Here is a 141,634-nt window from a genome sequence, read left to right on the forward strand (position 1 = left end):
CCTGGGGCGGGAAGGGCCAGCGGGTGCAGCCTGGTGGTAGGGAGACCTTCCCTCCATGAGACGGGGACGGCTGAGCCCCAGAACTGTGCGGAGAGGAAGGAAGGAGAAAGAACAGACTTCAAAGCAGGTGGTCAGACTGGAGGCCCAGGATAAAGGCAGGAATAACCAATATTGAAAGTCATAAGCAAAACATTAGAAACGTAGGATCAGTTCAAATAAACCTAGGATCATGTTTCTTTGAAATGAAAAATAAAATTGATAGACTCTTTGTAAGTCAGATTAAGGGAAATACGAGATAGAAACAGAGAAAATTAGGAATGAAACAATACATAAAATGTAAACACAGGCACATAGATCACAAAAGAATACTACATCCTCTGTAGACAACTACAGTTATTAAATAACACCCTGGATAAATACATGATTCCTCCCAGGAAAAATGGAAATGCTGAATAGATAATTTACCATGGAAAGGATTAGAAAAAATAACCACCTACCTTTGTTTCCCCAGCACAGGGCATCAAACCAGGGCCTTGCCCATGGTAGGCAAGTGCTGGCCTGCGCGTCCAAGCCAGGGTTAGAAGGATCTGCCGTCGAAGTTCATTTAGACATTAGATCATCCTCAATGTTGAGCTTAAAAAGGTGATATGACTTTAATAGCAAAACTTGCTGTTAAAATAGCATTACAGAGAAGAAATCTATAAACCAATATCACTTATTAACATAGGTCTACGGTTTAAATAAAAAATAATAAATAAAATCAATATACTAAAAAGTGAAAATTCTTCTGTTCAAAAAAACAAGTAGATCTTGTTCCTTGAAAACAAGAGGGTTTAATGGTAAAATCTGTCAACACAACAAATTTCAACAAGGAAAAATAGAAATTACCTAACTACATGCATATGTGTTAAAAGGGTATTCAGAGTAATTCAGTGTGTACTCCTAAAAACAACAAAACCCTAGGAAAAAATAGGTAGAGCAGGAATATCATAGTTTCCTTCAGCAGAAATAAAGACTATACATAAGAAAAGGAGTTAAGGACGAGAGCATATAATAAGGAGCTCGAACAATTCAATAGCAAAAAAGGAAGCTCTAAGGAGACTTTCCAAAAACATTTTAAATTTATTTTAATTTTTATTTTTTATTGTGGTAAAAGAAAAATAACATGATTTTCAAGTGTGCAGTTGGCTATGTTAAATAAACTCACCTTGTTGTGCTAGAAAATGGACAAAATCAGAAGTAATGTTAAGCAAAATTCGCCAGATACAGAAATGTCGGTATCCTGTTTTCTCTCATATGTAGAAACAGAAAGGGGAAAAACAACAACCCTGAAAATAGAAGACTACTGTGGGCAAGGGGAGCGGGCAGGAGAAGCAGAGAGAGGCCCTGGGGAGGGCCATGGGATCTGAGCCAGGTGCATCTTCAAGGGAGACTAGCAGGTGTCCAGCAGGTGCATCGACACACCCAGCCTCGCTCACCACTAGGAAAGCACACATGAAACCCGTGAGACGTCACCACCCTCCAGTCAGATGGTCCATTATCAGCAGGACTGAGAGAGCAGATGCCGACCAGGATGTGGCTGCAGGGAATCCTGGCACAGTGCTGGAGGGGAGGCAACTTGAGCGGCCACTGTAGCATGGTGGGCCCTCCAAAGAGGAGAAGCCAGCTCGCGTCATCCAGTAGTACAGGCATCCAAGGACCTGAGGCCAGGCTGTTGAGGGGGCAGCCACACGCCCGGGTATTGCTGCGCTATTCACACAGCCTGGAAATGGAAAAACCCCAGGGTCCCCATCAGGAGAGTGTGGTCCATACACATCACAGAACACCCTTCAGCCATCCCAGGATGGGATCATGCCATTTGCCACATCACTGATGGAACTGGAGCTCACTGTGGACATGATGGACCAGCCAGGCACAGAGGACCAGGTCTGTGAGGTACAGCATTAAAATGCTGATCTCACAGGTGTTGAGAACAGAAGGGTGGTCACCAGGGGCTGGGAGGGTGGGGGGAGTTGGGGGGGCCAGGCTGATGGGCACATGTGGCAGTTAGACAGGGCGGGACCCGAAGTCCAGGTGTCCTGTTGCACAGTAGGGTCACTGTGGACAAGAATAACTTGCTGCATTTTTTTTTAATCTAAAAGAAAGGATTTTGACGGCTTCCACCATAAAGAAATGAAGAATGTTTCATGTGTTTACCCTGATTGGACATTACATAATGAATATGTGTATTGAAACATCACACAGGGAGCCTTCAATATGTATAATTTTCATGTATGAGTTAAAAATTTAAAGAGAAATGTAAGAAAAAATATATGATATATATAAATAAAATAAGAGAGTTTATCATTTTTTTATATTGAGACAAATTTAAGAGACAAAAAAGTAAGGACAATAATGAATCAATAAAAATGCTATAGCCATATAATGTGCTGGCACCTGATCTTAGACTTTGCTGCCTCCAAACTGAGAGCAGTAAATTTCTATTACTTACAAAAGTCTGGGAATATTTTTTACAGCAGCCCAGGTGAACTAAACAAGAGAAGATGCTATAAAACTCTTAGAAGATGACAGTCTTGACTTTGAGTTAAGAAAATCTGTCTTGACCTTGAGTTAAGAAAATCTTTCTTAACCATGACTCCAGAAACACAAGTAACCAAAGAATAAAATAAACAATTTACATAAAAATTCATGAAAGTTAAAACTAGTGTTTCGAAGGATACTATCAAAAACCAAGAAGACGACCCAGAGAATGGAAGAAAATATTTACAAATCATTTTTGATGCAGCTCATGAAACTAAAACTTATAAAGAATTCCTACAACTCAATAATAAAAAGACAAGTGGCTGAATTTAAAAATAGGAAATAATTTGAATAGATATTTCACCAAAGAAGGTATAAAAATGGCCAACGAGTTCAAGAAAAGGCATTCGGGAAATGCAAATCAAAACCACAGTGAGACACAATCTCACGGCCAGGTCGGCATGATCAAACGAAGGCTATGCGCGTGCTGGGACTACGTGGGAAGTCACTGTCCCCTGGGGGTGGACAGGGGTCCACTGCCTTGGGGAAAGGCCAGTGTGAGCTGGGTGTGACGGACACACCTGTGACCCAGTGACTTGGGAGCTGAGGCAGGGGGATGCCAAGTTCCAGGCCAGCCTGGGCAGCTGAGTGCTGGGATGTGGCTCAGAGGTAGCGTGGCCCTGGGTTTCATCTCCAGTACCACAAACACAGGTAGAACAGTGTGGTGTTTCTAAAACAACTAAATGCAACGTCACCCTATGGCCCAGCAATTCCAAAGAGTTGAAAACAGAAACTTCAACACACAGGCAGACCACGTTCACAGAGTGACTTGACAATAGCCCAAAGGGGAGAGAGCCAGATGTCCATCAGTGGACAAATGGATGAACAAAGTATGGAATAGCCACACGATCACTTTGTCCTAAAATGCAGTAAAGCACCGATAATGCTGCGACGTAGAGGAGCCCTGGAGACGCAGAGTGGAGAGGCCAGCCCCAGGAGACCGCGTCCCATGACCCACACACACCAATGGCCAGTACCTCGTCTGGACAGACAGGAGTCAGCCGGTGGTTGCCCAGAGCCGGACGACGGGGGAGATGGGAAGTGACTCTTGTTAGGCCTGAGGTATTTGTGGGGTGGTACAAATGTTCTTAAATTGGGATTTCGGTGAGCAATTGTGAATATCCTAAAAACCACTGAACTGAGTTCCTCAGAAACCCCATTTCCAGGTACATGAAGATATTCGTTCAGGATGCTTGTGGCATCGTTGTTCAGAGCATCATAATAATGGTTAGAATTGTAACATAGGCTGTAGAAGCCACATGACCGTCCATCTCTAGGGGGACGTCAGGATTGATAAGTTCATTCGACAGCCATTGGAAGGAGGGAGTTCATGCCCCAGCCACTGCCTTGAAGGAATTCCTAGGGCTTATTATGAGAGCAAGATAAATGACTTAGCCGTGTTTACAATGTGACCCCTGACTTTACAAAATGAACAAGGATACACACTTGCCTCCTCTGCACGTGAGCACGGGTCAATGTGGACGTCATCACCTGAGCTCGCAGAGGGGTGGAAGGGCGCTCCAGGCTCGGCTGGGTTCTGGAGCCCAGCTCAAACGTCCACTGAACTTGAGAGGGGACAGTTGATATGCACGCTCCAGAGGACCCCGCCCCTGCCACTCACTAGCTGTGCCCCCCGGGCACACTAACCACTGTAGCTTTAGTTCTCATGGGGGGGGCTCACACTGACACCCACCTCACAGAGTGGTGTACAGTTCGGGGACTCGCACACAGGACCCAGAACTGTGCCTTTGCCGTGGGTTTGGCTGGTTCTTTGCTGCAAAGTGGGTGAATGCAGAGCTGGACCCACTTGGTAAGTAAAGAGAGGGTCACTCTCCTCTTCCCTCCAAGTTCTTCCCCTAATGGAAGAGGTGCTCCTGGCCTGCTCTTGGCCACCCAGAAGCCATGGCAACCAGGCCATGAGACGCAGGCGGCGTCAGCAGGAACCAAGTGGACCTTGCAGATGAGAACAGTGGACAGCACGTAATTCAGTGAGATTCGTCCCAGGAGGGACGTGCAAACTCACTTACCTAGGAAGGAGAAGTTCAAAGGATACTCGGCCTGGAAGACAGAGCACTCAGAGAGGTGGGAAAGGAGCGTAAAGGGCACTGCGGTCAGAGCGGCCCCTCCACTCAGCAGTGGCTCCTCCCGAGGCCCCGCGGGCAGACACCTCCTCGTCCTGTCCCTTTTTGTTTCAGTTAGGTTTTCAGCTCTTCAGAGGCCAGTGGTCAAGTGGTTAGGGTAGTCGTGCACCAAGACCCTTCTCAGTGTGCTGATCATTACTGGGGCAGTTCAACAACCAAACGGAACAAGCAGAGCTGAACCCTGGGCAGGGGCCCCGACAGCTCAAATGCGGAGCCCACCAGGAAGGCGGGTCTCAGCTGTGCTGCAGCCCTCAGCCTCGACCGACCGCTGAGACACGGGGCTCCCCTCACCCCAGCTGGAGCCTGCCTTTCCTCCCCTGGCCGGTCAGGGTCCCCCAGGAGGCTGACGTCCATGGACAGGACAACAGACTTCTCCTTGTAATTAAGAACTCAGGCTTTAGTGCAAAGCTGATCGATACAGAGGTGATCCGCTTGAAATGCCTCCCATCTTAATTGGCTCAGCACTGATATCCATGGAGACAACGAAGAGAGCCCAAGCATGAGCAGCCGTGCCACGGGGCTTGGGGCAGGAAAGCGCAGCTCCAGCACAGGCCTGGGGACTGAGCAGCCCCCAACAGCGCACCTTCACCTCACGCTCGCCCTCGAGGGCACATAGCCCGGGGAGAGGAAGATGTTTACCTGGGAACGGGAGGGGCCTGGGGGGCCAGGGAGAAACCCACAGAAACCAGAGGGTGCCTGCTGACCTGCTTCCTGGTCATGACAGTAAAGGTGCTCAGGAGCTGGACTCACTCTGCACCAGGTGGCCGGCTCCCCTGCCGTCCCCGAGACGCCGCTCTCTCATGGGTCCCCATCTTCAACAGCACTGAGTGTCCCTGAGGCTCGGCACACACTGTATGGAGCCCCAAGCCAGCCCCCTGACTGTCCACCCCAGAGCCCTGGCCCTTTGGCGCCTCCCCAGTTCCGCTCTGGGTGGTCCTGACTTCTGCCCTTTGAGCAATGAAATGCACGTGCCCCGCTGATCCAGCCGATGACGCTGGCTCCCAGCCTTCACGCTGTTGTGCCCCAGACACTGTGGGCACGGAGAACAGGACCCTGCAGAAAGCAGACCGTCGGCCCTCGGGAGGCTGGGGACCCGCTGGGGAGGAAAGACGTCCACTTACACAGAAAGCCCGGCTCCGAGCTGGGAGAAGGACTGAGGCCCTCGCTCAGAAGCTGGGGCTAGCTGCTGCGGCAGACGAGTCTGTGTGCAGACACCCAGGGTGGGGGCCCTGAGGGCCAGTGTGGCTGGCGACCATCCCTGGGCCGAGTGTTCTAACAGACATCTTCAGTGGTGAAGCAGCCGACTGTACAGAGGGAGACGCAGGGGTGAACAGGGACAGACCGACAGGTGTCGCAGGGTGCAGGTTAGTGCTGCCTCGGGCGGGCCTGGTGGAGCGTGGTGACCGCCCCGGGGTGTCAACAGCCACAGGGGAGCCCGGCAGCACACCACCCAGACCCAGAGCAGCCGCCCCTGCCGACGCTCAGGGGAGGGGACGTGGTGTCCAGGCCTGTGTCTAAGCTGAGAGAGGCTCGTCCATGAGTCAAACACCCGCTTGGTTCTCAATCATGGCAGCAGGTGGCACAGATGGCACAAAGAGCCAGTCTTGGTGTCGCTGTGGTGAACTCACACACCAGCAGTGGAAACAGACACGTATGTGAACAATCTCAGATATATTTTTTTAAAAATTGCAGAACTGAGTCGAGTACATCCAGGATATAAGGTGTCACTAAATGGCCTCCATCAGGGGCCATCTCAGAGAGCTTCCAGGAAGAGAGGCTTTGTCCTCTGCCTGCAGGGAGGGGCAGGAACTGAAGGAGGAAACCTGGACAGGAGGTGGCTATGGGCAGCGGGGTCTCCAGACGGGGCGGAGGAGTGAAAGCAGGGCTCAGGCCGGGTGCTGGGGTGGCAGACTGCCCTGGGACAGAGGATCTAGCAGAGGAGAGAGTCAGGGGAGCTGCGACCCAGGGAGCCATGGGCCAGGGCACACACCTGGCTGAGGAGCAGGACGTGGCCTTGCAGGCAGAGGATGGGCAGCACAGATGTCTGGACAGGCCAGTGACACCCTCACACCGTAGGGGATGGGCGGGTGACACGCTCACACCGTAGGGGACAGGTGGGTAGGGGACAGGCGGGTGACACGCTCACACCGTAGGGTGGGTTGGTGGAAGTGGAGGAAAGGAGGAGAAGGAGGAGAAGGAGGAGATTACAAGACCGTGGAGTGACAGCCGCTCGGCTCATGCAGCACAGGGGCAGCGGGGGCGGGAGAGGGGCACGGGGCACATCAGTGGGGGAGGGGACGAAGCTTCTCAAGGAGGATCAGGTGGCCAGGACCCGCCTCAGCACCCGTGATGCTGCGCACCGCCCTCTGGCCTCGGCTGCCTTGGTTTCTGCGTCCACCACTTGGGGATGTGACTCTGGCTTCTGACCCGAGGAGCAGAGAGTGGGGGAAGGAGGAGCCTCTCACCAGAAGGCGTGGAGAGCTCATGGGTGAAGGGTCCCTGAGCCCAGCAATGAGCAGCCCCCAGGAAGCCTGTTATTCCAGAACAAGAGGCCAGTGGGGGGCATTTGCAGCCCTTTCACCTTATGGCTGAGCTGCCTCCTTTCCTTGTTGAGAGAAATCTTCCTTCTCAAGGTTGAAAGCTCCGAGAGCCGAGGGCCATCTCGCCAAGGCGAGCCCAGGGCTGAGTGCTCTGAGACCAGGCCTGGCGCCACCTGCACGGAGCAGTGGTCTGTGGCCTTGTGGAAGCACACGTCAGCAAAGGTGCTCACTGCAGACAGTGGCCTCCCTCTCTGCGGGTCCGGGACTCTGGATCCACTGAAATCAACTAGACCATAATGTCCACCCCCCAGTGAGGACACGGCACACCGCCTATCAGTGAAACCTCACAGAAGCACACGCCTGAGACCTCTCTAACAGCACGGCGGGAAAGCTCCAATTGACCCAAGCAGATTTTTTCTAGGGTGAGAAATTATGCATCCATCTATGTGTGCAGTTCTAAAACTCTGAACTTTGTATTCGGCACACTGACTTCTTTCTGGAACATTCTGATTTTTCTTAAGGCTCTGTACCTACACCGCATACTTAGGCAGAAAGGTGTTGGATGGTGGCATCACCATGTGGACAAAATCCTGGTCAAACTGTCTCATATACCAGGAGAGCATCGGCCTGGGCAGGGCTCAGGCTCCATGGACCCGCCCACACCAGCGAGGCACCGAGTGCCTGGCTCCGTCCTGGGCTCTGTCCTCTGCTGCTGTCCCCGTCCTCAGCCGGGCTCTCCTGGAGTGGCAGGGAAACAAGCAGGAAGCCCCAGGCTCAAAGTCTGACCACTCTAAACCCCGAGAGGACACAGAGGGCTTCTCTCCCCTGATGGTGTCCCCCTGGGTGGCCTCACTGGCCAGGCCTGGGTCACAACCCCATCCCAGAAGCAGCCCCTGGGCTCCAACTGTCCAAACCCACTCCTGGGGCAAGGGAAAAGGGTCAGCCCTGCTTGACCCCAGAGAGCAGCAGCAGAGGGGTGGGGGGCTGCAGCCCCCGGGAAATCGGGTGCTTCTGACCAAAAGGAAAGGGGGTGCTGGGACGCCCCGGCCAAGTGCCACCACCCCCGCTGCTGAAGCGAGGAGGAACAGCCCCAGGACAGGCCGTCAGAGAGGGATGACGCCCGAGCCACTCCTGATGCTGGGGCTTGTGAATGGCAGCTGAGATCCAGTGCCAGGGAGCAGCTGCGGGGCAGAGCCGGCAGGGCTGGGCGGGAGCCGGGCAGCCCTGAGTCCTCCAGCCAGAGAGCCCCCAACCCCGACGGCTTTACCTCAGGGGTGCCCACGCCGATTCCGGAACTTTCCAAGTTGCAAAACTTGTTCTCAGACTCAGCAGATAATATTTGAAACTGTTTTATGACCAACAGTTAAACAGGAGGAAATTAAGGGAGAAGAATCCAGGATACAGCTTCCTGCATAAAACTGAGCCATTCCATGAGCAGAGCCAACGCTCATCCCGCATCAGTTAGGCCTCAGTGGTTTGACAGTCACTCGCTGGCAGCAATAAACCAATCCTGGTCGGCAAAGGGGGTCAAAGCCGGTAACTGAGAGACGCAGACGCAGGCTGCGATCATCTGTCAATCCGCAGCGCCGTCGTGGGTGCCGCCGTGGGTGCCGCAGGGATAGCTGGTAACTGGGTTTTAGTGTCTCTCCCCGTCAGCTCCTGCTGCCACACGGGCACTCCTTCATCGAGATGTTCTGTGGAAGATGAGATGTGTTTTTAATAATAAAACCCTTGTATTGCAGATCACTTTGTACTTTATACAACGGCTCACGAGAGTCTTCCAGCAGCCTTCCGAGTCAGCAGGACAAACATTCTTCTCCCAAGTAACCACCCCAGTGTCTGGCAGGGAGGCGGCCTTGAGGGATTGCCAGCCCAGCCTGTTTCCGCGAGGGGAGTAAAGCACCCTCTCCCTGAGCGTCGAGCGCGCCAAGCTCCGGCTCCAGGGTGCCGTGCCGACAGATGGAGCCCCCGCATCAGGACAGAGCCACCTTGGCACTTTCGTCCCTGGGGTCATAAGTCAGTCCTCCCTAACTGCAATGGAATTAAATAGACCTGAGCTTAAAAGAAAATCCCCCTGGTCCTGGAACAGTGATCCTCTGGAGAGGCAATAGCCAAGAAGACACAGACACACACATTTCACAGGATGATAAAAAGCATTTTAACCAGGACTCGAATCTGTGAGTGGCTTAGAATCCCCGCGTGGCACCTCTGTCCTGAGCCTCTGCAGGCTGGACGTCCAGCATCTCTGATTTCAGGAGGGGCGGGCGAGGTCTTGCTTTGCTAGGAGACCTCCCATCTTGCCCATATTTCTAGCTCTTTCTCAGAGTTGAAAAATACAGTAAATGTGTTCAGGAAGTGGACCTCTGTTTTAATTAGGAAAATATTGGCTCACTGAATTATGCCGTAGCTCTTTGCATGACTCTGAGGTCCCCTGGTGGAGCTACAATCCCCGAAGGTGGTAGCTGTGGAAACAAAGACTGCTGGGTTCATCCCACATCCCCCGCCCGGGCATTCACGCAGTCCACAAACATTCCACCATGGCAAGCTCTAGAGTGAGACGCACGGTGTAAGGTGGAAGGCACAGTCCCCCACCTCGCGGGCTGGACGTGCAAACCAGCCACATGGCAGCCCCAGGCCACAGCAGAATCACAGGTGATGGTGGGCACTTGCCCAGGCCCCACCCTGCCCATGGCTCTTCAGGACCACCGAGGCAGGCAGCGTCATCAACATCCTACAGGGGACCCACCGAGGGTCCAAATGCAGAAGTGCCTGGGTCAGTTAGAGGCAGGTCTGGGACCCCGCCCAGGCTCGTGGGTGCCAGCCCCGCCCCCTGTGGGTGCACCAGTCATGGAGCCACCAAGTTCAGGGTGGCCCAGGAGAGAAGTGACAAAGTGCCCAGTGGGGAGCTGAGCACCTCGGAGCACCGGGCTGCGGCCTGGAGGGCTGGGGAGCTCTTCCCACCCCACCTGGAAAGGGGGCAGTTGGCTGGGGCCTGCGGAGAGTGCCCAGGGATGGAGGCCAGGCTGGCCCGGAAGGCAGCTGCAGGCCGTGTCTGGTTATGTAACGAGGCCTCTGCCTTCCATCTTCAGACAGGAACCGGGCCGTGATTTAATTCTGCTGGTAATTAACAGCTCCCACTACCCGAGAAGGTCAGCAGGACTCCGCGGCCGGGCTGACGGCTGCCCCTGCTGGGCGCCAGAGGCCTGGGCCCTGGAGACCTCACCGTCATGATTGTTTGGTCTTGTTTTCAATCTTGAGGGAGACTTAAGACCTTGTGAGCTATTTTCAGAACCTAAGCTAATTAGTGTAGATACATGAACAGGAATTCATCAAAATGTGTCCTTGTTCCACGTAATCACAACGTGTACGAATATGATCAATTTTAAAGGCCAGAGGAGAAGGTGCCAGTGTTCTGGTTGCCTTTACTCGTTCCTGGCGTTTGGACTTGGCTTTGGCTGGTGCTGAGGAAGGAACCCGAGTCTGTGTGCTCGGCCAGCGCTCTGCCCCGAGCTCCCACCCCAGCCCAGAGTGCTTCACAGACTGGAAGTCACTCTCATCTTTTCAAAATTTTCATAATGAGCCTGTGTCGATTTTAAGAATTCAGAAAAAAAAAAAAAAGATCTGATTGAAGACCTTTTTTAAGTCAAAGTCATGAATACACAGAGTCCCAAGGTCACGAGCTACCAGGGACTGATCTCAAAGATCAGAGTGTGCCTCTCCCTCCCCGCACCTTACCCCAAGCCAGCCACCCCCAGGGCTGTGTGCAGGAACACAGGAGGGCTGCTCCTGAGGTCAGGGCTCCCTGCCTCCTCAACCCTGCGTCCTGGACCCTGCTGTAGCCTCTCCGCTGTCGCCTGCCCCTGGGCTGGAAGCAGTAGGTGTGGCCACCTCTTCCGGTCCCAGGGGTGCAGAGCCCTGCAGCTCCTAGCCTTGCCTGAGGCTCACGACTGCCATCCTCCGCACCCCAGCCTCCGGCATCCGCCTGGAGCTGGTGCCTGTGCAGCTGGTTCTGCCGTCGCGAGGCAGCTTCCCGGCTTCCCCACCGTGGTTCATTCTGAATCTGAAAACTAAGGGGGGCATTTGCGTGTGCTAGGTCACATCACGGTGGCCGTGGGCATACCCAGGCAGGAACTGTCCTGTCGTCTCTGTCTGCATCACCTCAATTTCTGTCTCTCCGTCTGTCGGGTTTCCAGGAAGCCCCTCTCGCCAGGCCTCTCTCCCAGGGACCTGTCTTCTGCTGGACTGTTTGCTCTACAGCTGGACACTGCCAGACCCACTCCTGGCCCCAGGCTGGGGGAAGTCACACTCTGGGGGGACTTCCCAGACACTTCCCTGAGTCTCCAGCCCCAGCCTTGCCTGTGCCTCAGCTCTCTCTAGAACAGACCCCCGGTGCCCAGGGACGTCCACACACTGGGCAGACACCAAGGGGCCAATCAGGGCTGCCACAGCTCTGATTCCCAGCTGGAGACTCTTCCTCCATGGACGGGCCCAGACATAGGGGGGCGGGAGAAGCCAGCCGCCTCCCCATAGGACAACGCACCCAGACTGGCGCCTGCTTCTCCTCCGACCTGGGGAGAAGCAGCCTCAGGGGGAAGCCGATGCGGGGAGGACGGAAGCCTGGGATTGCCTGTGGGTTTTGTGGCGCTGCCCTTCTCTTTGTTTCTTTGAGACAGGGTCTTGTTGTGTGGCTGAGGCTGGACTTAAGTAGCTGGGATTACAGGTGCCCAGCCACGGTGGCCACCAAGAGCCTGGACTTTGCAGATCTTCAGATCCTTGAGTGACCCGGGAGCCCTCCCTACCTTTTGCTCTGCTTGGTTTTGCATCCTGGGTGTTGAACCCAGGGGTGCTCTGCCCCTGAGCCATGTCCCCAGCCCTGTTTATTTTTCTTTGGGAGCAGGATCACACTAAGTGGCCTAGGCTGGCCTTGAACTTGTGGACCTCCTCCTCAGCCTCCTGAGTCCCTGGGATTACCGGTGTGCCACCGGGCCTGGCTCCCTGCCTTTAGGCCAATTTGAGTTGAATCCTGCTCCCTGGATGACAGCCCTTGGCTGCTGCGTGGCTCCTCTGAGACCGTCCCCTCAGGTGCCCCTTTGCTGCGCTCTGGAGCCTGACTTGCCCTTCCCGGACCCGAGTCTTCCTCTGTGTTTCTCTTCCTGCCTTTACCAGAACATCCTGGATAACTAAGGAATCTATGATGGAAAGGTTCTTTCCCGAGTCCCTGAAAGTGTTAGAATGTTTTAGCTTCTGTGGTCACTCAGGTGGGCATCAGGTTCTAGGTGGAGAAATGGCACCACTCCAATGGCCTTCTACTGTCCCCTGTAGTGACAAGATGTTCAGGTGACCCAGCGTCATTCTGGGGAGCAGTGCAGCCACGTCTAGCCAGCAAGAGCATGGGACACTGGTCGAGTTGCACTTCAGATAAACAGTGCGATGTTTGGAAGATTCTCAGACCACTGCCTCTTGTCTTTCTGGTGTCAGCCTTGACTGCGTCCTGTACTTTAACTGTCCACCTTACGGGAAAGCTTCGGTAGACTCTGTATGCTGGGTGCTCTGGAATCTCACAGTACTCCTGGTCCTGGGATTTTTTTCTTTTTTTTAAAGTCATGATACCCGTGATAACTGAGCTCCAAGAAATAGGGCAGGATTCTTGTTGACATGTTAGACGGTGGATTACCAGTGCCCGAGAGAGGCCCAGCCCTCTGCCACCCCGGAACGCAGGATTACAGCAGGGGAGAGGACCTTACATCAACCCTGAGTCTGGGACAGACACAGAAAGACATCTCCTCCACACCAGGCCCGGTGGGCTGCTGAAACTGTCAAGTTTCCAACCCGCCCCTCGACTGGCACCGCACACAAACCTCAGTGAACCACCTCAGGAAAGGGCCAGGGGTCCCACGGAAGAGCCCTGCTTCCTAAGAGTGAAGAGTCCGGACGTGGAATTGCTGCACTGGGAGATGCAGAGAGACGGGCTCTCTACAGAGGAGAAGGTGGCTTGCCTGCCAGGTACAGATTTCTTGAGGTCATCTCTGGTTGATCCGGCCAGAAAGTCAGTAAGAGGCAGGGAGATAAGAAGTGACCACTCTGGAAAGTAGCAGTGAAATCAGGCAAAGGTAAAAGTGAGTCAGAGAAACCAGGAGAGCTGCAGTCAGGAGAGAGAGGAGGAGATGACCAGAGTCACTGAACCAGACCTGACCTTGGAAATCATCCAGTGCAGGGTGAGGGGTAGCTCAGGGGGACAGCACTTGGTTAGCAGGTGCCAGCCACCCCCAGTGCCACACAGAGGAAGAAAGGAAGAGAAAGAGAGCAGCAGGAGGGTGGGAATGAGGCAAAGGGAGAGGAAGGAAGGAGGGGAGGGAGGTGGAGGGGGAGGAAGGGGGGAGGGAGGGGGAGGGGGAGGAAGGGGGGAGGGAGGGGGAGGGAGAGGGGGAGGAGGGGAAGGGAGAGGTAGGACGGTGTGGAACGCAGGACGAGCCTTGGGAGGACAGGGACAGAAGATGGTCTGGGTGCTTCAGGACCCGAGGTGTCAGACGCGCCTGCTCGGCCACCAGCATTCACAGGAGGACAAAGCAGCAGAGTGCGTGCACTGTCATCGCCGTCCTGCCATCAGACATCACTGGAGGTGCCTGATGTCACAGTGAGATGTTTGAGCAGTCCTGGCCTCCCTGATTACTTGAATAATTCACATTCTGTTACTGGTGATGGGTGTTTTCAGCAGAGCAAAATCGCTTCCAATGCAATTCTGATTTCAGCATCCAGAGTCGATGGGTCTGGACTCAAACCTGAAAGTGCTGTTGATCATCCAGGAAGGTCATTTGCCTTATTTTCTCTGTGGCCACAAGTGAAGGCCATGAAGTTGAAAGGTGACCCCTGGTGACCACGAGGTGACTTTTAACCCCAGTGGGTGTGAGGGGGACAGAGGCGGGGAGCATACCTCAGTAAGGCATTACTAAGAAGTGAACGCGGGTGAACGGTGTAGAAATTGGGTGCGCGGCTCTTGAGAAGCTTGACTGTGGCTGAAAAGAAGAAATCCCGTCCAATCAGCCTGGACACCAGGTGGTCCCGGTGATGGTGGGAGGGTGGGAGAGACCCGAGCACTGAGCTCTGGGGAAGGATCCCCCTCAGCTCCCTTGTGTGCCCAGTGGTGTTGCTCACCATGAACAGTCTGCCACGGTCACCTGGCCAGCTGGCCTGGGGGCCGGAACAGATAACTAGGCCCTTTGACTCCTCATTTGCTTGGGTTCATGATGCCTCTCCGCTCTGCAAATGTTCTTGGTCTTCAAGGACGATCCAGGTGGTGGTTTGTGCACAGTTGCAGAGAGCTGCGACGCCCTCTCGGGCAGGAGGATCAAGGAAAGACAAGACTCGATTAAGCAGATGTGTTCCGGATGCAGGACGCTGGAGCTGCACTTGACTGACAAGGAGCTACTTGACCCTCACGGTGACCCTGTGAAGCAGGCAGAGCTGTTGTCTTTCCTTCATAGGTTAAAAAGTCGAGGCTCAGGGAGATTAATTAACTTACCCAAGGTCACACGGTCATCAAGTGCCCCTAGATGAGAGCCTCTCCCGGTGATGCAATAGAGACGGCGTCACCAGTACCTGGCAATGTCCTGAGTAGCTTTTCCGCGCACCCCCAAGTTCATTGTCCTATTTTGGATTATTTCACTTTCAAAACAACCTCATGAAAAAATAACATATGAGATTGCAAAATCAAAACCTGGTCACGTCCCCCGAGCCACACCCATAGGGAGGAGGGAACTCACGGAGACCACACCAGCTCGGTGGCCCATTTCTGCAGAGCTACCAGGACTCCTAAGGGGAGAGACTCCATCCTCGACTGTCTTCAGCAATAGCACCCGCGGTCCAGGGTGTCCCTCCCATCAAATGCCAGAACCAAGCTGCTTTCTCGGGGGCCCAGGGAAAAGAATTCATAAGGAATAGCCAAGGAAATGACTTCTTCTGAAAGAATCTCTTTAAAAAATAAATAAAGCAGGTCTTGGCCACCACTAAACTTCTCCCTCTTCAAAGGGACATACGGTGAGTCTCTTGAAATGTGTTAAATAAAAATCATGGAGGCCATTGTTTTGGACTAGTCACCTGCACTAGGCTGCGGTAGACCTGACCACAACTCTAAACGCACTCACTGACGCCCACTGCAGCTCGCCACGCGGAAACCTAGCGCCCACCCGGACCCACCAGGAGTCGGGACTGGAGAGGGAGCAGCCTGGCCCCAAGAGGCCACTGTCACCCAGTGTGATCATGTGGCTGCTCAGCCTCCATCCTTACACATAATGGTAACTCGGGGAGCTAATCAGATATTTCCTTATTGTTCTATCTTCCTGTCCCCACCTTACATGAAAAGTCACTCTGTAACAACCAAACAGCTTTGTCTTTTCTTTCTGCCTGATTTAAGCCCTTTTCTGTCCACAAAACCAACATCAGTTTGGCTCCTCACTTGGTCTCTGCCATGGGATACAATGTGCCCTGGGGCTAGAGTGCCAAGGAAAGCCAACCAAGACCTTTAGAGATGTGATTTTGTTCTTCAACAAACCGTAGGGCTCTTTGGCAAGATAGTAACTTGCTGTTAGCCTCAGGGATAAAAGATCCAACGTGAGTAAAGACCACACGTTCCAACCCATTATCACACAGCATTATCAGTTGAGAAGAGGAGATGGGCACCGTGGCACATACGTGTAACCCCAGTGGCTCAAGAGGCTGAGGCAGGAGGATCGTGAGGTGCAAGGCCAGCCTCGGCAACTTAGCAAAGTCCTCAACAATTTAGTGAGACCCTGTCTTTACATAAAATATTAAAAAGGGCTGGGGATGTGGTTAAGCATCTCTGGGTTCAATCCCTGAGAAAGAAAGAAAGAAAGAAAGAAAGAGAGAGAGAGAGAGAGAGAGAGAGAGAGAGAGAGAGAGAGGGAGGGAGGGAGGGAGGGAGGGAGGGAGGGAGGGAGGGAGGGAGGGAGGGAGGGAGGGAGGGAGGGAGGGAGGTGAGCCACTAGTTTGACGTAAAAATGGCAGCCCAGGTCTGATTTGCTGATAATTTGGAGGCAAGAGCTGTGTCTTGTTTTCCAGTGTCCCTGGCACAATGTCCGGCACATAGCAAGTGCCCACAGATTTTACTTAATGATTGATGAACATCACTAAGACGAGGCGGTGGCCATGTCTTCCACCTGTGCCCCAGTCCTCACGATTCACTCCTATAGAACCACTGTCTGGTGAAGCGAGTCTCTGAGGAAGCTCAAGGAACCTGCAGACACTGGTCGCTGACCGACCCTCACTGCAGGGCAGAGGTGGCACCCTGTAGGCTGGCATTCAAAATGGTCTGGGTCCTCTTGGGTCCTCAATAGCCATTCACCTTGACCGTTGTGTCTGGGCTTGAAGCAGGCCAGGGACCCCCACCTACAGACCCTTACCATAATTAAGCTTCTCTGCTTGTCACATCAGCAGGACCTCTGCAGAGGTTACTGTGGGTGGCAGTCTCTTCTTTCTTGTAAATGCCAATTTGCACACAAAAAGTGTGACAGAGTCTGCAAACTTGTTGTACAAAAAGATATTATCTCTGTGTTTATTGGTTAAAAAAAAAAAAAAAAAACTTGTGAAACCCATTTCTGGTCTAGAAGATGGAACAGAGAGTACTTGCCATGTGACCCTCCAAGCCCTGCCCCCACTGGGCATAAAGTTCAAAGAACTTCCAAAATCTTTGTTCAGAGGAAGGATTCTTAGGCGAGAGCCACTTCTGAACTCTGCAGTCAAGAAACCTGCTTCCTGGACACTCCTCAGGTGCCAGCCTCCTCTGTCCCACGTCAGGCTACCTTCTTGAAGTGTGTCACTAAGCTTAGCAGCCCTCGAGCCTGGCCGGAGTGTGCTGCATCTGAAACCTAGAGCAGAGGTCCCTCCCTGCACGGAGCCTGCCTTCCCGATGCTCCCGCCAACAGACGTGGGCCGTATGTTGACCGATGACTTTCTTTTATTCTGTCGCCATGAAAGTGCATACCACTTTTCCACAGTACAGCACGGCTTTCAAGGTAACGGGAATCCACATTTCCAGGACGTGGTCATTCATATTTTGCTCAGAATAAGTGATTTTCTTATTTCTTTTAAAGCGAGCTGTTGTTTTATGTTAACACTGGACAGGGGAGACGTTTAAATAACCCAAACAACTCTGGTCTAATTCCTCAGGGAATTGCCTCAACTTTTACCTTTTTGACATTTAACTTTGACAGATCTTGTAGCATCCTGATTTCAAGGAGCGATTCTGCTATCAGTAGGTATGTTCCTAAGACAACCTATAAAATCCTTTTATCCTAATATAGAAGAATAATACTACCCTAGGATTGTAGAACAATCTTCTTATTGTAATATGTCTAATTAGCAACTTTCTGAAATAGCAAAAAGAGGCTCTCTCCTTTCTGATGGAACCCCAGCTTCAGATCGGGGACCTCCTCCCCCTTCCACTGCCCTCCCCCATGTTCCCTGCTCTGCATCCAATGATGCCGGGACCTTCCTCCTGAATCTCGGCGAACATGCCATTTCTCAAGTCTGACACCTTGGACCTCCAGCCGGCACCTGTCCCTCTAGCCACACCCGCTCACGCCCACGTCAGGGAGGTCTCCGGCTCCCCAGTTCCACCCTGGCTGCTGTTTTAGTTCAGAATCTCATCTTTCTGGATTACTTACTGCAAAGTGTCTCTGGGTGTCAGAGAAAAGAAAGCCCCTCAGTGGACACAAGCTGGAGTCGTCAGGGGAGAGTACCCTGTGAGAACCCCCGCGTGGCTGAGCTTTCCACGTCAGGACCCTGGAGAGCGACCACCAGGCCAGACCTGGAGGTGCCTTCAATGCCAGGCGGGGCCCTGCAGGGCCGAACGCTGCAGAGAGCACTGGTGGGCTGCTCCGTCCCACGCCAGGGCTGCTGCCCCCTGGACCCCCGGGGTCCTCACTGTCCAGCTCTCACCGTCCAGTCTCCCCCGTGACGCCTCGGGGAAGCCTTCCCTCGTCACCCTCCCATTCCCTCACTTGCTCCTTCATCACAACCAGGACCCCGCCCCTCGGATCACTCCCTTCTTCACCTGCTGTCGTCTGCCCCTCCTCCGCAGAAAGCAAGCGCCGTGAAGCAGAGACCACGTCCCTGGGCTTTACCGCGGTGCCGTCAGTGTTTAAACCGTGTCCGACACCCAGAGTGTACTCTATAAATAGTTGACAATTAAGTAAATGAAATAAGACAAGCAATGAGAGCAGGAAATTAGACTGGAACATCAGGAGGCTACTGGAGACCCTGAGCCCAACAGCTCGGGCTAATACCAGCCGTGACGGGGTGGCACAAAAGTGCTCGATTCAGGCTCCACGGGGGATACACCCCCCACTCACCAGGTGGCACCACGGGGTACATCTAAAGTTCAGAATAGTCAGTACACTTTTGAGCTAATATGAACTAGGCCAGGGCAACCTCTTACGTGAACCTCAACACAGCTGCTCACCTCATTCATTCTCGCGAGGCACGGCGACGTCTGGACATCAGGTAGAGGACTGACCGAGCTGGGCCACTGACCGCCCCACAGAAGCCAGCAGCCAGCACCACTGCCCTGAGGCCCTCGGCTGCAGGAGGCCAGGGAATGCTCCAGGGAGGCCCCTGGCTGGGCGTTGGGGACCTGCCATCTGGGGACAGGGGCAGGGACATACCAGGTGGCAGGGCACACTGTTACTGGGGTCAGATCTGGGGAGCAGGTTTAGTTTGGCCCGTGCTATGGTTTTAAATTAGTCACCAGTGGTTTTTGTTTACTTGTTGGTTTAAATCAGGAGATTTCACATAAAATAAAGGTGTCTAGCATCTCTTGAAAATTCAGAAGTTCTGGAAATATCGGGCTTAGAGTTCCCACAAGACAGCAGTCACCTGACATAGAGCAGCAACTGCCCCCTTCAACTGGGACTCTCCATCTTGAGGCTGCCCCAGTCCCTGTCCCTCCACCGGGCAGTGCTCAGCCTGTTTCACTTCCTCACGCCCCAACCTGTGTCTGCACTGAGAACTCCTCCCATGAAAGCTAGTGACAAGATGGTGCTCAGACTGGGAATATGCAAAGTATCTATGAAGAATCACAGTATCCATTTTCCCCCAAAGCATGGATCTATGGTATACTGCAACAGGCACGAAACTTGTGGTGGATAATATGGTAAAGATATGTATGAGAATAGGACACACTTCTGGAGGAAGTGTGCATCTCTATGTATGCATGCATACATGTATGCATATAGTAGGTGCTCAGTGAATATTTAGTGGATAATAATGAGAAGCACCGGAGCTTCGCTGAAATCACAAACACTGAGACTCTGACTTGCTACTGGGCACCTCACAGCTTCTGGGCCCAGCACACTTTTCGGTTTTTCCTCATATTTTCTCCATTTTTAGCCCAATGTGGACAGCAAAACAGGACCTGACCACGGCCACTAATAATCATAAGTAAGAGCTGGTTCGTGGATCATCAGCGGGTCGGTTTGCACTCACGACCTCACCTGGGGAAGGCGAGGCTTCTTGGTCGGCGGTGTGGGCCCCTGGCTCTCCACCAGCCAGCTGTGACTCTGAGCCCGTCACCTGGCCCTCGTCCACAGCAGGCTCCTCCGTCACATCACACCGTCCCCGGGACTCCTTTCTGCCTTCTGATTTCTCTTTCTGTGAAAACCAAAGACACAAGAAAAGTGATGGAGACTCAGAACCTGCAGAGCCTGGCAAAGAAAGGCCAAGAACAGGTTTCCCCCAACAGGTAAGGCCAGAGTCTCGAATGCCTGGGCAGCAGTCCACGGCGGGCCGATGGTGGGACGCGAACCTGTTACAGAAGGTTGAGTAAAGCTCAGAGAGGAACAGAGGTGGAGACGGGGAGAGGCCTGGAGACAGGGAGCAGCGAGGGAGCCGGCAGGCGTTGCTAATTAGATCATTAGAAACTGAGCAACTGCATGTCACCTACTGAAGCATCCAGAAAACAGCCAGGGGTGCTCAACCGTAACAAGGATACATGCTAACGGACAGAAGCAGGGTCCCCAGGGAACTCAGGACCGTGACCCCCAACAGGCTCACTGATGGCCAGTGGAAAACAGCATCGGACGGAGCCCAGTCTCACTTACCTACAGAGATGGAAAATACACTTAAAAAGCACATAGGAAGTGCCCAGAAAATATTTGTTGAATTATATTCATAAAAGCTCAGGAGTGCTTCACTACTTGAAAACCTGAACTTGAAGAAAATGAAAAGTTTGAGGAATACCACATTAATTATTCTTCATAAAAGGATTCACTGTGAGCATATCTCAGGCAAAACTCTTGTGCATGCATTTAAAGTGCAAAATTAAAATACTTCCATTAGCAAAGACTCTCCCAGCATCTGTAAAGAAGATGGAGTTCAGAATCCCTGCTGTAGATTCGGATCTGCCTCCACTTGACCCGACAGCATCAGGCACAGATGCGCAGATAAACGACCCCCAATGAATGGCGCGCAGGTCTTGGTTGTCATCTGCTGCTTCCCGATTTAATGACTTTGAGCAACAGCCACTTTCCTCTCACAGATCCACAGGTGGGAGAGGCTGGGAGAGGCTCCGGGAAGTTCTGCTGCGGGTCTTGCTTGGCTGCCTCATGTACTTGCCGTGAGGCAGGAACCTGGCGTGGAGTCCTCTGGTGTGCTGGAGCCCCGTGGCCTGGCTCCCGCTCCACGCCCATTGAGCCCAGGGGCTTTCCAGAGGAAAGTGGCTGAGGTTCCCGGCAGTACAGAGTCAGGAGCTCCCAGGGCTCCTAAGGCTCTGCCCAGGGCTGGCGCGGTGTCTCCTGCCCCGTCCCACTGTTTAGACCAGCCAGGCTCAATGAGCGAGGTAGCCAGAGAAGGCCGTCAACCCTGGAGGGACGGAGACCTGACACCACAGTGGGCTCTCCCCGAGGGCCCCAGTTTCCCAGAGAACAGGAAGCAGGCTTAGAGCCAGGCACCTACAAACAGGCCACTCCTAGCACAGAGAAAGCAGGGCCCAGACAGGCCCAGATCCCAGAGCATGCGCCCAGCTCCCAAGAGACCCTCTCCTAAGAAACAAAGGTGAGCCTCAGCCAGAGATCTCCCCCAGCCTTGGGGCAGAGAAACCCGCTGTGTCAGGCCGGGTTCAGAGCCAGCCAGGACGGTGCCTCGTCGGCACAGGGGGGTGGTGGGAGCTCTCCCGCCTTCTTTCACCACAAGTTCAGGACAGGGAGGGCAGGTCACCTGTCCTTTGCCCTCATACCTGAGGTGGTGCCTGTGAGGGATTGCGTCCACCCCCTCCACACCTACGGGGCCTGGTTTAGTGCACAAACATCCTGGAATCCCAGCTAAGTGCAGGGGGACTTCAGGACAGAGCTTGTTTTCATGTGGGAAGGACATGACTATCGAGGCCAGAGGGCAGCAGCCAGGCTCCAGAGACGGCTCCCTGCAAACCCACCCAACTGCACACTTCTGCGTGGACCCCCTTCCCTGAGCGCACTGCAGGACTTGCTTTAACTAACAGGCCAGGCAGAGCTGACCCTGTACCAGCAGAGGACCGAGCAGAGGACTGGAAGCTGCTGAGCTCCATGTGAGAAGCCCAGCGGCCTTTCTGGAAAGACAGCATGGAGAGACGCCACGGAACGGCCACTTGGAGAGGGAGTCCTGAGCCCACAGGAAGAGGAAAGGCCCAGCTGTCACTCAGACGACCCCAGAGAGGCAGCCCAGGACCTAGAGGAGCAGGAAAGGCAGAGCTGTTTTCAGGTACCACATTTTAGGAGAGTTGACCCATGCAGAAGCAGCCCCTGAGCACCGACAAAGCGCCGTATGTAAGACGGTGTTCACATCCCATCCACACACTGTGCTCCATCCAAGAAACACTTGTCACGCCTTTACGTCGGCCGTGTGTCCTCTCCGCTAGGAAAGCGCTGTGCATCCTGCCCCAGAGAACCAGGCTTACACTTGGAGTTAAGAACAGTCTCCAACTGAAAGCTGGATCTCCGTGCCAAGTGCACCAGCCCTTAGGGGAGGTGGTCTTGAGGCAGCAGTAGCAGAAGCCTCTGCGGGGTCTCAGGGGAGAGGTGACAGGGACAGAGTGGTGTTTGGGAGGCTCATTTTGGCAGCAGAGCGCAGATGGCTGGCAGCGGTGTGATCTAAGTAGACCCTGGTCCAAACCTGGGCACTAGAAAAGGAGAGAATCATAGAGCCTGATTAACGACAGGAAGTCAAAGACTGCTGAGACTGGAGAAAAGTGATGGCATTAGCATAGAAATGCAAGAGTGTGAGAGCCAGCCGGGGAGGAGCTGGGCAGGGAGGTCCACCCAGATGTGGACTTGCACATCGGGAGGCCCCTGAGAACAGGGCTGTCTCCGGGGATCTGTGGTAATGAAGGCTGAGCAGGCCGTGGGGGGAGGAAGGCTGGGATGGAGCCTGTGATGGGGTTAGGTGAAAGGGACAGTGACGATTCAGGACCGATTTCCTCATTGCCGAGGGCTTGGTTCTGCTGTCCCACGTGACCACTTGTTTTCACTGTGTTCAGAAAGTTTGTGACGGCTTGTTTCTGTGGTGCTGGGAGTCAAACCCAGGGCCTGGGAACGCCCCAGCCCCCGCTCCCCCCGTGTTCCCGGAGGCAGAGTGACCGGAGTGATCATCTGAAACCCACGCTCCAAAGAATCTGGACTCCAGATGTCTCTGTCAGGGACTCTTCAAACCCCACACAGAGCAGAGCTCTCACCCCTGTTAGGAGCCAACTATGGCCTCCCCAGAGGTCATCACATCTCAACAGAAACAATTGTTCATCACTTAGAGGACAAAAGGGTTTCTTTTAGGCAGGAGTATCTCAGTGCCAGTGTTGCCCAGGATGGTAGTTATGTAAAGGTAAAAATTCTAAGCTGATCCCAAGCTGCAAGAGCTTGAGTTAAAGTGTAAGAGACTAGGGCATTGTAAAGCTTCTAGATTACAAGGCCTGGGCTAAAGAGTAAAAGACAATTGTTAAAATGGTAAAAGCCTATTGTTACGATTCCTCTGCTATCCCCGGAACCTGTAATCTCTGTAAAGTTGTTAGAACAATGCTGGAACTGCCTAGTAAATGTCTCTATTGATTCCCTGGTTGTTTAATAGCTAAGGACTCTAGGTAGCATAGCACGTAGACATTTAGGCCCCAGAACCAATCAGTTTAAATGTGTACCCCGCTTAGAAACAACCAATCACCCCTGCCCTGATTGTTCCCGCCAATGTATGTACTAATCATGTTTCAGGATTGTTGTTCAATTTTCCCGCGCCTCATGATGATTTGTTCTGATGTATGCTAAGCCCACCACCCTCTCCAAAAAGTGTACTTAAGCTCCACCTGACCTCTGCTCTGGGCTCTGGGCTGCTCTCCCTTCTTGAGTGAGCACAGAGCCCCAGCGCGCTGGAACGGATCCCTAATAAATTCCCCCCTGCGATTGCATGAAGTGAGTCTCTTGTGTGGTCTCTTTCTCCAACGTTCCGCTGTACCCCAACAGTTAAACATACACCAACTGTCAGTGGGTTTCACTGTGGTCTAAAAATTCCCTACAGAAATGCACCCAGTTGTGCCCACACCATGTTGCTGCCTGGACTCTGGTCTGACAGGTGCACAGTGAAGTGGCGCTCAGTGGCCTTGGTTTCCCCAGTGTGAAGGGCCACACACCAGATGAAGGGACAGGTTGGAGCAAGTCCCCTTCTGAGCAGATTGCACACCACCTGGGAGGGGGCTGTTCTCACCGCCTTTAAGATCCAAGAGTGAGCACCGTCCACAGTCTCCTTGTCCTACAACCATCCAAAGAGGAAGAGCTGCTGTTTCAACCACTCCTGAGCAAACCCCGAGCTGACCACCTCACCCAAGGGGCCTGTTGATTCCCCCAGGAGCAGGTGCAACACGCTAATGTCTTCCCTTTTACAGGGGAGGGACCTGAGCTCAGAGAAAGCCGTCCGAGCACCTGGCCCTATGCTGAGAGCCATAGCCAAGTAGGAATGACGCATGGCAATTTCCTTGTCAGCCTACCCCATGTTACTTAGAGGGAGGGCTCTCCATGGTGGAAATGGGCTGGCCTTGGACCCAGGTCATTTGCAGTGACATTGCATGAATGTTTGAGAAAGGTGACCCTGCTCAAAGACCAGGGCGGATCCAGGTTTAGGGCGGTTCCAGGTTTAAGGTGTATCCTGCTGGGAATAGGGCATATCCTGCTGCCTCGGTGCCTGCTCCTTGAGTTCCCTTTGAGTTCTCGCGGGATTCAGAGAGTATTTGGGGATGCAGAGCCCAGTGGAGGTGTGGATTTTCCCCAGAACGTGCGTGTCGAGTGCCGGTGAGAGTTCAGGAATAAAGAGTTGCTGTTTGAATTTACAAGGTGTGGTGGCTCGTGATTTTGTGCCCAGCCAGACTGCGGCAGCCCTGTGTGGCTGCGTGGCTGGGCTGCTGGCCCTCACCAGCACCTGTCTTTCTGTTGTCTTGGAACACACTGATGGCACCCCAGCCCCTGGCTCCCAGGGCAGCCACCTAGCGCCAGTCACCCCAGCCCTGTCCCTAAGGCAAGTTCCGCCAGTTCCCCTGGTCTGTCCCCTTCGTTGTCTGTTTGGGTGCAGAGAATACAGTGGAGGACTTCAGGGGACACTGGATGGAAGGGCCTGGGCCCTGTGTGAGTCGGGGTTCTCCCGAGAAGTAGAACAGACGGGGCACATACACAGACATGGAAATAGACCTGTGAGTGTCACACAGGCACACAGAGCTGCCGTAATTTATTGGCTCACCCAGCTGTGGAGGCTGAGAAGCCCCAGGATCTGCCGTCTGCAGCTGGTGCCCCAGGAGGGGTGGTGCGGCAGACGGAGACCTGCACAGGTGTCCAGGGCGGAGCAGTGCAGTCCACTCAGCTCCAGGAGCAAGCGCCTCTCCCTTGCCCTGCCTCTGGACCTGCTGGAGCCCTCAGCCTGGATGAGACCCACCCCACTGGGAGGGGATCTTCTCCCTAGCCTGCCATTCAAATGCTAATCTCTTCAGAAAACCCCCTCCCTGGGAAACACCCAGAGATACCAGGGCATCCTGTGATCAGGTCAAGTGCACACACAAATCCACTGAAATCTTCATGGACACGTAGAAGGAGGGCAAGCTGGTCCTCTGGAGTATGAGACAGCACGGGAACAGACACGCGGTCCCAACTGAGCCACCTCGGGTGAGCCAGCCCCAGCCAGCAGTGCAGCTGATCACAGATGTACGAGACACCAAAAATACACAAACGGTCTACCACGTGGGAGAGATGCATCTTTACTGTGTGAAGGCTGAGACTTGGTGCGTTGTTACACAGTGCTGCAGTCTGAACTGGCATCATTTAGCTCCAAAGCTGGTACTCCCAAAGGGCAGAGCCTGTGACAGCCAAGATCGCCCAAATGTGACCTGACTGTACAGGAAATCATCCCCGGATTCCCTACACACACGATCCCACCAGTAGCACCAGACTCTAGAAAAACCCTCGGGAAATATCTGCATTGGCAAGCTTTAGCCATCCCCAAACCAAGTGCTTACAACAACAGCAAACATTATTGCAGCTCACAAACTGGAGAATCTGAAGCCTGGTCTGGTCTCAGAAGGGCAATTCTGCCCGCCTGGGCCAGACTCTGCCGATACCATCTGGGCTCACCCAAACATCCGGGCCCTGGCAGTGTTGGCTACAAGCAGGCTAGCAAGGTAGCTGGGCTTGACCAGGTGATGGTGGTGGCGAGGTCACAGGGCAGAAAGAGGACAGTCTCCAAAGCAAAGCACTTTTTAAGCCAAGTCACAGGGTTACCAAAAGGAAGTGTGGAAGGCGTTGCCACCTGTGTGGTCTCCAAGGCAGACCCAATGGGGTCATTCCTACGACTGGTCTACGCCAGCTGGCCAGGGTCAGCTGCGGAACCAGAGCACAAACCAGGATGTCTCTAAGTCCTCTCCTCTGACCTGCAGACCCCCAGCCATCCAAGGGTAACAGATCACAGGACAGCAGCCCCCGCTGGCTCTGGGAGTGTGCTGGGAAGCTGGCTGGGAGAGAGGAGACCGACTCAGTGTTGCCACGTCTGGTTTGGCAGAGCCCAGAGGAGAAAGCCGCTTCCGCAGGATGTGAGGCATCCTCCCCGTGAATCATGGGGAGGATGTGTTCCAGGCCTCCCTCGGCCTCCTCCACGTGGCGAGGAGGAGGTGACGGTCCCCCGTGAGTGTGTCCCCTTTCCTAAAAGGAGAAGGATAAAAGAAAGGAAAAAGAAAGCTACCCTAGGGCAGCAGCACAAGTCCAGCCCATCTGCACTCCTCCAGGTCTCCCTTGGCCTTGATTTCTACACCCAAGAGCTTCTCTTTGCGGCTTGCTGTTGTTTCTATAAAAATACCTTTCGCTTGGCAACATCTTAGACAAGAAAGGAAAATATCTAACTAGAAAAAGCACAGCTTGTCTGTCATTCAGTGACTTAAGGCCAGAGCAAAGACGAGTTGTTATGGCTTAAATCATCTGCCTCCAAATTCACATTGAAGTTCTGACCCCAAGTACCCCAGAACCTGGCCTGACTCGGAGACAGGGTCATTGCAGATGTCATGAGCTGAGAGCGGGTGGCACTGGTCGTGCACACCAAGAGATGGCCACCAGACGATGAAGTCAGACTCAGGGCCACCCAGCCGAGCCAAGGACAGCGAGGATCTCCAGCAAACCAGCAGAAGCCGGAGAGGGGCTCAGAGCAGCTGCCGGTCCTTGTCCTCCAACACCAAGCTCCAGGACTGTGAGGCCGGGAATGTCCGTGGCCCAAGACACCTATCCGTGGTCTTTGTCCTGTGGCCTCAGCAAACTAGTGCAGAACAAGCACCCACGCCACCCACGGCTTCACATTCACCTTTTTTCGCTTCCCACCCCAAGACTGCTGGCCCCAGACCCAGGTGAGCGTGCAGACACAGGCTCTGCCCGGCTCAGCCAGCATGGCCCTGAGCAGACCCCAACCCAGGGCCCCGGGCTGCCCTGCACTTTCCTCTGCACAGAGCTGTTGTGGAAGTTTGCAGACAAAGACCGGAGCTGCCATTTTAAAGGTAGCTGCACCCACGGTGCAATAGATGATCTGCTCCAAGAATTGGTTCTTAACTGATTCCTTAGAGACTCTGAGTGCTCCTATTTACAAGAGCTCTGTGGGAGACCTTGGTATAGCCTAGGGTCTTTCAGGGTGCGAATGATCGCCTGCCTCCCTCCAAGTTCATCTGCTTTGCAAGCGTGACTTCTCTTCCTAGGAGAGATTTCCCTGAATGCGGGTCTGCCCTGGATCCTACGCCCTGCCCTGGCTGTGGGGCCCAGTCATGCTCCCCAGTGCCACTGCATCCTGGTTCATGGTGACAATACAGGACACCCACAGGGACACTGCCGGTGGGACGCACATGGTGTCTGGAAGGATCTCCCCCCACCCAGTCATGGTGAACAACCTCAATTTAAAATCATTGCTTCGGGGAAAAAAAAGTGGGGGGGACAGCATTTTGCCAAATGCCAACCTTTGACTACTGATTACTCCTCTTAGTGAGCTCTGTGTTAATCACCACTCTGGGTACCTAGGTGTTTGTAACAGAGCAGGTGCTTTGCTGGGTCTGCTTTAGGCTGCCTGCACAGAAAGAGACTCCTCTGTGGGTGCACACGGGCCACTAGAAGGGTTCAGCCGTGGCTGGAGTGACCAGAATCACATCACTTTAACAACAGCCTCTATTGGGGGAAGAAGGTTGCTGGAGTCTTGCATGAGCTTCAAGGTTCTCCCCAGCAATTGCTTTCATTGATGATTAATTAGTTTATTGCATAAGCGTTGATGCAGCCCGACTACGTGTCAGTCGCTGTCCTCAGCCTGGATGCGGAGGTGAAGAGGCCTCAGCTCTACCCTCCCATGCTGGCCGTCTAGTGGGACGGTCAACTGCAAACCAACACGCCAGGTGGCCAGTGCTGTCCCAGGTGGAGAAAGGCAGCTTGGGAGCACAAAGAAGCACCTGGTTCTGCTGGAAATGCCAGGCACTGCTCCCAGAGTTGGGGGCATTCTCAGGAAGACTCGGGACGTGTCAGCGTTTGCCCTGGGCCTGATGTCAGGCAGGGCGTCTCAGGAAGACAGAGCAGCGTGAAGGATCAGCCATGAGGTCCAGAGTCTGCAGACCGCTGGGCGCGGGCACGATGGGGAGCAGGAGGACATCGCTCTAGGACAGTTGCATCATTGGCTACTGAAGGGCTGCACCCTGGATGGCCTGGGGGACACCTGAAGTGTGAAAGGGCTGGAGGCCAGGGCTGAGCCGGGTCACACACACCACGGGGACGTGCAAAACTGGGGCCTCCAAGACTGGGTGATAGTAAGGAGGTGGAATTCCAGAGCCTGGGACTGCGAGGGACAGAGGAAGGGACTGGGAAGGCTGCACACCTCCAGCTGGGGTCCACAGGAATCCTTTCTAAAATGTTGGTGCAGGCGGAGGGTGACTAGTGCTGTCCACTCCCGGGAGCAGCAGAAACGCAGGACAGCTTCCGGGAGACCTCCGCCCACTCCTTCCAACAGGTTCTCCTTCCGACCTCCCAGCTCAGCCACAGACCACAGGAGATCAGTGCCACTCACATCGGCAGGAAGCCCGGCCCCGACCCTCCAAGGCTGCCAGGTCCTGCTGTCCACGGCAGCGCACCCGGCAGAAAAGAAGGGCTATGAAAATACACTGCATGGCTCCTAAAATCGCGAGCGGGGCCAGAAGGCCAGGCCTGCAGTGGCGTGACCAGGGTGGATCACACACGTGTCTCCCCGTTTGCTGTACGGCTGCCTTCACCAGGGGGCGGGGGATGCCGCGTCAGTCTTCCCTGGAGCCTATCGGGTGGCAGAACCCAGTTCTATAGATGTGGCCGCGCTGGAAGGAGGGGGCGCGCCGGTGGCTGGCTTCCTCTTGGACAGGTGAGACCCACAGTGCAGAGCCCACACAGGGCAGGTTCAGGACGCGCTGCTAGAACACTGCTTCAGAGGCCCCACTAGGACAGACCTGGAACCTGGTGACCCGTGCCTCCTGGGCCGTGCGACATAGTGAGGGTCCACCGTGCAGTTTCCGACTTTGTCCTGCAGTTCCTCCGCTCAGACAGGAATCTCCCTGTGGTGGGTGAGCTCCCCGTGGTGGGTGAGGGCTGGTGGGTGAGGGCTGGTGGGTGAGGGCTGGTGGGTGAGCTCCCGTGGTGGGTGAGGGCTGGTGGGTGAGGGCTGGTGGGTGAGCTCCCGTGGTGGGTGAGGGCTGGTGGGTGAGGGCTGGTGGGTGAGCTCCCGTGGTGGGTGAGGGCTGGTGGGTGAGGGCTGGTGGGTGAGGGCTGGTGGGTGAGCTCCCGTGGTGGGTGAGGGCTGGTGGGTGAGGGCTGGTGGGTGAGCTCCCGTGGTGGGTGAGGGCTGGTGGGTGAGGGCTGGTGGGTGAGCTCCCGTGGTGGGTGAGGGCTGGTGGGTGAGGGCTGGTGGGTGAGGGCTGGTGGGTGAGGGCTGGTGGGTGAGCTCCCGTGGTGGGTGAGGGCTGGTGGGTGAGGGCTGGTGGGTGAGGGCTGGTGGGTGAGGGCTGGTGGGTGAGCTCCCGTGGTGGGTGAGGGCTGGTGGGTGAGGGCTGGTGGGTGAGGGCTGGTGGGTGAGCTCCCCGTGGTGGGTGAGGGCTGGTGGGTGAGCTCCCGTGGTGGGTGAGGGCTGGTGGGTGAGCTCCCCGTGGTGGGTGAGGGCTGGTGGGTGAGCTCCCGTGGTGGGTGAGGGCTGGTGGGTGAGCTCCCGTGGTGGGTGAGGGCTGGTGGGTGAGGGCTGGTGGGTGAGGGCTGGTGGGTGAGGGCTGGTGGGTGAGCTCCCGTGGTGGGTGAGGGCTGGTGGGTGAGCTCCCATGGTGGGTGAGGGCTGGTGGGTGAGGGCTGGTGGGTGAGGGCTGGTGGGTGAGGGCTGGTGGGTGAGCTCCTGTGGTGGGTGAGGGCTGGTGGGTGAGGGCTGGTGGGTGAGGGCTGGTGGGTGAGCTCCCGTGGTGGGTGAGGGCTGGTGGGTGAGGGCTGGTGGGTGAGCTCCCGTGGTGGGTGAGGGCTGGTGGGTGAGCTCCCCGTGGTGGGTGAGGGCTGGTGGGTGAGCTCCCGTGGTGGGTGAGGGCTGGTGGGTGAGCTCCCGTGGTGGGTGAGGGCTGTTCTCACCTCAACAGACGGCCCTGGCCAGCTCCATGACCATCAGGCCAGTGAAAGGTGGCCCGGCCTCCCCAGACAACGCCGAGAAGCAAGTCTCAAAAGGATCGTGCGATTGGATCCTTACTGGGTCCCAAAACAAGCACAGAAGCATTTAAAGGAGTAAAAAAAAAAAACAATCCAACACCCAAAACATAAGATGTACAGTATTTGGTATCCGGAGAAAAACGGAGGCAGGAAAATATGACACACGAGGAGGAAAACCAGTCCAGAAAACAACCAGAAATGGCACAGGCCATCACATGATTGAAGAAGGACATTAGAACAACGTCACACCCATATCCAGAGGCTCAGGATGATAACAAATCGTGAACATGATCAAGAGAGACAGGAGAGGTGTCTTAATGCTGAGAGCCATTGCCAAGTAGGAATGACGCATCGTAATCCTTGCCAGTGTACCCCATGTTAAATGGACTTGCCTTGGAAATTTGCTGCGACCTTGCGTGTGTATTTGAGAAAGGTGACCCTGCTCAATCACCAGGGTGGATCCAGGATTAGGGTGTATCCTGCAGGAAGTATCCCCGTCCTTGGGTTTAGGGCGTGACAATAGGAGTTTTAGGGAAGTTGGAGGTTGAAGATTATTCCTGCTGGGAGTAGGGCGTGCCTGCTGCCTGAGTTCCCGCTGAGTCCTCGTGGAGAAAAAGTATTTAGGACGCGTGTATTGTGGGGGAGATAGGAGAATTTCCCCTGAGCGTGTGTGGAGGCTGGTGTGAGATCGGGAATAAAGAATTGCTGTTTGAACCTACAAAGCTGTGTGGTGGCTCGTGATCTTGTGCCAAGCCGAGACATTGGCATTTGGCATCTTAATGTCCAAATTGAACTTTTATAGATGAAAAACACATCTAAGATTAAAAACAACAGAAAGTATTAAGAGATCAGACCTATTAGAAAGGTCCCTGAACACCAATAAAAATACTCAAAGGCTAAAGTCGAGGGGAGACATTGAAAGAGTGACCAGATCATGGACGAGCTCCAAGCCAGCCATCAACGTGTCACGGGTGGTCCTGGAAGAGAGGGGGAAAAACAAGAAGAGGAAACTGGAGAAAAATGTCAAGAAATAATGAAAAATTTCCCCAAATTTGAAGAAAACTATAAACCAGACTCAAGAAGTTCAAAAGGAGAAACAAGACACAGACATATCAAGGCACATTGGAATCATACTGCTTAAAACTGAAGACACGGAAAAATGTTCTTAAAGCCACATTTATAAAAAGGTATGTCACATCTTCCTATATAGGACAGATAAGAGAGCAACAGACTTCTCCCTGGAAACCAAGCAAGTCAGAAGAAATGGGTGACGTCTCAAAGGGGCCAGAAGAAAACCCCATCCACCTCGAACTCCCTCACAATTATGCATTAAATAACTCACCTACCCACAAACTCTGAGACCCACACAGAGGACTGTGGAGTGAAAGACCATGGAAACTGCTCGGAGGAAAATGCACAGCAGCCAGCACTTGAGTTAGACAAACAGGAAGTTCTCAAATCCATTACCAGCTTCTGTCTTAAGAGAGTAGACAAGGGACGAGCTGGAATCTCGGTGTCATTTTAATTTGCATTTCTCTAATTACTTGGGATGTTAAGCATTTTCTCATATATTTGTGGACCATTCATATTTCTTTTTTTGTGACATATCTGTTCAGTTCCTTTGCCCACTTAGTGATTTGGTTATTTGCTTTTATGGTGTTGAGGGTTTTTTAATTTTTTGTATACCCTGGAGATTAATGCTGTATCTCAGGTGCAGGTGGCAAAGATTTTCTTCCATTCTGTAGGTTCTTTCTTTACATTCTTGATTGTTTCCTTTGCTGTGAAAAAGCTTTTTACTTTGCTATCAACCCATTGATTGATCCTTGATTTTACTTCTTGCCCTTTAGGAGTCTTGTTGAGGAATTTGGTTCCTAAGCCGACACAATGGAGATTTGGGCCTATGTTTTCTTCTAGTAGGGACAGGGTCTCTGTTCTAGCTCCTGGGTCCTTGATCCACTTTGAGTTGAGTTTCCTGCAGGGTGAGAGACGGACATTTATTTCATCTTGATACATGTGGATTTCCAGTCTTCCCAGCACCATTTGTTGCAGAGACTGTCTTTTCTCCGATGCATGTTTATGGTGCCTTTGTCTAGTAGGAGATAGCTGTGTCCATGTGGGTGTGTCCCTGGGTCCTCTGTTCTGTACACCGTGGGTCTGCGTGTCTGTTTTGGTGCCAATACCTTGTCAATTTTGTGACTGTTGCTCTGTAGCATAGTTTAAGGTCTGGGATTGTGATGCCTCCTGCTTCACTCTTCTGGCTAAGGATTGCTTTGGCTATTCTGAGTCTCTTATTTTTCCAAATGAATTTCATGGCTGCTTTTCCTATGAAGAGTATCACCAGAACTTTAATAGAAATTACATTAAATCTGTGTCGGGTTTTGGTAATACGACCATTTTGACAATATTGATTTTGCCTGGTCAAGAACATGGAGATCTTTTCCTCTTTGAAGGTCTTCTTCAATTTCTTCCTTTAGTGTTCTGTAGTTTTCATTGTAGAGGGCTTTCACCTCTTTTGTTAGATTGATTCCCAGATATTTTTTAGGCTATTGTGAATGGGTAGTTTTCCTAATTTCTCTCTCAGTTGATTCATCACTGATGTCTAGGAACACAATTGATTTATGAGTGATGATTTATATCCTGCTACTTTGCTGAATTCATCTATGAGTTCTAGGAGTTTTCTGATGCAGTTTTTTGGGGTCTTCTAAATATAGAATCATGTCTTCAGCAAACAGGGATAGTTTAAGTAGTTATTTTCCTATTCTTATCCCTTTACTTTCTCCCTGAGATTCCATCTCACTACATTCAAAATGGCAATTATCAAGAATACAGGCAAAAATAAATGTGGGTGAGGATGTGGGGGAAAAGGCACACTCATTCACAGCTGGTGGGACTGAAAATTGGTGCACTACTCTGAAAAGCAGTAAGGAGATTCCTCAGAAAACTTGGACTGGAACCACCATTTGACCTAGTTATCCCACTCCTTGGTCTATACCCAAAAGATTTAAAATCAGCATACTATAGTGACACAGCCAGATCAATGTTTATAGCAGTTCAATTCACAATATCTGAGCTATGGAACCAAACTAGATGCTCCTCAACAGATGAATGGATAAAGAAAATGTGGTACATATACACAGTGGAATATTACTCAGCCATAAAGAAGTATGAAATAATGGCATTTGCCAGTAAATGAATGGAATTGGAGACTATCATGCTAAGTGAAATAAGCCAATCCCCCAAAATCAAAAGGCTGAATGTTCTGATATGTGGATACAAACACACAATAAGGAGGGGAGAGGGAAGAATAGAAGTTTATTGGATTATATAAAGGGGAAAAAAGGCAAAGGAGGGGGTATGGGACTAGGAAAGACAGTACATCGAATTGAACATAACTCTCCCATGTTCATATATGGATACACCACCAGCGTAACTCCAGGTCATACTTCACATATGTATAATATGTCAAAATACATACTACTGTCATGTAATCTAAAACAACAAGTAAAAAAGAAACATGCAATTTATGCCTTTTTCTATTTAGCATTTAAACAAAAAATAACTAAGGAACGTCCTACCAGTTGTTAAATGACTGATTTAATCTGGCTGTACATTTCCCAAGAGCCAAAAAACTGTACTGAAAACTAATAAAGGAAAAAGTGAACAATGGAAAAAGGAAGGAAGTAAAAAGAGACAGATCAACCTTGGTGTAAGAAGAAGGAAATGACGACGTCAGGAGTCGGCATCAACTGAACAGGAGCGACACTGGTCATGAGAAGGGTGTCAGACCCCGATCCGACTCTTGGAGAACATCAATACAACTCATGACCTTCCACCCGACTGATCTAAATGACAAAGGAGGAGAAAGGGTACCAATGAGCAGCCTAGGAATGAGAGGGTGGATTCATGCCGGACCCCACAGAACTAACTGAGGGGACCAGATGCTGCCCTTATCACCTTGGGGCACCAAGTGCCAGGGGTCTGGGGCAGAAGTGGGTGACCGGCTGGGCTGCAGGTCAGTGGGAGCGCTGCCCAGCATGCAGGAGGCCCCGGTTCCCCAAGTCGGAGGGGGAGGAAGTAGAAAACCTGAAGAGCCTTGTAAAGAAATCGCATTGTGACTCAAACATGGTTCCAGAAAGAAGACTCCAGGCCCAGATGAAGTCACCGCAGAGTCTACCCAACATTGATGGGAGAAACAACACCAGTCCTTCACAAACTCGCCCCAAAATTTGAAGAAGAGGGTAGCAGGGCAGGTGCGGTGGCACACGGATTGCCTGAAATCCCAGCAGCCCGGGAGGCTGAGACAGGAGGATCGTGAGTTCAAGGCCAGCCTCAGCATCGGTGAGGCCCTAAGCAACTCAGTGAGACCCTGACTCTAAATAAAGTACAAAATAGGGCTGGGGACGTGGCTCGGTGGTCGAGAGCCCTGAGTTCAATCCCTGGTACCCTCCCCCGACCAAAATAAAGCCTAGCAGGCAGAATAATGATCCCCACAAATGCCCATGTCCTGTCCTCTGTGTGTGTCCTGGGTCCTGTCCTCTGTGTGTGTCACCTCATGTGGGAAAAGGGAAGGTGTAAACGGGATTGAGTTAAAGACCTTGAGCAAACTGTGTGCCCTGGCCCACCCAGGTGAGCCCACTGCAGCCCCGGGTCCTCTGGGTGGAAGAGGGGGCAGCAGTGGGAAGAACGAGGCGCTGGGAGGTACCCACTGGCCTTCTCTTAAGGAGGAGAAGGTGGCCCTGAGGCCAGGAATTGAGAAAACCTCTAGAAACCAGAAGAAGCCAGGGCAGAGTCTCTCCTGGGCCCCCCCCCCAGGGACCAGCCCTGCCCACACCTGGATTTTAGCCAGTAAAATTCTCTTGAGACTTTTGACCTCAACAACTCGAGGGCAATACTTTTTTGTTGTTTTAAGTCACTGACTTTGTGTTGATTTGTTACAGCAGCAGTAGGAAACCAGTCCAGGAAAGGGACCTTCCAATCCGTTCTGGGACTCCAGCAGCATCTTGGTACTGGGACCAGACAATCCCATGGCAACCGAGGAGCCTACAGAACATTAAAACGGACATCGTCGTCACTCAGCTTCAGCAGATCCAGCCTGTAAAGAGGAAACTCATCGTGCCAAATGGGACGTATCCCAGGACGGCTATCAGACGGCCACTGCTCTTCCCACACCCGGCTCCTTGAGCAGATCTGCCTCCAGCCTCCCGTCCCGGTCACCCTCATCCTCCCACTCCTCCCCAGCTCGGCCCCTGGCACCTGCGGCTCTCTGCTTCCTGTGTGAAGCACCTCCTGTGCTCACGCCAGGCCCCTGCTCACACCGTCTCCTCCTTCAGATCTCTGGGGGATCTTCCTGGTCCACGTCCCAGCGTGGACAGCGGCCTGTGCTCTGGACGCTCCCCCTCCTGTGCGGGCTCCCTGCTCCTCTGCCCCACGGCACTCCAGTGGGCCTCCCCGGGACTCCCTCTTCTAACTGCTGCTCTCTTCCTGGACTGCGGGTCCCACCGGGCAGGAGCGGAGACCCGGGCTTCCTGGAGTCCCCAGGGCCTGCGGGGCCTGGCGTGGGGTGGAGCCTTCATGAACCGCTGCTCGGCAGACACTTCAGTGGAGAGGAGTCAGCCCTTCCTTGGGATAAAACCCAGTGTTCTGGGGACAGAAAAAACCAACCCCGAGGCGGAAGCGGTGGTCAGAGGGACGGAGGTGTGCAGACGCGGCACACCATGTCCGCCACTCAAAACCTCTCCACGCGACTCCGGGGTCAGAGCCCCAGCAGGTCCCAGCGCTCACACAGGTGCCAGTGCACCTGAGGCACCAAGAGGGTGCGGCCCCCTGGTTCTCTGCTGAGGAAACTGGAGCTCAGAGGACGGATCGTCTGCCCAAGATCCTGGTGTGAGACAGTGGCAGGGGAGCGGGTCCTCGCCCAGCCCACTCACTGTCCAGTGCCCACCCTGACTGTGCCTCTGAGCAATGCCACACTGCCCGCTCCCTGCAGAAGACACCTCAGCAGGGCTCTCGGCACGCCCTGAGGATCACTGCAGACAGTGCTGGACGCCCACAGCCACCCTGCTTGCCCCCGCCCCGTCCCCTGATGTCTTTCCCTAAGAGAATAAACCTGGAGAAGAGGGTGTGTCTGAATGGGAACCTAATAGGAACGCCGTCAGCGGTCCCGTGAACATTCCCCACTCACATCCTAGCCGACACCGGCCTCTAAGACAAGCCCCTGCCCACCAGGACGGTGCCCTCTGTGTTGGGGTGGCTGGGGTCTCCAGTCCCCAGCGGCTGCCCTGAGCCTGCGTTTCTGTATCTGCTCGGGTCCCCTTCACACCTGCTGGGTTGTCACCGCGTCCCAGAAGCAGCAGTGGTGAGGCCTCCTTTGCTCGGGCCACCACCCTTCACTGTGAGAGCTGCCCGAGTCCCCGATTGGGTCCCAGCTCTGTCATCTGGAAAGGAGTGAGTGGCTTCCCATTGATCATTCATTTTTCCATGTGTTTGATGTCATATTTTAATTTCTTCCTTTTTGAGCAGGGAATTGCACAATCTCCTTAGGCCTCTGCCAAATTGCTCAGATCTGCATTTATTTTAGCTGTCACCACGGCATGTTCAGGAAGACGCTGCCCAGCAGATGGCCCTTGATCTCCAGGAACAATCACTTTTCCAAGGTGGACACAGAGTCACAAAGTCTGGGGACAAGCAGAGGGGACATCGAGCCCTTGAATGGTAAAGACAGTATCTGGCAGTGGCTCCAGCTTCTCCCGCATCCTCCATCTCACGGTGACACAGGGGCAGTCAGGGCTGGGCGCTTCCCCAAGTCGCCAACACAGTGACCCGCTCTGACCACGGTGGCCCACGAGGGTGTCTGGTCTGCTGCTGGGCTCCTTGCCCAGCTCACGTGTGACCCAGGTGTACTCAGAGCTGGACTGTTCAAATGCCCATGCCGTGCCCTCAGAAACCCCTCCCCCCCAAGATGTCCGTCCCTCTTGAGGACTTACGTCCACTCACTCTTGCTCTGGAGGCTGTCCTCACTAGCAGAGGGGAGCTTCCCGCCTGTGTGTATCAGCTCCACTCTGTCATCGTCATTCCTGTGCCTCTGCCCTAGAATGGCCCAGACGTGGAAGATGGCCACTCTTCACACACACACACTCACACACACTCACACACACACTCACACACACTCACACACACACTCACACACACTCTCTCTCTTTCACACACACACACACTCTTTCACACACACATACACTCACACACACACTCACACACACACTCACACACACTCTCTCTCTTTCACACACACACACACACTCACACACACACACTCTCATACACACACACTCACACACACACTCTCTCTCTTTCACACACACACACATGGCCTTCCTGTGTGAACGTGGCGGTGTGCCGTCTGCGGACACACAGGAGCAGTCCTCTGACATGGAAGACTGGCGCAGACCCCCCATCTGAAGGTCCGATCGTCCTTGTACGGGGACATCACTACTCAGCTTCAGCAAATCCAGCCTGTGAAGAGCTGGATTTGCGCTGTGGAACTTGCATTGAGGGTCCCCCAAGGCCCACCGCTGGGCATAACTGGGAAGTGGGAGGGTCTTTAAGAGGCGGGCCCAGGGGGTGGCCTTGGTCACTGCAGGCACTCCCCAGAGGGGACTGGGACCCTGATCTCCTGCCTCACCCCTGCCACGATGAGGGGAGGGCTCTACTGGACCCCGGGGTCCTGCCCCAGTGAGCTGCTCTGCCACAGGCTAACCTTTCACCTCTGTGAGCTGGTGACCTCAGGCGCTTGTCACAGCGGTGGACAGCTGCGTCCACCTCCACTCTTAACTCCGTCTCTCTTCACTGCGTCTCTCCCTTCTCCAAAGCCACACTCATGTCCAGGAGAACCACGCAGCAGCTTCCTACAGCTCTCAGCTGCTCGCCACTAACGCTCATCTCGTACCCTTCCAGCCACACCGGAGCTCCCAAGAGGGAAAGCAGGGGGTCTGAGGACAGCTTCGAGACGTAAATCGCCATATGAACAGGGAGACTGAGGCTCAGAGAATTCCCAGAGGAGCCAAGCAGAGGCACAGAGCTCAGAGACACAAGTTCCTAGCCAAAAGAGTGGCACAGACCTGCCATCTGAACCCAGTATGAACAGGGGTCAGGCTGGGGCCTACTTTAAGATGGGATCAATGTGCTTCGAACACTCTAGGGAGACAGCCTGGTGCTCTCCACCCAGCCCAGGGACCTGGGGAAGGAATCGGATGTGGGGCTGCTTGGTGCTCGACTCGTGTGGGCGCAGGGCCGTGGGAGTCGGAGGCAATGGCCTAGGAAGTGTGACCACCAGTGTCATCTTGCCTGTGGTGTGTGACACTTACTGAGCGATACAGGTAGAATGAGTTTCCACTCCAGTTACCACACACTCCACCTAGAGGGACCCTTGGCTGTCTCCTTCCCCCACTCCTGTGCTGCTCATTTCCTCTCTTACGCGTGGTTCAGACGGGCTGTCTACCCATGACCCATCGTTGACAGCAATGATAAACATGCTCACAGAGCCCTGCCGTGGTGTGTTCACCAGCCTGGACCAAGGCCGCGTTGGGCTTCCTGAGAACGCACAGCACTCAGCAGCGCTTCCCAGACGCCACCCCCTGAAGCCCCTCTCGGAGCCCCATTTCACCTGTGGGTCTGCAGACACCTGTCCCCAAGGACCTGGGGGGGGCAGTCCTGGAGAGGGACCTGGAACGCACCTGAGATCTCAAAGCAGGAGCTGGCAGAGATGTGCCTGGTATCTCCCGTGTCCCAGGTGCCCACACAGATCCCAGGAACAGGAAGACTGGTCTCAGCACCCAGCCCCTGTGAGGGAGGGCGGACGTGTCCAGCGGGGGCCAGAGAAGGCAGGCGGAGCTCACCAAGGCTGAGTGAGCAGGGGCCAGGCTCCAGGGCAGAGCTCAGGAACCTCCCGCCCAGCCATGGGGTGGAGGGGTCAAGGTGAGATAAGGCAGTCTCTCTAGAAGGACAGGGACGCCGTGAGCGTCACCAGACAAGGACTCAAGCTCATTCGTTGATGCAATAAATATTTTTTGAACAACCACTCTGTGCCAGGCATGGCCTTAAAGGCGATGAAAATGACCAACAGAGACCCTGTCCTCATGGAGCCTGTGACCCAGACGGGAAGACAGATCCTGATCCAACGGGGGCAGAGGACATGGCCTCCTCATCTGACAGGTGCCCAGGAAGAGGTGCAGGGAGAGAACCCAGCAGCACCCAGCGGGGCTGGGGATCGAGAGCCGTCGGGCCGCACTCGGGCTGGACTTGGAAGGCTGAGCTGCTCTGGGACAGGTCCGGGCAGGGAGAGGCAGGAAGGGCGACCCCATCAGAAGCAGGGCCTGGCGCGGGGGCCTGGGGTGGGTGAGCTGGGCTCGTTCTGTGGCTCGAAACGAGGGGATGGAGCAGCGTGGTGCCGGCGAGGCAGCCAGGAGCCAGATCCCCAGGAGCCTGTCACAGTCACGGTTGTGGCGAGGCTGGTAAAGGGGTCCCAAGAGCAGGGTGTGTGTGGGGGGTCACCACCGTTTTCCAGAAAAAGTGGAAATTTTTAAGGATCGTTATTGAATCATTGTTTTAAAAAATAGTTTGTAGGCAGGGGAGAGGGAAACAGCTAGAAGGCTCGGGAGCATCGGAGAGAGCCACTGCAGAGGTGGGACTGGGAGCTTGGAGTGGTCCTAGGAAGGAGCCGAGACTCTGGGCTCAGCACCAGGGGCTAAAGTGAGCCCTGGGTCTGGGGCACCCGCCCAAGGTCAGGTTCATCCCACAGTTGGGGCACCCCGGCTCCACTGAGGCTCAGAGTCGGCCTCCGGGCAGCCCCTGGTGACTGAAACTTGATGTCCCTGAGGGCCAGATCCCAGGAAAGGCCTCCACCCTCAGGGAGCTGCCACTCTCATAGGATGGGAAGACCACCAGCAGCCGGGGTGCAAGCTGTTTGGGCTGCAAAGGACCTCAGTTGGCTAAACATGAGCCGCAGGAAGGAGATCAGGCGGCAGGCCAGGGAGGTGCCAGGTCACAGTTCACTGCGTCCCGGGGAGCCGAGGTCAGGCCAAGGGCAGCGCCCTGTGTCCTCCTTCCCCAGCCCTTCCTTCCAGGCCTGACGGCAGCAGCTGCCCGGCACACGAGGGAAGGGCTGACGGGGAGAGCGAATGCCTTCAGAAGGGCCAGCAAACAACAGGATCTTTTACATAAGTAAAAGAGGGACTGAGAGAGAACCATCCGGAAGGGCCCGCCACTGTCCAGATCGGTGGCGACCCGTTAGGCTGGCTTACGTGTTTATCGGTTCTAACACAGCCGCTAACAAAACATACATAAAGTACACGTTTTTAACAGGAAACCTCCAAAATGATGGAAGAATTAAAATTCCATTATGTTCTTCCTCTGCTCCAGTGGAGACCATTTGGAGATCAGAGCTCTACTCGCGAGGAGAGGGGTGGCTGTGCCCCCGTGTGCATCACGGCCGGTCAGCAGCAGCCCCGCGGACGAGAGGCCCTCCAGACTCCTGAGCACCACACTGCCGCTCGGGCAGGGAGCTGGACACATCCTACAGCCAATCCCACCGCCTGACCACGAGGGGCATGGTGATAAACACCTTGTCCAAGATCCCCTGGGTCAGGCAGGGAAACCCCAGGGTGCGGCCAGAAGGTGGTCAAGCTGTGCCATGACCTCAGGTTTATCCCTCCAGGCATGAAGGGAGACAGAAAATGAGGAGCATCAGCCAGGCCCGTCCACTTGCTGATCCAACCACTCTGGAAATTCCTACAGGAGGAACTGTGCTGTCTCCATCTGCCCAGACTTCACGGGGCCACCGAGTTACGGCCACTGTTGATCAGCACTCGCCGAGGGACCATGGGCCAGGTGCGGCACCGGGTTACCACTGAGTCAATGCAACAGCAGCCTCAGGAAGAAAATGAGGCTAGGGACAGCAGGGTGTAGACCTGGTACTTGTGCAATCCAGCGGGACCCAGGTATGTCCGTTCCAGTGCTTTCCATTTTCACTGCCCCCACCTGGTGTGACCTTGGGTCTGGAGGCTGGGGACCCGGCTCCCTGTGGGCCTCTCTCCTCCCTGCACCAGGTGCACGCTTGGCCTCACCACACTTCCTGCTGCTCCCTGGACAACATCCTCCCTTGTGCGTCCCCAACTCCAACGCCAAGGCCGCTGGTCCTCAGAGCCCAGGGAAGTGTCCACTCTCGGCCCCCAACTCCAACGCCAAGGCCGCTGGTCCTCAGAGCTCAGGGAAGTGTCCACTCTCGGCCTTCATCTCCAACGCCAAGGCCGCTGGTCCTCAGAGCTCAGGGAAGTGTCCACTCTCGGCCCCCAACTCCAACGCCAAGGCCGCTGGTCCTCAGAGCTCAGGGAAGTGTCCACTCTCGGCCTCCAACTCCAACGCCAAGGCCGCTGGTCCTCAGAGCTCAGGGAAGTGTCCACTCTCGGCCTCCAACTCCAACGCCAAGGCCGCTGGTCCTCAGAGCCCAGGGAGGTGTCCACTCTCGGCCCCCAACTCCAACGCCAAGGCCGCTGGTCCTCAGAGCCCAGGGAAGTGTCCACTCTCGGCCTCCAACTCCAACGCCAAGGCCGCTGGCCCTCAGAGCTCAGGGAAGTGTCCACTCTCGGCCTCCAACTCCAACGCCAAGGCCGCTGGTCCTCAGAGCCCAGGGAAGTGTCCACTCTCGGCCTCCAACTCCAACGCCAAGGCCGCTGGTCCTCAGAGCCCAGGGAAGTGTCCACTCTTGGCCTCCAACTCCAACGCCAAGGCCGCTGGCCCTCAGAGCTCAGGGAAGTGTCCACTCTCGGCCTCCAACTCCAACGCCAAGGCCGCTGGTCCTCAGAGCCCAGGGAAGTGTCCACTCTCGGCCTCCAACTCCAACGCCAAGGCCGCTGGTCCTCAGAGCCCAGGGAAGTGTCCACTCTTGGCCTCCAACTCCAACGCCAAGGCCGCTGGTCCTCAGAGCCCAGGGAAGTGTCCACTCTTGGCCTCCAACTCCAACGCCAAGGCCGCTGGTCCTCAGAGCCCAGGGAAGTGTCCACTCTTGGCCTCCAACTCCAACGCCAAGGCCACTGGCCCTCAGAGCTCAGGGAAGTGTCCACTCTCGGCCTCCAACTCCAACGCCAAGGCCGCTGGCCCTCAGAGCCCAGGGAAGTGTCCACTCTCAGGCCGCATCGCAGAGGGACCCGGGCAGAGTCGGCATCACCACGAGACCCCAGGGAGCTGTGTGGCCATCATTCGCACCCGGTCCTCACGCCTCTCCAGGCCACCTCTCACTCATCGTCACTGGAGTATATAAAAAGTGCCAGGTCTGTGCACAGACTGCAAAAAATGTGACAATGGTCACATCTGCACAGGAGAGACACACAGACCAACTGTGTCCTGAAAGGGCAGGAGCTGTGGAGAGCAGGGCAGCACCTGCTGCCTACGTGCTTTGGACACCCTGGGCACTCACCAGGCGGCACCGAGAAAAGGCTCAGAGGGCCCAGGAAGGAGGGAGGGAGGGAGAAACGGAGAACAGTAAGCTGTGACTTCTAGAATGACAATCAGTCAAAACATCCCCCAGCCAGTCCCCACAGGCCATGGTCACCGGAACACCTGCTGCCTAAGACCCAGGTCGCCGCAGCTCCCCCAGACTCAGCTCTTCTCGTGTGATTACCTCATGGTGTCCTCGTCCATGGGGCTGTTGCTCTAGGTTCTTGGATTTCCAAGAAGTGGGTAAGGAGTGAATGAGCCGCACACCACTGGTACTTGTGACTGTCATGGAGCGCACCATCAGAGGACAGGGCTTCACCAAAACCGAGAAGAGGCCTCTCGGGGAAATGGGCCCTCTGCTCTGGCCGCAGCCTCCGTGGCTGGGAAGCAGAGGGAAAGAACGGGAGAGGCGGGTTGGCCGGCTCCCACCGGGCCCCACTGAATGCCAACCTGAGGGATGGGTGGCGGGATTGAGGGCAAAGGGGAAACACGAGAGTTTCTCCAGCCAGAAGAAGCGTCATCAAGATCCCTGACGTGATGGGTCAGAGGAGAGTGGCCACAAAGCAGACGCAGGAGCCAGAGTGGCTCAGACCCCGGGTGAGCCAGAAACAAGGGTGTGGGAGGAGACGGAGGCTGGTGGAGGGGGTCGTCAGCCCCTGAGAGGCGGGATGGCAGTACAGCCGGATGGAGACGTCCAGAGAGCCGATGGGGAGGCCACACTCGCGCTGCCAGGGCTGCGGGGCTGATGGGACTCGCAGAACAACTAGGAAAAACCAGTCAGAACCAATAGCACAGCTAAGTTGCCCGAGGGATTTCCGGCTGGACCGGGGACACCTTAGGAGATGCCACCCTGGGAAACAGGGAAAGCAAGCAGCCTGGGAGCCCAGAGAAGAGCCAGATGTAGGACTCCGGGGATAACGGAAGAAAGGGCATCAGCTGCCACCACCCGGGGCTGAGACAGGAAGGGGAACTTCATGGGACAGCTGAGGAACTGGCACCCTTTTCTCTAGTTTCCACAGCCTGATATAATCCAAGACTGTAACGTGGGCTGCTTGAAGCAGCTCCCACAGCTGGGGCCAAGTGGCTCTGGCAGAGCAGCCGGAGACTCTTGCCTTGCCCTCTCCATGCTGAGCTCTCCGACTGTCCTGGAGAGAAACTGGCTGCTCTGCCCAGGGTGGTGGTCTGCACAACTCTCAAACAGGATTCCTCTTTCACTTTGCAGTCCTGGAACGTCTCACTTAGCCTCTTGCCTGCCGCCAGGCCGTCTAAATTAGATCAAAATCCGTCTTTATTTGAACGGCATCAGGGGCCATCCCTCAACTTTTGGTGGTCTGTTCTGTGACTTCTGAAAATCCTTGCCAAGGTCAACCAGAAAATGGGCCCCTATGACCCGAGTTTCTAAAAAGCACTCTTGAAAAATTGAGTAATGAGTCAATCAATAGGAAAAATAAAGTCAGAGATGGCTTCCTAAAGGACAGAGGGCAGGGTCATCTGCAGCTGAGGGAGTGCATTGTGGAGGTGGCAGCAGGCCAGCACCCTGGAGAGTGCTCGAGAGCCTTGCTTGGCACTGAGGGGCTCTACCCGGCCCAAGAGCAGGCACAGTGATGGACAAAGGGCATTTGTGCGGCCCTCTAGAAGGAACGTCAGGAAGCTGTTCATGAGGATCCACTGCCGTCAACATCCCGTCCTAGAACGGATGATCCTTGAGAAAGGGCATAGTGCTCAGAGACAAAGGGCGCCACCTGACCTCAGGGAGGCACGCAGAGAAGAGTGGGAGGGCAAAGAGGCACCGTGCAGAAAGAACCAGGAGGAAGCAGATGCCCGCAGCCATCGGGACCGCCTGGAGGCCCACAGGAGGTGTGGGGAAGGACCTTTAGCATGTTTCATCTGTTGAGCAGCTCTTGGGGCCAGGCTCCAGATGGGCACCTGGACACAATAGCAGAACCCCCACAGAGGGAACCGCCCAGTGGGGTAGACAGGTGTGAGCAGCTGCAGCAGCATGAGAAAGGGGCCCCCAGAGGCAGAAAAACCCAGAGGGCTGGGGACACAGCTCAGAGGGGAGCACCTGCCTAGCACCTGGAGGCCCCGGATGTGAACCCCAGGACTGTAGGAAGGGAGGAAGGGGAGAAAGCGGGGAGGGAAGAGCCACGCGGGAAGCTCACGCAGCTCTTGCATTTCTGAGGACTTCCTCTGGGCTACGAACGTGCAGCGCTGCGGTGGCACCAAGAACTGAACGTTCAAGAATGATGACAGTCTCCAGAGAGGCACTTGAAAGGTACCTGCCATGCGGCAATCTGCTGAGACACAGACTTGGACGGGCTGCTTTGAGGCCAGGGAGCACCTGCCAGGAACACCGCTCGTGCGTGGACCCTACCCCAAACCGGCATTGTGTCCAGCATGGTTCAGCTCTTCCAGCACCTACACGGCAACTCTCGTCAGGTTGTCGTCGTGGGCTTACAGTCAGGGAAAGATGGAATTGATGAGGTGGGATATAAGACAATGAAATCAGGAGTCTATTTCAATGGGAAAATTTGAATATCTTTAGAAATTATCTTGGCCCCGTATTTATAGAGCCATGAAGAACCTGAGAGAACTCCTTAGACTTTCCAGTTACATATTACTGCATTAGATATTGGAAATCATCTGTCGTGGTGACACTTATGATTTTGAAGACTCACTAAGGTCATGAATGGACCCTTCAAGAAAGTCAAGGGGGCAAGTCTGTGGATAATGAATTCATTTTAGTGACACTCTACTGGATATAATAAGGTCTAAAGTTTAAAAAATAAGGAATGTTCTCCCTTACATGATTTCCCTATAATCTGGGGAAAGCTATTGTTCTCTTTTCATTTAAGAGACTTAGCAGAAGCCGAGAGAAGACAAAGGAGATATTTATCCACAATACTGCAATGGACAAGTAACTTAATTGGAAATATGACCTAATTTCTTTTCTTTTGGTCTATTTCCTAGAACCTAACAACCACTAAAACTCATGACCCCTTCCCAAAATGACCCCCAAGCACCTCAAACTTAACACCATTCGTCCACAAACCCAACTTGCGGCTGTTTGTCTCCTTCTGCCCACATATACTTAATTACCAAGTCTTTTGGAAACAGAGTTGATTCATACCTTCCTCCAGCATCTAATCAGCAAGTAAATCAAATCTACCTCCTAAATGACTCTCCAAGGCAGCCAGACCCCTGCAGCCCCACAGTGCTACCCAGCACAGAGCCAAATCATGCCTGAGACCCTGCTTTCCTATCCTCCACAATGATACAGACTAATTCTTCTCAAAAGCCAACTCTTGCTTTCAACAGCTTTTGCAGAATGTCCATCTCTGGTCCTATCAACAGCTGGTTCTTGGACGATGGTTCTGCTGTGTTGGTCCACACACCACATGGAGACGCACCTGGACTGTGAGCTGTTTTCTCCACTGAACACGCCACCTTTCACACCTATGTGTGTTGTGTTCCCAGCAGCTCATCCAACCCTACCCTTTCATCCTTGTCCTCTTGGCAAGCCTCCATCAGCTCTTCAGATCCCTTTCAGCTGTCACTGCTTCAGGAGAGGCATATGTAAATCTCAGACTCTCTTGTCTGGTCTTCCGTGGCACTGGACAGATGTCCCTATTAAGCATGTGTCACAGTTGACTTAACAATTTGTTAACAAGTCTGTCTTCTCCAGCTTTCCGTGTGCTCTTGTCCAGCTTTGAATTCCTGGTACCCAGCACGGTGCGTGGCTCCTGCCAGGCAGCAAGCCAGTGTGGATGATAAAAGGACTTACGATGGAGGTGAGATAAACTGAGAGTCAAGCCATCAAAGAGGGAAACTGCTTTTCTGTTAACTATAAAGTGAACCGAGGTAACAGAAAAGTTAAAATAAGGATGAAGAGTGGTTTTAGATCACAACCAATTTTTAAATTACTGGTCACATCTGTCCTAAAGACTAAGTCTAGCAGCCTCCTGCAGCCTGTTAGTGTATTTCACACTTGGGCATTAGGTCCAGCAATGTTCAATGCTCATGGAAGAAATACATAAAAAGAAGCTATTGGGTTTGAAACCTCAGTGTGAGAAGATGCCCAGTAAAAGTGTCTGCTAAATTTTCTTCCTGATGGCACGTTAGCAATAAGAGGCACATGGCAGTAGCCCAACGACACACAACATCCATGGTCTGTGGTGGCAGTTCCCACGGGTCAGCGGCAGCCAGACGCTTCATTCACGTTCACAGACAACTGTGGGGTGGCCACCTGTGCCAGTCACTCTGCAGCACTCTGGAGAAGCAAGACTAAAAGGGAACCCTAAGAGCCCAGGCTTTCTGTGGGGTATATGGGCTGCTACCAATGGTGCCCAGAATGTCAGGGTTGGGGACATAGGTCTGTGGTCGGCCATGGCATGCACCAGGCCCCAGGTCCAATGCCCAACAGGGGCGTCTGTGTGTGCGGGGGCGGGGACATTCGTATAATTAATAGGTTACTACTGGATCCTGCCTGGTTCCCAAACGCTCTGAGTTTCCCCTGTCCTCGGCAGAGGCCGAGGCGGCCACCCCAAGGAGGCCGCGAGCGTCCCCACCCGGCTGGCCGCGCGGGGCACGGGCTCCCGGGGCTCCCGGGCCGGGCGAGCTGCGGTCCTGCTGGGGACCGTTTGGAGAGGCCGAGGTTCGGGCGCGGCGGGCCACCGCGGAGGCAGAGCCGGGCTCGCGCCCACCCGGACCCGGCGCTCCGGGCCGCGGTGCTGGGACCCGGTTCCCCGCGCGCGCGCTCGGGCGGGAGGAGGAGCTCCCGAGCGGCGGGGCCGGCCGAGGAGCGCCCCCGGCCCGGGCCGCACTTCCCCCGGCTCGCGACCCCGCTGCCCGCCGGCCCCTGCGCCCGCCGACCCTGGACAGCGCCCGCCACCTGCGCCGCGCCGCGCCCCGCCCCGCGCGCGGCCGCTGGGCTCGCGGCCCTTTAAACACCCCCGCCCCCCACCCGGACGGCAGCCGGCGAGGGACAAAACGCATGGCGCAAAGCCAGTGTCTTCCGCGCAGCTCGTCCCGGGCGGCCCCAGCCGCGGGCCCTCCACCCGGCCCCGGCCCCTGGCGCCCCCAGGCCGCGACGCCCGGCTTGGAGAGTCGGAGGCCCGGCCGCGGGGCGGGGCCGGCGGGAGCGCGATCTCCGCCGCCGCCGCCGCCGCTGCCTCCGCCTGCCGCTCGGGCCGCCCGCTCGCCGCCGCTGGGTGCGCTGCACGCGGGGGGCAGCGCGGTGCAGAGGTTCATGCAGCAGCAGCGGCGGCGGCGGCGGCGGCTGCTGCTGCTGCCGCCGCGGAGGCAGACAGACCGGGCGCTGCCGCCGCCGCCCTCCCCCGGCTCCATGCCGCCGCCGCCACCTCCTCTCCGGCGAGGGGCGGGGGGCTCCGGCCCCGGGTGGGCGCCACTCCGCGCAGCGCCGCTCCCCTCCCTGCCCTCCGCCTGGGCGCCGAAGCCGGCGAGGGCGCCCGCCGCCTCCTAGGAGCGCACGCTCCGCGCGCCCTACTGGAGCGAGGGGGCGGGCGTGGGCGGGCGTCCGGGCAGCCGGCTAGAGGAGGGGGCTTCCCCGAGGATGCCCGGCGGCCGCACCTCGCCCCAAGGCGCGAGCTGAGCGGACCTGGATCGAGCGGCGCGTCGCCATGCCGGCGTGACGGGCGCCCCCGGCTGCCCGCGCGGGCCCCCACACTGCCCCACGCCGAGCCGCGCCGGCGCCGGGCGGCAGGATGGGCTGTATCCAAAGCATCACCTGCAAGGCGCGGATCCGGCGCGAGAACATCGTGGTGTACGATGTGTGCGCCACCATCGACCAGTGCCCCACGCGCATCGAGGAGACCTCGCCCATCGTCCTGCGATACAAGACCCCCTACTTCAAAGCCTCGGCCCGCGTGGTCATGCCCCCCATCCCCCGCCACGAGACCTGGGTGGTGGGCTGGATCCAGGCGTGCAACCAGATGGAGTTCTTCAACACCTACAGCGACCTGGGCATGTAAGCGACCCGCCGCGCGGCGCCGGAGCGGGGTGCTGGCCCCTGTCTCTGCCCTCCACCGCGACCCCCTCCCCAGTTCCTTCTTACCGCTGTCCCCATCCTCTTTCTGAACCTTCATCCCGCCTCCCCACCCACCTCCCTCCTCCCTGCGCTTTTGTCTCGGTGACTGGGCGGGGGTAAGGAGGCTTCTCGCGAAGGCATTTTTTTCGTGGCTTGCTTCTGACTCCTCAGAAACGCAGGGAGAACCGTGCGGGGCGGAAAGAAAGCGACCAGGAGGGTTCGAGGCGCAGAGGTGTGGGATAGCTGGAGAGTGCCATGGAAGTTTCGGGGCGTCGTCGGTGTTTGCGGGGCTCCTCGGGAAGAGTCTGGGGGAGAAACGTAGAGAGGAATGGAATGGAGCGCGGGGGGCGCGAGGGCTGTGCCGCGCGTCCTTTGGAGAAACCCGAGCCGGCTTGGAGGAGAAGGTCCAGGGCGTCGGAACGGGAGTTGGTAGCTCTTGAATTCGAGCCCTGTGCCCTAGGCCGGGGATCGCCGAGGCATTATCCTCTGTCAGCGCAACCCCAGCTGAGCCTGCCGCCTCTCTGGCCCTGCGACGAGTTCTGGGGCGTGAGGAGCTGGGAGGTGCCGGGCGGGTCCCCAACAGGGCTGGCGGCCTTGTGCCAGCAGCCGGCTGGCGCGGCGCTGGGTGTTTTTTATGATAAAGAAAGGATGAGTCTCTTTTCTGTCTGGGGTCTTTACTTTTGAAAACTTTCCGAATTGCTGTGCTGGAAGGAATTCCCCGATGCCCACCGCTGAGTCCGGTTGTCAAGCTGCAAGCTCTCCAACTTCTTTCAACCACGCGGGTGGGTGCGCGCGGGGTTTGGCGGCTGCGATGGAGACCCAGGATCTCCGCCGTGGGTTCCTTGGCCGCCAGGGGCCGACAGCCGGCCCTGGAACTGCAGGCTTCAGGCTGTCTCGGCCAGGACATTTTTAATTACTGAATTTTCATAACTCCCGCCTCCTTTGCAGGTGTGTACCCTGAGCAGTTGGTGACTACAGTGGCTAAAGGGCCCGGGGCCTGTATTCTACCTACTGTACAATGTAGGTCTAGAGCACCCTAATTAGCCGGTGGCCTGTAGGGGATCCCTTTTTCTGGAAATTCAACCTCATTTCATTTCTTAACCTAAAACTCTACAGCTCCAGGGTTTACCTATTTAATATGGATATGGGGTGGGGGAGTTCTCATTTTAAAAGGTCAAGGCATCTTTTTAGCAGCAGTTCGCAGGCTTTTCATTGCACTCTGAGAGCATGTAAGTTAACACTCGTCAGAGGCGCTAAAAGGAATTTTGACAGATCGTTTTGTCTCCTTTATTCCTCCCAGAGTTTGCACTTTTCTCTTTAAGCATAAAAGCTCAGTGCTGGAGAAAGCTCATTCCTGGTGAAGAAATGTGAATCCCAGTTTCCAAAATGCCTCTGCACACTGTGTTCCTGTCTTTCTGGAAGACAGTTAGATGTGAGAAATGGGGGACATGTTATTTTGGGTGAATCATGCCATTTAAAAAGACACACCCTCAAAAGAATAATTACATCTTAACACATGTGTCTTAAAACTGCCTTTGTTTTTTATGGAATTCATTCTTTCCAGCCAAGTCAGAGAAAGCCATGAACAGGGCAAAGGCCTGTCTCATCCCCGGGCCTCACCCCGATGGCAGTGAGGTGATCTTGCCAGGGGATAGTAACCATACCCCCCGCCCCCCCCCCAGCCTGGAGCAGGAGGAGGCCAGGAGAGACTGAGCAGAAGCAGCCACACTTTTCCCAAGACTGCACAGTGGGGCTGTCTGTGGCCTCACATCTCTTATAAGTTAAAGTAAATATATAAATAAGTAACTCTCCAGAAAATGGGCCATGTATTCTTCCTCTTGAATCTAGAGGAGGGTGAGTTCACACTGGAACCAGTTTTCACGGGTGTAAATCAGAGACAGCATGTTCTCTGACCTTTCATCACTGAATTCTTGCATTTGGGGTTTGGGAAGAGAGTTTTGGATTTTTAACTGCAACTTTTGATATTTTAAGATTCCTGATTTTCATGTTGTTTGTGCAGGGGAACAAAAATAGGCCCCAAGAATACTAAACTGTGTTTTAGATCTGTGCCCGGAGCCCTCCTGTCTCTTCATGGCTGCAGTTATTGAGGGTGTTTAAGGCCACTGAGGAGCCCAGACTTTATTGAACCAATTTCCACAAAATGTTTATGCCCTGAAAACTTGGCCAATGGAAACTTTTTAATAGAAACTCATATTGCATGAGAGTTGTGGTGATGTGTTAGTTATGATGTTCACTGTAGCCAGTGCCTTGGGCGGGGGGGACACTGCAGGCCACATTTTCACTCCTTGTACTGTTCTGACCCTGAAGCATGACGTGGTGAAAGGTTTGGGTGAGAAACCTGCCTTTTTAATATTTTAAAAAGGATTTTGCCAGAGGCTACCCACAGCTTAAAATGGCAAGCAACCTCTGTTGACAAGGTTAGTGGAAGACAGGAGCTCTTACCGTCTAAATTTCCAACAAGAGGGAGGCTGGTAAAAGAGCCTTTGGAATAGTTGGTGGGCACCGTGGCTTAATTGGAACCTGAACTCAAGTGACTTGGCACTTTCTTGAATGACTGTGCAGAAGACAGGCTGGTAGATGCCCCAGGCACCTGCTCTCCTCCTACCTGGGCCTGCTGGAGTCCATCAGTGAGTCCTTAAGCAGACCCACACAAGTTGGCACCCCCAGGCAGGACAGGTGCCATCAGTGGACACACACTTACCAGGTGCTTCTGGGACACAGGCACCATAAGGCCGAGGGAAGCCACAGAAGCCTCACTCCCCCGCCCCATGACGAGAGGCTGGGGGGGGAGGCAGGCAGGTGGAGTGTGCCAGGTAGGTAGGGTCTGCAGGGAGGGCCTGGAAGAGAAGGTGGCGGCCAGATGTTGAGCACACAGAGGGTGCCAGGAGGCTCCCTGCCTTCTCCCAGCCCCTCGGGTACCAGGAGCTTTCCCACAGAGACTCATATTAACAGAAGCTCATGCTGCACGAGGGTTGCTGTGGTCTGCTAGCTGCCAGTCCCGTGTGTGGAAGAACACTGCCAAACACTGCCATGAGGGGTTTCCTGAGTGAGGAGTGAACAAGGAGTGGGGCTCTCTGTCAGGGGATGAAGCCGAGGGCCTTCCACGTGTTTCTCGGGCAGGAAGGGACTCTCCACGGGCTGCAGTTTGAAGACCTATGGCCTGGGCAAGACTTGAGGACGTCATGGCTCACTCCGCCTTCGGGAGCCAGCTCCTGTGTCTGCTCTTCCTGCAGAGCCCGTGGGTGAGGGTCTGACTCCACCACTGCTGCCTGTCCGCTGCCTTCCAGGCCGGTCCTCTCCAGCCTGACACTGTTCTGCTGTTTGTGATTCCACGGTCCCAAAGCCAGAGCCACTTTGGGAGGTGCTCCTTTCCACCACCATCCCAGGTGCTCAGCAGCTTCCTCTGTCTCCAGTCACCCCATCTTTAGTTCCACTCCATTTTCCCACTGTTCTCTGGGTCTTTCCTCAGGACACGGTTTATCACACCTGGACTCTGCCTGGCGGTCCCACCCACCCCAGTGGTAAGACAGGATGCACACCCTGTCCAGGTGTGCATGTCTGTGGCTGTCGGAGACTTCTCAGGCTCCAGTGTCCCCACCTGAACTCTCCACTGTGCTCCCACACGAAGTCACACGTCTGGCATCCCTCCTCTCCCAGTAAATGTCACCCCTACTTCCTGAGTGTCTCGGGCTCAAATCTGCGTCACCCCAAGTGCTTCCCCACATATCCAGTCCATCAGCCAACCCTACTGACCCTATCTGGGGACACAGCGAGGATCAGGCCACCACCTGCCCCATCACCGTCACAGGCCGCGTCCCCCTCCCCACCTATTCCTGCAGGAGCTTCCTAACTGAACTTGCCCCCCCATTCTTGCCCCCTGCGGTCTGTTTCCCACCGAGCAGGCAATCCTACGTGAAGGCCTGTCTAAACTTTCTAGAGACCTTCTATCGCAACGAAGGTAGAACTCAGAAGTCTCTTCCCCACCGAGGCTCGGCTCCCCATCTATGTCAGCCTTCTCCAGCTTTTCAAAGCCACCCACTTGTCTGCTCAGAACTTTCCCACGGGCCGCTCTCTGCCCCTAGTGCTCTTCCTGCTGCCCTGTTCCAGCCGGTTCTTGCCCCAGCCACCCCTCCGCAGGCGGTTCCTGGTTGCAGTTTCAGCAGGGTCCTCTGTTCTTGCCTTTCATGACACACTGTTCCTTGACTTGTTACAGCCAGTGAGAACATAACGGTGTATTCAGCTTCTGACTTGCCACTACAATATAAGCACCAATGAGATCAAATATTGTATCCACTTTCTTCTTTGGACTGGGGTCACCGAAGCAGATATTCAATACACATGTGACACAAGTAAATAAATGAGCCATTATGATGACCGAGGGGTTGGTGTCCTCTCCCACAAGTCCTGTCTCTTGGGCCTTGGCTCTTCCTGTGAGCTGCAGTCTTGAACGGTTGACCCCCACAGTGGCTCAGGACCCATACGGTCAGCTCCGTGCAGCAGGCTGTTGTGTCTGGGTCCTCTGCGTCACCCTGGTTGGCCTGCGCCGCAGCCCGGGCCGTGCGCCTGCCACTCGCCATCTCCCTGCAGTGTGCTGTACTCCAGGAGAGCTGTTCAGCAAACACAGAAGCCTCACCCTCCCGTCACCTGCCTGCTAGCACGCAGCATGTGGTGTCTGGTCAAGGAAACGTGATGTAGAAACCTTGTTAGCCCCGTGCCTCCTGCATCCTGACTCCATGAGCCCGGGGACTTGGGCACCGGCTTCAGGGCCCAGCTTTAAGGCCTTCCCTGGTCACCTCCCAGCTGGGCCAGCACCCACCTTCTTGCATGGGCAGAAGGAGGGGCCTTGCTGTGGTAGACATGCCCCCTTTGGGCACTCCTCTCCTGAGGACGAGATCAGCCCATCCACCCAGGGAGCCTGGTGAGCCTCTGGCCACTTGACCAAGGCCCAGGCCCCCTTCCTGTTACATTCCACCAGGAGGCTCTCCGTCTGGAAGGACCAGTGCTGCTGCTCACCAGGAACCCTGGGGCCCTGTCTAGAGCCTCAGGGGGAAGCAGGATCCCGCTCCCCAGTGCACGTCCTGAGTGCCCTTGAAGGGGGGTGGCCTAACCCTTTGCCTCTAATCTCCATCTCTGCGAAAGAGGAAAGCAGAGGATTAACTGGTCTTATCAGCGCAGCCTTAAGCCTGCTGGAGGTGAAGCCCACTCCAGAGGTGGAGGGACTGCAGGGGCGCGAGGAGACAGATGGTCAGGGAAAGGGAGAAGGAAGAAGCACCTCGGCCCGTGGGGCTCAGGGGCCAGTCTGCAGCTGCCCAGGCTGGGGTGAGCCGGGGACATCGGAACAGGAGATGAGCCTCGAGGGATAGAGGGCATTGGTGCCTGCAGGACAGTGGGGCAGATGCTGTCTTGGAGCCAGATCTGCAGCGCATCAGCCTCCCGGTGAAGGACGAAGGCTGGCAGTTGATCAGGGAAATGCAGGCTCCGTGTGGGGCGCAAGGTCCCGTCCTCCCCTTTGTGTGTTTTGATCTCGTCTGACCCAACCGTCCTGGGAGCCAGGTACCATTATCCTCCCTTCTTACAGAGGCTCAGAGAGGTCACACCGCCTGCCTGAGGCCAATACCTGTTCTGCAGCTGAGCTGGGATTATACACCCTGGCTTCTGACCCTGTGTCCTGCCTGTCTGCACTGGGGCCAGGTTGGCCTGTGACAGGGACAGGTCCCTTCATTCCTGTCAGCACTAGAAAGCTTCGTGTCGTGTTGCGTGTCCATTATCCAAAATCCTTGGGAACAGAAGTGTTTCAGTCTTGGGACTTTTTTGGGTTTTGGAATATTTGCATGCATATAGCGAGGTCTCTTGGGGATGGGACCCACGTCTGCTGGTGAAACTCACGACGTCTCACATTCATGGCTGGCGTGGCTGTAGAGTCTTTTCAGTGAGCCTGCATTTTGCCTGGACCCCTCACGTAAGATCGGGCAGTGTCACTTGTGAAGGCTGGAGCTCAGACAGCACCAGATTTTGGAGCATTTCCAATTTGGGGTTTTCAGTTTGAACAGCTGCTGGAGACAGGCCCCAGCTCCCAAGCTCAGTGTTCCTGAGGGAGGGCCTTGGCTGCCCAGAGGCCCACGTGGTGGTCAGGGCTCCCTCCTCAGCAGCCTCCTTCCCTGCTCTGAGGTCCTCCGAGGACAGTCAGGTTGTCAGCAAGGCCATGACTGCTGTGGCACTGGCACCAGCCAACCAGGGCTGCAGTTTAGAAGCCGGTGATGTGGACTCTTCAGGAAGAGAAGGAACAGTGAACGAGCCAGCACAGAGCTCCTGTGGACACCGCGGAGACAGAGTGCAGGCCGTGCCGAGGGCCCCGGGTGGGGTCGGGAGCCTGCGCACCAGCACCGGGGTGCCCGCAGTGGGCATCGTCCCTCGGAGGCAGCCAGGGGCAAACTGCCTCCCGTTCTCATTAGCCCAGACTCAGGGGGTGTTTCAGGGTGGCCCTGGGGTTGTCGTGGACGCCAGTAGAGGCGTGTGCCCGTGCCCCTCTTGGAGAGTCGTCCTCACTAGGGAATGCCTGGGACTCTGGGAGAAGGCAGAGGGGAGAACAGGTGGCCTGCGGGCCTCCTGGGCTGGGCTCCCTCTACACGTGAGGGACCTACTCGTGAGGTCCAGGGAAGGTCCGTGCCTGACCCGAGCCAGCAGGCCAGGCAGGAGGCAAGCCCCATCCCCTGGATACTCTGTTTCTAATGGGCGTGGGCAGAAGGAGGCTCCCTGACCTTGCTCTGCAAAGTAAAAATAACGACTTGGCCTTGCTGTTTTTCTCTGATTTGTCTATTTCCTTGCTTCTTTGGAGTGGAGCTGAGATCATGGATGTGCACCTCTTCCTCCCGAGAGTGGCAGGCCAGCAGGCAGAGCTGCGTCTTCGTGGGAGGGCTGGAGCAGGAACAGCAGCTCCTGGCCTGGGGTCTCTGCTCAGGTGCTCCAGGCTGCCTGGTCTGGCTCTGGGTTTCAGTCCCATGTCTACACCTCTGGACCCTCCTGTGGCCACCACCAGCCCTGAAGGGCAGTCACGGGCTCTGGTGGAGTCCAGAGCGCTCTGGTGCTGGGTTTGGAGTTCTGTGCAGCTCAGACTCTGAGCAGATGAGGAGGAGGAACAGGAGGGAGAGCGCCCCCTGCTGGTGGTGGGAGGTACGGGCTCCCTCTCCAGCTCCTTGGCCCTGTTCAGTGCCCAGAACCCTCATACTACTCCTTTTATCAAGGACCCTCAGCCACCACCGTGGCTGGGTGGACCCTGCTCCGGCTGGTTGGGTTTCAGCTCCCCAGCACAGGGGCCAGAGGCAGAAGCCCTGGGCTCAGCGCCAGCCCTTGCCAGTCTGTGTCCTCTCTGCAGGACAATAAGACCTGTCCTGCGTCCCATCGAGTGAGGTCACAGGTGTGCAGGGCTCTCCAGCGGCAGCGTGGGTGTTCAGGCAGTTTCTTATCACAGAGCGGGTCGGTGGTTGGAGGGTGACTCTGGGAGGTTGTGGCTCTGGCCCTGGCTTCCCTGGGCAGAGAGGCATTCACACACTGGGGAGGGTCCCGATAAGCCAGCCCGACCCCTGCGTCCCCACCTGGAGCTAGAGGAAGAAGAGAGGCTCGCTCGCCCCTCTGGAGCCAGGGCTGTCGCTCACTCATACTGAGGAGGGTAGGAGAGACCGTACCCCACCCAAAGCCGCCCTCTGCTCTGCCCAGGGCTGCACCCAGGATGGGCCGCGCCCAACCCTCGGGCATGGTGCCTCAGGGGAGGGCCTGCCCCATCCGAGTCCTCCCTTAGGGACAGTCTTGGTCAGGCTCTGGTAAGGCGGTACGCTGTGCCCAGGGCTGTGCCTCCGACAGGGCCATACTGGGACAAGGGCACCGTACTGTCACGCTCAGGAAACTGTGGAGCTCCCCGCCCGGGAGATGGATGAGACCAACACAGAAATCATTTGTATCCAGAACTGTTTTTCATATAGGTTGTTCTTCCCAAGTCCCTTTCTCAATTTCCTCTCCCTGTAAGAGGACCTCATGTAACTAACCTCAGTACATGAGACATGCTTAGGGTCACAGTTGTTCCCCTTCTTAGCTAAGCAGGCTGAGGCCCACAGGCCACATACTCAGGGTCATCCTGCTGGTTGCCCAGCCTCTGGCTCCTGCCCCAGTGCCCTGCCAAGTGCATGAACACAGCCCCCAGGGGGCAGTTGGGGCAGAAGGAAGCATCCTCAGAGCTGTGCACCGTGGCCTCTGAAGACCAGAGAAAGGAGAGGTGCATCTAAATGTGTTTCACAAATGCAAAGAGAAATTGTCAGGCTGTCAGATTAAAACCAAGATGGCCACGTGCCATCGATGGTCCGTCAGCAGGCGTCCTGTGTCAGTCCTGTCTGTCAGGTCTGCTGGCCCTTGCTCCTGGGGCCTGGCCTTTCCCAGCAGGCTCCTAGGCCCGGTGGGCCTGGGTCTGGCAAGGCACTCGGGCTGTCAGAGGCCTGGCCGAGGGGCCAGTCAGCAGTCTCTGCAGCATCGGGAAGGACCAGGCGTGAGCACGTACCTCTTGTCAGGTGCTCCCTGTGTACCATCTACGACGTAGGCACTGTTCCTGTGTCCGAGGACTAAAGGCGGCGGGTCACCAGCCCAGCATCACCAGCCAGTTAGTGGCAGAGCCCCATTTAGAAACCAGATCGAAGGCATTCAGTGGCTGGCGTGTGCTGTGCACGTGGAGGTCGGGCAACGAGGTGCAGTGCCGGGCTGGCTCGGGTGCCCTGGAGCTGCCGGAGCTGGCTTCCTCTGCTGAGGAGACTGGAGAGCCAAGGCTGAATCCGTTGGAGGTGGCCTGCCTCCTCACCACCCCGCTCACCAGGCCCGTCGGGAGCTGACACTAATGACTCGGGTGGTGGGATCAGACCCAGGGACATCTCAGCACCAGTCAGTACTCTGCCCTTCCAGCTGCCGCAGGCTGTGACTGAGGCCAGCTCCCTGTCACAGCAGGAGTAGAACACCCCTAGGAATCGCAGGTGCTGGGTCAACAGAGGCCTCTGCGTCTCCTGGGGTGTTAGGTGGGCGGTGCCGGAGACCATCTGGTCCAGCTGCCCACTTCACAGAAGGGGGCAGGCTGAGGCCCAGAGGGACAGCCTAAGAATGGAAGTGGGGCAGTCAGGGCACAGACCCCTCCCATCCGATGCCATGCTAGTGCTGGTCACCTTTGGCCCCACACCCTCACCCTGTCTGCAAAGCTGTGGTCAGTGCCCACCCCCTCTGCCTGTTCACCCTGTCCCCGCTGACTTGATGGAACTCACTTCTCCCCCTCCCTCCTTCCCTCCCTCCCGCCTCCTTCCCCCCGTGTTTTTAAGGTCCTGGGATGGAACCAGGACCTCACACAGGCCAGGCAAGTACCGAGCCACAGGGCCACCGCTGCTCTCCCTCACTTGCCGAGGGTAGCCTCCAGGCAGAGATGGCCACCGACCCAAGGGTGGAACAGAGTGGCTCCCGGACTCCCAGGAGGGTGGGCGATTCTGCCCCCAGGGAAGGGCCCTGCCACTCCTCCGGGTCCCTTGGACCTCAGACTCAGAGGGCGTGGCGCACCCAGACAGGGGCCCGGAGAGCTGGGGTAAGGCGTCCGTGTGCAGGACGAGCCCGTCCCTTGGCAGCACACAGAGGGACCCGGATCAGCCCAAGGGACGTCTGCGCAGTTGCCAGGAACAGAGACCAGGCTATTCCCAGCGTCCAGACGCAGCTATGAGCAAGCTGGAAGGGGGAGGGTCTCCCCAAGACCCCAACACAGACGGCGGGAAGTGGGGGCTTGGCAGCCACTGGAGGAGGGCAAAAGGAGAAACGAGGTTCCACCGGGCAGCCCAGAGCCACGTGCCCTGCTTGGGTCCAGGTGCGAAGGCAGGCCTGGGCCTCTGCTCCCTGCCCACGGACAGGCAGCCCCAGGGGAAACGGCCAGGTGGTGTCAAAGATGACAGATGGTGAGGGCCAGGGCCCTCCCCTGCCAGCAGGGCTCAGCTGGGAGCCCCCAGGAGCAGAACAGATGGGACAGGTCTGAGAGGGTGTCCCCGCCTGGGACCCTGGCTCTGCCCTGGCTCCAGTTGGGTGTGCAGTCCCCTCTTCCAGCCTTCCCGCTGGCTCTCCCGCCCTCCTCCTGCCCGCCCTCCTCCTGCCCGCCCTCCTCCTGCCCGCCCTCCTCCTGCCCGCCCTCCTCCTGCCCGCCCGTCCTTTGCTGTTAACCAAGCGTCTCGCCTCGGACCTGGGCCAGCTGTGCTGCTCACCCTGAAGGAGACTGTGGAGAGCTGCCGGGCAGCACACAGGTTCCCTGCCCTTGTTGGCCTGGGGCAGGTGTAGAGGAGGGGCTGCCGGGACGAGCGTGCTCCTCCAGTGGCCTGTCACCTCTCCTGGCTGGCCACTCCAGAGCTGCGATTGTACACTCCGGGCCGCCTCTCCCGAGGAGGACCTGGAAGTCCAGGGCCTGTCTGGTGTCCACCCATCCGAGACTCAGCCCACCCTCGCCTTCCCTTCCCTTGAAACTTGCACTGGACCTAACCCCTGGCCCCTGCCCTCGAGGCCTCCTTGGGAGAGGGGCCTCCTCGGTCTCCTGGCCAGCTTGGGCCCCCTTCCTGAGCCAACCTCCTGTGACTTCCGGGCCTCCTGACCCCAGTCTGGTGGCCTGCTGCCTGAGTGGCTAGTGTGTTTCGCAGGCTCCTGCCTGCCTCAGTCCCAGTCTCCTACATTTGTCCATCCCAGCGTCCCCTTGTCCGGTTTCTGACCCTCTGCCTTCCTTGGGCCCGTCACCCTTCAAGCCGCTGGCCTTAGCCAGGCACCTTACCCCAGCTCTCCCGGCCCCCTGTCTGGGTGCACCACCCCCTCTGAGCCTGAGGTCCCAGGGACCTGGAGGAGTGGCAGGGCCCTTCCCCTGGGGCAGAATCACCACCCTCCTGGGAGTCCAGGAGCCCCTCTGTTCTAAAGAACACCCCCTCCTGGGGGATGGTTGAAGAAAATTACTTGTGACTTAAAATGGCAACTGAACTCTGGTTCCTGACGCCTGGGAGAACTGGTGAGCAAGGGACTCTGTCCAGAGGAGGGGAAGACTTCCCCTGAGCTGGTGACCTGGAGTCCAGGAGGGGGCAGGAGAGGGGTGCCTTCCACAAACCTCGGGGGCTGGCTCGTGCCCCCCAAGTCTGCAGCACAGAGCAGGTCGGAGTGAGCTTGAAGAAGGAGGTTTCTGCCCTCAGCAGCCTAGGCCTCCAGGGTCCAGGAGAGAGACCCTAAGAGGTGAGCAGGCTGCACAGGGCCGAAGCACGCAGGCCTAGCCCCCGCCCGTCAAGGCTGGCCTGCCCTTTACCTCTAGTCCTGCCCTGTGGGCTGGTGTGAGATGGCAAGTCCCAGCAGAGCTGGCAGCTGCTCCCACCGTCTCTGGCAGCGGGACGCCCCCATCACAGGGTCCCCTGGGCAGCACCCTCTCCAGCCTCCTGGGTTGCCCTTTCTCGGAGGCCAGCTGACGGGGTTGGCGCGGGGCTGCTCTTCCTGGCCCCAGCTCGCTGGTGAAGATGGACCTCAGTCTGGGCCACGCCACTCGGCACAGGCTTCCTGTCTGCTTCTGTGTGCTTCTCCAGGATCTGTGTCTCCTGGGGCTCCAGGAGAGCTGCCCGTCTGGGCCGGGCGTTCGTGACGCTTGTGGCTCTTTTCCGTCTTTGCCTGAAAGGTCTTGAGGCGGAGCCCGCTTACCTCTTGAGTTTGCAGTTTCCTCTTCATTTTTTTTTTTTGAGAGAATTTTTTTTTTTAATATTTATTTTTTAGTTCTCGGCGGACACAACATCTTTGTTGGTATGTGGTGCTGAGGATCGAACCCGGGCCACACGCATGCCAGGCGAGCGCGCTACCGCCTAAGCCACATCCCCAGCCCTGCAGTTTCCTCTTCATTTTGACCGCCAGACTCAACCAGGGATTCAGGAAGAAGTGTGCAGTGAGGGTTTGTCCAGGGCATTTAGTTTGCTGTGATCTGCTTATTAGATTCTTCTGTTCTTCCATTTAGACAGAAGGAAGCTTTCGGGGGCCTCTGCTTCTGGTTTGGGTGAGCCTTTCAGAGACAGTCTGTCAGGGCAATGCTCTGGGGTGAAAAGCTGATGTTTCTGAGCACTGAGCTCTTGGGAGCCAGGGCACCGGGAGGATCTGGATGAGGCCAAGCCCACGGGAGTGCAAGCAGCACACTCTGCCCTGGGCACACCTGGCCCCCCAGGGTTTCAAGGGACGCTGCTGAATGACTGGCCTCTGTCAGCCTCCTGGGCACATTGCTAATCTGCCTGGAGAGCCAGAGGTTTTCCAGAGAGGAGGGTGCAGACCCCTTGGGTCCCTGCAGCACAGGGTCCTCAGTGTCTCCCTGCAGCAGCACGAGTCACAGTCCCTGGCCTGGAGTCTCCCTGCACCTGTCCCTGGCCTTGGCCCCAGGCTCCTGGTGCACTGGCCTCTGGTTCTGACTTCCGGTGGTCAGTAGTGTATCCATTCCCTTCTCCTCCAGATGGCTCCGCAACAGACCAGCAGAGGGCAGGGCCACAGGTAGAGCATCTGCCCCTGGGAAGGTGCCCCCAGGGGCCCCCAGTGGCACACAGGCCTCTCACCTGGCACTGACGTCCCTGTGCGGGGCACGGAGCTCACCAGGTGGCTGGGTCAGATAGGCCTAGAACCTGCTGGAAGGCCTGGCTGGAGTCAGAATTGCAGGGTGCTTTCAGGTGGTGGCCTCTGACCCCCTCCCCGCACAGATCAGCTAGGAAGGCCAGGCTGGAAAGCTGGCGGACTCAGCAGGTCACACACTGGGAAGTGGCTGCCAGATGGAAAAGAGAAAGTGAGGGGGCTTCAGAGGCCGGAAAGACCTTGGAGCCCCATCCAACAGCGTGGCCAGGGTGAGGGGATCGCCCAGGGTCATCCGAAAAGCCAAGGTACTCCAAGGACGGAGTTTATTTTAAATGTCTTGCTTTTGAATAACATTTAATTCAGCAAATTTAAGTTTATGCTGCATTTTTTCTGAGAAACCTCCTCTGTGACAGAATGACAGTGACCAGGAGTGGCATTTCCCAGCCTCATGACAGTCTCAGTGGAGGAGGGACCTGAGTCCCAGTGTCACCTGGGTTCAGAGTGACAGAAGGGGTCTCGTCCTCACATCCATTTAATTAGAAATCTGAGCTGCGTCCCACCCACCCACCTGACCCTCCTGAGTCCTTCCTGATGCATATGTCCATCACTGCTGCGTCACCTACTAGGTGACCTAGGACATGGGCCTGAGGGGCTAGGTGTTGACACAAGCTGTGACTCTCTTGGAGCCCATTCACACCCGGGTTGCATCCATCTCATGCAAAAGAAACAGGCTCTTGAAACATCACATGACTTGCCCAGGCTTGCGGTGCCAGAACCAGAACTTCATGCCAGGGTCAACGTCAGGTCAAAGAGGCCACCTCTGTGCCTCTGACCACCATCATCCCCGGTCTCCGGCCCCACAGCGCTTTGCATTCCTCTGAGGAGTCCCGAGGGTGGACCTGGAGCTGCAGAACCGTGGGTTGATAAAGGTGAGGGTCAGCTCCACGGAGGTGGTGCTGCAGTGGAGAAGAAGAGCGTGAGGTCCCAGCGCCACCACAGCCATGGATTCAGGGCCACCCTGATGGGAGACGACACTGTCAATGCATGGACTCAGGAACCTCAGTGCCGTGTCCAGTCCTGCGCCTGCTGCCTGGAGGCTGCGTGACTGCAGCAGAGCCACCTCCCCACCTCTGCCGCTCCACCTGCAAGAAGGGGACCATTTTCCCACTTCCAGCAGTTGTTAGAGGTTATAAGAGTCAACATTCACAAAGTGCCTAAAACTGCACTGCGGGCACCATGTTGTTGGGCTTCTCTAAAATCCATGAGCAACCATCTCGTGGGAGAGGTTCACTGGATCTCTGGTGTGTGCCAGGGACCGTGCTAGGAAGTTTTTCATACTGTGAAGAAAATGTGGTTTGCGGGAGCCCTGTCGGGACCTGCCGGCTGCCGAGTCCTCAGGGGGCTTCCCTCTGAGCAGGGGAGCCTGACGGACCCCCAGCCTTTCACGCAGCCTTCTCCTGGCAGAGCCCTGCCCGCTGCTCCCCGAGGCGTCCGTGGGGTTCCCTCCTGGTCATCCTCTGCACTCTGTGCCCAGAGGCCTGGCCCACACCACTGCAGCCTTGAGCGGGTTCCACGCGCTTCCGGCACCCTGACCCCCACCCAGGAGCTGCTGCTCCCCGCCCCGCACCTGCTTTTTACCTCTGAAACAGCACACGGCAGGACGGGGCAGCAGTTGCCCTCCGCCGCCCCGAGGACCTCCGGCCATACTCACCACACACAGCCTCCTGGTTTCCCTTCCCTGTGTCCATCCCTGGGTCCTGACCACCGAGGTGAGGGTCTTTCTGACTGAATTCTCTCCCGGTTCTCCTGAACTCCAGCCAGGACAGAACTGGACCCAGAACTCCAAGCCCTGGGATCAGGTCATGAGCTCAGAATTTGAGGGACCCGTTTCCTTGGACTGTGAGTGTCATGGGGATCCAAGGAGCAGGCCAACTGAGACAGGTCACAGGTCATTGTCACCAACTGGCAAGCTGAGCCCGGGCACTGACTCCAGGGGAGGAGGAGAACCCGGCGCTGCCAGGTGAAGTGCACCCACACTCCGCGGGCTGGCTATCTTGGCCACCAGGCTGACTGAGGTCCCCTAAGACTCACTATCCACGAGCTGTCCACTCTACTGGCCTTTGGGGTTCTGAATATGAACATCAGCTGAGTGGCACCCTGACCCATCGTGTCCTCCCAACCCCCCTTTTCTGGGCCATCTGGCCCCATAATGGGCAGCTCCGGGTCCGCGCGCTTACTTTCCTCTTTGCCCTTGGTGTAGTAGCGCTCTGACCCTGGCGCCTGCAGCCCAGTGCGGGCGGCAGAATCTCCTGGCTCCTTCCCAGAGGGCGGCACCATTGTCCTGAGCTGGCCAGCAGCTCTTTATTCACTATTTTAACAAACATAGCTTGGCTTGGCCTTTACCTCCGCCCTGCTCTGGGCACCGAAGACAATGAAAACCAGCAGGATTCATTCAGAGGCAGAAGACGGTGACTCCCAGGGTCCTACACACGCACGAACGGCTCTTCGCGGTCCCAAGTCCCGTAAGACTCTGGATGAGGAGTAGAAGTTGGCCTTTGCAAAGCTCGGGGGGCGTGACTGTCGTCCGACCACGGAGCTAGTGGCCCAGCGTAGCCCTGAAGGGCACTCAGGGCGCCCAGGCCTGGCGAGCCTCGCTGGGGACCCCGCGGGTGGCCTGTCTTCCTGCAGCAGGAGGGTCGTGGGGGGCACATTCCTTCACAGCGCCCTGCTCCTCAAAAGCCACTGTGGGAGGAAGGGAGGACGTCGTCATCTCTCCCCTGTCCATGGAGAAACGGTCTGTCACAACGTGATCTGTTAGGCATGTCCACTGCTGTCCACTGCTTGTCCACTCTGCGTGCCACGAGCCTCCGGGCTCTAGATCTGAGCACGAGGACTGTGCAGCCAACCAAGAAAGAGTGTTCAGTCTCCTTTCATGTGGCCAGCCTGCCTGGAGGGGCCATTCGGTGCCAAGAACCACCGTCTGCTTGTGCTTACCTTTGATAATGCTCAGACCCGAGACCGCTGCTTCTGCTGAGATAATGCCCTGTGGTCTCAGAGTCGTAAAGGAGCCACAGGTGACTCATCCCTTCCCCTCCTCCAGGCAGCCCAGAGGCAGGAGAACATCCGTGCCCTGTGGGCCCCTCTCTGCTCCCTGCCTATGGAGACACCTCCCTTCCCGTGGAGAGTCCCGGGAAGCACTGGCCGCAGGGCACCAGCCTGCAGGAGGCCCTGGCCAGGGTGCCCGAGAGACTTGGGCAGGCTGGTTCCCGTGGACAGGAGGCAGGCGAGAGCACGTTCTGTAAAGTCTCACCTTGGCCGGTGTCTGGGCACCTGCGACTTGGAGGGGAACTTGATGGGAGCGCTTTGATGGAGGAGGGGGGACGGGGGCAGGGACGGCGTGCGTCAGAGGGGGCCCGTGGCGACGGCAGTGCCCGCGGCCCAGTTTGAGGTGCTTCTCCCACCCCACAGCCCACCCCGTCGTCCCTGGGAGCCGCAGCGTCTTCACATGAGACCCCGAAGGTGGTGGTACGGCCCGCAGCCCCACCCTCCTCCCCTCAAGGACAGGTTTTCAGGGAGGCCTCAGGACGGGGCTCGGTGCCCGTGGCCCTCAGGCCCTCCCTCCCCCGGACCTGACCCCCTGGCCCCTGCCCAAGCCTGCAGCTGAGGTTTTGCCCTGAAGAAAGTCAGTTCCCACCTCGGTACTGAGGAAAATGGCTGCACTTGAGAGATCAGCAGCCACCACTCCGGTCCCTCGGGACCCGCAGTTGAAGAGGTGAAGATGAGTGGGGCGCGGCCCCTCCGCCCACCCAGTACTCTGTGGCCCCTCTGCCAGGGGAGGACCCCTCTGCCAGGGGAGGACCCCTCTGCCAGGGGAGGACCGCCGGCCTCCCCCTCCCCCTCCCCCTCCAGCGCCTTTGGAGGGAGACGGCTTAGAACTGGGCTCCTCCGTCAGGAGACCGTGGATCCTTTAAAAGGCGGCTCCAGTTCCTGCGCCCCCTGGCGCGACGCCCTTGGGGTTCTTGCCATCCTGGCTTCACTGCCATCTGTTGACCCGTCCCCGGGACCGCACGTCAAGAGCACCCCCAGGAGTGTGGGACCCAACCTGACCTGCTGCCAGCCTCGCCCCCGAGAGCCAGGGCAGAGACGAGGTGCCCCTGAGGACACACACTAACACACTAACACACTACACATCCACCTCACACTCACACACACTAACACACTACACATCCACCTCACACTCACACACACACTACGCATCCACCTCACACTCACACACACTAACACACTACACATCCACCTCACACTCACACACACTCACACATTACACATACACCTCACACACACACACTAACACACTACACATACACCTCACACACACACTCACACACTAACACACTACACATCCACCTCACACTCACACACACACACTAACACACTACACATCCACCTCACACTCACACACACACTAACACACTACGCATCCACCTCACACTCACACACACACACTCACACACACCTCACACACACTAACACACTACACATACACCTCACACACACACACACTAACACACTACACATCCACCTCACACTCACACACACACACTAACACACTACACATACACCTCACACTCACACACACTAACACACTAACACACTACACATCCACCTCACACTCACACACACACACTAACACACTACGCATCCACCTCACACTCACACACACTAACACACTACACATCCACCTCACACACACACTACGCATCCACCTCACACTCACACACACTAACACACACCTCACACACACTCACACACTACACATACACCTCACACACACACACTCACACACTACACATACACCTCACACACACACACTAACACACTACACATACACCTCACACACACACACTCACACACTAACACACTACACATCCACCTCACACTCACACACACACACTAACACACTACACATCCACCTCACACTCACACACACACTAACACACTACGCATCCACCTCACACTCACACACACACTAACACACTACGCATCCACCTCACACTCACACACACACACTCACACACACCTCACACACACTAACACACTACACATCCACCTCACACTCACACAAACACACTACACATCCACCTCACACTCACACACACACTACGCATCCACCTCACACTCACACACACTAACACACACCTCACACACACTAACACACTACACATCCACCTCACACACACACACACTCACACACTACACATACACCTCACACACACACACTAACACACTACACATACACCTCACACACACACACTCACACACTAACACACTACACATCCACCTCACACTCACACACACACACTAACACACTACACATCCACCTCACACTCACACACACACACTCACACACACCTCACACACACTAACACACTACACATACACCTCACACACACACACTAACACACTACACATCCACCTCACACTCACACACACACACTAACACACTACACATACACCTCACACACACACACTAACACACTACACATCCACCTCACACTCACACACACACTAACACACTACGCATCCACCTCACACTCACACACACACTAACACACTACGCATCCACCTCACACACACACACTCACACACACCTCACACACACTAACACACTACACATATACCTCACACACACACACTAACACACTAACACACTACACATCCACCTCACACTCACACACTAACACACTACACATACACCTCACACACACACACTAACACACTACACATCCACCTCACACTCACACACACACACTAACACACTACACATCCACCTCACACTCACACACACTAACACACTACACATCCACCTCACACTCACACACACTAACACACTACACATCCACCTCACACTCACACACACTAACACACTACGCATACACCTCACACTCACACACACACTAACACACTACGCATACACCTCACACTCACACACACAAACACACTACACATACACCTCACACTCACACACTAACACACTACGCATACACCTCACACACACACACTAACACACTACGCATACACCTCACACTCACACACACACTAACACACTACGCATACACCTCACACACACACAAACACACTACGCATACACCTCACACTCACACACACTAACACACTACGCATACACCTCACACACACACTAACACACTACGCATACACCTCACACTCACACACACCTCACACACACTCCCTCCACACATATACACTCATACACACACACTACACACACACTCCCTCCACACACACACCTACACACTCCCTCCACATGCACACACTCCACACACACACACTCCCTCCACACACACACTCACACACATAACGCACTACCCATACACCTCACACACTCACACTCCACATACACACCTACACACACACATGCACACACACTCCACACACACACACACCTACACACACTCCCTACACACACTATACTCACATGCACACTCCACACACCTACTCACACACACCCACACACTCCCTCCACACTCACACACACACTCCACATGCACACACTCCACACACACACTCCCTCCACACACACACACTACACACACACTCCCTACACACCCACACTCCACACACCTACTCACACACACACTCCCTACACACACACACACACTCCACATGCACACACCTATACACACACTCCCTCCACACACACACACTGCACACACACTCCCTACACACCCACACACACACTCCACACACCTACTCACACACACCCACACACTCCCTTCACACACACACACACACTCCACATGCACACACTCCCTCCACACACACACACACCTACACACACACTCCCTCCACACACACACACCTACACACACACTCCCTCCACACACACACCTACACACACACTCCCTCCACACACACACACCTACACACACACTCCCTCCACACACACACACCTACACACACACTCCCTCCACACACACACACTACACACACACACACACACACACGTGGTCAGGCGGTTGGGGGTCTGGGTCCCACATCATAAGAGTGGGCATGCGCCAGGCCCTTCCCCCGTAGAGCCCTGGTCCCTGGCCCCTGGACTTGGGCCAGGATCTCCGGTGCCATTCCCAGCCGCGTGGCTGGCTCGTGGCTCTTCCGTTGGTATTCCTGGTGAAGTGGGGTCTCGGGTTGTGCCTGACCATCATCAGCCCCTGGGGTGCCCGTTGCCTCCCATCCTGTGTCCCCAGGGTGTGGGTGAGGACCGTGGAGAGGCTGCGCCCACCGAGCCCAGCCCAGGGCCTGCCGTGGGGTTCAGGGCTGGAGGGGACGTTCTCATGGACGAGCGTTCTGTCTTGACCTCCTGACCTCCCAGACCTGTCCTCTGCGCTGTGTCCACCTCCTTGGTGAAGCCTTGCCATCCCTTCTTACTGGCCTTCCTGCTGCAGCCTCCTCCCTGGCCTCCCTGCCTCCCGAGCCCACTCCTGCCCTGCACCACCTGGCCTCGGCGCCACAGCACAGCGGGCGTCTCAGAATGTAAACCTGATTCTGAGGGACACACGTACGCACCCCACCAAAAGCCTCCCGAAGTCCTCCTTCCTTAAAGAGGACATTCACACTCCTGACAGGTAACCCCAGCCTCCGACCCAGCCTGGCAGGAAACCAGGGCCACCTCTAACCCGTCTTGCCGTCTTGTCCCCCGGTGCCACACCAGAGCCACACCCTGTGACAGGAAGTCCCTAGCCACGACGCCCCTGGCCCTTGCTCACCCCTGTGCCGCAGCCCATGTCACCTCCCTTCTGCTGGAAGACACTTGTGTGTCCCCAGGGAGCCTCCCTGGTGCCCTGCCTCCAAGGCCGCAGCCCCGACTCCGTGGGACGCTGACCGCGTTCCCGGGTCGTCCACGTGTCACCTGGTGGGGTCTAGCTTTTAGAGTTCCTTCTCAGGAATCCGAAGTCCTTCTCACTGGTCACCTCTAAATGTGGACTGACATTTTCCTGTTAAGGCTTTTTGTTCTCCATGTTGGTCGTTTTAATTACAGTGTGTCACAGAGAGGTTCTTCCTGGTCTTGCCTATTTGGGGTTCTAAATGCCTTCTGTGTCCACCTCATTCTCAGGGTTTGGGAACTTTTAAGTATTATCTCATTTAAAAGATCATCTGTGCCCTTGGCTTGTATCTCTCCGATCCCAATGATTCTGGCGTTCTTTCCCCTGGTGTTGTCCCAGATTTCGTGAATATGGTGATCAGAGTCTCCTCTTCTTTTCCTTATGAGTGAGTGCCCTGTCTTTGAGGCCTGGAAATCTGACTTCTATGTGATCCAGTCTGTTGATGATACTTTCAGTTGAATTCTTCATTTAAACGTTGAGCCTCCGTCTGCAGGATTCCATCTGGTTCCTTCTTCGGGGTCTGTCTATCGCAGCGCTCTCACTCAGTACTTCCTCTCTTTGTTCATCCTGAGATGTCTCTCAGTTCATGTGATTCTAGCCACCAACTTCTTGAACTCCTGGTCTGTGGCTCCGTGCACATCCACACCTGTGGATTCTGCTTTAGGGGGTCGAAGGTTTTGCCTGGTTGTTGAGATGGATTTCTCTACTCTTTTATGCGGGACCTCTGCTTGTGGCGAGTCCTGGCTGGAACTGTCTCTCCGTGACACAGTGAACATGCCATCAGCAGATTCAGGGTGCTAAGCTCAGAGCTGCTTGAAGAGAAGAAAGTGACCACCAGCATCATGGTGATCTGAAAGCAGACAGGGCCGAGGCTCTCCACAGACCTGCTCACCAGGGCACAAGTCCGTGAGCCACGTGGAGCAGGCTGCAGAGTGAGCACCAGGGGAGGGGCTTAATGCCAAGTTGCACTGGAACAGGGGCAGAGAGAAAGGAGAAGTGGTCAGTGGACGGAGGGAGGTGGGTAGACCTGCAGGGAGGAGCAGACAAGGAGGACTGGAGGTCGGGAAGAAGGGCGGCATCAGAAACCCCATGAACTGAGAGAGTACTTAACACCAGTTGGATTCATCCGACACAGGATGGGGGGACGCAGTCAGTCTGTCGCACACCACAGCCATTACCATAAGGGCTGCTCCGTGCCGAGGCATTTGAACACGGAGACGCTCCCCACCTGCTCTTTCCTCTAGTTACAAACAGGCGGGGGCTTGCCGTGCGGGTGTCCGAGCTTCCCTGAAGGTAGCACAGGCAGAGCCGTGGGCCACCCAGCAGGTGGGGTGTGCAGCGGCAGCGGGCACAGGACTGTGGCCAGTGGGTGGAGCCAGGGCTGGGGTGGGTGCAGTGGGCACCAGCGGCAGGGGCACGAGGGCAGCTGGTGGCAGGTGAACGCTCCGCCCCCAGGCTCCGCTCTCACCCTGAGGACGCTGCTGGGGTGTGTGGTGGGGAGACCTTGACAACTGGAGTAGAACCCGGAAACGCTCACGTCCCAGTCTCCCGGTGTGTGTGCATCGTGGGCACCTGTCCACTGCCATCGTCTCACTGCCGCCATGTGGCTGGCTGGCCTGTGTCCCCACTGGAGGTCACCAGGGCAGAGCCCAGGTCTCCGTGCTCGCCCACCCCTGCCTTCCTCCTCAGGTTCAGCTGGGCAGGGCCTCTGGAGTGTCCTGCCCGCTCACTGGAAGAGCACCCATTTTGTGGCACTTCATGCTCCTCTAAGTCAGTCTCTTGGTGACAGGCTTTGGTGGCTGGAGAGCAGGCTCAGGCTCAGGCAGTCTGGGGCATGAACTCAGAGCCAGTTGCTGGCCTTCTCTGAACTCCAGTTTCTCCACCTGAGAAATGGGGACATAGTGACAATAGTGGCCTGCAGGGTTGCTCTAAGAGTGGGCAGACTCTCAGGGGACCTCGGGGGCTCCTGTCCCTGACAGAGACACGTGGTTAGGGTGGACACAAGTCATGCCCCCAGAGGGCTTCTTGGCTGTGTTTTATCATTGAGCAGCTTCATGGAGAAGCACAGCAACTTCACGGTCTCCCGGTAGTCCGCCACTTGTCCCAACACTTGCAACAGGGAAACGGAGGCACGCCATGGCCACACACCTGGTGTCAGCAGCCAGCAAAGACAGAGGCCTCCTGCAGAGTGGTCCCTGGCCCCTCGCCCGCACCTCCAGCTCCGTCAAGAAGCCAAGCTTCAGGTTTACTGGGTTCCTGTTGCTTCCCGCAGGCCCGAAGCCCCGGGAGGCCGCTGCCTGGCCTCCTGATGCAGGGCCGCGCTCTGCAGCCCTGACAGTTCCGAGTGCGATTTACGTGTTCACACTCCCTGTCTGGTCCTGGTCCTCCCAGGCGGCCATCCAGGGTGCTGGTGGCCATGGTGCTACTCAGCGAGTCGCCTCCCTTCTCAGGACGGTGGCAGCACTGGGGGCCACAGGCTGGCATGGGGCGGGGGCTGTGGGAAGGAGTGGATCTGCTGTGCCCTGGAAGGCTGGCAAGGCGCAGAGCAATGCTGCTGCCCCGGCCATGCAGGCCAGAGCCGGAAGGGCTCGTCTGACCCTGCCTGAGGTACCAGGAGCACCCGGCTGCTTCCTGCTGACTTTGGGCAGTCTCTGGAGAGATCTGCGGCACACGCCTCCACCCTCCCCGCATCCCACGAGGCCATCGCCCATGCCACCTCCATGGGACCCTGGAAAGGTGGGAGCGGCCTGCCTCCTGGCCTCACACCCAGGAACCTGCCCCCTTGGCCTCTACCCCAGAGCGGAGCCCCTGGACTTCCAGGAGAGCCACGGGCCCAGGACCCTCACGAGCTCGTCAACTCTCCCCCGGAAGGCCACGCCGGTGGCCCGCGTCCCTGCAGCAGGCCTGGCTGACGTGTCTGCAGCAGGCGCACCTCTGGAGGTCGCTGGTCTGGCTCTGCCAGCTGCAGCCTGCTCCGCCAGATGTGCGCGGGGCTCAAGGGAGAGCCACAGCAACCCGGCCAGCGAGTCGGTCTTGCTGGTGCGCAGCTGCCCCGGCCTGCCCACGAGCCTCCTGGGCCTGTCTCCTCGTTCCCAGCTGGTGTCCAGTGTTCAAGTGGAGGTGGTCGCGGACGTTGGCAGATAAGGCCGGCACCCTCTCAGAGACCTCGCGTGGGCCCTCCACCAGGGCTCAGGACCACGAGCCCCTGCAGGCAGCTGGGTCCTCTGTCCTCCCCGGGAGGAGCAGGCCATGGAGCTCGCTGTCACACCTCGCAGCAGAGGCCACCTAACTGCCTTCCGTGAGCCCGTCTTCCCCTTGGCGGAGGGGTCCCGGTACCTGCTCGTCTGCTCAGTGGCTTCTTCACGCTGTGCCATTTCTTATCCAGGACGCCATGCTGCTGTGAAGAGGGAGCAGTCCCCGTTCACGACACTGGGAGTGAGGGCCACCAGGGACGGTGGCAGTGGCTGAGGTCGGGGCCAGGCGTCGGAAGTGGGCTGTCCTGTTACTGTGTCACTGAAGCGCTCTGGGGCCCGACGCAGCTGGAGGCCAGCCTCCCGCCTGCTTCCCGGCTCTGTGGGATTGGTGCATCCTGTGCCAGCCCCAGGGTTGGTGTGTCACCTGCGCCCCTCAGGAGGAACCGCTGCAAAGGCAGGCCTAGCGGATGAGCTCTTCCCCAGCCCCCGACAGGCTCCACGCCTCAGATTCTCGCAGCCCCTTCCACTCCGTCCTCTGTGTCCTGCGCTAACCCCCAGCTGGTCCTGGAGACAGCAGGTCACCGGCCAGGTTGGCCGAGTCGTGTGCTCAGCACACCTGCAGGGCTGGGGGGCAGGTCCCTTCAGCGAGGCCTCTCAGGGGGTCACTGGCCAGGGCTCCACATTCCTTCCGCTGTCCTGAGGAGGCAGGACCCCTGCGGGTTTCCTAAGCCCTGGGGAAACCAGGTCTCTTCTCAATACATCGAGAAACGACTTTGGAAAACAGGCCACGTCTCCATGATAGCGCAGTCCCCTTCACAGCCCGGTGTGGGGTGGCCGTCCTGGGCCTGAGCTGGCTGGGGCCTGGTGGAAACTCTCCCATTTGGACCTCTCTCTGGCTGGGCTCTCCGGGAGCCCTTTCCTCCCTAGTGGCTCGGGGGCTTGAGAGTGGCAGTGTGTCCTGTTGCGTCTGTAGGGAGGACCCTTCCCCAGCACCTCTGCAGCTGGGTGCCTCGTCAGGTGGCGGGCGGGTTCCCTGCTAAGGAGGCGCACCGGGCCACACAGCTTTCCTGGGGAATCCTGACCAAGGGCCCGGGGTCGCAGGGGCATCTCCTTCAGGCTGTGGCACCTGCTGTCCCCTCTGTCCACAGGCACTAGAGTCTGCTGGCCCGCAGCGTCTCCCTCATCCAAAGAGGAATGGCCGTCGGCGTTGACTTTGGAAACAAGAGGATGTATTTTCACGGTGTCGCCGCTGACGGTGCAGCTGTATTCCACGTGCTCCTGCCCCTCGGTCCTACCTTTTTGATTTGTCTTCTGGGTCGGCTATGACCCACGACCAGCCAGCTGTCCTCAGAGAACTCCTACTGAAGTAGCCGGAGGCCCAGGGGAGAGTGGGGCCTCGGCAATGGACGAGGCTTTTTCAGGAAACTGGTCGGAATCCCAAAATTGGCCTAATTAATGGGTCTGCCTGGTGTCACACCTGTTTTCATTGTGGACTTAATTAGCTTCTTTAAAAATACTTCCTCAGGTGAGAGACGTTAATGGCTCTCATCCCGCCCTGCTGAGCAGAGCCCCAGAGCTCGATAGTTTTGGGCCAGATAAAAGGAGGTATCGCTGTACACGGCGGGTAGTAAACGGGCGAGACCATTACCCCAGGAACTAGGGCCAGAGGTATAAATAGACTCCAGGGACGAATTCAGAGCAAACCACGGTGGCCGGTAGTCCTGGTGACGAAGGGGCACAGGGATGTGTCCCAAGTTTCTAAAGTAGGACCTCCGGCGGGTCCCCTCGTGACCCCCAGCACAGACGTGAGGGGACTGTGACCCGACCTGCCGAGATGGTCGGCTCCGCTGTCCTCAGCCAGTCTCTGTTCCTGTTTTGTTGGGGTGGTGTGTATTTCAGTTTCTAGTGTTCTGATTTCTCAAGGGGGTGCTCCTTCAGGACTGTGAAATGGTTTGGAAAAGCTGTAGGGCTCCCACCCACCCCCCACTCTCCAGCTGCCCGGCCAGTGCTGCGCCCCGTCCAGGCACACCCGCCTCTCCTGCCTGGCCGCTCTTACTGCAGAGAGGGCTTGGACCGAATGCCCTTCACGGTCCTGCAGGTGATGGAAGTCTGTGACTCCATCACCATCCAGGGCCCCTGGGGTGGGACAGTCCTGGTCTGGCTTGTGGGTTTCCCAGAGGGATAGACCATCCCCTGGGGGCAGGAGAGAGTGACCCTGTGGGGAGGGGAGGGGACTCCTTTCTGCTCACCTGGGGACACAGAGCTGTGGGTGTCAGGCTCCGACACGGCTGGGTCACCTGCTGGTGAAGTGGAGGTGGAGGTGGAAGCCGGGAGGATGAGGCCAGCTGGAGCGAAGCACCCTGCCCGGCTCCTGGGTGGCAGAGACCACCAGGGCCAGCATGGCCAGAGGAAGCAGCTGGAGGGCGCACCTGCTGCCCACAGCTGGGCCAGGACCCGTTCTGATGAAGCAGCATTGGACAGGGCTGGGATTCACCTCTAGCCTCCAGCAATCAGGTCACATCTTACCTCTGGGTTTCTGGGTTTTGCAGGTCGCTGTGTTTAAATGCCACGTATTTCCGTGAGTCTTTGAAATGGTCAACGTTGTAGAATGTGAGGCCCGTCCCCACTGCAGCTTGGTTTGTTAGGCTGTCACCTGCTGGTGGAGTACGCCAATTGCAGGTTCCTTTGTTAAGAAGTTCCTCTAAGGGACATGGTTGGCAAGTGTGACACTAACCCTAAGGTTAGCCCTAAGGTTAACCCTGGGTCAGGGCCCGCAGCGTGCAAAGCTCAGCCCTTGGGCGTCACCCTGAAGCCGACAGAGCACTGGGGTGCAGCCTCTAGGGAGATCTAGATCTCAGAGCATCTGGGCCTCTCCCAGGCCAGCGATCCCCTGGACAGGCCAGGTCATGAACAGCCTGTACCTCCCAGGAGCAGAGCGCTGGGCGGGGAATCGGGGAACTGGGGCTCAGGCCGACCCCTGTGCTGGCTAGCTGTCCTCTGGGAAAGACGTTAACGTGTCTGTGTGCCGGTTCCCCGGCTCCCTCGGGAGGCGAACTCACTGTTGGTGGTTAGGGTTTCGACGGCAGCACCTTGGCTTTGGGCCTGGGTGAGTTCTTGGTCATGAGCTGTCCTGTGCTGTGTCCAAGAGGCAGCCACACCCCTGGTCGACCCCCAGATGCAGGTAGTGCCTCCCAGCTGTGGCTACCAAAAGCGTCTCCAGACGTGGCCAGGCGTCCCCTGGGGGTAGAATTGCGCCAGTGGGCTGCATCGGGGGCTCCTTGGGGGCCATGATGACTGTGGGCAGCGTGGCTTCCCCTTCTCCAGCACGCGGGTTGTGTCTGGGTCGAGTGCGCGTAGGGGCAGTAAGACCAGCGTCCTCACCCCACGCCCCTGTGGGCTAGCAGGTCACTTGGTAAGCCTGGCTTCACCTGGAGAGCTCAAGTCAGCTGCCACTCTCTGCCAAGGAGGTCTCAGAGGGGAGCAGCATGTCCATCCTGGACGGGGACTCCCCGGGAGGGGTGGCTGAGCTCAGAGGAGAGGCCACAAAGAGCGGCTCAGGGCGCCGACAGGAGGGCTTCGTGGAGGAGGTGATGTCTGGGACCGGCCTGAGACTGAGCAGGACTTCAGTAGCGAGGCGGCCACCTGGCCTGAGGGGAGCCGGTGGGGAGCCCGCAGGAGGGAGACCTGTGGTTGGCGAAGGCGCTGGACGCCACTTTGCACACTGTCCTTGGCTCAGCAGGAGAGCCCTGGATGGCTTCTGAGCCGTGGAGCGCAAGGTCAAGCTGTTCCAGGGGCGTGGGCGGGGTGTGTGACGTGGGGGGACAGAGCCAGGTGGGCTCAGGATGAGGGCCAGGCGGTGCGGGAGGCAGGCTTTCCGTCAGCAGAGCCAGGCACAGGAAGAGGGGCCCGCAGTCAGGACCCTGACCACGGGGAAGGGCAGGTCCTCGTCCCTGCCTGGAAGGCACACACGTGTCGCTCACGGCCTTATTTCCCCCAGAGAGGGGCTTCACGTCCCATTTGTCCTTTTTAGGGCCTGTTGACACGCCCCTGGGCCACAGTCCCGGTGAGCTGCGTCTTTTCATCAGGGGAAGAGCGGAGTTGGGGTTTACCTGAGGTCAGAGCTGTGTGTGCCCCACGTCCCACGTCTCTTTCCCTGGTGGCCCGGCAACACGTGGGGTGCCCTGGGTCTGCGTGATGGACGGGCGGGAGCCCCAGCACCACCCGGGCACTGGACTGGCTGGGCTTCCTGCCACTTCTCACACGCCCAGACGGCAAGACTCGCCTGACCCCGCTGTGCAGGACCGCGTTGTGCCCGAGCACAGGGTGCACCTTCCCAGGGACGCCTCGGTCACATCCCGTGGCGAGGCACTTTGACCAGCCTGGACCAGCAGAGGTCTTGCTGGAAACTTCCACAGGGGCAGGTGTGGGGTCAGCCTGACCGGGTAACTGGATAAACTGAGTCATCATCTGAAAGCTCACCGAGGGAAAGGCCGTGAGCCGGAGGCCAGCCTGCCTGTCGGAAGTGAGGCTGGCTTGGGGGACACCTCGGCTCGTGTGAAAGTCACCCACCCTGTGCTCCCCAGCCTGGCCCCAGCGAGTTACACCTGGAGAGAACAGTGTGGGGCCCCTTCTCCCGCTGCAGGCAAGTCGCGAGGTGGAGACGAGGTGGAGACGAGGTGGAATGTGACGCACGGCCGGGTTGGAGATGTCACTGTGGCGACCCGGTGGGTGCCGAGTGCTGGCCGGGTCCCCTGCACCAGGTCTGCCAAGACGGCCAGTCTGGGGCTGGACTTCTCTGCCCACATTCCTCGCACAGCCTCTAAAACCCAGGGGCCCGGGGTCTTTTCTCCCACCTCCTCCTGCTGCCTGGAGAACTGTGCTCACTTCTGCCAGCCAGCCTGGGCGGGGGACTCACTCGGGCCCTGCCCTTGAGGACTCTCAGCCCAGCGGGGTGGACCGAGGCTGCACGGGGTCCGTTCTGGAGAGCAGACCTCGCCGTGTTGCTGGGGTTTGGAGGTGGCTCTGCTCCCTGTTGGTGCTCTGGGCTCAGGCAGGTCGCGGGAACCGCCCAGCCTGTGTGCTCACTTCCCAACAGGGGCTGGTGGCAGTCTCTGCCGTGTCAGGAGCGCGTGAATTTGCGTGCCGGGTGCCCACACAGGCTGGCGTACACGAGTGCTGCGTGTTTGTTGATCTGCCGGTCTCCGCTGTGGCTTAGTGCTGTGCTAACCACGGTACAGGCACAGGCCTGCTCAGGGCCCAGAGAGAGGCCTCGTCCAGCCTGGGCAGTGCAGCTTCAGGGACACACCGGGCTTTGGCTCCGTCGCTCAGCACCACCCTTGACTCCTTTCCCAGGCCCTCCCCTCCCCAGTCTGTACTAGGTTCAACCCTCCGGCTCCCGTGGACCACAGTGCAGAGGGAAGGGCATCTGGCCCAGGCTGGCCAGTCCCAGTGCCCCCTGGACTTCTGCTGGAGCTGGGGCAGGTCCAGCTGCCCCTGTGACAGGGGGCACACGGGCAGTTCTGTGCCACAGGGGGCCTCCTCCTCACCCCACAGAGAAGCCCCCCAGTGATTTAGTCAACTTTTGCATCACTGTAACCAAAATACCAGGCAAAAACAGCTCACAGGAGGAAAAGTTTATTTTGGCTCACAGTTTGAGAGGTTCAGTGTGGGGCTGGCCGACCCCAGGGCTCAGGGCTGGAGGTGGGCAGAGCCTCAGGGCAGAGCAGAGCGGCTCAGGACACCGAGCACCACTCCTCAGGAGCAAAGCGTGAACCCGGAGGCACGGCCCCGGGACCACCTGCTCCAGCCGCACCCTCGTGTTAACACCCAGTGGGCCAACCCCCGTCCGGTGACAGCCTCGTCATCTGACGTCATCTCTGTGGGTTCCTGCATCGACTCACACGGGGTCTTGTGGCCCATTACGGACCACAGCACCTGGCCACTGCAGAAGTCCTGGGAACTGCCCGTGACCTTCCCTCCCAGGACGGCCCCGTGGTTCTCCCCCGACTGAGACAAGCCTGGGGTCCTGCCCACAGACCCTTTCCTGAAAACCCGAGTTTCTTCAGGGCGTCGACATGTGCCCGGGGGAAGCCTGACCCGCAGACTCGGAGCTTGGTTTCCTCCTCTGGGCGTCGGGCTGTGGAAGGGTGTTAAATCGGCCGGTTGTGCGTTTCAGAGATGTCAGCCTGACGGCTCCGGGGAGGGTGGATTAGAGGGAGGCTGGGGTTGGGGGTGCGAATCAGGAGCCACCCCATTGTCCAGGAGGTGACTGACGTGGAGGAGGAGAGCTGCTGGGGAATGGTGGCCGAGCCGTGGAGCCGGCCGCACCAGGCCCCGGCCGGCCGCGGGGGTCTGTGGGGGCCATCCTGGCTGGACTCGGAGGTCGAGCCCCGAAGCCGGCAGCCGGCAGAGGCAGCCAGCAACGTCTGTCCCCCGGCAGTCAAAGCCTGCTGCCTGCCACCGAGGCTTCCTTTTAGACGTGTTCAGTCCCGGCCTTCCTTAGAGTGGTCCTGGTCCCGTGTAGCCCCTCTGCTGCCTGCGTCCCTCAGTGCTCAGCCCAACCTGCTTTCCCCCGCACCAGACGGCCCTGACAGCCTGCTCACTCCAGGGTCCTGAGGACGGAGCCCCCGAGGGAGGAGCCCAGGCTGGCCGTGGCCTGGGAAGGGGAAGGGACTCTGTCAGACATTGGTACGCAGAGGCCTTGCACACCTGGTCACATCTGACTGTCACAGGATCCTGTCGGGTGACTGCTTCCACCCCATCTCACAGACAGCACAACTCAGAGGCAAGGGGACACCCCTGACACCGCGTGGAGGCTGGGGCCATGGGGGAGCGCTGGGGCTCTGCCTCTCACACCTCCACTCTGGTCTTGCCATTTGTGAGTGGGCTGCTTGGAGCCTGTGGACCTCTGGGGTGAGTGGCTTCCCAGGGCCACCGGGTGTGTGCCACCCCTGTGCCTTGCTGGGCCTGCCCCCTGGCGGGGCGGTGGGTGCACCTGCAGGACTGAGGCGGGCACCCTCATCTCTTCTCTTCGGCCAGTCCCCTCCCTGACTCCAGGGCAGCTTCCACCACTGGCTGCTGGGCACGCTGCTCCTCTGTGGCATCAGGCAGGTCTGTGCCCTGGGCAGGGCCTTCCCCACTGGTCAGCTATGGCATCGGCCACCGTCTGCAGGCGACTCTCACCCCCCGCCTCCGGGGGATCCCTCCTTGTCCTGGCTGGGGCCACTCCTGACCGACTTCCCACTTTCCAAAACGGGGCTTCAGCAAATCCACCCCGAAGACCTGAGAATCAGTCCACAGTCCGGCAAAAGGAGTCTGTGACAGGAAGGTGGTTGAAACATTCGGGAAGGCCGGCCATGAGTATACAGTAGGCACTCAGCAGAGCCTGGCTGGGGTTATCTGCAGGGCTGAGCTCGCTGCGGCTGCCATGTAAGCCCTAGGCCTCTGGAGTGGGCCTGGTGGGAGTGTGGTGTGGTCAGTAGGAGCAAGGCCTGCAGCCAGACGCCGCCCTCTAGGACCTGGGGCCACAGCTCACCCCCGGGTCCCAGCCTGTAGGGTGAGGCAGTAGCAGGACCTGCCTGGTAGGGTGACCTGGGAACTCAGTAAGCGACAGGCAGAGGCTGCTCAGGACCACTGAGCATTAGCACATGGCGCTGAGTGGGCATTGGAGGGTCCTGGCCCCGTGGTATCCACAACCTCAGTGCCATTCTCCGACCCTGTCTAGGTCCCATGCTTTAGAGGCCCTGCGCGGGCCTCTCCTGTGACCCTCTCCACAGTGTGGGCTCTGAAGGGCCAGGAAGACATGCGCGTGTCCCTCCTGCCAGGCCACTCCTCAGTGGTAGCCAGGACCCTGGACTCCCCTGCCCAGGCTGCTCTGAGCATCTGGCACCCACATGGCCCTCTCTCTGGGCTGCCTTCTGGGTGGACTCCACCACCTTCTGAACCTCAGAGGCCCCAGAGTGACTGAAGGTGTGGACAGTGGACACCGATATCCCACCATAAGCATGGGCCCTTCGTGTCCACCTGTCCTTTTCTGAGCCTTCTCCCCCTGGACCTTACGGCATGCACACCCTGTGTTATGGCCGCTCTGACCTGAGCCCAGCACGGAGCTCCGTAGTCGCAGGATTCTGAATGGGACGGTGGCCTTCCGGATGAGAAGTGCTGTCAAGGCAGGAGGACGTCACGTCCCGTTTGACAATCGCAGGGTAGCTCGACTTTCAAATCTCTAGTCATGGCAGCCTTTTTTTAACCAGAGACTAAGTCCCGGGTGCCTAACCACTGAGCCACATCCCCAGCCCTTTCATTATTATTTTTTTAATATTTTATCTGGAGACAGAGTCTTTCTGAGTTGCTCAGGACCTCGCTAAGTGGCTGAGGCTGGCTCTGACTCTCCATCGTCCTGCGCTGCTGGGATGACCGGCGTGAGCCCCGGTGCTGGCCCAGGGCTTTCTTGTTCCTGCCCAGACCTGGGAACCCCAGGGTGGGCCTGGGGCCATGATCTTGTGGGGGACTAGGCCTGCCCGGCACGTGGGAGGCCAGAGTTGGATGCCCAGCACGGCCACAAAAGAAAGTTCCCCTGAGCGGCCCCCTGGGGTGAGTGGCTTCCCGGGGCACTGGGAGCCCTGCCACCCAGGAGGGACCACACTGTCACCTTGTGTCCTCGCTTCCTCCCTCTGCACTCTGCCACGTGGAGAGAGGGGGCCTGGAAGCAGGGTGGAGGCAGGGTGTCTGCAGATGTGGCCAGGCCTCTAGGGGCAGCAGCTGCTCTCTGTCGTCCTGGCCCACGGGGGTGCACCTGTCCACTCCCCGGCCTCTGCTCTGCAGATGATCTCCTGCTTCAACAGACCCTCCTCCAGCTGATATGCCGCACACAGAAGGCACGGGGTCTCCACGCCTGGCCCTGCAGCTGCCGGGTGCCCAGATGAGTGACGAGGCAGTCAGCCAGCAGCCCTGGGGGACCCAAGGCGTGGGACCTCCAAGATGGCACAGCATGCTGGAACCCTGCTCCACCAGTGACTTGCTGTGTGCCTTAGGAGCAGTTACTAGACCTCTCTGACCTGTGGGTGCTACGTGTATGTGCCTCGTCCTCAGGGCACAGCGCCTAGGAGAGCGTGAGGGGGCTCTCGCATTCGCTGTGTGATTTGCTCCAGCTGCACCGCAGAAGCTACTTTGGTTCCACTTTTTAAAAATCCTCAGCACATGGGACCCCAAGAGCGCGAAGGCCTGGGGACGCGAGTCCCACTGCCTCCCTGCAGGGAGCCCCTCAGCAGCTCCTGGCCCCGGCTCTCTGCACACGTCCTCCCAGCAGAGGGCCCCTGCCCACACCCTGCCTTGTCTCCGAGCTCCAGGACAGAGCTGCCCCGGGACCCCCTGGTCCTGTGGCTGCTTCCCCCCGGGAGCTGTGAGGCCTCAGGCACCGCCGCCGGCCTCCCTCCTGGTCCAGCCTGGCTCCTCTGCCCTTGGCGCGCCCTCGCCCAGCCGCTGGGAGAGCAGAGCTGTGCACGCGGCCAGGCGTCCAGCCAGCCGCTCCTGGAACTCGGTCAGTCCCACTGGACCCAGCCTCCGTCCGCTCTTCTCAGACACCCTAAAGCCCTGCCACCCTGGCCCTGACCCAGGGTACACGGTGACCTCAGGTGTTCAGAGCCATCTTCCCCAGACCACTCACCTTCTACCTGCAGGGCCTGGCCAGCTGGGGTCTACCTGGAGGCCCCGTCACTCCTCTCCTGAGGGACTGTGGGGGATGTGGGCCTGTGTCATTCTGCCTCCATTGTGGGGGCCGTGGGTCTCAACTGTGACCTGGCCACTGTGCTGCTGGACACTTGCTTCTTTACACAGAGGGCAGACTCCCCGTGGTGAGGACCTCCTGCTGCTGCGGGTAAATGCATCCCTGAACGGGCCACGCGGGTCCTGAGGAGTGGCATCCCCCGTTAGGTTAGGACAGGAGTGCTGTCCCCCCTGCAGCGGACAGCAGTGCAGGGCCCCTGGGAGCAGCGCCAGGGTCCCATCTCCAGTTCCGTCGGAGGAGACCGGAGCCCAGAAGCAACGGGTGCTGCCCCTCTGGCACAAGGGTGTGCCTCCCGCGGCCCCCCTGAGCCCCTCGCATGGCCACTGTGCGAGGTAACAGGCCCCAGGCCAACCTGGGCTGGGACCTTCACAGACTGAGTGACCTGCTCTGCTGGGAGGACAGAGGTGCCCGGAGCCCGTGTCCCACCTGTGTGCCAGCCCAGAGGTCACGGGTGAGGGAGAAGGCAGCGCCTCTCCCGGGCTTCGCGTCTTCAGAGCCTTTGTGCCTCGGGCCTGCAGAAGGGAGTGGAGACTCAGGAAGGTCCCAGGAGCTGGTGCAGGGCACAGCGGGCCTCCAGGGGGCTGCACAACAGGTGCCCACCCTTGCCCCGGGGCCCTGGACTCCCCTCCCCTGCTAGACCACACGCTGCAGGTCGGCAGAGGCCGTGAAGGTTCTGCATGCCCCAGACACTAGGACAAGGCTCAAGGCCTTTCAACGAGGCTCCCGGGTGGTGGCGTCTGCGCCAGTGCTGTGCCCACGCCTCCTTCCCTCACCTCCGCCCATCTTCTCCACGCAGACGCAGAAGCACGACGCGTCCCACCTCGGTCCTGGTCCTTGCTGTCTTGGACACCTGCAGGGCACTGACCCCAGACGCCCGCCTGGTGCTCTCCCTCAGCCCACCTGACTCGGCTGGAAGTGACAGTGTGCCCCTTCTCTGTCTTAGAAAGCACCCCTCCCGTGCTGCTGTGGGTCTGTCTGCTCCCCACCAGGAGCCCGGCTCCTGGGCAGGGGACCGTCCATGTGACCCAAGTCGAACAGCCCCCGGCACTCGATAAGCCAAGCAAGTGAGCAGCCTGTGCCTTGCCACCTGGAGAAGCCGTCCTGTGACCCTCCTCTCGTCCCTCACCTGCCCCACGATTTCACAGTCACTGCCTCTGTGTGCACAGTGACGATCCTGAGGGAGCTTGTCCTACGGACTGGACCGTCCCCGGGAGGCTGCAGCTCCTGGGGAACCTGAGTTACATGTCGTCCAGCTCGGCAGAGACGCTAGCGCTCGGCCACCCAGCCCACAGAAGCCCTGGGTTCCGTCCCCTGTGATGGGAAAGGAAGGTGTTGGCCGTGGTGACCATGGTTCCTGAGATTTTAGAAAAAAAAATAATCTAAGCTGTACGTACTATCATCTCTTTTAGACGGCCAGCTTGTTAGGCCCCCCTGGTCATCTCTTTAACAAGGACAGCTTGTTAGATGCCCCCTGGTCATCTTTGGAGGGCCACTTTGTTAGGCCCTCCCGGTCAGTCCACAATTTCTTGTTGTGTCCTCCAAGGTGACCAGCACAGGAAGGTGGAAATTTTTCTCAGTGCTGGTGATGGAACCCAGGGCCGTGGATGTGCTAAGCAAGCTCTCTCTGAGCGTCACCCAGCTCAGCACGGAGGGTGCCAAGGCCACCTCTGCCCCCCTCCCCCGCTGTCACAATGCGGCCAGCCGCGTGCCTTCCGGTCTGCTGGAACTCTCCTGCCTGGAAACCTTCCCGGCCGCCCAGCGTTCTTGCTTGAAGTGCACTATTTCTTTTCCCCTTGAAAGTCAGTGCAGAGGACTTGACTGTGCCCTGCGCCTGTCCTCCTGGGAGGGGGCAGTGTTCAGAGTTCCCACGGAACTTTCTAGATGCCAGTCTTTTTCAAAAGTGGTCAGAGCTACCCAAGTCAATTCTGAAAAATCCCAACCATCTTATGAATAAATTAAAAAGACCCCCAGTGGCCTCCAGCCCACCTTGGCCACTTAACAAGTGGACCGCGGGGCGCCCTATCTCCTGACCTCTAAGGAGCTCTGCATGAGTTGTCCAAGCATCCCCTCAGGTAACACCCACATGTGAGCTCCCTGTGTGACAGAGTGTGCTTGTCATCGTACCCCACGACACCAGAGGGCCTTGGCTGAGCGGTGGGAAGTGGGTGTGCCAGAATCTGGTGGTGCCTCACAGGTGCCCGTGGGTTGTGCCCCTGGTGTGGTGGGCGTGTCAGGGCTGAGGTTCGGAGGCCAGCCTCCCTCTGGCCCATGTGGGACCCTCTGTGGCCTACTCCAGCCTGCGGCCCCCACCCACGGCCTATGGTTTTGCTGCTGTGCCACCTCTCGCAGCTCCCGCCTCCTGGTGCCTGTGCACAGCGCTCTGTGCCAGGAGTGACCGTGCACTTGCCGTCCAGGGCTGGGTGAGGGTGTCAGAAGGCCCCTGGCAGGAGGCGGGCCAGTGCCTTGGAGGAGCCTCCGCACTGTGCAGTCCTTCTGCCAGCTGCGGGCAGCAGGACTCCTGGATTTCTGCTGCCACATGTCATCCCAGGGACGTGGGCATCATGTATTTAGAACATGTGAAAACTCAGGTATCTCTGGAGGGCACAGACGCAGAAGAAAATAGATTCCCTCGTGTACTTCAGGGCTGCATCGGTGAGGCGTCCACGTGTGCTTCTGCGGTCACTCATCCTCGTGGCCCTGTGGAGTAGCCGAGAGCCCCTTCCACACGTGGGGAGCCCAGGGCTGGGCAGAGGTCCCAACAGAGCTGCAGGCAGCAGTGAAGGGACTCCAGCACTTGACCCCTGCAGACCGCGCCTGTCACGACAGTGCACTGACTCCCAGCAGGTCCTTGGAGGCCGTGAGGCAGGGCCCATGCAGGGACCCGCCCAGGACAGCAGGCCTGGCCCAGACACCATGGTGAGGTGCCACCTGCTGGTCTGTCCCCCAGATCCCACAGCTGGCTCCATCAGGGTAGGCTGTGCAGGGCTGGGGGCTGAGACCATCCTCAGGCTGAGTGACCCGCAGACAGGGTGTAGCTCAACCCAATTCACTGTGTTTCTGAAATTTTATTTTTTAAAGTAGGAAATAAAATTGTAAAAATTTCTCATCCCTCTAGCCAATTTAATGCTGCACTTCAAGTGGATTTCCTGGGAATCCAGTCATCGGGGTCTAATGGCTTGGGTCTGTCGTCCAGCTCTGGACTCAGTGATACGACTGATAAATCGCTGACCTCTCCGGGCCTCCGTCTCCGTATCTGTAAAACACGATGCTTACGCACCTGTAAGGTGTGCGGCTGTGAGTGCTCAGCTCAGGTGGGGCGTGCCACGCTGGGGGATCAGTGGTGCAGGGCCGTGCTGCTGTGTCCCCTCCACTCTCGGGTTGAGGAGCAGGGACAATGCCGGCCTGGGGGAGCCACCCGCGGGTGGTGGGGACGGGGCGGCTGGGGGGAGGATGAGCCAGGAGTTCACACCCCAGGAGGCCAGGCCGCCCCCAGCGAGGGCCTGCAGAGGAGAGGCGGGTCCTAGGAAGGGCCTCCTTGCTCTGGGCCTTCTCCCCTGCGCGGTGCAGGCCATTGACCTGAGCCCCTGCCTAGAACGCTGAGACCGCCGCGGGATCGGCGCCCAGAGCAGGCCCTGCCTCGGCTCCGGATTTGTGTTCCCTCAGCCTCCGTCTGCTTGGTGTCTGTCTCTCCAGGGAGCGGGGTTGTGAGCACGGTGATAATAGAAAGGTGATCAATGGCCCGGAACCCCAACCGTAGCACATCTGTTTTAACAGAGGGGATGACTAAGCTGAACGAGAACCGCGCGCCGTGGAGGTACGAGAGTTAGACAGGCAGCAGAGCCCGGCCGCCTCTGCAGACGGAGCTGCAGAATCAGAATGTCTCCTGGTGCCTCTGAGAGCCTGCATCACCCAGCTTGCTGAACCTGAGGTGTATTCTCTCAGGAAAAATCGCATGACCTGGATGGGGGTCGAGCCAGCCGGTCATAAAGCCTCCAGAGTCGCAGGTGACAGCGCAGCCCTGCCCCAGGGCTCGCTGTGCTGTTACCTGGAGGTGGACAGGTGTGTGCTGTGTGCCAGCCATGGTGCTGTGAGCTTTGGTGGCCCACGTCGTCCAGTGCTGCCCGCCAAGCCCTGGGCAGAAGGCCTCCGGTCCTATCACCGCTCCATGGCTCTCTGTTAAGAGGACACATTCTTTGACCTTGGGAGTTTGACATTTCTAACATGTCAGGCAGCCAAAAAGAAGTGACGCCCAGTTACTTGTAGATAGAGCAAGAGGTTTATTACGCCTCCAGAATAGACCACGGGCACAGCAGCTGCCCCGCGTGAAGGCCAGTGTCACTGCTGTACCAGCTGTTCCGGCCTCCGGCAGGCCGCTCCACACAGCTGAGACTCCAGACTTTCCATGCCTGATGAGATCCTGCACCTCAGGCCTCTCAACCTGGGGCCAAGCTCAGACAGAGGCCGCTGGCTGAGTGCCGAGAACCAGGTCCCCAGCGTAACCCTGCCGCCCTGTCCCTACCCTCAGTGTGGAGGCAGCTCCTGTTACTAACTCACTGATTGGGCTCTCCCTGGTGCAGAAAGTGGCAGGTGCTGGGCCTTGGACAGGGCCTCATGGCTGCCGGGCCCCGGGAAGAGGGAAGGCCGGGTCTGGGGTGTGAAGAGGTCCCTTCCACAGAGGCCCGTCAGTCTGTCCTCACGCAGAGCCTCGGGGTGGCCTCGAGGTGGTGGTCCACGTGGTCCCTCACCGTGACTCCTGCGTCCTTACATTTGCTCAGCAGCAGCCCTTGAGGCATCCCTGACCCCTGAACCCATTTGTAGGGCACGCAGTGAGGGAAGCACGCCCTCCCAGGGGGCCTCTGGGACTCAGGAGAGGGGTCAGGAACTACGTGGAGGGGACCAGTGGCGGACCCAGAGACCACCCGACCCTGCTCGCGGGAAGCTGAAGGCAGAAATGTCAAAGGCAGCACCCACCCACGCTGAGCTGCCGGAGAGCCCAGGAGCCCCACGCAGAGACGCTGCAGATGGAGGGCCAGGCTGCACGCAGACGCTCTCCAAGCAACACAACCATAGGTCTTTGGCTTGAAGTGACCTCCGTGCCATCGTCCTGTTGGTCTCTGGGAGACTCCGGCTGCCAGTGTCCAGGGAGCCTCTGCTGCTCTCCTCCCAGCAGCTCCCATCCCCAGCAGCTCTGCACCTTTGGATTTCAGCTCTCCCTTGGTCCTGGGGTCCCCACTGCTGCCCGGGAGCCTCTGTTGGGGACTGGCGGGTGGGGCAGTGCTCAGCCTGCTCACGGCCAGCCAGCCCACAGCCCCGTGTGTCCATCTGTCTTTTCTGAGAAGACAGCTGTCAGTGCACAACCTCTCTAAGCTGCCCAGCACCTCCTGGGTCTGATTCCTGGTCCCTCAGCTCTTCACGCCTGTTTCTTGCCTCAGAGCAGGTAGGGATTTCTGCGCCAGCCCTGGACTAGCCAGAAGTCCTGCTCGGTGTCCTCCCTGCTCTCCCAGGCCCTGGGCCTCCTCTCCTGGCCCGGCCTTCCTCCCTGCACGCCTGCATCTCATCATCCTGACCTCTGACACGGAAGCCAGCTGGTTGCCGGGGGAACCAGCCTGGAGTCCCGGCATCCAGAGAAGATGAAGAGCTGCTTTCAGAAGGAAGAGAGCCGGGATCGGTCTCTGGCCTGACTCTGCTGTCCCTGGGTACCGCGAGGCCCAGCTTGGGCTGCTCGCCCCGCACAGCTGCGCGTCTCTGAAGTCGAGCGGCAAGACGAGCCGCGCTAGTCCTCCTCTTGCTGGACGGTGCCCTTCATCTTCCCCTGTGGCCGAGGCAGTGGACCTGGGACGTACTCACACCTTTTCTCTCAAGCGATGCTGCCCAAGTGCAGCCCAGCAGTGGACTCCAGCACCCTGCCTGCCCACCACGGAAGCAGTGACCATGCCACAGGGTGCACTGCTGGTGGCCAGAGGAGCCAGAGGAGGCTGGGGCTAGGAGATGCTGAATGGAGCCACGCAGAGAGGCCTGCACCCCGGGTTCTGTCAGGACTCTGACCCTCCCTTGGCAGAGAAGCTGTGCACCCCCGAGGGGCAGAAGGAACACGGCACACAGTGGCCCCTGAGTGGTGGTCTAAGGCATCTTTTCCGATCTTGGCTGGGGAGAGGACCCTGGGAGGTCTGGGTCCCTGTGGTCTCTCAGGGCCAGGGCAGAGGCAGGGGAGTGGCACTTGCCAGGGCAGTACCTGGCAATGTGCTGGCTGCCGGCTCCTTGCAGTCCCAGTCTCCCCTCCCCAGCGGCTCCAGCGAGCCTGTGCCCAGGCCCTGGGCAGCTATGAGGAATGCCTCGGGCCCTCCTGTTTTGGGCCGCACAGGCCTGTCACAGCCAGGTGCCTGGTGTGCACCCTCCCTCTGCTGTGCCACAGCTGCCCTGGCCCCTGTGCACCAGCTCTCCACCTGCCACCACCTCCCCCTGTCTAGGCTGCACTCTGCCCTCGGTCTCGGCATCTGCTGGTTCTCTGGTACCCACGTTTTCCTGCAGCTGACCACTTCGCCCCCCGCACTGGGGGGGGGGGCTGGGATGGCAGGAGGGGCTGCTGCGTGGAGGGTACCTGGGTGCCTGTCCTGAGTGTGTTCCCCACACAGCGTGGGCAGGTCCTGCAGGAGTGGAGAAATGTGCCAGGACGGGCCTCCTGGGCCCCGGTGGGTGGGCTGTCCTGAGGGCCTCCACTCAGCTCCCTCGCTTCACAGTGAAGCAGGAGTGTCCTGTGTGCAGAGACCTGCCGGCTCAGCCACCCGCGACTCAGTCCCCTGGACAAGTCACCTCAGCCCCTTAGGCTGTTGCACCCTCAGGCTGGAAACATGCGGGCCCAGGACGCAGTCGCGCCTCTGCCGAGTTGACACCAGGTATCGCACCCAGCAGCCGACACCAGGTGGCCACTCACCCCGCGGGGCCACTGCCAGCATCGCCAGGGCATCGCCCTGCCCTTCCAAGGCCCGGGAGGAGCTCACGGCCCATCCAGAGTGCACCTCCCACAGGGACCTTGGCAGGGTGGCACCGTCATGAGCTGAACAAGGTGGAAGCCGCGCCTCCCTCTGTGGGGCATCACGTAACGTGGGTGGAGGTCTCCGGGCTTGAGGGGTGCGGGATGGCTCCCCACTCTGCGCTCCACGGCCTGCGTAACTGGTGCTGCGACTGCTGCCACGCAGGGAGGGCAGCCTCTGCCCTCCGTGGTGCCCACCTCCTCTGCCCCTCTCAGGGCTCCCTCAGCCTGTGTGCCTGTCCCAAGTCCTCGGAGCCCCGAGCCTACAACATCAGAATGTTCCCTGCAGAAAACCGAAGTCACGTGTGTCGCGTGACTGGAGGGCACCCCCACACTGTCCGTCTTCCAGGGAGAGTGCAGACTGAAGCCAGTGCGCTGCAGGGAGGCCGAGGACGGGTCCCCAGGCACGGGATTGGACAAGGCCCACCATGCCACTCTGCACCGTGGCAGAGGGCAGAGGTCAGCGTCGCCTGCACACTTCCCACTGGAGACCCATTCCTGCAGGGAGCACGGGGCGCAGGCTCACTGTGAGCCTGTCCCCTGGCGGGGTGGCCTTCTGCTTCTGTCCCCAACTCTGGTCTCCCTCTCCGTGGGGGCTCGCTCCCCTGGTCCTGCCCTTGCTGGCCGCCCTTCCCCCATGGCTCTGGACGTGGCACTTCCCTAGGGCTGGCCCCTGCCAGCTTCTGCTCCAGGGTGAGAGCCCTCCACCTCTAGATCAGCTGGGCCTCTGGCTCCGTGAGGTGTGGGCTCAGCTCCGCATGCTGCACACACGGTGTGCTCATTCACCGCTCGGCTCCCCTCCCTGTCCCCTGGGCCCTGGGCTCCTCCGTGTCCAGTGATTGATTCTGGACCGCGGGTCCCCTCCCCCAGCAGCCCTGTCCTGGGTCACCCCAGCCAGGCAGGACATATTGAGGAACAATTCAGGTCTTTCCTAAAATGTCGATGCCTGCCTTACCTCCAGTGCCCCGTCTGCGCCTGCTAATTGGCTGCGTTCTTTAACATAATAAAGAGCGGTGCCCGTGTGACCCTCTTCTCTGCCATTCACCAGCTACTGCTGGTCAGGACTCTCGCTCTACCAGGAATCGCTCCGACACACTTTCTCTCACAAGTTTGTGCTCTGTTAATCTGGCCCAGGTTCACTCTCGGAACCTTTGCAAGTGGGCAGCGAGGGAAAGACTGCGTGTAAAAGCAGGCCTTCGAGTTGGGGTCCAGGAGCTCTGGGTCTTCCAGGGCCAGCGTGTTCAGTCCTGGCGCTGCCTTTGGCCCAGAAGAGACCTTTTGGCTCCGTGCACCTTCGTGGGAGCAGTGGGAATGGGGCCGGGGGGCTGAACAGCTGCTTGGAATTGAAGAGAATTTAAGAGGATTGAAGCTTATCTGCATCTTTCCTGCAGTTTGTGGTCCCCGTTTCTACCTGGAATTAAGGCATAACCGGCCACGGCATCCCACCACCTGCCGCCCAATACCTGTTCTGAGACCCTTCTCACAAACGGACATGCCCCCCTGTTGGAGAAAGCAGAGCTAGATGGCAGAGACATACATACATACATGGACGTGGATACATACGTCGACTCACAGAAGGGCATAGAGAGAGATTTAGACAGATGCATCTGATGTTTAAAGAAACAAAGCAGGGATAATTAAAGGGTGCTTATTTACATGACCTATACATCTTTCCCGTTCTGGGGCTTCTCTGCAAGTCTCCTTGGAGGTGTGCTATCTGCGTGTGTTGAATTGTCCCCCGACACATCCTGAACTGTCCCTGGAGTCACAAGCAGATTGAGAGTGTGGGGTGGGCTCAGACGGGCCAGGTTTAGTGCACTCCAGCCCGGCCTCCTGTCCAGTGAGCTTGTCTAGGGACGATGACCTTTCCACCTAAACCATGCCGCGGAAAGGATGGGGTCACATCTTCCTTCCTTTGTCACAAGAGAGAATCTGTTTGAACTAAAATCTGGGGAGCCTTACAGAGCTCACCCTGGGAGCCATGCCCTGGGGTCCGAAGGGCAGGGTCGGAGCACTGGGTGGGCAAGGGTGGCTGGCGGCTCAGGGTGTGCATACTGCGTGACGGCTCCAGAAAGCTAGAGGATTGGAGACGGCGGCAGAGACAATCAGAGCCAGAGTGGGATTCGAGGTGAGGGTCTCCAGGGCAGAAGAGGCAGGGCCGGGCGGCAGTGGGAGGAGGGGCGTTCAGAGCACTCAGGCCTAGAGCCAGGGCCCCTTGGAGAGCCCCTGGTGGGCAGGGTCAGCCGGATTCCAGGCTGCACATGGGGCAGGCCGCCCGGGGGCCGCCCTCCCAGGGGCTCTCCAGCTTTCTTACTCTGCGTATCAGTGCTCAGCTCCATCGGCACAGATAATTAGCATTAATGTAGCTCATTAGATAATTATTTCTGGCTCCTGTTTACCAAGTGTTATTAAAGGCAGATCCGGGAGATCTTCTCCCTGACAGTCAAGTTCTGGAAAATTCTTTGCAAAAATAGACTTTTGATACATAAGGAGCTCGCCCTTTTTTTTTTTCTTTTTTCTTTTCTTTGAGCACTGATGACTTGCCCGGGTGGACCAGGTCCCCGGCTGCCTTGCCTCAGAGGGAAGCAGGGGTGTGGTAGAGGAATAACAGTGTGGACGCGGGCTCAAGCCCTGTCCACTCGCTCGACAACTGCTGGACCTGGGGAAAGCCACTTATCTTCCTGAGCCTGGGCGTCCTGGCCTACAGAGTGGAGGCCACGCTGTCCCCTCCGTGGGGCGTGCTGTGAAGTGCACCAGGTCCGTGTCTGGTGAGGGTTCCTCTGTTCATTCCATCATAAGTGCTGGCGAAGCGTCTCGCGGCGCTGGGAGGTGGTGATTCATGATGAGATCCACCTCCTTGCACCACCCAGCCGGCCAGCCACAGGGCTGTCAGGGCCACCAGCTCCCTGGGCCGGCTCTTCCCTCTCTCTGGGCCCAGCTTGATGTTCAAGAGGCATGGAAACCACGTCTTCCCTCCCACAGACACCCACCCGGAGGCCCCTCTCCCAGGCTCCGCTGCCACTCGCTCTGCATGTCAGGGTCGGCTCAGGAGCCAGCTGGCGGGGGTCCAGCCCTGTGCTACCCTAGGCCGCTCCTTCACCTCCCAAACCTCCCCTTAACACAGGGACAACATCAGCGCTGACCTCACAGGGTCACTGTGATGTCCCTCAGTGTGTGTGGCGTGACATGGAGGACACCTGTGCAGAGCAGGCCCCCAGTAAACGTTGGCTGTCACTGTCACCACCGTCCTGCTCTTCCCAGCTGGCCGGGGCTGTGCTGCTGCCCAAGAGGGCATCTCAGTCTCCAAACATCTAAGTCTAGATCTAAGTCTAGGTTCAACTCACTGTTCAACTTAGGGAGGCTCAGGGACAGCCAGAGCCCACGCCCCTGACCACAGAGGGAGAGGCGCTATTTTACGTTCTCCCCAGAGAGCTCCCTGCTGAGAGCAAGGGATAGCACCCCCTTGACACCTGGAGGGCAGCCACCCCCCACGTGGACATGGGCAGCCTCGGGGCCCTCCTTGGGGCCCTCTTCTTCTTCACGGCCCTTTTCCCAGCCTCAGTGCTGTCTGGACAGCCGGCCACACTGGACTCCATAAGATCACGTCGGCCCTCTCCTGAAGCTATGGCTGCTCCTCTGAAGCCCCAAGTTCAGGCGCCGCTCTGGGGTCTTTCTCCTGGACCCACTCTGTGGTCCACCGAGTCCTGCTGTCCCTTGCCCACCCCACCGCACTGGCACCGTGGCTTTCCCGCTGGCCTCCGTCCTCTGGCCTCTTGTTGCCCCTCCGTCCCACAGACGTCCGTCGTTCCCGCCCCCTGACCCTCGTGCACCACCTGGGCAGGGGTTGGGGCTGCAGTGATCAGGGCTAACGGGTTCCGGCTGCGTGAAGAGGGCCGCTCGACCCTGAGCAGACTCACAGGTGTGTGATCACAAATGGCAGCGAGCCGTGTGGACCAGGGAAACAGAGGGCTCCGTGGGAAAGTTGGCGGGTGAGGGGATGGATGTCCAGGGTCAGGGAAGGTGTCCCCGAGGAGTGGTACACTTAGACCCACAGGTGACACGAGCAGCCATGTGCACGTGGGCAGGGCATTGTCCACATACCGTGTGCCACAGCCCCGAGGCAGACTCTGGTGTTTCCGGCCAGTGATCAGGGAAGCTGGTGGCGGGAAGATGCAGAGGAAGGCGGGAGTCGGGCAGATCACACAGCCCGTGGGGAGCAGGGTGTGCTGCACTCTGCGCAGTGGGAAGTCCTGCAGGGTTGTGCCCTGGGGTGCACTGCCCCGCACAACCCAGCCCCAGGCTAGCCAGGGTCCACCTGCCTGCTGGTACCCGCTGCAGCCCAGAGCCCTCCAGAAACCAGGAAGCCCTTCAGGGGTCAAGGGGTGGGGAAGGCTTGGCTGGAGCTGGTGCCACTTGGTGAAGCCTGGGGCAGTCTCCAGGCAGGAAACCTTTCCTTGTACCTGCTTCTTGGGTGGCCCACACGGCGGCTCTGAGGGAAGGCACTGTCCGGCATCACACAGCTTGCAGCCTGAGCCCCCACAGCCTCAGTGACAGTCAAGTGGCTGACCTGGGTCTTCCCGACTGCAGACCTGGGTCTTCTGACCCCAAGGCCAGGGCTCGGGCCTGCAGAAGAGGGCTGCGCCTAGGGAGACGGAGGGGCTGGGCCAGGCGGAGCACAGTGCCACTCAGGTGCCGTCCCTCCTGAGTCCTCAGGGCTCCCACAGCTGCAGGGCTCCCCTCTGCAGGCAGACTCGCAGGGCTCCTGTGCACCCCAACATCTGAAGCCAGTTCTGCAGGCCTGAGGCTCACCGCTCTCCTGCTGGCCCTCACTCTGACGCCAGAGCCTCAGAGCAGAGGACACAGGGACAAAAGCCAGCGCCTGAGTGTTTGAAGGAGATAAGGGACTCTGAGCAGAGCTGGCTCACAGCGTCTTCAGGCTGCTCCCCCCCCCCCAGCAGAGGCCTTCTGGGCCCCGCCTCAGGGTCCAGAGCCAGGCAGCAGCACACCAGGGCCACCTGCCTGCCCACTGCCCAGAACGTCCTCTGGCCCCACGGGCACTCTCCTCCTCCATGCACCGCGGCCATTCAGGTGTGGCATACGCACACACAGGAGCAGGTCAGGGGCATCTGTGTCCCTCCACATAGGACCTGGTGTAGGTGGCCACCTTCAGGCATCCTGGAAACCTGGCCACCTCTCTGCTCCACCCTGGAGCCTGTGGCTCTCCCCGTCTGTGTGTGTCCGAGTGGCCACCTCTGCTCACTGAAGACAGGCACCTCTGTGTGCTAGTAAGATGCTGCCAGGGCCTGTCCCCAGGGCAGCCTGCGCTGCCAGCGTCCCCAAGCCTCCTGCCCCCGGCTCAGCTGCCGCCAGGACTCCTCCACCTGCTGCCTGCTCTCGTGCGCTCAGCGTGGCAGCCAGGAACAGAGTGGAACGGTAGTGGCGACCACAGACTCTGAGTTCAGCATCTGGCCACCAGACCGCCCCATCCTGTGCCTTCCTGTGTCTGCCTCCCCGTGTCGGCGCTCGCTGACCCAGCCCTCCCGCCTCCGTCCCTGCTCTGTGGTAGAACTGGGAAGCATCCACCTTCTCACCTCAGGGCCACTCACTGCTCCCAGCAGCCGGCTGGTGGCACTGGCAAAGCCTGTCCCTCTGCCACATGCCTCCCCAGGGGTCATGTCTCAGTCCTAATGTCACCTGTGAAGAGAACCAGTGCTTTAGTAGGCGTCAGGTTGGGGGCCCTGGTCAGTAAGGGCTGCAGCGGCCTCTGGTCCTGACCAAGGGGAGGGGGCAGAGCTGGAGAGCTGAGGTCGGATTCCTCCCACTCTGTCACCACTTGCTCTGTGACGTTGCTGAGTGATCTCCCTGTGCAAACAGCGGGAGCCACATCTGCTGACCTCGAGGCTGCGGCATGGGGCATCCAGCGGGGTGCCTGGCACAGAGCCACCGCAGTTAGGGCCTTGCCAAAGGCCCCGGCTTGAGATCCCCGCCCTCTGCCCGATGGAGCACCCCCACCTGGAGAGCACCTGCTTCGCCCCTCGGCCCCGGCCTGCTCCGCTCCGATTCGCAGGTCCCTCTGACTTCGGCTTTGTTTCCTGGGCTCCAGGCTTGGGACCTCCGCAGACCTCTGAGGTCAGGGAGCCCCAGCCCGGGTGGCATTGACCCCAGGTGCTCAGACCTGGGTCCCTTCTGAGCCGTACCCTGGGCTCAGTGGCCCAGATCCAGGGACTGTCACCCTCCTCCCTGGTCCCTCAGCCTTTCTACCTGTCCCCTCCTCAACCCCAGTCCCGTGCAGCCTGCGCCCCGTGGGCCCTTCCTCAGGGCAGCTGATGGGGTGGGCAGGGGCAGAAGCGATGCCTCCTCTCTTCCCCGTGCTGGGCAGCATCGAAGGGTCAGTGATGCCCAGCCAGCTGTGGTCAGAGGGGCTAGGTTTGAACATGATGGCAGTGGACACCATGCTGGGCCACTGAGGCTTCAGTAAAGCCGAGGGCGGGAGGAGGGCGGGAGAGCTGCGGCCACCCAGACACCTGCTCCACGCTGGGCCGACACCTGCTCTGGCTGGTTCACCCATTCAGCTGACAAAGTCTAGTGGCTCCCTGTGCACCTTGAGAGCATTTGACGATCTGTCCTTGTCAGTATCTCCTTGACCTTGAAGATCTGTACCCCTTAATGGCTTCAGATCAGGTGGGGAGAGATGGTAACAGCTGCAGGCTGGAGGGCAGGTCTGAAGGGATCCTGAGTGTGTGGCCCTGACGCACACCCCCCATGAAGTCCAGAGGTCAAGGGATGCAGAGTGTCCCTGTCTCAGGGTTCACTGTCACCATCAGATGCATGCGCCACCACAGGATTAAGAAACTACTCCTGTCTCTAGACAGTGGTCACGTCCGCGGGTGCAGAGGGTGCAGCCAGACTCAGCAGACCACTGCGGGGAGAGAGGACCCTGGGATGTCCTCCCAGGTGCCCACCACTTGGTTAACACGGAAGAAAATGAGTGAGTGCCCTCCTCCCAGGTGTGGCCGCCGCAGTAGGAGACTGCAGAGAAGGGGCCATGTGTTCACGGGCCCAGGCCCTCATGGTCCCTCGAAGTCTTCGGGTCTGAGACTCTGGAGGCCCGACTTTGGAGCCGGTACCAGGCAAGGTGTGGCGGGGGTTGGGCTCCCTGCACTGCCCTCCCTGCAGCAGCCCCCAGCCCCCAGGAGACGCAGCCGGGAGGAGCCAGAGCTGGGCAGGGGCTGTGAAGGAAGCCAGCCCAGGGAAGCCGCCCTGAGGCCTGGGGACACCAGTTGTGTGGGGTTGTTTCTGGGAGGAGCAGCTTGTCCCCGGGGAATGGCCCCTCTATCTCCTTCCCTTTGCGGTCCCGAGGTCCCCACCATCAGCACGAGTCTCGTGGAGCTCCCCTGGCCTCACTGTGAAGGGTCTGTTCTGCCCTCTTGGGTGGAGATGAGGCGGCCCACTGTGCACAGGCTCCCATGGAAGCAGGTGTCCGGGGGCCTCCCAGGGGGCAGGAGCCCGGGCGGCCGGCTGCCAGAGCAGGTGTCTTACACGGCAGCCTCCGTGGGCTCCTGAGCAGAACGTGTGTGTCCTAGGTCCTCGGTTGTGTTTGTGGTGCTGCGCGTGTGCATCTTACGTCGTCTGTGTCATCTCCAAGGTTGAGAACACAGCAGGTGTTCAGAAGAGCCTTGTGAGGGGGACCTGGAGGGTGTCCCCATGGGCCATTTCTCACTGTCAGGGCAGTGTGGCCCTCTGCACCACGGCCCCAGCCACCTTGTCTCCTGCGTGAAGGAAGGGACCATCCATTTGAAGAAGCTCAGGCCGCAGCTCGCCAAGCTTGGTTTCCAGAGAGCAAAGTCACGGTGACAGTGCTCACTAATAAAGCACCCTGGGTGCCAGGTCAGGGTAGGTGGCTTTTCACAGGTTTCCTTATTTATTTTTTAAACAACCCTTAAGGCATGTTCTGTCGTCGCCTGAGCTCATAGGAGAAACAAAGCCCAGAGAGGCTGGACACCTGCCACAGCCTCGTGGGCAGCAGGTGGCCACGTCCAGCTTGCACGCCGTTCCCCAAGTCGGGTCTCCCCCAGCCTGCCCTGCTCTGCCCACCCTCTCCCCAAGTGCTTTGCCATCCTGTGGGACAACTCGTCACTCTCTCTCATAAATACAAATTGATCATTTTTAGTGAGAACGTTGACAAAAAGAGAAAACACCCATGACCGTAGATCGCCACTCCTCACCTCGTGTGTCTGTCCCGTAGAACCGCCGTGTTAGCCAAGTTTCTACATACGACAGCGGGAGTCTAAAAAACGAACACCACAAACGCCGCTTCCCTCTGCCTGCCGTGGATCTGCTCCACAGGCTGCGGTGGGGGTCTCGCCCCGCGTGCCCCCAGCACCACCGCCTGGCCCTGCAGCCCCTCCTGCTCAGCTAGGCCTGGGGCCAGCACCTAGCCAGGGACCCAGGGACACTCGTCCCCGGGTGTCTGCACCAGCCCCTGTGGCTGTCACTGTGACTCTCTGGACTCCAGAAGGGCTGTGCCCACTGCTGCCCTCTGGATCTGGCCCCACAGGGAGCCTGGTGCACCTGCCAGGGTCACCGGCCCGTCCATCTCAGCAGCCTGAGCCAGCACTTGCTCTGGGCTCTGCTAGTGTGGCTGCAGGTGTGGCCAGGCCTGTCCCTGGCCTGTGCAGGGAGGGCGTGGGGACCGGCTCCTGCAGAGCAGACACACGCACAGGGGACTCAGCTGCAAGTTAAGGAGAAAGGTGTCAGGTGTTTAAAGAGCCAAAGGAAGGGGACAAAGAGTCCAGAGGCCCCAGGAGGGAGGTCTCGAGCAGAGCTCGCGATGCTGGTGCCTGGAGAGCCAGGAGGGATGTGGTGGCCACGAGGCTGGAGAACCCATGGGCAGCAGTTGTGGTGCGAGGTGGCCCTCACAGGACCTCCAGGGCCATCCAGCAGGGTCCAGTGAGTGTTCTTAATAGACCACATTTATGGCCGAAGGGCTGGGCGAGCAGAGCTGGGGCGGTGGGAGGACCGTGTGCAGTCCTCAGACCCAGCTGGGTGACTGACCGCCCTGTGGCAGGGTGAGAATGGAGGGAGAGGCTCTCGGTGAGACCGCCGGTCATCGGGGACGAGTCCTGCTTCCCCACATGTTGAGGTCTGGACATTACAGAAGCACAGGGAGGCACGCGTATAGAGCAGGGTTTGTCTAAAAGGGGGAACAGTCTCCTCCTGGGAGGGAGAGGGGGCCATAGCTGGTGTCCTGGTGTCCCAGGAAGTGAGAGCGACCCGCCTTTGTTATGTGTCCTAGGCTTCCTTTGTCCTCCTGCCTTTCCCCCGTATCTCCCTCCCTCCTGCCCAGGAGACCAGGCCCAGGGATGCCCAGGGATGCTGGGTGGGAGGCCCAAAGGTGGGAGACGGGTGGGCTGAGGGGGAGGGCAGGATGGAGCGGCCCAGGACACAACCTCAGAGCTCCCTGCAGGGAGGGGAAACTCCCGGGACAGGTCCCCTTGGCAACAGGTTGGAGCCGGGCAGGCTCTGGATAAGGGTGGAGGGAGGGCTCTGAGGGAATTAGCATTTCAGTCCAGGGGACAGTCTGCAACTTCCGGGACTCACCCAAAACTGGCCTCCTTGGTCCGACCTGACTCCATTTGCCCATCTGCACCGATGGCCTGTCTAATTCTGGCTTCACGGGGAGCTGGAGCTCGGGCTGCGTGGAGCAGGAGGTAGCAACGAGGGGAGCCTGGCGGAGAGGAAAGGATGGTCAGAGGAGGGCCAGGGGAGGCCGCAGGGCCGTGTGCACAGGCTCCTCTGGGTCTGTCAGGAATGAGGAAACTCCAACCCAGTCGTAATGCGGGGCAAGCCAGCGGGGAGCATGCACTAGGCCAGGCTGAGGCTTGGTGTGCAAGGGGTCCAGTGGTCAGCCAGGGGCCGTGGGCTGCATGCACTGTGGGGTGGCACAGGCCTGGCTGGGCCCCGCCTGCTTCCCTCTCCCCAGCCGGAGCCGGTCCCCAAGCTCTCCATGAGGAGTGGGGGAAGGCCTGCAGCACAGGAGGGCACTGAGCAAGAGCCTGCCCTGAAGGGAGCCTGCTCCCTGCTGTGCTGGTGAGCGAGGGCTGGCACCTGGGAGAAGTGGTGTTCTCTCCAGCCCAGCGTCCCTCCCGCCTACTCTTTTCCTGCCCTCTACATGCAGCCGAGTTATCACAGCAGCTGGCCTTCCTCAGAGAGCAGGATGGACACGGTGGTTAGACCACAAACTCCACAGTGCCTGCGTCCAGGAAGTCACCTCAGCTGTGACGAGCGCAGAACTGAGCCCCTGCCCAGCGGGGAGCGGGGTCTGGAGGCCCCGGCTGCGCCGGCCTCGACCCTTCAGCTGATGGACCTGGGAGGGCTGGGCTTGGGCTGGGGAGGAACCAGGGTGGGTGGGCCAGCAGGGCTGAGGGGTCGTCCTGGAATGCGTCTCTGTTTTCACGGCTGGCAGGGCCACGGCAGCCTGTGTCAGCTGATGTCATCACCGCCTCTGGCCTCCTTGGCGCTTCAGGGCTGTGGAGTGCCGGGCGGCCTCCGCGTGTGACTGAGAACCAGGTCTGGGTCGCCACTGGCCCTGCCCCTGGCCCTGGCTAGCAGAGCAGCCCTCACAAGTTCCCTCCTGAACAGCAGAAGGCAGAGCACCCCCACCTCGTGCACCGACATTTGAAGGGGTGCGGTGCGTTTCTGAGAGCTTGTGTGACTTGGAGACGGCGCCAGCAGCACACCCATGACCAGGGGGACCCTGACCAGATCGCCCAGGCCCGCAGCGCCCACCCGCCTCTGCCCATGTCGGAGTGGAGACTCCAGAGGAGGGAGCCAAGGCCGGAGCAGGCTGTACAGACCGAGGCCCAGGTCAAGCAGCAGGGCACCACGTGGAGTTTTATCCACCGACTGAGACAAGCACTCCATCCCCTGAAGGCCAGGCTCTCGGGCTCCCAAAGTGGGGTGCCAGGACGTGGCCACGTGGGGACCGCTGACCCTCGGCCCATGGCCCCTTCCCAGCCCTAGCCTGTGCCCTACTGTGGACAGGCCCCCTGTGCCTGTGGACACCCAGCACTTGTGCCCACGCTCCACACGAACCCCCAACAAACAGCCAGCCCCGGCCACCCCTGGGGAAAGGCCTGCATGGGTCAGGAGGTTCAGAGCCTTTGGGGCTGGGAATACTGAGACCCCAGGTACCCTGAGGTGGCCTAGGAGGAGGGGCACATCTCGCAGCCACAGACCCCTCGCCCAGTGTGGGAGGGCATGCCCTTAACAGTGAGGCCAGCCAGGGCCCCTCACGTGGGGCTGAAAGCTGGACCCCCCAGATCTCAAGCCTGCCCTGGACGCTCTGCAGACCCGAAGCCAGCTGCCCCCCCTCGGCCCGCCCTCCTTCCCACCTGCCAAGCCGCCTCCCCTCGTCCTGTCCCCGCCCCAGCTCCCTGTGACTGCAGGATCCCTGAGGAGCAAAGCGGGTTCCTCTGGAGAGGTGGCCCTGCCCCTCGTGGGTGCTGGGACAGGGGCGCCATTGGGTGAAATGCTTCACCCCAGCCGTGTGGCTGAGGTTTGCTTCTTTCTCCCAAAAGTGGGGCGGGGAAGGCCTGAGGGATGCAGTAATGAATGGGCCCTGGCAAGTCCCTTATCTGTGAGCTTGGGGTGAGTGGGCAGTTGTCTAAAACAAAAGGGCCATTTAGCTCAGTGTGGAGAAGGGGTGGGGGCAGGGGGGGCAGTGACGGCCACCTGACAGCACCCCTCTGGGAGGCTCCAGGGCGTCTGTCTTAGGCCTCATCACCTGCAGACAGCTCTGAGGTGCGGGCCTGGGGTTGGCTCTTCTGGTTTTGACGTAAGGAACCTGAGGCTGGGAAGGGGGTTGCCTGGGGTCAGCAGCTCTGTCTGGTTTTGTTTCTGGTGCTGGGCACAGAACCCAGGGGCTCCAAGTGCCACGCAAGTGCTTCACCCCCAGCCCTTTTTATTTTTTATTTTGAGATGGGGTCTCATAAGTTGCAGAGACCGGCCTTGAACTCGAGATCCTCCTGCCTCGGCCGTGGAGTTGCTGGAATGACGGCGGGCACCACGGCGCCCAGCCAGCATGCTGTTTTGTGGGTAGGGAACGTGGTGCCAAGGGGCAGGTGGCGTGTCTGAGTCACACTAGCCAGGGGCAGCACCAGGTTCCCACGCCCACTTCCCGCGCTTGCAACCAGCCCTGAGCCTCCACGCTCTCCCCTCCTGCCCTGCTCCCTGCTGCCTCCCGGGAGGGTCTCTTCCCTCGTGGCTCCTCACAGAACGGCCTTCCAGCTCCTCTTTACTGCTGAGTCCATGATCAACACACCCCACCTGGTTCCTCGAGGCGACTCCCTGAAGTCCCTTCACTTGGAAACCCGTCCACCCGCTTCACTGCTTCTCAGGCTCCTCTGCGTCTCTGGCGTCTAACAAGCCTCCTTGGGGCTCCTTTGCCCCCAGGCATCCAGCCGGTGCCCACCACTCTGCAGCGGGTGGCTGGCCAGTGTCCCTGTCTAGCCCCAACTCCTTCCTGAGCTCTAGACCCAGGTCTGCAGGACCTCCCGGCCAGCGTCCGTCTGGCTGGTCCCCTGCACAGAGCGGTCCTGTCTGCGCAGGAACCGCAGCCTCCTCTCGTCTCCGGCTTCAGTTCAGTGTGACTTACTCAGCAGATGTCGGCCCCTCCTGCTGGCCGCTGCAGTGGCCCTGGAGACCTATGACGTCCCTGCTGCAGAGGGACTGCGTCTGGGCAGCGGTGGGGAGAGACAGACACTGGCAAAGTCAGGAACTTCCCATGTCTCGTGGGGTGGGCCTGGGGAGGTGGCCCTGGGAACGTGGAACTCGTCAGCACTGAGGAGGCCAAGTGGCAGGACTTTCAGGGACCTGAGGGAAGGATGTGTCAGTGCAGGGGCCCTGAGGGGGGAGTTGGCGTGTCCAGTGAACAGCACAGAGGCCAGAGTGGGCCAGAGAGGAGACGGGGTCTGGGGAACTGGAAACAGAGTGTGTGTGTCACACGGCCATCTCCAGGACTGGGACTTTTCCTAAGTGGTTTATGTGGAGTGGTGACTTTCTGAGCAGGGGAGTGACCTGGTTTTAAAGACGTGAAGACCACGTGGCCACCATGTGGAAATACCGGGCAGCAGAGCTGGAGGACTGGCAAAGTGATCCTGAGGAGGCCATGGCCACCATCCCGCAGACGGCCTTGCTGGGCCCGGGCAGTGGTGATGGAGGTGCTGGAGTCCAGAGGACTTGCCGGCGGGTGGTGTGTGGGACGCGAGAGTGGCCGGGAGGGACTCCAGGGTTTTCGTCAGCAGGCAGTTGGGAATGGGGGTCTGGAGCCCAAGGGAGCAATCCCGGCCAAAGCCGGACATTTGTCCCAGTGTAGAAATCACGAGCCCAGAGGAAGTCACCCGGAAGTGTGAGGCCCCAGGAGGAGAGGAGCAAGGACGGCCCTGAGACAGCAGCGGGGCAGAGGACACCGAGAGAGAGAGAGAGAGAGAGAGAGAGAGAGAGAGAGAGAGAGAGAGAGAAAGGAGCAAGTGGTTGCAGGCACTTGAGCCTGGTCCGTGTCCTGGTCCCAGGAGACGCACCACTGTCCTCCCCTCCCACAGGGGCAGGACCTGGCGCCCTGAGTGCCGTGGGGGTAGACCAGGGGCGGGGTGTGGACTTCAGGGACAGGGAGACCACTCCCTTGTTCCATCGGGGAGCAGCACACTCCAGGAAGATCCAGAACTAGGATGAACGCTGCGTCAGGTACAGGTGACGAAGCTCTGGGTGCCAAGCTGGTTCAAATAAGGTGACCCTTCAGTAAAGGTTCACTAGGCTTTACTGTGTCCCAGCAGCGTGCTGACACCAAGGTCTCAAGGAGATCATGATCCAGTGGCAGGACAGACACATGAACCAGTCGTTAAAAGCTGTCACCTGTAGGTGTGGACATACTCATGGGCACAGGCAGAAGAAGGCTTTCTGGAGGGGTAGAGCCCCGTGATGACCCTCCAAGGACACATATTTAGCCACAGGGACACTGGAGCAGGAGAATGTGTGGGCAGGCAGAAGACGTGGCATGAGCCAGGGCAGGGTGGGAAAGGGCAGGGAGGCCGGACGGGAGGGCCTCAGCTGTCCTGCTCGGTGACACCAGGGCTGGCCTCACAGGGGATCTCGCAGGGGTTTTACCGTAGAAAAGGCCTGACCGGATTCCTAGGGGGAACACCTGTGTAGCCGAAGAGGTGAGTCTAGAGGACGGGTCCATGTGGAGACGGGCTGTGGAGAGCACAGCGGAGCAGGTAAGCGGAGCTGGGGGCGTGGGTGGGACACAGGCAGCCCAGTTGGATGGAGAGGAGGAGAGAAATCCAGGCGTCGTTTATGGGTACGGTTCCCGGGATGCAGTGATTCGGTGGCCATGGCTGTCCAGCAGAGGGAGGGGAAGAGCCCAGGTGACCCCACTCTTCTGGCCCGGAAGATGGTGCAGCAGAGACCAGGAAGTGCCCGTGGTTCAGGGCAGGAGAGACGAGCTCACTCTGGGCCACGTGCCGTCTCGGGTGCCTCGCGCACAGCAGTCCGTCACTTGGTCAAATGACTCCAATATGCTACCATCCTGGGGACGTTTCAGGGACTTCTCTGAAAACCATTATCAAAGCCAGCCTCTGACCTGTGCGACTGCATCACCGTCACTCCATGGTTCTCCCTCTCCCGCAGGAAATGGCTATGGAATTCTCTGGAAGGTGCCCTGGCATGGCCACACCTGAGCTTGCGCTGGTTCTGCTTCAGGTCCTGTGGTAGTTCCTGCTGACCACGAGGGCATGGAGACCAGGGGAAGGCCTGTACCCTGGGGCTCGCCACCTCCCCAGGTCCAGCCCTGCCTGCCTCAGGTGGCTCGGCTGCGAGGAAGTGCTGCGGGAGCCAGAGCGCGAGGGCCAGGGCTGCTGGCCTGTCAGTGTGCCCTTGACGGCCACTCCAGACCGTTTGGAGAAGGCCCTGCAGGATCCTCTGTCACTTCCCAGGAAGGAGAAATCTGTGTCAAACCAGCCCTCCCCAGTTGGTTTCCTCTGTAATGACTAAGTCCTTGGCAGTTACCAGGTCACGACCCAGTGTCATCCCTGGATCTGGGGATAGAAATACAAAGAGTGCCCCCTCAGGTCCAGTGCACTCCTCAAAGCTGGGGCCACTAGCTCACAGGACATCCCGAGTCCCTCCACCTGGCCTTCCACCAACGCCCTGTAGGGCAGTGGGGCCAGCACAATGGGGTGGTGCGGAGCTCGGGGCCCCACGGTGCCCAGCTCCACCTCTGCCCTGGGTACGCACCGTGACATCCAGCCATCAGCTCTCCCTGGGAAAGTAGAGAGGAGCGTCGTGTGTGCCGTGGAACATTTTGAACGTTAACTGAGCCAAAGGACTTAGCAGGGTGGCTGGGATAGAGCAGGTGCCCCGGAGGTGCCAGTCACGGCTGTTTATCATTCTCATTAGGGTTACGAGCAGCGGCCCGTGGTGGGGGGAAACGTGGTCCTCGCCGTCCTTCTGTACCAGGTTGGGGGGGTGCCTAGAATGGTGGGCTGTGACCCTGCACAGCAAGCCTCCCAGGCTGACCTCGAAGCCCGGGAGAGCAGGGCGTCAGACTGGGTGCCAGCAGCTGTGCGGCTTCACAGGCCAGGTGGCCTCCAGGTGGCTGCTGTCTCCTTGAGTTGTCCTTTCCCAGGGCTGCATTTGCCAAGTGCTGGATTGCAGGTGGCAATAGTGTGAACCACCCTCTGGGTTGAAGAGAGGCCCCCTAACAGCTATGACATTAAACTTTGGCTCCTTGCCCTCCTTCCCCGAGCCTTCCTCCAAGTGCATCAAATTCAGCCTCCACCTCGTCCACCAAACAGCCCTCCCCACCCTCAGACCCTGGGGAACCTGTCCTGCAGGGGATCCCCGGAGCCGCTGACCGCCATCATCCCCACTGCCTGGTGCCTCCTGGTGGTGGATGCCTGTCTCTTGAGCTCTGAGCTTTCCTTTGGTCATCTGTGCTCTCCTTTAACTTGTGTGGGCATGGCTTTTTATCTCCGTTTTGTTGTGTTCCCACTTGATCCTGAAACAGTGCAGAACTTCCTGGCCCGATCCCCCTCTGGGCGGCCACCGTGCCGAGCTGTCTGGGTCTGTAAGTGGTGGGCGCCTCTCAGCGGCTGAAAGACTCACATGGCCTCTCTCTTGTGCACCTCTTCTGCCTTGCCAGGTCCAGCTGGGAGCTGCCCGACCTGAGGGAGGGGAGAGTCAAGGCCATCAGCGACTCGGACGGGGTGAGCTACCCCTGGTACGGGAACACCACGGAAACCGTGACCCTGGTCGGCCCCACCAACAAGATCTCCAGGTTCTCCGTCAGCATGAATGACAACTTCTACCCCAGTGTGACGTGGGCCGTGCCAGTGAGTGACAGCAATGTGCCCCTGCTCACGAGAATCAAGAGGGACCAAAGCTTCACCACCTGGCTGGTGGCCATGAACGCCACCACCAAGGAGAAGATCATTCTGCAGACCATCAAGTGGAGGATGCGGGTGGACATTGAGGTGGACCCTCTTCAGCTCCTGGGGCAGCGGGCGCGGCTGGTGGGCAGGACTCAGCAGGAGCAGCCCCGGATCCTGAGCCGGATGGAGCCCATCCCCCCCAACGCACTAGTGAAGCCCAACGCCAACGACGCCCAGGTCCTCATGTGGAGGCCCAAGCGGGGGCCACCCCTGGTCGTAATCCCCCCCAAGTAGAGCAGACGGCCTGACTGTGGAGCACACACCGCGAGGCACTCTGCGAGGTTACCAGGGTGGCAGGAGCCACACTGGTCTCTGAGCCAAAGCAGACCTCTCAGCCGGCCGGCCAGCCCCCGCAGCCACCGCGCAGAGCCAGCGCCCCTCGGCGGCGGGGTCCCTAGGAAACGCCCTTCCTCTTAGGAGTAAGTCGCTGATTGACAGACTTGCTGGGACTGTCTCCACGCAGCCATGGTTCGGCGCGGACCAGGAGGGTTCTCTGTTTGTTGCCCATTTCTGCCCTGCGAGACGCAGGGGACGGCCGTGGAACTAAGCAGTGCCTGTGGTGGCCAGGGCTGCTTCCCCACCAGCTGAATGGAGTGCAAACAGCCGCACCCGTGTGGTGAGGCACGGCCCCTTGTCGATGGAGGGGCTGGGGAAGCAGGTGTGAGAGGTGGCAGAGCAGAGGGTGGGGGAGAGGATGTGCTTTGTCAATGGACCTCGGCTTGGGACACGCACTGGAAGGAAGGGAACGCTGGCCAGCCAGGAATCCAGGCGCTCCGCACCAGAAGGGGGAGCTCCCGGGAACTGTCCAGGGTGCTGGCCCACTGAGCCGTGGAGATGCCGCTTCCCCTCTCCAAGGAGGCGGAGCCCGGCCTCCTCCCCGCAGAATGGACGCGCTGTCCCTCCTGCCGCAGCCCTGTGTTTGGGCCCTGCGTGTTTTCAGTGGAGCCCAAACTGATTTTGTTTACAGCTGCTTATTCTTCTCCCATCACCAGCCCTAACTTTACAAAACAGATTGATAAGCCATGAAGCCATGGAGGGTTTCAGCATTTCAACAGGCAAGAACCGTGTTTTCAGGTGTGTGGTTTTCTTTAGCCTCTGAATGATTGGAAGACCTACAATGCACACATGAATGCACACTCGTCAGCACACACACGCACATGCACAGCCGTGGGTACAGCATGTGACCGATTTGCCGGAAGCGCCTGCTTCCGTGCACCGTGACCCCCGCACACACAGTGACAACACTGTTTTCCACAAACATTCACTGAGTTCAGCTTCACAGAGGCCCACTTGGAGCGTTTGTGGAAAAGTGCTTCCCAGGGCATAGCGTCAGCTCCTTCATGGAAATCTGAGTGGTTTAAACTCAGCGAGCCTGTGTCACTGAGACCCAGCCCACAGGGACAGGAGGCCCGGTGTCCTTCCATCAGGGCCCTCTGAGACTTTTTAAACAGTGTCCACACTTTACATGAGAATGTTTCTAGCTCTTCCAACCTCAGCCACCCCCCCCCCCGACCAAAAGAGCTTCTGCCTTTATTCTCAATAGTGGAAACTGTGGTTGTGGGAGGGGGTCGTTTCCAACTCCCACGCAAACTGGCTATAAAATGCCACAGGGTCACTGTGTGTTTAGTGGGTGGCACGGCAAGCCTGATTCCAGAGGTGAGCGCTCTCAAGTCCAGAGCAGTCACAGTCCCACGGCTGCTGCCAAAGATCTGCCTTCTACCAGAGCGGCAGAGCGTGGGGACGCAGGGTGAAGACAGGAGCACGTGTTTATTAGTTTTATTAAAAATGCAGTTTAGCCTAATCCGTTCAGGTCTGAGTCACAGGATACAGTTCTTGGACACTTGAGAGTGTTGACAGGCCCCCTCCACACTATGGAGCATTAACCTCACACCCTGATCTTCACTACTCTTTTGCAGATCAGCTATTGATGGCAGGTTTTTATACAGCACAGTGACACACATGGGAGACACTCGTGGTTCAGTCATCACCCTGGGATTCCTCTGTCCCTTCCCATGCTTGAGATAAAGCTGTTTGTTTCCACACAGTGTCAGAAACAGCAACCGCTCTCTGGGACTGAATTAGATGCCACCTTGGTGGGATTCTGGGGAGCGGATTCTGATCCTATAGTCCAACCAGAACTGCCCCACTTTAAAAAAAAAACTGATATTTAAAAATCCATCAGTGTGGCCACAGGTTAATTGCAAAATCCTCTGCAAGGTTTCAGTTTTCAAATTTCCCCAGCCCATTAAAGTAAGATATGACTTATGCAATTAGAGTTACACATAATGTGGTTTTTTCAAAGGCAAGTGTGTATTTATACAGCCAGGGCAGCATAGACAGTGCCTTCATTTAAAAAAAATAAAATCACTTTTTGGAGTCTCCCAGCAGTTTCTGGGAAATTATGTAATAGAAAAATAAACAAGAAAAATATATGGGGAAGAGCTTATAACAGTTTAAGGCGTTCTGCAGATATGCATTGTGGTCACTGTCGGTGACACTTCCCGGACTCTTTAGTCGAGTCTCTGGGGTCAGCCTGGCAGCACACTCGGTCGCCCTGGAGCCAATTATTTGGAAGTCATCTTTGTTTTAGGAGGATCTGTGGGTGTTGCCTTCCAGCCTAGTCAGGGTATTACCCGATGAAAGACTCTCACAAGCGAGAATCAGCCTGGAACCTCTGTGGGGTCGCCCCTCCCTCCCACGGGCCAGAGAGTACCTGGGTCTGCGCCAGGTGCCATCGGCTACCAGGGCCATTCGGTGCCCTCAGGGTCAGGTGGTGGTCTCAGGGCGGGTCTGGACTCTACATGCGCTGCGTGGTTTCTTGGAGGCCCAAGTTTTGAATTCCTGTGTGTGAAAGAAGAGGTCGTCAGACCCTAGGTTCTTAGATGAGGTCACCTTGGAGACCTCTGAGACTGTGACCTTGAAGGATCTCTTTGAGTCTCTGTGCAGTGCCATCGATTAAGGTCACATCCCACATCGGCCTGAGGCCAGGAGCAGCCTGGTCACACAGCAGTCGCCTTAGTCGGCTCACAGCTCTCCCTGGCTCCATGAGAAGCCTTGTCACCGTCCCAGGACTCTCTCCCCACAGGCCGAAACTCCAGACCCCTGGACCCACCCTTTAAAGAACAGCAGAGAACACTCGTGACTGTGGAGTCGGAAAACAGAAGTTCCGTGGCGGCCTTTATGAGGGGGGCCCTGAGCCGGGCCCTTTGCAGCCTGCGTTCACGCCCCCAGGTCACTGTGGTGCCCGTGGCACCTGGGAAGGTTGGCAGCCATTCTGTGGGCCTTTCCAGACTCCCCCTCTCCTGTGCCAGGAGAGACGCTCGAGGTCACAGGCATGCTCTCAGCAGCAATCCTGTCAAGACCGCGACTTACAGACTCTTGTGCACAGGCCGCCACGGGCAGGTCCCCTTCCCAGGCAGGCTCACAGGAAGTGTGACGCCATGTCACCATCACTGTGACCTGGTTACAGAGAGCAACTGAGACCAGAGAGGTTAATTGGCAGACCCTAGACACATAAGCAGAAAAGGTCAGGGCCAGGGTCCACACTAGGCCTCTGAGCTCCAAATCCCACAGAGAGAAGAAAGGAGCCGCCATGTTGCCCTAACCTCTTTGCCCAGCGGCCTTGCGCCCAACAGGAGAGCCAACCCCGTTCTCTCACGCAGAGAACCTTCTTCTCCCAGGGAGGCTGGCCCAGGAAATGCCTGTCAGGGGCTGGGTGTGGGAGGGCTGCCGTCGCTGGCAGCTCTCAGCACAGGACTCGTAGTTAGCAGGGTAGGAAATCTGTTCCCCTGGTCTCAGAGTCCCTTAAACACCACAAGTACAAAGACTTGGAGGAAATGGTGCGTCCTGCAGTGCCCGCAGCTCGGCAGGCGCAGCCCAGGGGAGGAGGCCATGAACAATGGCCTGCAGCCCCCTGGGCTGAATGCTGAACGTGGCCGAGTTATAACTGAGGGCACAATTAGCATCGCCAGAGTCGGCTCCCAGCGGAGTTGCAGAGAACGATGTAAACACGCACACACACAAAGACCCACCACACTCACACACTTTTCAAGCTGAAAAGAAAATTAATCAAAAACCCAGTGAACGCCTGAACTCTATAATTAAGCCCAAGCGATCCTTGGATAGAAAGGGAGCCGGGTGAGCAGCTCAGTCAGAGATATTTTTACCCCAGTCATTGCCATTAATTTCTTTTGAGATCTTGAGTACAGCTGGTTCCCATTTCCCTGGTGGGACGTCTGCCTGTGGAAGCCTTCCGGAGAACGGCCATCTCTGCAGCCAGAGGACAGTCAAAGTCACTTGGTCACTCCCAGGCACTTTTATGGGAGTGCATCTGGGTCAACGGGGAGGCCCTGTGCCCTGGTCAGCTGAGCGTCCTCTGGGGCAGATCCCATCACCAACCTTGAGATGCCTTGGGGAGCCTCGGGGCCGGGAGCAGAGGCAGACGCTCAGGCCCCACCTACGTGGAAGCCCAAAAGCATCTCAGGGAACCCACCCTTCCTGCCAATCAAGGCCTGGCTCAGGATCTGCACTCTCCCCTGCCGTCTTACTCGGGAGGCCTGAACCTGCAGGAAGCCATCTCCAAGAGGCCTTTTGGAGAGGAAGGGGGCTGAGCATCGGGTCTGGGCAGGTCACAATCCCAGCTCGATTCTCCGCCAGCGCATTTCCTGTGGTGATGACGGACCAGAGACCAGAGGGGATATATGCGTTCCAACTCTTGCGTGGGTCTGCACTGGCCCGTCTGTCCCTCAGCACTGGGACTCCATGGTTTGAAGTGGCATGGCAGATTTTGACATGCGAGTTCACAGAGAAGGAGGAGGTGCTTCTGCCCCCCACCAGCCCAGCTGTCCCACCACAGGAGGCACACTGGTCACACTGGTCACGGCCCTACCTCTCCAGCACACAGGACTCCTGGGCTGGTCCCCCGACCCCCGCCCCAACTCATACCTCATCCCTAACTGTGCCAGGTTCCCCAGGAGCATCTAGCAGGCTCTTCTCTCAGGCCCCTGGGCAGCAGGCCCTGTGGCCACACATAGTGCCTCTCCTGTGTCTCTGCCCGTGGCCTGGCCCGTGGCTGACGTGCATGCATTATCTCTCCTGTTATCCAACCAGCGCCGGGCCCAAGATGCCCAGGAGAAGGAAGAATGGACTTCCGAATCACAGCTAAGGGCAGAGGGCAGGGCATGACCCAGCACCAGGGACGCACTGAGGCCTTGTGGGCTGGCCTCAGCTGGCCAGGAGGGAGAAGAGAAAGGAGGACAGGTGCTGCAGCTTCCTGCCTGGCCTGGGACTCAGGTGAGCCAGCCAGGTGAGCAGGTCAGGCTGCTGGGACACAAGGTCCAAGCCAGGCCCCATGTGCCCCACCGAGGGCAAGTCTCCTCAGCTTCCCCAGGCACCTGGCTCCTGGGTCCCCACCGTGCTCCACCTACCCTGGGGCACAGCAGGGCAAGGAGGGCGTCCTGGGAGCCCGTGAACATCACTCTCCAAGGAGCCTTGACACTGGTGTCTCCCAGGAGGCTGAGGGGCCCCTCCCTGCTGGGGCCACACACTCCCAGGAAGCCCAGAGCCTTGGGAGGTGCCCCTCAGCCTCCTCTGTCCCGTCCAGCAGCCAGTCCACCTTTGAAGGGCCTGGCCTGGCCCCTTTCTGGCCCGTGAGGGTCAAGTGACAGGGCAGGACTTCTCTCGTGCTTTGAGCTCCTCCAAGGACAGGGACTGAGGACCCTGCAGCCAGGTCAGCGTACACCCTGCACGAGGGACGGAAGAGGCCGCTGCTCTCTCTCCATCTGCTCCTGTCCCTTCACCCCCACCCCTCCAACCCATTAGAATCTTCTGCACAGACGTGAGCCAATGAAATGTTAATTGGAAAAGTAACAGGAGAGAGAATGCACGCACTTCAGGCCGAGAACGAGTTCATTAAACTGGGCTTTGAAAGCAAGACAGCCAATTAGATTATTTCCCACTTCACTCCCTCACACACCAGAAACTCTGGAAAGCTATGACTTTTAATTAATCAGGAAAGAAGAAAGTCTGCGCCTGCATATCAGATGAACGGGACCGGAGCCCCCCACCCCGTCCCCCGCCTGCCCGTGGGCCTGCCCTGCGCACCAGGGAGCTGCGCGCCTCGGCCTGGCCTTGAGGACTCCTGGGTCTTCCTGAACAGAGCCGACCCTGCTCCTGAGATGGAGCAGAGGCAGACGCCTTCCTGGGCACGTTCATGAGCAGGGAATAGTGGGTGTTGTGAAGGAATAAGAGCTGTGAGTCCCAGCCTTCTGCAGCCAGGAAAGCAGCATCTCCAAGCAGCTCTCCTTACCAAAGGAGGCCACCGTGGGGTTCAGGGTGGCCTCTTGACAGGGGCCCTGGGGCTCTGAGGCCTGACTATGAATTGGCTTTAGGCAGGTCCCTATAGGTCACCTTGGGGCCTTCGCTTTCCAACCGTGAAATGGGAAGGAGGCGTGTTCCCAGTGCCATGTTGACTCCCCCAGAGATTTCAGGCTCCTGACGACACAGGAACCGCTCTGGGCCCCTATTTCTTTCTAAGACTGAAACCGCGCCTTGCCTTGGAGAAGTGCATGCACAGGATTCAGCATGCAGTTAAAATGGTTTCTGTACAAAATCGTGCTGACCCATGGCATCACTGCTCTGTAGAACATGGAATCAAACTAATAGGACTCAGTGATGTAATAGCAGTCACCCTGTCCTGGTGATGTGACCTGCTGGGGGCACCTCCCCAGGATGGCCTGTGAGCTGCAGACAGACTTGGAGGCCGGCCTAAGGCCTGGGCCCCTGTTACCCACAGTCACCCCACCCCCACCCCACCACATCTGTCACTGTGCCAGGCGAGGGATCAAGGCTGGCACAGCCCAGCACAGCCTGTGCCCCTGATCATCTCATACTGCAGGAGGGGGAAGTGCATTTATTGACACAGAAGAGCATGGTGGCCACGCTGGGCACGAGGGGCAGAGGAGCACCTCTGGATTGTCCTCTAGGCTGTCCCCCTTTTATGTATGATGAGATTGACTTCTAACTTCAGGCAACTGGAAAAGGGTTTTTGACCTCCTGAGTAAGACTTTGGGGTATTTCTTTGTAAGACTGAACCCATGCAGCCAATCTGGGAAGGCAACAGCGTTACCTAATGTGCAGCTGTAAAAACCTGTTGCATGGTAGCAATTTGTCCTTACAAGCAAACCCAGCACATCGAATTCAAAGATACCAAGAGGGAAGAGATCCTGGGAGAGGAGGGCGGGCTTGGCTCCCCCGGAACAGCTCTCTTGTGCATTCAAAGACATCTTTTTTTTTAACCTTAGAAATTCATTTCACCGACTTCTTTAGGACCCCATCTATTACATAAGCAATATGTACAACCAGCTAGCCCCAGAAAAAGTGACAGCATGGTTTCTTTTTAAAGAGAAACTGATGGACAACCTAAGGCTGAATAGTACTGAGAGGAACTCAGGAAGCAAGTCTGAGCGCCGTGGGTGGGTGAGCCCCCAACAGGAGCTCTGTGCGATTCTGGCTGTGGTCAGACGCCTGCCGACCTCCTGAGCCTTGGGACACCCAGGAGCCACGCCATGGAGGACCTGGAATCCTACCCATTTCTGCACCCACCTTGCTAGTGAGCTACACATAGACGTGACTTGGAATCCTTGAATGTCATTTTAGTTTTTGATCTTTTTTTAAAGAGCCAGATAAACACGGCAGACTCTCTTTATGGAGAAGTGCATGTGAAAATCAATACTCGGACTTCACAGGAAGTTCCAGAGCTCTCGCCCCTTGATCTATTTGTGCAGTCCGGATTGTAACACCTGCTTAGGGCCTGGTGGGTCCTGGGTCTCTGACACCCACTCTACCTTCACATTTCTGTGTCCACATCCAGGTCTCCTAGGGGGACAGGGCAAGCCCAGAAGCAGAGCCGCGTGGCAGAGCCGCGGAGGAGACGAGCGTGGCTGGTGTCCCAGGAGCTCATGTCCTGGACAGCTGACCCCACAGATGGCGCCCTCCTGCCTCCCACACCCTCTGTCCTGCGACCGTACCTCCTGCCCAGCACGGGCCAGCGGGCCGGCTGGTGGGCTGGTGGGGAGCTGCTTGGAAACGGGAACCGCGTCTGCTGTATCTTTTTGTGTGGAAACACTGGGTTCATCCAGACCACAGGGAAGCCCCCCGAGGACCACGAGCTGGTCAGCCTGAACCCCCAACACCTCACATAGCCCGGCCCTGGCTCCCACGCCCTGCCTCCCGCCCGCACGCCTGGTCTCCCCTCCTCCTCCCTCCTCCACGCGGGTAGCTAGCATCCACGACCTCTTGGAGAGCCAGGACCGACAGTCATTCCTCTTGCCGCGGCCGGGATGGGTGCCTTCTGTGACCACGGGTACCTGGTGTCACCAGGTCAGTGGGGTGAGGAAGAGCCACCTGAGGCCACGCCGTTAGAGTGTGTGCTTTTGCTTATTGGTTTATGTATTGGCATACGTGCTGGCCTATTTATTGATGTATGTGTGATACCCAAGCTCCACTTCTGTCTTTGAAGCATCAGCCCAGAATTTGTCTTGTAGGTCCTAAATAACAGTGAATTATTCCTCTCAGAAGCCACAGAAAAGAGGAGACATTCTCTCCCTCTGCCCACGTACCCCCACTCCAGCCAGACTTCCCACCAGAAAACACCAGCTAGCGAGGCTGTCGGACCCCACGTCACAGAGGCTCCCCGTCTGGACAGGAGCCCCAGGGCCCTCCTGACCCGCCCTCCCCTTCAGCTCCTTCCTGACTCCGCGGGTCCTGGCTGTCCAGCTCCCACCCGGCCACCAGGAGCATGGTGCTGGCGCTGCTCTGACGTAGCACATTAACTCCAGATGCATCCAGATGCATCTGCGCCTGCTCTCCACCCAAACCAGTCGCGGCAGGCTGTCCCCGCGTGGTGGGCGGGCATGGTGTCCCTCACTTACCAGGTGATTCCGCTGTGAAAACAGGGCCGAGAAGTTCTTCCAGCTCTTCTCCCCTCGCCCCTCCCACCACTCAGGTCCCTGCCTCCCGTTCCCCGGCTTCCTCTGGAGTCCCCTCCTGTCCCCCCAGCCTGGCTCCCCACTGAACATTCCCACCAGCCCAGCCAGCCTGAGCAGATGCCTGGAGAGCTGGGCAGTGCCAGAGTCATGCCCCGAGGCTGGCACCGGCCCTGCCTGAGCCTGCTCCCCGAGTTCAGCTTCTCTAGGAGCCAAAGCCCCTCCCTGCCTGGCCGCTCTCTCCTCCTGCACCTCCCCCAGTCTCCCAAACTCCAAAGGTTTAAAGGGCACAGTGTTGACATCCCTGTCTCCAAGCCCCAAGCCTAACAGCAAGGCCCACGCCAGTCTCTGTAAGCAAAGCCGGGCCATTTCCACAGAGCCACCTGAGTTGGCAGAGGGTCTCACTGATACCAGGAAGGGTCGTGACACCCCCAAGCCAGTCTTTCGCCCAACCACCTTGCAGTGGCCACCATGCATCCGAATCCTAGAGGGCCGGGAAGAGACATGGCCCTTCACAGGGGCGAGGCCTTGACTGCTGAGTGTGAGCACGTGTGCGTGTGAGTGTGCGTGTGCATGTGTGCACACCCTGTCTGCACATAAGACCTGGATCTGCAGAGCTTCCGGATTTTGACTTTATGGTCATGAGAATGTGCACGAGGCAGTTGGGGACTTCTGTCATCTTTGACTTGACAGGGACCTGCTGTCCCATTTTCACGAGGGACCAGTGCATTCCGTTTTAGGTGCACACCGAGGATGCTGTAATAGGCACAGACCCTCGGCCACCCCCACACCCAGAGCCTAGGGTGCCTGTGGTGTGGGGCGGCCCCCAGGCTCAGTCTCCCACGGCAAGGACTCCGCTCTGCTGCCCAGCCGTCCCCTGCCTGCATGGGCACCTCCAAGCCTTCTCTCCCCGCTCTAGCCTGTCCTGCCCCAAGTCCCGTCTCTCAGGGTCCTGCTCTCTGATAGGTGACATTCAGTCAGTGGGTGCTAAAGAGTGGAGAGTCACGCTTCACAGGTAGCATCTGTCTTAACAGGGCTACGAGTCATGCCTTAATCTGAAGGAGCGGCTGTCGCGGTGGGAACTTCAGGCCAGCCAGGGAGATCATTTCTTATCAGAAGGGCGATTCAGAGCCCCGAGTCACACCCGTCCTGAGACCAGCCCTCCACGCTGCAGAAGCACACTCACCAAGCACACTCCCTTCCTCTGAGATGTCCCTGCACTGGCCCCATCTCTAAAATGGACGAAAAAAGCCCAGAAACAGGCTCAGTCAGTCCGAACCTCCTGGGAAGCAGCCTGCCCTCGCACAGGCCATCAGCCATCTGGTCCCCGCCCGCCCGCCCGGCTTCCTCCCGCCCGGCTTCCTCCCGCCCTCCCCTCTGTGCTGCCCCCTCAGTCCAGGCACCTGCGAGTCCCTCTGCCTCTAGCCTCCAACGCCCCCTCCCCTCCCGGCCCCCCCGGAGTTGCGCTGGTTCAGGGTGGCCGTGAGCGTGTGCGTCTCCCTTGGAAGAAGGAGACCCCAGGTGTCCCGCTACAGTTTGGAGGAAACCCCATGAGGAAGACACGAAGCCGGCTCTGCAGAGTGCCTTAAAACGACTTCACTAGGGATTCTGGGTCGTCGGTCTGGATGTTGCATCCACTCAAACAGATGTCGCATTTCACTTCTCTGGGATTAAAGACAAAAAGTTAAATACAGTATGTATTCAACACAACCAAGTGTCTTTTCTCTTTAATTTGTCCTTAAAGATTTAGTGCCTGGTTTCCCACAAATCCTGGGGAAGGCCCTGGGCACAGGCCAGCCCTGGAGCACACGGGGCAGACTCGAGAGTCCCTCCCGGCCAGGCAGGCTCTGGAGACCCAGAGAGACTGTCGCAGGCAGGTCTGGTCCAAAGGCGATCCTACAAGAGAAAGGGGCTGACACCCATGAGCCAGGCAAGGAAAGGGGTCCTGGCCCTCCCTGACCACCGCTGTCCGAGTCCACGCTGCTGACCAGGCCACAACCTGGGGCGCAGACCCACAGTAGAAGTGTCTCACAGCTCTGGAGGCTGGAAGTCCAAGGCCACAGCTCTGGAGGCTGGTCTGGTGAGCACCCATTATGGCTTCGACTTCATGGACAGCCTCTGCCTCCTCGTGGGGTCGGGGGAGGCTCCCTGGGGCCTCTTCTGCAAGGAGAGCTGCACCCCGGGGACTTATGCCTCCCAGAGCCCCCGAGGATTTCAAGGTGTGAACTTGGGGAGGGGACACAGACAGCACAGGGGATACCGCCCTAGGCCATGACCGGGCGCTGTGAAATGGGCAAGAATGCCCTGGAGATGCAGAGGGTGTACCTGGCCTTCTGCCCCTCCCCAGCCCTGCTCCCTGGGACCCCTTGGCCGGCTTCTGCTCTGCTTTCCTGAATGAGGGTGTTTTCTCTCAGCACTTCCTGCCTGATGGCACCGGCGTTTGTTTGAAGAGTCGAGTTCCTGAGGGCAGGTCCATTCCTGGGCCTGGTCCCTTGCATCTCTTTCTGAGCATTGCATTTTTAAAAGGCCAGACCTCACCAGGCGGGCGTGGGAAGGACAGGGTTGGAGGGAGGTCCTGACCTGGCCTGGGATTCTGGGAATCCCGTGCAACTGGGAAGGAGGGAAGCCCCCGCTGTGCTGGCCCCAGCCCTCCAGGCCTCTGCCTCCCACCCTCCCCCAGACGCCCCCCACCCTGACAGCAGGCCTGGCTGGTGTGTGCCTGGTGCTGTCCAGGCCTCAGCTGCTCTCTGCCCTGGCCCTTTGCCACAGAGACGAGACCCTCTGCGGTGCCGCAGATTTAAGAGGATGGGCAGTCGCTGATTCAGATTCTCTTCCCCACACACTCTCGTACACACCAGTCCAGAGGGAGCAAGAAGACGTGGCAGAATAGCAAACAGGAGTGTCCACAAAGAAGATTTAGGAAAGGGCCTGAAGCCGCGTGCCATGCCCTGAGGGGAAACGTACTCGGCAACAACCTGAGTGCCCCCCCCAGCACCGCCCACGCTCCGCCCTGGAGGAAGCAGCACCCTGGGCCAATTCTAGAAAGGAGCCCTGTGTCCCTGCATAGGGACTGTGACCTCAGGTGTGGGAGGCGTCTGTGCTTTCTCCCTTGCTGGTTCCCCTGAAGCCAGGAGCCACACGGACCGGGTGTGGCTGCAGGGCGGGAGCCCACACAACTTGTTCTGCACAGGAGTGAGCCTGGGGCATGTGGCGGCAGCCCAGGGACCCTGGAAATCCACCCAGGATTTCTCCCTGGTTAGAAAGCTGTGAAGCTCCGGGTCTGGCTCTGTAATGACTCAACAGAGAGAACAAGGACGTGTCTGATTTTTAAAAAACCAAAAGGCTGTATTTTACTCGGAGGCTCAAAGACAGTTTCAAACACAGCTCATGCTTCTTGTTCACTCCATGCAGAAGGGTGTCGCCTGTGCGGCCAACTGGGGCTGCAGACGTGGCCGTGTTTTCTCTGTTTTCCAAACGAATTACCTGATCCCTCCAAAACCTGTGTCCTGCACTCCACCAGAGTCAGAACTCCAGGCAGAAGAAATGGTTCTCTGCCTGTTCTGCCTTCCCTGCCCGCCCCCCGCAGCCAGGTGCCCAGGACATGAGCTGTCACCTGTCACGCACGGTGTGGGGCAGGACACACCCAGTCCCCGGCCCACAGCAGGATGCCAAGGGGACAGGTACCTGGTCACACCGGGTCAGACCTCAGCCCTTCCTTTAGCACTCTTCCCAGGCCCTTCTGGCCCCTTGGAGTAACCTCAGACCTTGGGGAGCGGAGCTAGGGACGGCGCCCCTTCTTACAGAAGGTCCCCCCACCCACACGCCCTCCTTCTCCCCAGCTCTACATGTGCACCACGAAGGAGCCCCACGTGGTCTGCGGAGCGAAAGCGGTTCTCTGGGAAACTCAAAACCCACCCTGAGCAGCTTCCACTCTAGCGGGAGGAGTAGACAGAAGAGGGAGATGAGGAGACCACTGGTGTGGGGAGAAGCGTCCTGGGAAGGAAACAGGAGCAGACAGGGCCGTGGCTGCGGGGAGCTGCCTCTGCCTGATCCCGCTCTGACCCCGTCTGCACCAGTGGGCTTCCTGCTCCCTGAAGCCTTGGGAAGACAGTCTGTAGATCCCAGGGAGGACCAGGGCAAGGTCTCCGGCCATCCGGACTCCTGCGGAGGCTCCATTTCCTGAATTGAGGGAAGCCAAGTGATTTCCAAGGCCCCACGCTTCGGAGTGCCAGCGGAGGAGCCCAGCTCAGCCCTGGAATCCACTGTAGGGTTTTCTCAGCAAACAGCTCAACACCCGAAGCCAGAGATCCCAAACTGAGAGCCAGCCTGGCCTCTTGTGAGGGGGACAAACCTAAGTTAAGGCAGGACGTGAAATTCCGTCACAGATGGTCACAGGCAGAGTGTGGACGTGAGGCCAGGGGCAAGGCTGCAGGCCGTGGCCAAGCTCACCTACTCACTGCCCGAGGGATTCACCTAGTAAATAAACGCGATTAAAAGGAGATATTTCTATAACACACCACACACAACTCCTAAAGCAGTTCTCACTCATGTTGAGAAACTCAGACTGTATGTACTTTCTGTCTATAAACTAGTTACCGATTCAAATGGACTCCAAGCGGCCCACCCCAGGCCCTCTCTGAAGGCCCGGGTCACCATGCGACGTGTGCGGAGGAAGCCCTGGCGAGCACCGCGTGCACCTGAGTGTGATGTGAGTGCACACGTGCGTGTCGCGGGGCGCAGGGCTGTCGGTCCCTGCTCCAGGCCTGGTCTTCCTCCGCGCCATCCCCGTCCCTGGGGAGCACACAGCAGGGAGCACACAGGAAGCCTGGTCCACGCTGGTCAGGGGGACACTTGTGAGCTGGGGCAGAGGGGCACACACCCTCCAGGGAGGGCCTGGGTAGCTTCCCCAAGGGAAGGGCTAGTCCGCCATCAAGCAAGGCAGGCCTCACGCCGGCCACACGCTGCCTGCCCTCCTCTCCCTGGTCAGGGCAGGGGACGTGGAACAAGACAGTAGCACCCAGCTTGGGGTTCAGGGCGTCACCTCTCGGACTCCACCACAGGACTCCAGGGCGGATCGACAAACCACCCCAAGAGAAGGAGCTCTGCAGGGTCCGGCTCACAGGAAGGGAGCGGCTGGCCTCGTTCTCAGGCAGAATCTCAGAGAGACACAGAGTGGACCCAGTAGCAGACCAAGGAGCTCCAGGAATAGGGAGGTCACTCTGTCTCCTTCCACCTGGAGTCTGCCTTCCACCTAGGACCAGGAAGTGGGTCAATCTGAAAATCAGTGAGGAAGATGCAGACGACGTTAGTGAGACGGCTCCAGAGGAGAGTAAGCAGGCCCTGAGCACGGGGCTGAGGAGGGGCTTAAACCGGGTAAGGAGGTTCCCTAGAGAGCCTTGAGGCAGACCTAAAGAGGAGAATGTGATGGGCGGATACCTGGGAGGGCTGCCAGCAAGAGGAGCTCCAGAGCCGGGCAAAGGCCCTGTGGTTGACCTGGCCAAATGGATCCAGAACCACAGGGACCCAGAGTGGCTGGAGAAGAAATGGCCAGCTCATCCAGGGTCATTTGAGTGCTCTGCCCCTCCATCTACAGCAGAAGGGAGGCTGGGTGGCCCGTTTCCCTGTGGAAGTACTTTATCCAACCCTTCCAAGGTGGGTCTTAAATGGAGCTACACGTCCTTGCTCTAGGATGGAAGGCAAAAATCAGGAGAAGTGCACACGGAAAGGCCATGTCCAGGACCCCGCTGTGCTCTTGGTGCCCCTGACGGCTGTGCCCCCGGCAATGCCCCGCCTCTGCTGTCCACTCAAACTGCAGGCTCTGGTCTCCCACGGCTCCCACTGTGCCCTGGGCTGGCCTTGCAGGTTCGCAGGAAGCCCCAGCCCTGGGTGAGGCTCAGGGAGGAGCTACTTCCTTTGCTGTGGGTTCTGTGGGCGGGCAGATAAGTGTGCCACATGGCCCCAGTGGCCTGAGGGTGCTCCCGTCACTGGTACTTCGGCCTGCAGGTTGGACCTTTGCAGGAGTCTCCCGGATGCCATATTGGGCACCCAGAGGACACCCAGTGGCTTTGGCTGCTTGTCTTTTGCCAAAGTGAAATTTCAGCTGTGACATGTGCTGTCCACGGTCCCAATGACCAGGATAGGTCATGCCCCAGGGAGGAGAAACAAGGGTGCTGTTGGTGGTGCCGTCCACAGAAGCCCACCGTGGCCGGCCATGTCTCTCGCTCCTCCTGAGCTCAGCACCAGCTCAGCCCCTCAGCCACCACCCAGCCCAGCAGCGGCCCCTCAAGGTCCAGCCAGCAAGCCGTGTCTGGATCCGGGGCGTAGGGAACAAGTGCTTTGTGAAGCCCAGATGGGGAGTGCTGGTTCCTTGGTTCAGCATTTCAGATCACGTTTCCTGCAAGGTTAGCTCTTGGGCTAGAGATGCTGCATTTCGAATCCTGAAGGTGCGACAACCAAAAACACAGGAATGCCACAGGGCGGCTCTGTCAGCCAGAAAACAGGGAGGAAACGCTCCGCCTCCAGGGAGAGGCGGCCTGGGAAGCTGGATGGTCGAGGAGGAGCCTAGAGACCCTTCGCCACGCGAGAGTGAGGTCTAGTTGTGCAGCAGCTTTGCAGACAGTTTCGAGTCACTCCCCGAGGGCACGGTGACATTCGTGCCACTCCTGTGCCATCTTCTTGAGAAGCCATGACGCGCTCCTGGTGAGTGTGCTGAGGGCCAGCAGCCCCTGTTCCCCGGTTCACCCTGTGGTCAACCCTGCCGGGCCAGAGGATGGCCACGTTCCCCAGGTACACCTGTGGGGACCTGCCGGGAGCACACAGGGAGAGGCCAGTGCCGGACTTAAAATCGGGGCCACCTGACTGTGGAGCTGGGCACCTCCCCTGGTCAGAGGGGGGCTGAGGACCAGGAAAACGTCACCAGGGAAAGGAGGCTCCGTTTGATTCGAGAGGGATGGAGGTCAAGGCCCACCACCTGGCCCTCCTCTGGCCTTTCCCGTCTGCCCTACCTCCCTGGCAGGTGCCCCCCCCTGGGTCGTGGTGATACCTGGTCCTAGAGGCTCTTGGACCGTGTGGACAAGACCTCCATGAGCCCCTCTCCCTCTGAGCCATGCAGACCTGCGTCCACGTCCTCCCACCCACCCAGACCTGCCTGGCCAGCGCCTCCCTGAAGCTCAGCTCACACCACGGCTTGGGCCTGGGACTACCCCGGGGTTGGGGTGAGCAGAGCAGAGGAGCCCCTGCACCCACAGACAAGACTCCCGACTCGCGACCATAGCCGTGCGCACGTCCTGATGACACACGCACGGTCTCCTTTCAGGGGCCCCAGGAAGCCCCAGCACCGCCGCCTCCCAAAGACCCTCGCTCTACCCCAGTGGCAAGGCTGTGGGGGGCAGCCGGCTGCAGAGGCGGGAGCCCTTCCTCCCACACTGGCCCCCCGTGTGAGTTCCACGTCCGCGTGCCGCACAACCTGAGAGAGCGCTGACACCATAAACGCCACGATTCACCCATTCTGTGACAATTTCCTGGCAGAGGGCCATCAGAGGTCTGGCCCACCCGAGGGGACAGACACTCTGATGGCCTTGCTGCCCTGGCTGATAGGAGCAGGGGGCGTCAGGAGCTCCTGCTGGCTTCAGCTGCCCCCACCCTCCACCTCTTTCTGCACCCTGAGGGGAACAGTGGACCTGGCCTGGAGACCCGAGCCCGGCGGTCTAGTTGACCAGATGGGGACAGGGGACCAGAGAGGGCCTGGGTGGGAGGAGGAGCTTTTCAAAGTCCTCACAGCTGGGACCTCATCTGCACTTCCTGCTGGCCCTGGGAGGAGGGGAATGACCCTGTGTCCTGAAAGCCCCCAGCCCATGGCCTCCTGGTGGGAAGCACGCCCCCCCCCATCTTGGGGCCAGGCTGCCCGTGCTGCTCACTCAGGGTCCAAGGGTCAAGTGCGGATGCTCAGCTGGAAGCAGGCGTAACAGGGCCACCAGCTGCGCTGACCTCTCGGTTGTCAATGTCACCCAGCATCGAGGCCGTCTTGATAGGTCATGTCACTCCATCTCCAAGGCACACGCTGTCCTCATGACCTCTTACAGAGGTCCCTGCCATAGAGTGTCCCCAAGCTGCCCACAGTGCCACACACCTGTCCCTCTAGTCATGCTTTCACTTTCTGAGGCTCCAGTTACTGGCAGTTCACTGAATTCTGAAAACATTAAGTGGAAGGTTCCAGAAATAAACCATCTGTTTTAGTCAGATTTGTGTCACGGTGACCAAAAGACAAGGACAACTTAGAGGAGGAAACGTTCATCTTGGCTCATGGTTCCAGAGTTCAGCCCATGGTCGGCGGACTCCACTGCTCTGGGCCCAGGACAAGTCAACATGATGCAGAAGGGCAGGCGGGGAGAGGCCGCTGGGGACGCGGCAACAGAAGCAGAGAAGCTCTGCTCACCAGGGACAGACATAAACCCCAAAGCACGCCCCCAGTGACCTACTTCCTGCAGCCAGCCTCATCCTGCCTGCCTGCAGTTACCACCCAGTTAAGCCACTCAGTGGATTAATTCAGATTAGGTTGCAGTTTCTCCTCTGAACACTGTGGCAGTGTCTCACACGTGAGTTTTGGGGGGACCCCACTTGTCCAAACCATGACACGTTCCATAAATTCTGATTAGCGCTTATTACCGTCTGTGGGTCCAACCCTTCTACTTTGTCACCAGCTATTGCTGGTCTCTCACTGAGCCTGGTTTGTCACTTACCCTTGACCGTGGGTGGTGAAGAGGAGAAAGGAGAGTGTACGTAGAGGTCGATACCAACCGCAGTCCTGGAGCAGGTCCCCTGCAGACAAGGGGGACTACCGTACGCCATTCCCCCCATCGTCCCAGCTGTTCCTTCTGACACCATGGCCCCCAGTTCCAACACGGCACCCTTCCTCACCCCAGGTCTCTGGTCGAATGTCACCTTCTGTACAAACAGCAACGGCAGACAGAGCAGGGTGCAGAGGCCGGTGGCAGGACGCAGGACGGCAGAGAGGCGAGCTGCCAGCTTGTTTACAGCAGCAGGCCCCACAGGGCACAGGCGTCGGGAGTGCATGTTGTTCCCTGTGTCACCAGCGGTTACGGGGTCAGCAACACTGTGCCGCTCATTCCTCAGTCACACTCCGCAGTTGCAGGGTGCAGCGTTGGGAGCTCCTGTGGCTCCAGGAAAGTCCATTGTCCAGAGTTACTGTTGGGAGCAGGCTCGGAGCAGCAGAGCCGGTGCGCCCGTGGGGTGTCCAGCGGGGAGGCCCTTCATGCTGAGTGTCCGGGATCACGGTCGAGGCTGACAAGACCCCAGCACAGAGCTCCTCACGCAGGGCATTGCCACAGCAGCTGGGCCTTGCACGAGTACGAGTTAGCGTGCGAGGTCCTGGGGAAACTGCACAATCTCCCAAGTGGGGGACCAGGGCGCCTGACCCCCCCCACCCCGGGAGTTCGCTCAGCAGAGGAACGCTGTCCACACACCTCCACCGCCAGAGTCCTTACGGCCTTCGTGACGGGCGCCCTCCACCAACACTCCCACTAAAACTGCAGTCCCCACCCTCCCTGCCCAGAAGCCACGGCTTTCCCCAGAGCACCACGACAGAGAACCCCTGGCTTGTGGTGTCCTGCTTCTCCATGCCCACCCTGTAAGACGGGTTCCTGAGGAGTCCTGGGTCTGACGCACCCTGTATTCCACGGCCTGGGGCCCATAGTGGACATGCACTCAATGAGAGCTAGCGAGTGGAACCAGGCCCTGTGGCCAGGCCTGGGCTCGTGGCCACACCACCCACCGTTCTGTTGAGACCCAGACTCTCGTGAGCAGCCTAAATCAGGGGGACTTACGAGGGAGCCACAGGCGTGGGAGCCAACATTAGGACTGGGAACTCCGGGGGCGGCCAGCTGTGGGGACGCCCACTGCGCCCTCCAGGCCCTCGGCCTTCCCTCCAGCAGCGTCTCCGCTTCCCCACGTCTGCCCTGGGCTCTCCAGCCGACTTCTGCTCCTTGTGGCCTCAGTGAGTCCTGGGGTCTGAAGGGCTGTGCCCCTCCTGTCACGTCCTGTGGTGGGGTTCCCAAAACGCTGGCCTCGTGCCATTGTCCTCTCTCCCTCTTCTTACAACGACTTTTCTCAATAAACGTGAAACGTGACCTGAGATCTAAGTCAGAGACATTCTGAGGGTCCCCATGTCCCACCCCAAAGCCACCACATCCTTCAGTAGTCACTCAGAGTCCCAGGATAGACCCCAGTGGCCACCTGCTCTCTCGGTTGATTTCCCAGCCCACCAAGGTCAAGGTCATCCTCCGTCAAGACGTGACCTGGTGCCTTGGAGTCCAGCTCTCAGTGGCCCTTCTCCCCAGGGGGACTGTCCTTCCTATAGGGTTTATTTTTAATAAAGGCCAGAAGTTGCCCCCACACACTCCTCTTTCCACACCTGTGCAGACAGCCATGCCCCAGGCGGCCTCTGGGCTGTCTGTCCATGGGGTCCCCGGCTCCTGCCCAGAGCCCCTCTACCTAGGGAGCCCTCTCCTCTCTTACTGGGGCCTCCCTCATGGCCACTCCTGTGCACGGGCCTAGCTTTGCGCCCAGAGCGCTGGGGCAGCCGGAGCTCTCTTCAGAGGTGCTTTGATCTGCAGGGCAATGCTCTGCCTGGGCTCCGGGGAGTCGCTGCTACAGCCCCGACTGGGCGTCCACTCCCGCCTCTGAGGAAGCGCACAGTGGGTGCAGCAGTTCCAGGTCCACCTGTGCCTGGGGCCCGCTGCTCAGTGGCCAGGCAGGGTTCCCATGTGCTTCAACTGCATTTCTGTCCCCAGGGGACCTGAGGCCGCCCACCTGTGTGGAGCAGAGTGGCTGCAGTGCGTTGGCCAGCAAGGGCGGGCCCGCTGACCCGGCGTGAGCCCTGCCTCAGTCTGTGAGCAGCTGGCACTCGGGGGATCCATCAATAAAGCATCCAAGGCGGAGCCATTGGGGCCTGCGGGCGGGTGGGCGGGATGTTTTATTCATGACTCTGTTGGAAGGGGCCCCTCATGACTCACGTTGTTCTTGAGCTGCCGCTATTTTTAAAGGTAAATGGCAAGGGTGTTTAGGGTGGGGGCGGTGACCCCGCCTGGTGTCAGCCTGCTATTCTGGGGAAGACTCTCCCGTTCCAGGTGGAGTCTGTCCAGGGTGGTCACCACCGTTTCCTGTCCTGACCAGTGGGCCACCTTTCTGCCACTCACTGTGCCCGCAGCTCAGCCTGAACCAGAGCCTCAGCCCTCTCCTGTGGCAGTGCACCCACAGACCCACTTCCAACTCTCCTCATCTCTGGTTCCAGGCACAGATCCCTGGGCTCCTTTAGGACCTTTAAATATCCTCATTGCATCACTGAAATTTTAAAGTGGCCCGTCCAGCCCTGGGGAGGTGTGGAGAGGGTTGAAAGTGGGGACTCCTCACTTGGGTAGGAACAATGCGGAGCTGAGAGCCTATGGCATTGTGAACTTGACCTTGGGCCTCAGTCCACGGAGCCCAACTCCAGTGCTCAAGGGGAGTGAGGGAGTGAGCCTGAGGGTGGCGGAGGGGGTCCGGAAGCCAGGTCCCCCAACTGGCCTGGGGGGTCCCGCAGGCTGGTTCTGCCCGCCACTTCCCAAAGACTAGGTACATCCAGTCTTGAGGCTAAAGCGTCCTCCACACCGTCTCCCAGAAGGTCCCGGCTTTCCATCTAGAAGTAGGCTCTCCCCACCCTAGAACCGCGGGCGGCAGCACACTCGACCCACCGTGGGCTGTCACTTTGCCCCATCAGCAGTTCTGGGGACGCAGCTGTCCTGCTCATGCCGGTGTTAGGCTCATGCCTTGTGACAGAAAGGCTGGCACATAGTAGGGGCTCAGAAGGTGTGGACAAGGGGATGAGCTGAATAAACAGGACAAAGACGTCATTTCCCAACACGACCTTGTCCCCAGAGAGCAGGCTGGCCACAGTGGTCATAGCGAACACTGGGGGCTCACGCACGGCCAGCCTAGGAGGAAGTGGCCCTCACAGAGCCTGCAGGGGCCACTCACACCACCAGCCAGAGGCCCGCATGCCAGCAGCAGACCCCCGACAGGGGCAGCTCCCCCAGGCGCCTCTGCAATCAGCCATGCACCCAGGTCAAGGGTTCAGCCAAAGACGCCTATGATTTTCTACCAAGGAGCCACGGAGGAGGCCCTGCTTGGTGCTCGGGAGCTCCCTGTGGGACCCCCAGGAGAAGGAAGCAGCACGTCCCCTCCACGCAGGCTCCGGACTGTGCCTGGCATCCAAGGGGGTGCAGGCAAGATTCTGGAAGAGAAGCAAGGTGTAGTCGAGAGTTTTATTTAGAGAACTGAAATAAAAAGAGAAAGCACTTTTAAGAAATAGAGAATGGAAGAGATAGCAGAGTGCACTTTTTGGAATCCACAGAGCAAGTGACAAAACATGAGAGGCTTGTCCTGTGAAGTCTGTGTCTTCCCCTCTCTCTCCCTCCTCCCCTCCTTGCTCCAAGCTCAGAAGCAGTGTCACTTCTCAGCAGGGAAGTAACGGAAGGGCTGTCAGGAGGAGAGAGGAGTCTCCTGTAACCAGCTCCCCAGGCAGAGCCAGGCCTGTGGGCAGAAATCACAGGGAGCAGGTTTCAACCCATCAGTCTGCTGTTGTCCTGCTGTTAGAGGTGGCCCACAGCAGGGAACACTGTTGAGAGGTGGCAAGTGCCCCGTCACTGCAGCGATACAAAAGTAGCTGGATGACCTTTAATGGGGGGGGTTGGAGGTGCTGCAGAGGCACCAGGCCGGGAGCTTGGGGCCACCTGGAGATTCCTCTTTAAATCTGAGGTTCTGTCCTTCCAAGTGCCTCCCCAACCAAGCTCTCCAATTTAAATCATGCTGCCAGTATTCAGAGTCCCCAAGCCAACCATGAGATATAGATGACCCTGGGGGACACAGGCACCCTGTCAGCCAGCAGAGCCAGCCCGTAGCCCCGAGAAGGAACCCAGGAGCCCATGTCCTCCCCTATGAGCGGTCACGGTCAGCACAGAGCTCCTCAGAGACAGGAGGCCAGGGCCCACTCTCAACCTGGCCCTCGCTCTGGAACCCAGGGCCAGTCTCTCCTCGGGCCCTTGCTTTCATTCTATATCAGATGCCAAGGTGACCCGGCCGTCCTCACCGCCCCCAGCTCAAAGCAGTTCTGTTCCCATCACACTCTGCAGAGCACAAAGCCGTCAGAGGAGCACCACCTGCCTTCCCGGCCTGCCTGGGAGGCCACCGGGCTCCAGCTGGCTGAGGGGGGGGCGTCCCCACACCTCCCTCAGGTCCACTTCCTACTCCTGCCCTGCACCGAGGGCACCAGAGCCCAGAGGCCTGGGCCAGCCTCCCCGCCTCCAGGTCGCCCCAATGAGCGTACAAGCAGGCCTAGGACCACAAAACCCCTGGCCTTGAACAGGTCCTGATGTCATCCGCCCCATAAGGACCTGCGCAACAGCCACAGAAAAGTGCACCTGACAGTACCACGGACATTTTAGAACTCTGGCACAATGATACCATCATGTTTCCTAAGGAAAGAAGTCCTGCTTTAAAGTATGAAAAGACCCCCGTTTCCCTGTCCAAGGAGAATCACACGAAACACTGGCTGCAATAAGCAAGAGGTGATTTATTGGGACACAGGCGCCTGCGGGTGCCCAGCAGAACCTCAGCCGGAGCTTTGGTGAGCTGGCACACCAGGCTTGGGGATACAGAGATTTTTATAGGGTAAAGGGGCAGTTTTCACGCGGGGGAAGCAATAGGTTTCTTAATAGTTAATTTTAAACCCAGCATATAGGCTACCTAAAGGGCAAAGTTGTTTTTCACTTTATGTTACTGGAAAAAAAACATAAAAGCTACATGTTTGCACTCTGGTCCTCTTGTTCCTGCTTATTCAGGCATGCCTTGGGACCTAACTAATTATCTGAAAAACACCTCTGGTGCCTGCGTAGGTTTGTGACATGCCTCGGTGGTTTTGCAACTAGGCCTGAGGTTGTTGGGCTGGGGTCTTTCAAGTAACCCAGGATCGGGAGGAGCAGTGTGTACAGTAGAACCAGGTGCCCACGGGTTGGCAACTTTTGTGGGCACTGGAGATGGGCACGTGAACATCCCTAATCTAAAATTTATAACACAAAAGGCTCCAAGATCCAGAGCTCGCTGAGCAGCCACCTGATGCAGAGTGGGGAACCCCACACCAGCAAACTCTGTTTCCTGCCTTGAATTATTAACATATGATATGAAATCACCTCCCAGGCTGCGTGTGTAAGGTGTATGTGAAACATAAGTAAATCCTGTGCTTAAACTTGGGTCCCATCCCCCCAGGGTTTGGCATCATGTACACGCAGATACGTCCCAGCCTGAAAAAACCCAAACTCCAAAACACCTTTGGTTCCAAACATTTCAGATAAAGGCTAGTCCACCTGTATTTTCTCTATGTTTGTACCTGTTTGGAAACTTCCAGAATAAAAGTTATAAATCATAAACCAGTAAGAGGAAGGCTCTCTACAGATTCCACGTCACCTGTGGGTGCTCCTGTCCCCGGGGTTCTGGACACCTTGGCAGGGAGAGGGCGTGAGCCGCACAGGTGAGCACACTCGTCCCCAGAGGCAGGTGTGGCAGGCAGAGAACCAGGTGGTGAGCTCAGGGCTCTTATCCTCGGCCCTGACATTGCAGGTCCCCAGATCCCAGCAGGGAGCAGTCAGGACCCAGAGATGTCCAGGGGGAGGCCGGACTGCCCAAGTTCAGGCCTCCTGGAGGCCCAGTTGACTCCCCTGCCCCAGGGCCTTATGCCACCTTGTAAAACTTCCCAGGTGCCAAGCCTTGGATCACCCCAGCACCCTGTGAGACTGTCCCTCCCTCCGTTTCGCTGATGAGATGGAGGCTCAGGGTGAACAGCCACGGGCAGGAGGTGGTGTCGCTGCCCTTTCCCCTGCCTCCTCCCGGGGTGTAAGCTCCTCGAGGGCAGAGAGGGCAAAGGCCATTGTGGAAACAGCAAGAGCTTAGCCAGGCCCTGAGCGCAGGGGCCCGGGGATGAACTCGAGCACCATGGCGTTCATGGAGCCGCCTCCTGAAGCCGCGGTCACAGCCTGGCGTGTGAGTCGTACACGACTGCCAGCTCAGGGACTCGCAGGCCTGGCACAGGGACACTCTGGCAAGATGGCTGGGGAGGGGACACGGGCTCCTGGCATGGCAGTGGTAGGTCTCTGGGTACGGCGAAGCACTCGGACACTTGTGACCTTCTCCATGGAAAGTTGTGGTTTTACCATCAGGAACCCAAGAGAACGGCGGTCCAGGATGCACTCGCTGGTCCCCGAGGGTTGGCATGTCACTCTGGCTTTCATCATTTACCTTCTGAAACTAAAGAGCCAAACTGGGATGTTGGCCACCACGCCCCCCTCCTGCCCCCCACCCCCACTCACTGGGGTCACACTGGGCAACGAGGGTCTTTCTCCATAGATGACATCAGGGTCCCAGAGTCTGTCCACGAGTTGGTAGAGGCTCAGCAGGCACCTGAAGTGTCTGAGAACCCCAAGTGCCTGGGTCCTGGCAAAGAGCGGATGCGCACTCTCGGGCACCCACTGGAGGTGGGGAGGCTGGGGAGGTGCCAAGTTGATCTCCTTCTCCGGCTCCCTGCCAGCTGGATCTGGCAGCAGCTGCTAATATATTTCAAACAGCCAGTTTCACGCAGCACTTGTAGCCTAAAAGCTGGGCTCCATCGAGCCCTGGGAAGGTACAGCAGTGAGTGGTGAGGGCCAGGGGCTGAGACTCCGGGTGGGCACGTCTCAGGCCTTGACCTGGCAGCTCTGGCTGGCAGCAGCCCTTCTCTCACCCTGGCCTAAGGTCCGCCACCCAGAGTGAGGTGTCAGAGTCTGCCGGGAGCAGCCTGTCACAGAAGCCACCAGGCATTTGAGTCAGACTGGAAAATTCCCAGGGAATCCAGGGACTGAAGACATCAGGCACAGAGCAACCAGTGACATGTCCGTGAACCTCTGACCGCTCCTGGCACATCCTTGAGTGCCGGAAGGAGGACTGGGCCAGCCAGGCTGTGGCTGGGTTGATGGAGACAGTGACCCCCCAGGGTGGCCGACATCTGACCACCAAACAGCTGGGAAATGCACCCTGAACACCTGCGAGATGGAGGTGGGTGAAAGGAGACCTCAGCTCGGCCCTCTGAGGAGGGGTGAGGAGAAACGGGTGTGATTAACAGGGTGCAAACAGAGACGACAGCTCTGGAGGCCTGGGAGCTGGTGGACAGAGATGCGGCTCTCCTGCCACGGCCTCCCCGGGGAGCATCAGAACCCGAGGGGCCTGGAGAGGCGGTGAAAGACCTAAGCAAGTCCATTCTGCTTGGGATCTTATTTTGCTCTGAAACTTAACCTCTGACTTATTGTAATCCTAAAGTCAAGAAAAAATCTACAGAAAAGCTCTGTGGAAACAGTTCAGTTCTCGGAAAAGCCGCAGAGAGGCCAAGATAACCACATATCTGAAATTCCAGGTGGCTTCCACCTAGGTGTGGTGACCCATATCTAAACTAGAAGCCCTGCAGTTTGGCACATACTCCCCTGGAGACATCCTCACTGTTTAAACCCATCAGTTTAAATGAAGCCCCCTCTTGTAGTGACCAATCCCTCCTACCCAACTTGTTCCCGCCAATGAATGTGCTATTCATGTTTTAGAATTGTTATTTGATTTTCCCACGGTGTGTGATGATTTGCTAGGAGATGCTATGATGTATGTGAGGTCCCTGCCTTCTCCAAAGAATGTATAAAACTGCTGCAAAACCTGGGCTCGGGGCCTCTTAGCGTCACCAGTTGCTGTGTGTGCGCTCGCGGAGGACCGAGCTAGCTCGCAATAAACACCTCTTTGCTGCTTACATCGATCTTGGGTCTCTGGTGGTCTTTGGGGGTCCCGAATTCGAGCATAACAGCAGGAGCTACAGCGGGGTCTCCTTCTCACTGGTGGTGCTCCCCGCAGACACTGCGTCCACCTCAATCTGGACTGAGGCCCTCTCCAGGTTGAGTCCCTGGTCTCTTTGCTCCAACAAATAAGGTCCCAGTGCACCCTAACAATCAGAAGCCGTGTGACTAGCGCATGAGCAAGCCTGCACCCCACCCCTGGCCAGCAGGTGCCCGACCGACCGCACCCGCACCCCGGGCACTCTGTCCCCTGGCAGTCGCTCCCCGCACACGCATCCTTGTTTTTTTAAATTGTTCTCATGAGTTGCACGCGACGGTAGCATGCATTTTGACATACGGTACACAATGGTGCCCAACCTCTCCCTCCTCTGCCTGCACGTTCTGTCTCCCACGTCGTGGGAGCCATTCATAGACATGCAGGGCCACTCCAAGTCTTCAAGGCAACTCTGGGCGCCCAGGAATTGTCCCTGGACATGAATGCAAAGGGTGCTCGGCTTTGAGCAGGTTCTCCAAAGGGAATGTATTCCAAAAAAGGCTCAAAATCACTGATCTGTAGGCAGAAACTGGTCGGTTTACAAACAGGCCAGTGGCCTGAGAGCCCTTCCCAGGTGCAATTTGATGCGGTTCAACAAATCAGATGAGTTCTGGGATTTTCACTGCCTCTGTAATTCAACAACACTGCTAAGCCCCCTCCTCACAGCAGCTGGGGGGCTGGTTTCCTCAGCCTGCTCTTTACAAAGCCTGTCGACTTCCCATTTGCATTGCAAATAGCTCTTTTGTGTTGGTATTTCATTTGGACTTGAAGGGCCCATAATATTTCTCCACAGTTTGGGCGGGTTAGTGGCTCCCACCCAGAAACCTGCAGCTATTTCTGTATTCAAAACAAGACACATTCAGTTGTCTCTAAACAATTATAAAGTTAAAAGGCACTGACTTTTTTAAGATTAAATACTCAGATTTATTATTTATTCATCCATTTAACAAATGTTTGCTCAATACCTCATTTAATTCCTGAGTGAAAGCTCCCCTGACAATAGGAAGCCAGGGACCATGTCACATTTAACTTCACATTTCGGTATCTCCTGGTACATAGAAAACGCTCAATAAATATTTGTTGAAGAAAATAGGAATTCTGGATATCTTAGGGTTTTTTTTTTTTTTGAGTAAATGCTAAACACACTCAAGAATTTAATTTCTGCTCCATTTCTTTTTTTAAGTTCTTTTTTAAATTAATTTTTTATTTATACATGACAATGGAATTCATTAAAATTCTTATTACACATGTAGAGCACAATTTTTCATATCTCTGGTTGTACACAAAGTATATTCACTCCAATTTGTGTCTTCCTACCTGTACTTTGGATAATAATGTCCATCACATTCCACCATCATTAATAACCCCCTGGCCCTCCCTTCCCCTCCCACCCCTCTGCCCTATCTAGAGTTCATCTATTCCCCCATGTTCCCCCTCCCTACCCCTCTATGAGTCAGCCTCCTTGTATCAGAGAAAGCATTTGACATTTGGTGTTTGGGGACTGGCCAACTGCACTTGGCAGTATCCTCTCTGACTCCATCCATTTACCTGCACATGCCATGGTTCTGCTCCGTTTCTGAAGTAGGAGTAACACACTAGCACACAGACGGTCTTGGCGGCTTGGATGATTCATACACATGGACTTGGGAAGTCCTGATCCTAACGATTCCTACGTCACTCAGCACCGAGGATGTGGAGCGAGCCTGACCCTGGGCCACGTCACTGTACCAAGGCCACTGCTTGAGGAGAAGGCGGACTTCACCAGCTGACCGAGGGACGGGTGAGGAGTGACACGAACCCGAGAGCCAACAGCAGAGCCAGAGCCCTCCCAGGACAACTGAGGAAAGGAAAGCCCCATCAGACCTGAGACTCTTCCATCACAGCGGGACGGACCAAGGGGAAGCCAGGGGACCAGCACCTCTCGGCCTGGGGCTCTGAAGGCCTGGGGGACACTTGAAGGGAGGTGGTGAGGCACCTGTGTCCGCCTTCACCTCTCCCTTTCTTTCTCAGTGATGAGCCATGGAGGACACTGCAAAGGGGATTCTGGGGAGGTTTTCAATGGCCACACTGGACAGTGCCGTCCCTCAGCAGAGGAGACAGAGGGACCAGCTGGAGAGGAGCGGGCAAGGCTGCAGAACCTCCGCCCAGGCACAGGACCCGCTCCATCTCCTGCGGACACGGGTGCGGGGCTGGCCTGGGCAGGTGTCACGCACAGTCGGTCTCTGCGCCTTCTCTGTGGCTGCAAGGATTCCCACCAGGAAGGACTGGTACGGTGGAGCGGTGGAGCCTCGCTGACCGCAGCTCAGGCGCCAATGAAGAGAAGCCGGTGATTCAGGAAACGTGGAAAAGGTAGAACTCAGACAGCCGGAGGACTCTAGCCACTTGCTGACCTCTTGCTGTGTGCCAGGCCCGAAGGTCTCCTCTGATTCCTCTGTCCACTCGCACAGTATTTCTATGATCATCTACGTTTTTACAGCAGCAGCAGCTGGGACATCTGGGAGAACCAGTTTCTAGGGGCCACTGAGCCTGCGAGTGGCAGAGCCAAGATCTGGGCTAAGGATCAAGCTCCAGTCCTCATCCTTCCCTGCCACCACCGTGCCACTTAGGTCTCTGGCTGGGGCCATTTCCCCATCTGGTGCTCCATGGCCCCAACACTGGGGGGTAGAGATGGCGAGTCGATGGCTTCAAGCCACAGTGTTTGGGCGTGATGTGTCACAGTGACAGATAGAGCACGCAGGAAGACTGGGGCCTGGGAAGGCAAAGGGATCGTAACCGCTGAGCACCTGCCAGGCGCAGCCCCAGCTGGGAGGTGTAGAGTGGGGCTGGCCCCTCGCCCGTGGCCCTCAGAGCCCCCGCCATCTCTACCACAGCACCACCCCTGGAGACTCTGGTGTGAAATGGCCCTTCCCCACCCCTCCTGGAAAGCCTTTGGCCTTAGAAGTCCCAGCTGGTTTTCACACCTTGACCTGTGGCTCTATCTCACTGAAGCCAAGTCCTTATCACAGAGCTGGGGAGCATCAGCGGGGCAGGCTGCAGCACGGCAGAGAGCAGGGCAGTAGCCACCTGCTGGCCCAGGCCTGAGGCACAGCAAGCCAGGGCCAAGGCCAACCAAGGACGCCAACCCGTCATGGTGCAGCAGCTGGGCAGGGCCAGGGCAGGGCCAGAGCCCTGAACCCCCGGGATCCCACAGCCTCATCCTCTTCCTTCTCAACCTCCCACTTCCCATCAAGTGGGGGGACAGAAACGGGGCAGACCTGAAGGCAAATGCAGACTCCAGGGCTGGCCAACGCCTGGGTGTTTTCCAACCCTGATTAGCATGAGCCAACCAGCAGCGCTGACCCGAGGGCTACGTACGCCCTGGCCTGGCGCACTCCGGGTGCCACCTGCTCCTCCCTGGGGCAGTCCTGTTCCTGTTCTTCATCCTTGAACCATCCTTCTCCTGACCTCTGGTCCTCTGCTGACCTGTGATCCCTGGACCTCTCGTCCCTAGCCCAGCATGGTCAATGTGGGGAGGAAGGCAGCAGCCCTGACACTGCTGCTACAACATCCAGCAAGTCCCCAAGTGGCCTGTGAGGCCTCCCCAGGGACTGTGCACGGCTAGCTGTCCTCATTTCCTCAGGGAGAGGACATCGGTGACCTCTCAGAGCTCGTAGGTAAGGGATGCTAATAAGACGTGTGCGGAGAGCTCCAGAATGTCCAGTAACCCAGTCAGGCTAGGCCCGGGCAGCAAGTGAGCCGCTGGGTGGGGGCCGGCCCCCTGCCCATCAGTCTCACCAGCACTGCAGGGCAGAAGCTTGCTGTCTAGCCTCCGTGGCTCTTAAGGGTGGCCACTCCTTCAGCATCCTGCCACCAGCAGCACCGCAGACTCGCCGAGGTCCATCATACCACAAAGCAAGCAGCTGATTGGAGCCAGGAACCTCGTGTGCGATTTAGAGCTGACATGACCAGAATCAGAAGAAGTCCAAGCCACCCCTTCCAGTCCCCAGTCCCTCTTGCCATTGACAAAGCCCTGTCACCTGCATCATCTCCTTTAACTTATCCTCCCAATGACACCACGCGCTTCTCTCGGGTGCAGGAAATCACACTTGGAGGCGCACCATTCCCTGCTGATTGGGCTCCAGCTGTAGGTCCAGAGAACCTCAGGGCGGGACCTGAAACTCTCTGCTCTCACCCTGAAGCTGACCTGTCCTGGAATCTGGGCCCACAGAACCAGCCCCTCCAATGGCGGGAAGCTCAGGGTGTTGGTCCCACAGCCGGTCCCACGTCTGTCATCTTAGTCTCGCTATTTTGTTTTTTTTTTTTAATATTTATTTATTTATTTTTAGTATTTGGCGGACACAACATCTTTGTTGGTATGTGGTGCTGAGGATCGAACCCGGGCCGCACGCATGCCAGGCGAGCGCGCTACCGCTTGAGCCACATCCCCAGCCCCTAGTCTTGCTATTTTGAAAGAGTCAACTAAAACCACTTAAATGAAATCAGTTTTAAATTAAGTCCTCTCCTCCCCCTTCCCCAACCCCAGCCCCTCCCCCTTCCCCTTCCTGGCTTCTCCCCAACCCCTCCCCCTTCTCCTGTCCTTCTCCTTCTTCCTGCTCTTAAGGAGGAGCCTGGAAAGATGAATGAGAATGTTCTCAAAGAAAGGGAAAGACCCTGAGCAGCAGGACGATGCTGTCCGCTGCCCGCTGTGCACGGTTCAATTCAATACAACTAATCAGTGTCTTGTCAACAGTGATTCCATTAGGTACACGTGATATGATTCTATGGTTCTTATCTTGATTCCTCGGGGCACCAAGGAACTGTGCCCCCTCTGCCCCCAACCTGAGGTTGATGAACTGGAAGGCTCTCCACCAAAACACCTGCTGTGCTTCAATCACGGAGCAGCCTTGGGAAGCTGGGTTTTGTCCATCTGAGAAAACCTGCCAGTCAATGTGGAGATTCTTCATGCGGAACTCCCTGGTGTCACCAGGTGGCCGCCAGCCTCTCCTCCCGGCTCCCTCTTAGCTCACTCCCAGCCTATTGTAACACTGGATTAGGGCACTGGTGGCCGAGGTGCCTCCGTCTGGATTTAACAGGTGACAGGCGGCTGCACCCATGTCCCCCCCTCCCATCGGGAGCCCCTGTGTCTTGTGTCTGGCCTGGTGTGGAGAACGGAAGGCAGACAGGAAGGGGAGAGCGGAGGCAGGGAGGGCAGAGAGAGGGGAGGGAGGGGCAGGAGGGTTGGCGGGAGACGGCATGGGAGCGCCGGGAGCTAGTGGTGGCACCTAGAGGACTGGACACAGAGGGAATGAGACCAACCCCTCTCCTCAGGAGACGTGCTGACTTCACACGTTCTGGAAGCTCCAGGCGATAGGGGACCGACCTCGGTGGGATAACTAACAACCTGAAGACCGTGAGGACACACCGGGCACAGCCCCCACCCACATCCCCGCAGCCCGGGAAGGGGGCAGGCGACCCCGAGTGCCCAGGAGCCTGGGGGAGCAGAGGAGGAGGCTCAGCAAGGGCAGAGGACAGCGTCTTCCGGCCACCAGCCAGGAGAGTGTCCCCCGCAGACAGGCGTTAAAGAAGCCTCCAAGTGTTTGGAGCAGAAGAAGATCGTCCCAGATGAAATGGCATAAGGGTGAAGAAAAGACCAGGAACAAAACAGTAAGGACTCGTGGGAGGTCGGCTGTGTGCACCAATAATGAGCTTGTCTCCTGAGTCCAAAACATGCTCAAGGAAACACCGACCACACAGCAAGGGAGCCGGGAGGGGACGAGCGGAGCAGAGCGGGGCAGTGGGTCATTGCACCTGCAGGGCAGAGGGCGAAAGTCCACTTAGTGGTGGGCCATAAGTCAGTGTCGTGGACTCCCCGAGGCCAACGGAGGAGGGAATGGAGTCTAGACTCCATCTAAAGGAAGAGGAGAGGGGCCGAGGGGACCAGAGGCAGGCGGACGAGGGAAGCTCAGTGAGACCAGCCCCACCGGCCGCTGTCATGCCAGCGCTGACCAGCTCGCCTGCCATCCAGGAGGTCAGCCCTGCAGAGGAGGGCGGCAGCTGCCTTCCACAGCCACGTCCTCGTCACAGGAGGTGCCCGGGAGCAAGGAGACTGGGGGCTGAGGCGAGTGACAGGAAACACCATGCAGATGCCACTGGGGAGGTCGTGAGCCGTCTCCCTGAGGGTGGCGAGCGTGACAGAGCTGAAGGGGACACTTCATCATGACGAAGGGCCTAATTTACCAGCAGGACATGTCACTTTGAAGTTTTTATGTGCTTAGTAATTTACTCTCAAAATAAATGAAGCCAAATCTGACTCAACTACTAAGAGAATAAACAAATCTATAAAACCAGTGGGAGATTCCAGCTGGGTCAGCTGGGTTCGATCCTCAGCACCACAAAACAATAAATAAAATAAAGGCATTGTGTCCAACTACAACTAAAAAATATTTTAAAAAATAAAAATGGCCTTGAACGCAAATGTATTGAATTTCCTAATGGAGAGATACAGACAGGTTGAAGGGATAAGTAATGTGCTGTCCATAATCACGTCACCAGTAAAGACACGCGTCATCTGGAAGTACAGGGATGGAGCAGGACACAGCACAGAAATGGGATCCAGATCCAGCAGAGCAGCCACATTCACATCAGACGGAACAAGACTCTAAATCCAAACCCGTACAAAGACAAAAAACGTCACCAAGGACAAAGGGACCAACTCAAGAAGAGGAAATAGCACCTGCAGGGTAGCTGCACTGTGCTGGAGCAGCCAGTTACATGAAGCAAGGACTGTCCATCTAGAGGGAGAGATGGACGCCAACAGGAGAGTGGAGACCTCAACACCCACTCTCATCAGTGGACAGATCATTCACCAAAGAGGCAGCAGAGCCAACCTGCACTGCAGACCACGTGAGCCACAGACGGAGATGTATTCATCTGCACCTCGAGCACCCTCCAGGACAGACCCATTGTGGACCCCAAAACAAGTCTCAACAAGTCCAAACAATTAAAACCCGGCATGTGTCTTCTCTAGCCACAACGGAATACATTAGAAATCAACAAGAGAAACTTTAGAAGTGGCACTGATTCATGGGCATCAAACAGCATTCTCTTGAACAGCCAACGAATTGATGAGGAATCCAAAAGGGAAATGTTAAAGTTTCATAAAATAAATGAAAATGAAAACAGAACGTACCAAAACCATGGGATAGGGCAAAAGTGGTCCTAAGAGGAAAGTTTGCAGCCATGGAGGGGCACACCTATTCAAATGTCAACCCAGCAATGCCACTCCGGGACCTAGAAAATCAAGAAGAAACCAAAACCAAATCCAAACTGGTAGAAGAAGTCATAAAAATCAGAGAATAAACAAAATGGAGGCATAAAAATACAAAAGAAGAACAAGGAAAGTTTATTTTTTGAATACACAAAATTAACAAACTTTCAGCTAAACAAAGCAAGAAGAGAGAAGACCCAAATGAGAAATAAAATCAGTGAGAAAAAGAACGTACTACAAATGATACAACAGAAATTCAGAGGATCATTAGGGATGATTATGATTATACTCCAACACATTGGAAAACCTAAAGAAATGGACCAAGTTCTGGATACATACAACCTGACAAAACTTGAACTATGAGGACACAGAGAAACCTGAACAGACCAATAACAAGTAATGAGATTAAAACAATAATAAAAAAAATTCTCCCAACAAAGAAAAACTCAAGATCAGATGGCTTCATTACTGAATTTTACCAAATTTTATAGGAAGAATTAATACCAGTTCTTCTTAACCTATTCCAAAAATATACATAAAGGAAGGGAGCCCTTCCAAATTCATTCTACAAGACCCACATGTCCCTCAGAAAAAAACAAACGAGGACACACACACACACACACACACACATACACCAGTACCCCTGGTGAACACAGAAGCAAAAATTCTCAACAAAACTGTAGTAAATCAAATTCAACAGAACATTAAAAAGATTATGCATCATGAATGCAAGGATGGTTCAGTATATGCAGATCAATAAATGCAAAGCGTCATTTCAATAGAATAAAAATAAAGACCACGTGATCCTCTCAACAGATGCAGAAAAAGCCTTCTATGAGATTCTACATCCCTTCACAGGAGAAGCCCTGAAAAACTGGGTACAGAAGGAGTGTCCTCCACATGACAAGAGCTGTATTTGACAAGCCTACTGTTATACCACCCTGAATGGGGGAGAGCCAAAATAATTTCCTGTGAGAGCAAGAAACAGATGCCCACTCTCTGCACGCTCACTCTAAGTCTTGGCCAGCGCAATAAGACAAAAGGAAGAAAAGGAGGTCAGGTGATACGAAGGAAGGTCAAATTACCCCTACAAGCCGATGACACGGTTTTATGTGTAGAAAAACACAAAGACTCCCCCAGAATAAATGACTTCAGTAAGTCTGCAAGATGCAAAATCAATATGCAAAAATCAGTGGGTATTTTTAATACCTCAATAATTAAATTGCTAAGAAAGAAATAAAAAATCAATCCCACTCATAGCAGCTACCAAAAAAAAAAGAAAAACCCAAAACTATGAATAGATTTAACCAAGGAAGTGAATGAACTCCATGATAAAGTTTATTTTTAAAATAATGAAAAAATTGAAGAGTACCCAAAACACAGAAAGACATCTCGTGTTCACGAATTGAAAGAATTAGTATTGTTAAAATATCCACACTACCCCAAGCAATCTGCAGATTCAATGCAATCCCTGTCAAAAAATATTAATCATCTTCGTCACAGAAATAGAAACAATATTCCCAAGAGCTTCATGGAACCACTGAAGACCCTGAGTAGCAGAAAGAACAGAGCTGGCGGCATCGACAGGTGACCCCAAAACCCAGCACACAGGACGGGGCTGGGACGCAGCGGTAGCACACTTGCTTGGCCTGTGTGAGGCCCTGGGTTCGAGTCTTAGCACCACATATAAATAAATAAAATAAAGGTCTATCAACAATTAAAAATTATTTAAAAAAAAAAAAAAACTAGCAACCAGGGCCAGCAGAACAGACCAGAGAGCCTGAGCTGAACCCACATCACACCCAGCTGAGTTTCCACAAAAGGGCAAGAACCTGGGAGAGGAGTCTCATCTGTACAAACTGGATACCCACCTGCAGGAGGAAGAAAGCAGACCTGCAGCTGGCACCAGCCACCAGCAGATCAAGAGCTTGACCAAGACCCCAAACTACGAAGCTGTCAGAATAAAACCAGATGCTTCAGGACCGGCCTGGACAAAGATCAAAACATATACATGATGCCAAAGACAGGAAACAAGAGCAAACACCGACCAGTGGTTTACATGAGACTAACAAACTTCTGTAGGCAAACGAAACTGTCCCCAGAGTGAGACAACCTCGAGAATGGGAGACGATGTCTGCCAGCTCTTCACGCCACAAGGGACTCATTTCCAGAGGACGTGAGGAACCCAGCAGCCCCACAGCAGACAGACAAGACGCCCCGTGATCCTACTGATGCCGGGTGAATGGCCTGAAGAAGTTCTCCAGAGGACGCACATATGCCCAGCAGCACTGAAAGAGAAAGGCACACACATCACTAACTCCAGGGAGAGGCAGTCAGAACCACATGGGAGGTCATCTGGTGAGTGTGGGGAAGGGGACACTCACACCCAGTGGGCGGGAATGCAAATTAATATGGCCAT

At 57.5% G+C, this 141,634-nt stretch overlaps 1 protein-coding gene across 1 annotated transcript; it reads left to right on the forward strand.

Annotated features, from left to right (window-relative positions):
- Positions 1–48,245: 48,245 nt before the first annotated feature.
- Fam78b (family with sequence similarity 78 member B) lies at positions 48,246–107,114 on the forward strand. The gene is made up of 2 exons (XM_026409520.2): positions 48,246–48,946; positions 105,753–107,114. The coding sequence occupies exons 1-2, from the start codon at positions 48,684–48,686 to the stop codon at positions 106,273–106,275; spliced, it is 786 nt and encodes a 261-aa protein (XP_026265305.1). The 5' UTR covers positions 48,246–48,683; the 3' UTR covers positions 106,276–107,114.
- The last annotated feature ends 34,520 nt before the right edge of the window (positions 107,115–141,634 follow it).

The sequence above is a fragment of the Urocitellus parryii genome, chromosome 9, assembly GCF_045843805.1.
Source record: "Urocitellus parryii isolate mUroPar1 chromosome 9, mUroPar1.hap1, whole genome shotgun sequence".
NCBI classification, from domain to species: domain Eukaryota; kingdom Metazoa; phylum Chordata; class Mammalia; order Rodentia; family Sciuridae; genus Urocitellus; species Urocitellus parryii.

Bases quoted from the DNA above. Each gene is read 5' to 3' on its own strand.
- Fam78b (XM_026409520.2), top strand. From the start codon at position 48,684: ATGGGCTGTATCCAAAGCATCACCTGCAAGGCGCGGATCCGGCGCGAG. The intron at 48,947-105,752 runs GTAAGCGACCCG...CTGCCTTGCCAG, and splicing joins ACCTACAGCGACCTGGGCAT to GTCCAGCTGGGAGCTGCCCG.